The following is a 104,446-nucleotide window of genomic DNA, read 5'->3' on the forward strand; positions in this document are numbered from 1 at the left end:
TACTACCAGCAACAGATCTGCTGAGGAAGAGGCACATTCAGCAACCCCATACAGCAAACCCATTTTGCTCCCCTCCCATAGGATGAGGGCTCAACACTGCCCTGGGAAATGCCTCTTGTGGTGGTTACTGCCCACTGGAAAGAAAGCAAGTGTCCTCTTACACCAAAAAATATCCCCCTGAAAACAGGGATGCTTGCCAAAAGGAAAAAGTGAGTTTGACTTTATCAGACAAGGTGGTACCTAGGCTTGTACATCTGGAAAGGACTGCATATCCATCTGATTTTGATACACTCTGTTGCTTTTTATAATGCTTCTCCAAATACAGAGATGAGCAAAAGTAAACTAAAACATAGTGATTCTAAAATAAATGTAATTTCCCTTGAAAGTTTGCTTCCTGTAGATTTCAGGTTTAACAAAAATTACACATTGAAAAAAAAATATTTGCCATTTACAGTCCAAAAATTTTTGGGTCTACAACCAGCCAGAAACACATCATCATGTAATGCTAAACCTAATTCCCCCAATTCTTTCTTTTTCCAGAATCACTGTACACACATTCAGAAATGAAACACACCTTTCTCTAATTCGATCATTTATCTGGATAACTTTCATGAAAAGCTGCAAATCCCAAACTACCATGTGGTGAGGATATATGCAATAAGCATTTCACCAGTGTTAATTTTTTCTTCCTTTAGGAACAATGTCAGATACCATTTAGGCATCTCTCTCCGAGACAGGAGCTGCTTCCCAAAGTTTATACCTGAAGGGCTTTCCTTGACTCTCAGTGCAGCCTAGCAGAAGTGACAGGAAATAACTAACCAATAAAACATAAGCTACTTTACCTGTATTCTTTCTTGCCTATAGCACTAAACTGCTTATCTAGTACAATATTATGATGCAGCTTAGAATATTTTTTCTATTTGTGTATATCAATCTCCCAAAGAGAAGCATAACTTTAAAAAAACCCATAAAACATAAAAGTACTGTCTTCGTACTGTCATAAATACAGAAACAAGTGTATGCTACTGTTGGGAGTGCCAAGAGATTCCAAACACATGGTGTTACTTTCACTTCATCTAACCAAAGTATTTTATAGCATTGTCTCTTTTTACAGCATCTTAAATATTTTTAAGTTTCAGTATGCTTTCCAACTGCCAAATGACAGCTTAGCAAATGATTACCTGTTCTTCTCTCTGTTGGTTATTTTTCATTCTTACACCAAGGAATACTACATACAGAGTGCTGGTAGCACTGCATAAACATTACCAATTACTTTGCACTGCTGCAGTATCATGTAGCAGCCCCATCTCTGGAAATCATGACCAGACATTCCTACTGAAGGATTCCCCAAGGGCTGGCCACAGCAGCCTTGCTCAGACAGTCATCAAGAGGAGGCATCAGATGAAGCGCACACTCTCCTGCACAGCACGAAAACAGAGCTAGCTTCACAGCACATTTTTTATCAGTGAGTCTCACTAAGCAGTGCCTTTGCATCACAGAGCTGCTTAATTAAAAAAAAAAAAAGAGGTCTGTCTTGCACAACACAACTGCTGACAACAGCCCTCCTGGACTCAGACAGAAATTACAAGTGCAGCACAGACTAACGCAAAAAGCTGCCTGCCTGTTTCTACCCCTAAACAAAGGACATCATTTTGAAAAAGTCCTTTTTCAAACCTATCTGGCTGCTGGATGGATAATCATTCATGAGTAGCTTCCTCTGGACGCTCACAGGCAGTACAAATGCATTAGAGACAGAGGCTGCATAGTTCTGTGTAGAAGCCTATGATTAAGCAAGCTAAGGATTAGAGAAGATGATCTGTGGCAGAAATGGTTTGATTTTATTCCGAACTGGCTTTGGAATTTTCAAAGAAGTGTTTTGCATTAGTGAGTAAAAGGCCCTGATAAGTAATCTTTGCTTGCTGATAGATGTTAGATTCCTCTCAGAAGGCATACAAAAAGTCCCTGAAATGCTACAGAAAGCCTGTGGACACACAGATTATTACAGCCGGCATTTCTTGCAGTTAATGTTTCCAGCCAACAGAAAAAAAAAAATCACAGAATAATTTTAAGGTTGAAAGGGACCTTTGAGGTTCATCTGATCCAATCCCTTACTTTAGACAAGGGTAACTTCTTTTTCTTTACTCAGCCTACAAGAAAATATTCAGTGTGTTCAACGGTGCTGATACAAGTGCATGGGTGCCTAGCAAGGGCTGAAGAGCTCAGCAGATGACAAAAGTCTATTTTTACAGTCATGAAATTTACTGGAATTTAATGCATTTTTTTTTTTACATCTTAGAAAAATTAGCTTAATGCACATGCCTCATTTCTGCCCAAGCCAGTGGCTTACTTATTTTGTGGAAGCATTAACCCCCCCCAGAAGGCACCATGCCGCACAGGGCCAGCAGGAACAGAGAACAAAGATCCTGGGGAGATGCAAACCTGAGATTTCAGAAATACTGCAATGGGTTTTCTTACCTCAGAAAACAAAACAAAACACCAGCAACTTGAAGTGTCCTTGAATTTAAACCTCCATGTTGCAACCTGTATCACATAGGTAAAACACAAGGATTCAAACAAGATTTGTCAGTCAGGATCCTAGTGCCAGACAGACATATTTTCAGTCCAACTATATCTCTTGCAGGACTGAAAACAATGATGTGCACAAGTCAGGTCCTAAACATGGGTTTAAAGTCGTCAGATTTTTAAAGGCAAAAATGGGTTCATTTTATATGGCATTAGTCACAGCAGTTCTTACAACCATTGCAAAATGGGATATAGAAAACAATTGATATTTTACTCACACAGAATGTATCATTTGGGAGTTCTAAAAATCTAGAATACCGCTAATTTTAAATGCCTCAACAGTACCTTACGGCAGCAAGGTTTCAGCTCCCCCAGGCTTCCCTTTTCCTCAGCCACCTCGGAGCGGTGACATTTCCCACAGTTCATTCTCCCTTGATGAGCAATGTCATGCACTACAGGAATTGCATGCCTGCGCAGCAGATGATGGGCTCTGACCCAGAAAGAAAGAAGTGGCTGATAAGATAAACTGTATCTGTCCCAAGTTAAAGACAGCTACAGTGAACTCATAGCATATCCAGCAAAAACATTACCTGGGTTTGGGTTTTTTTGACAATTTATTTTTGCAAAAGATTTCCACAGTAAACAAACGCTCTTGATGGAAACTGGGTCAACACTGCTGTTGAAGAATGTTAGGCCAGACATCCTGATCACATTTTCAAACTTCTTTATATTAACCTTTACAAAAAAAGAAGCTGACAGGTTTTATTTGCCATCTGATTATTACCTCCATATTAATTTTTCCTTATTACTTGGCTTAAAGTCTTTATTGAAACATATTCTCTGTGAAAACGTTGTCCCTCGAATAGCTATAATCATGAGGCATATAAAAAAAAAAATCTTTCTTCTAACATCTATCTTTCCCTCCTGTAAGCTCCTAAGCAGGCTTTACTTGCATTGGAATATTCATGGGGTATAAATAATAAAAAAAGCATAAAAGCAGCTAGAGTGTAGGTGGAAAATCTACTCTCCTTGTTAGTTCTTAAATCTCAGTTAACTTTCTTACAATTGTACAGTAACTTGAAGCAAAATCTGTCCTTCGAGAGAAACTGCTAAGCAACATTTCCCATTAACAATGTACTCCATCTTTTAAATATACATACTGTCACAGGATATTAATGTAACAGTCTAATCTCTGATAACATGATATTGCTGGCTATTAAGAGCAGGAGCTGGGGTAGCTAAAGAAATTCTTGTGAAAGTTAGCAAAGGAAAATTTTTGTGCTTAAGCAGGTGCTACGTGTAGGAAACTTTCAAACAAATTTATTTCCAATCTCTGCCAGGTCAGTTCTCTCTCCAAACATAGTTCATTTTCCAAAACATTTTTTTCATTTACATCTCATCAATTGGGTAGTTTTCCACAGCCTTTTAACTTGCCTTTGAGCCCCTACAGGTATCATGCATTTAGTAGACAAAATCTTAAGGTTAAAAAAAACAAAAACACACCACAACAGTAAGAAATTAATATTTTTGTTCTAAAAGTTCTGGCTCATAACTAGAAAGTATTTTCCCAAGACTGACTGGTTGTTTTAGTAGCTAATCAGCAAATATATATTGTCTTACAAAACATTACTATTGCATCTGCATCATTAATACTGCACAGCAGTCTTGAAATAGTACAACAAGATAAATTTACTAATATTTTACAAGTCATTTAACTATTAACCCTTTCAATACACTGTAGTTGGGGTATGCTGTTTGTAGAAACATGAATTGAAATAATACAGCTTTGTTCTTAGCTTAATGACTCTCTCTCCTTTGCTAACCTCCAGAATTTTCAAAGGTAGCAAGCACTTAAATGAAGGTTTGGAAGAATCAGGATATTTCAAAACTCTCATTTATATCCTCATTTTTCTTTAAGAAACTTTGATATGGTATTTCAGTTTTATTCTGATTTCTTTTGGTTGCCTTTTTAAGCAACATATCAAAATACATTGGATCCCCTTCGAAGTCCCAAAGCCTATCTTCCAGCAGTAGCTGTTAGCAGTCTAGTGAGATTAGTTTTATTGGGGATAATCTTGCTGGGATACTTTGGATGTTGACTACCCATCTAGTTTACAAAACTCCTTTTGCAAGACTGCTGGTGAACATTTTTGCCATGCTTGACTCTTCCCTGGCAGAGCTAGCACAACAGGACATGTTATTAAATAAGTTTGTCATCTTGAACATCTTTGCTTTTTAGAGCACAGAGCATTAAGCTAAACTAAGCTTGCACTGAAAAAGCCATCAGAGTTTCACCAAGACAGTTTTACAAGATGCAGTCAACATTTTACGTTATTTGTCCTTTCGTCAGCTAATATGTTTTGACAATATATTGCTAAAATAGAATCAGTCATCCACATCTATTTTTAAGCTATCCAGGTTTAGAATCAGATGATCCTTCTCTTACTACAAGTCAGACTCCTTTAAACATAGCAACAAGCAACTGTATTACTAATTCATTCTAATAAAACAAATCTGCTTTCAAAGCAGTGACCTCAGTGAATTGGGTAAACGGAAGAGAATGGTAAAAAAAAACCAAACACGAAAAACACACACAGGAGAGATTTGTAATGCAGTTGTGATTTCTTCTAAATGATTTGGACCAGCCGTGATGCTTTGTCTGACCCAGCTCAGCTGACTAAAATCCTAAGGTTTTTGCATTTACCAGACTACCATGCACACTTAACATGATCCTGACCATTCTCCCATGGCTCAAACACTCCAAGATGGCCCAAGTTCTGGATAATACTCAGCTGGAAACCACTGTCAGATGTCCTGCTTCATGCCATCCAAGAAAGAATGGCAACAAATGCCAACTATCCTTGTTATCAGGGTTTTAGTTGTATTTAAGTTTTAGAGCTAAAATATTCATGTCAGTTCTTCATAATGTAGGCTCACAGCACCATCATTTACCATGGAATCATATAATGGTTTGTGTTGGAAGGGACCTTTTAAGATAGTCTAGTACAATCTGCAATGAGCAGTGTCATCTTCAATTAGACCAGGTTGCCCAGAGCCCTATCCAACCTGACCTGGACAGGGGGCAACAGGCACAAACTGGAGCATAGGAATTCCACCTCAACATGAGGAAAAACTTGAGAGTGACAGAGCACTGGAACAGGCTGCTCAGGGAGGCTGTGGAGTCTTTCCCTGGAGATACTCAAAACCTGCCTGGATGCTGTCCTGTGTAACCTGTTCTAGGTGAACCTGCTTTGGCAGGGGGGTTGGACTAGATGATTTCCAGAGGTCCCTTCCAACCCCTACCATTCTGTGATTCAGTGATCTTGAATGTTTCCAGGAATGGGGCACCTACCACCTCTCTGGGCAACTTGTTCCACTGTTTCACCACCCAGACCATAAAACATTTCTTCATGACATGCCTTATATCCAGTCTAAATCTACCCTCTTTTAGTTTAAAACCATTACCCCTTGTCCTATTGCTACAGGGCCTATCAAAAAGTCTGTCCCCATCTTTCTTATAAGCCCCCATTAAGTATTAAAAGGCCACAACAAGGTCTCCCTGGACACTTCTCTTCTCCAGGCTAAACAACCACAATTCTCTCAGCCTTTCCTCATAGGAGGTGTTCCATCCCTCTGATCATTATTGTGACCCTCCTCTTGACCCACTCCAACAGGTCAGTGTCCTTCCTGTGCTGAGGAGTCCAGAGCTGAGCACAGTACTCCAGGTGGGGTCTCACCAGAGCAGAGTAGAGGGCCAGAATCACCTCCCTTGACATGCTGGTCACACTTCTTTTGATGAGGCTCAGGATACGGTTGGCTTTCTGGGCTGTAAGAGCACACTGCTGGCTCATGTCCAGTTTTTCATCCACCAGCACCCTCAAGTCCTTCTCAGCAGGACTGCTCTCAATCCCTTCATCCCCCAGCCTGTCTTGATATTCAGGGGTGCCCCAACTCAGGTGCAGGACCTTGCACTTGGCCTTGTTGAACCTCACAAGGCTCACATGTGTCCACTTCTCGAGCTTGTCCAGGTCCCTCTGGATGGCATTCCATCCCTCTGGTGTGTCATCTGCAAACTTGCTGAGGGTGCACTCGACCCCACTGTCTATGTCACTGATGAAGATACTAAGCAGTACTGTTCCCAATACTAACACCTGAAGGACACTGCTTGTCACTGATCTCCATCCATTGAGCAGTTGACCACTACTCTCTGGATGAGACCATCCAGCCAATTCCTTATCCACCCAACAGTCCATCCATCAAATCCACGTCTGTCACAGGAGACTGTGTCAAAAGCCTTACAGAAGTCCAGATAGATGACATCTGTGGATCTTCCCTTGTCCACTGCTGTAGTTACTCCATCACACATGGCCTCTAGGTTGGTTAGGCTTGCCCTTGGTGAAGCCATGCTGGCTGTCTCTAATCACCACCCTGTCTTCCATGCACCTTAACACAGCTTCTAGGAGGATCTGTTCCATGATCTTCCCGGGCACAGAGGTGAGGCTGACAGGTATCTTTCACTAGATCAGGGTGCTGACAGCCCCAGCCAACCTGGCCTTGAACACTTCGAGATGGGGCATCCACACCTTCTCTGGGCAACCCACTCCAGTGTCTCACCACCCTCATGACCAGAGGCAGTTCCCTCAGCCTGCCCTGTGTGCCCCAGCCCCTCACCATCTCAAAGGCTGGGCCCACACCCCACGCATCAGTGTCTTTCCTGGACTGGGGAGACCAGGAGGGGACAGAGTCATCCAGATGCGGTCAGCAAAATACCAAATGAGAGAAAGTGAGAGAGGAGGAAAGAATTTCTACTGCTACTTTTTGGTTTGTTTTTTAGTGGGTTTTTTGGGGGGTGGGGATTTTTTTTTTAATTGTTTATTGCCCAACCTTGAAAGGAACTTCTCATGAAGCAGCTAAAAGGGACCTTCATGCTGAAGGGCAGCACTTCTTTCTGGCAGAATCAGTCTTCTGCTTCTCCAAAGGAAGAGTTGTCTAACTGCTTTGCTTGATCTGTTGTTATTCTTCATATACTGCCACGGAGGGACTGTCTTCATCTTCAACCACCCTTCAGGCAACCTTCTCATCCTCAGACTGAAGAAACCCCACTTCCAGGACCCTTGGTGGCCCTCTGAGGGACAACTCCTCTTGCCCTGGCACAACAGCCTGTCAGGAGCCAGGTTGTCTCATCCCCTTTCCGTGGGGCTCAGAGCAGAGGATATGGCACCCCTTCAGGAGGGGTGGGGTTAGGGTGGGGGAAGGAAGGGATCACACCAGCCATGGCAATCCACAAAATACTTGCTGATGCCGGGAGATGGAACGGGTGAGCCCACAGGACGGCCAGACATGGAGGCTAGACCTCCCAGCTGATACCAGCTGCAGAGGCCGGGCCAATGGTAGGGTGCTGGCTGGGTGCTCCTGCGATGCTCTGTTGATGGCGTCATGGACGGAAACCCTGGCACAGTGTAGTGGTGGAGCCACACTGGAGGTGGATCCACTTCCACCAGTTCTTGATCTTCTGGTGCATACAACTCCATGGGCTCCACACCACCAGCCACACGAGAGACAGCCATTGCTACCATGCAGCTGATGGTGCCCCTCCCTCTGGCATTGCCTCCTCTTCCTCTGCCTCTCCTGCAGCCACCTCTCTACCTTCCCATGCAGATGTGGGCAGCCACTCGCCTTGCTGCAGCAAGACCCCTTTCTTCCAAGTCATCGTTGGAACCCAAGGGCCTTGAAGCTCAGTGAACGTGGGCCAGCTGCTGGGGTCCCTGTATGCGCAGGTTCTAGCACAAACAGCAGCGGGGTAGCTCACGACACCAGGAGGCCACTGCGATGGCAAAGCATGTGTCCAAATATGGCTGTTCCAAGAGATGGGGGCCTGTGTCCTGAAAGATGGCCTCATGTGGGAGAAGGAGAGGGGTCAGGGGCACTGAGGGCCCCCTTTCCTAGGGATCACTCCCCTGTGCCTTCTGCTGCCCCTTGGGCACAGGGACCGCTCTCCACCTCCTCTTGTGTGCCTGGGCTCCAGCCCCCTGCTCAGCCCAAAAGTGAATACAGCACTCCACATGTCTGAAAAGCACCAAATAGAAGGGAAGTGAAGGTAGAGTGCTGGCTTCATTCTTATTAATACAGCCCAGGATGCAGCTGCACCACAGAAAGAAATTAGGACATATTTAGGATCCTATAGTTACACTACATTACAAACAGACAAAACCTTCAAAAATGCATTATTTGGAATAGCTACACGTTGTTATTAATATTAGCAATTAATATTAATAAAATACATAGAAGAAAATTAATAAAATCCAACAGACAAAAAATTGAGCAGCATTTTCCCCTTGGGCATAGTCTTCAGACACAGATTCAGTCATTCTCTCTGAAATTCTGCCATCAGAACAAACAGAACATGCATGCAGGAAATTTGGGATGATACTGTCTTGAAAATAAAGAAAAGAGCTTTTCCGAAGCATTCATCTCTAGCCAGCATTTAACAGATGCCTTTATAACTTTTGAGAGAACCAGAATCAAGGACTGAAACAAAACAGTCTGTACATTATTCTCTCATCTGCCCTGTTGAAAGTCCTGCCTGTGTTGATGTTGGTAGCAATTTTTATGTTCTTATGAGCGTCACTGATTCAAAGTGGTTTGAAATACAATTATAGTTTTCACAATAGTTATTCAGTCTAAGTGGGACTTCACACACACCTCAGAGGATGTTTTACTGCCTTAAGACAGAAGCAGCTTAGAACACAATTTAATACCACTTAGTATTTGCTGACCATAACTTTTTCCCCCTGCAAACTGACATTTTAAAGATACATGGGCCCAGTGACTTCACCATTCCCAGTGCTAAAAGTAGGCTGCATATAAGTCAACAGAAGATGCACAGAAAATGTGTATTATAAATTATTTCTAGTCAGATGACATAGCACTGCTCACCTGGAAGCATGTTTTGATAGCTTTTGATGGTCCAGCAGGTAGTCATTGCTGCACTCTGAAGACAGAAACTGAAGATTCCTGTGCAAGTCAGCCTCAAAGGCAGAGATTTCCTAAATCTTTCTGACACATGCAGCATAGGAAGAGAAAGTAGTTTCAGAAGTGTGGGGCAAGAAGAGAAAGCTGATAATGTAGAATAGGAGAAGAAAAGCAGCAGGTCTTTTCCTAACAAGACTCCATTACATACTTCTAATTATATTTGCTCAGAAATAATAGAAGTATTTATATTCAGGGTGATAATAAAATTACATAGGCAGTGCACATTGCAAGAAGTGTTTCCATAGTTATTCCAGTGCTCTTTCATAAGATGAATTATTAACATTATTATTGCAATTTTGAAGGCAGAGGGTATGGAATCATGAATTAACCACTGACAATACAGAAACGTATGTATTTGCAAGCAACAGTCTTAAAATGGTAGCAATCAAGGAACACTCTCTCATGTTTGCAACTGTTAAGAGTTAACACACTATTCTATCAAGGAGGGACAATACATGTTTTTACTTCTTTCTAACCCAGATAGTTTAAACTTTCAAGTGGAAGGACTGTCATGAGTTATTTACAAGTGGGTCATACAGAATTTCCCTTGCCAATATCACCCAACAAATATTATGCAAACAATTTTGAAAAGCATCTGGCTCAGGGCTACCAAGTTTTGAACACTGATGTAATTTTACGCAAATTATCTTGTAAACACATCAGTATGTTTCAAAATAAGACATATCAGTGGACAAACTGTTCTAACTTTACCAGTTGTGGCAGATGGCAGGATGCAGAATGTCTGGAGCGTGCCAGATAGATGGCTTCATCTAGAGAGGACAGCCTTGGAAGGCATGACACAAAGGATGCCAATGACCGTTATTTCTTTCCCCCACCATCCTTTCCTGTTTATACCTTCCACATCCAAATCCAGTAGATTCAGGTGTCAAATTTGCTGCTGGGAAGACGACATTCAGACTTATTCTGGCAGCCCAGCTGAGATTGGACACAGGAACAGATAAATGCCTCAGCACAGAGGTATAGCTATTTTCATCCACTACTCTCCGACAAAAAACCAAGAGCATATTTGGGAGGGAAAAAAAAGTAAAAGAAACAAGGTAAGTCATCCTGCATATCCTACCTGCTTCTGGAAGTCTGCTGTTCAGAAGCCTCTTGAACCTCAGATCACCAGGCTACTGGGCACTCTGGCTCTGTTTTGGGGGGGTTTTTTGTTTGGTTGGTTTTTTTCTCTCTCCTAAGTATATCAAATTCTTTTCTGAACTCCTAGTTTTGCCCTCTATTGCATCCTGCAACAGTAAATCTCACAATTTAACTATTTTAAAGGAAAAACCAAACCAAAACCACCTCAAAAGCTCCAAACCTTTGTTGTAACTGCCCAGGAACTTCATATCAAAGCCCCGGGAACAGCAACATCGCCAAACAGAAAAAAGATTACAAAGGGAAGTTATCACACAATATCTCAAGCTGGAAGGGACCTATAAGAATCATCGAGTCCAACTCTCTGCTCCTCACAGGACTGCCTAAAACTAAACCATATGGCTAAGAGCATCATCCAGATGCTCCTTGAACTCTGACAGGCTTGCTTATATTCCACATTAACACTGCACATCTATATAACTCAATTTTAGCATAGACTCATGCAGAAGACAAAGAGCACTGGAAGTATTAAGTCCAGTCACACCACCTATCAGAAGAAAAACAAAAAATCAGTTTCCAAACCAGCCTGCTTCCAACAAGCTTCACCCAGTCTACAGGGACCCAGATGTGAAAGTCTTAGACACTCTTCCATACAGGTGCAAGGGGAGAGCAATCTTTGTCAACTCTGCTCTGGGACAGCTGATACCTGTCGAGCAGCACTCTTCTACTCCCACAGCTTGACGGAACTCTACTCCTGTGGCAGATGGTCTTAATCACAAAATCAGAAACAGATTATCTGCACTACTTACTCCCCAATTTAAAGCCTCCAGTTCAATTACCAGTAGCACCACCTCTTCAGTATTGTAACTCTGACTTGTGTTGGGTCTCACTATTAGACTTGAGAAGGAAGAAGCACACAGAGAACCCTTTTCACCATGCCACACCTTAAGATAAGCATTTTGAGAAATATAATGTATTGGCTGTTCTCACTCAGGCCTTGCTTGACTCACGAGTGCACACGTGGAGAGCAGCAGCTACATGACTAGGCTTGCTGAGGAGGTGGTGAGGAATGGGAGAAGACATGGCTAAGCACACAGGATAAATTTTGCAGCACTTGGAAGTTGCCCCTTTTATCTCACAGCAAAGACACACAACACAGGAGCTCTAGAGGACAAAGAGGAAAGAAGAGTCTGTGTCCTGGAAGAATAACCTCCCTTCAAACCTCCTGGAGGGGAAAAGGCTTTCAAATTGCAATGAAGTCAAAAAGCTCCATCCAGCCCTTAATAAATTACTTTGTATAGAGAGAGAAAGTTTGTAGCTAGGGCCCAAAAGTCCTGCTCTTTTTCAGTTTTAATGTCAATACAATTTCTTGCTCACATGCACTGAAGTTATGTATGCTCTAAGTACATAACAGTAGTGCCCAGCACAGCACTGCTCTATTAAAAAAAAAACCTGACACACCTCAAGGACCCTCACCTTTCTTCTCATTCTGTGATCCAATATGTTGCAATATGGATTGCAAAGGATAGAATTGATAGTCATATACAGAAACAGAGAACTCAGTTATCAAAAACTCAACATCTGAGCACTTATCTCCCAGCGGAGTTTCACAACTTGTATCCCACACAGCTGCTGCCAATAGCTCCAACAGGAATTCAGCAAGAAAATTGTCCAAGGACTTCCTGTACTTTGAAGCCAATATAGATGTCATATGCTACTTCTTAAATCCTGCTTTCTGAATGTCTAAGAGCAGCCATTTCTGTTTGGCTCAGAAACTGCCTTACAGAAAAAAAAAAAAAAAAAAGACTCATTTCCTTGTAATGGAGAGCAGCACTTTGACTCTTACTACCAATATACTGCATATTGCATCCAACTGCCTGCATAGGAAGGTTTCATTTTGATATATAGCATACCTTAAAGTAATGAAGGTCCTTTTTTATTCATCCAAAAAAGTAATTACAAGAAATTACCCAAGTCTGAGATCTTTTCTCTGACTCTTCAGCAAAGGCTCTAGTATTTCATTAATTTTCATATTTGTTTGTTGGATGTTGGTTTGTATGCATAAGAGCACTACTACGTGATTTTATCATATTCCAGGAACGCACTGCTTAGATTTGGCTTAAGTAAAATCCAGATAACATTTCTTATCTGATGATTTCTGACTAGTCACAATAAATTGTAGGATGTCACAAGCGTACTTATTCCCAGAGATTGGAGTTACATGGCAAAAATAATAGCAATTATCACAATGTTTATTTCCATGTGGCAAGGCAAAAAAGAAATTGGATAATATGTTAATGCACTGGCTGATTCCAAACATCCTCTTGAACACATCTGTTGTATCTCTTCCCCTATACAAGTAGAATCAGCACTTTCATTGCAACTTAATCTAGCACTTTTGTTATTGCCCAAAAATGGATTCTAGCGAACAGCCTCAATATCCTAACGCAGCAAACATACCATCCTTACTTTTCTTTTGAAGACAACAACCAAGGTCAATCTAATGTTTCTAGGAAATTGCAGAACTTCAGCATTTTTCTTTAGCCTTAGTGCACTGCACTGAGTACACTTGACAAATTGCCTCTGCCTCAGTTTCTGTAAAACCAAGACAAGCCAGTAGATATGTAACAGCTGGTAAATTATCTTCTCCTGGCACTATAGCAGCAAGCACAAATAAACTGCAAGAATTATGATTAGTTGCTTTCTTTGAAAAAGCACCCCAGTAGAGTTCTGCTTACCCAGTGACCTAACAATATATTATTTATATAAACATATTGTTTAAAAAAATAAGTTTCATAACTAGTCAGTTTAGAGTTTACCAGACAGCGCAGCACAAGTGATGCAAACTAAATAACAGGATGGCTGAAATACTACAAATATATCTCTTTCAGACACTATTAAAACTTCATACATATCCCTTAGGACCAGATTAAAAACACCCATATGCTCAGGAGCCCTTTAATCTATGAACAGTTTAATCAAAGTCACTAAGTTTTATATAGAGTAAAAACCTTTTCACAGAACAAGGGCTTCCGAACCTGCCTTTCCTACACATTTATATCCATTACAGAGGAATCACAGGAAGTTCTGCATCAAATTCTACATTTTAATTAGCTTCAACTGTGTTCACCTCAAGTATTTTGGAAAGTGAGCTCACTTACAGTCTCCTTGAAAAGCTTTTTTGAAATAGTATTCGCAAAAGCTCTCAAAACCTAAGTGTTAGGCTAATCTAATAAAACATCCAAAGCACCCCAATTGAAAAGAAAAGTTCCAGATTGAAAACGCCACCTTGCTGAGAAGTAGCTTCATATAACCTTGACAGATGTAAATAATTCACAGTATTAGGCAGTAAATAGTTTAAGAGTTCCAGGAGTCATAAAATCTTGAGAAAAGCATTGTTGTTAGAACAAAACACTTGCTTTTGCTTTTATTTTCCAGCTTCTTTTCCCAGTTCCCTCTGGGTGAGCTAAAAATATTTTAAGCCAAGCTGCAGTTACTTACTAACATAACTACGCATACCAAAGAAAAACATATTCATTAAAACATATCTAGCTGTAGAGATCCTCCAAAGGAAGCAAAGATCTATCACGAGTAATAAAACGCTAACTTCAAATAATTACCTTAACTAAACAAGAGCCACATTACACAACCTTTATCTTCAAATGAAATTCAAACTATCATTTCAATACATTTCTATTATGTAATAGTTTAATTCTATTACTAATTTTGCTTTCTTTCTGCTGTTAAATACTCATACCAGTGCCATAGACACAAACTAAAAGTGGGTTAAAAAAAATAATCTTAGATGTATACATGTAAAGCAGGGTTTTATCTGGAAATGAAGGAACATCAGACCACTCCTAGCTAGCAAGGTTTTGTTGCACAGCCTCAGCTCCCCTTAGTACACCCATTCAGCTTTGATGGTTATTTCTAATAGGTCTGAAAACCTGACAGTATTAGTCAGGAAAATAAAACTAGTCTTTACCAAACAACTTTGATCTAATGAGACCTCCCTAGAATAACTAACAGCAATCTTGAGCCATTAAAATGCTTTAGTAGTAACTGGGAAAGGGTGAGACAATTCACAATTGATTTCCACAGAAGCCAAATTAAATTACATGCAGTTATACATCTGATTCAGAAAGGGCAACAAGAAGTCAATGCTGTGTGCTTTTTAAAGAAAAAAAAATTCTCGCATCTCCACTTTCTACAACAGTCTTCTCCAATTGCCATAGAGAAAAATCTGATTGATACAGGCATGTAAGTGCCTTTATAGTAGTTTGTAGATAAACTCCTATTTTTCACAAAATACCTGCCAGAAAAAAAAAAAAAAAAAAGGTGTTCTGGGCTTTTGATATTCCTTTCCAGATCAGTCTGAAAAGATAAGACTGTACCCTGGGCCCTGTAAATTCTGCACATAAGACTTCATCCATGGCAAATGGCAATTTCAGCCTTATTTGGAGCACACACTATTTACATGCACACTTTTACTTATTATTGCATTATCTCCATGAGCTTCCAGAGCCAGCTATGCAACTGGCTGCCTTTGGATTTGCTACTTTCAGAAATATTTCTATTACATTTCCTCAGAGATGAGTGCCAAAATATGATCTATCATTTTACAAATATCAATGGTTTCCTAAGACCTAGAAGACAAACTAAACTGAAACTAGGTTTCAACATCATTGCCACCAACGCTATATATCCAAATCAAGGGTTTCCATTCTATTACTCTTCTGGGAATAAAATAATCACCAAGAGACTCTTGGGTTTTGGTACATCTGCAGGTAATGTGGACACATTTGCCTGGTGAGTCACTTGATCAAATTCAAAGGCTAGTGGATGAGACCAGCAAAAACCCAAAGAAGTTAATCCCCAGAATCATTCACCAAGCTATATAGACCCTTAACACTGCGCTGTAAAAGTAAGCATCTCTAGACAACCATGGCACTTGCTCCTAACATTTTCCATATACTGATGACTCCATAAAATTAAGCTTCTCAAATTTTGTTAGTTTTCATCCAAAGTCATGACAATATCTTTTCTGGCAGGAATTCAGGTGGCTTTTGGAAAGCAACGTTGACTTCCAAATTTATGTCTTATTTCGTTGCTTCTAGATAGTTTAATTTGCTTTTTAGAGTGTTGTGCTGTATGACAAAGTTTTAGCTGAGTTTTACTAAAAAAAAAATACTTAAAGTAGCTAAATACACACCAGCTCACAGAAAAATAAAGAACCCTCACAGATGGTACTAGTAAGGTATGGAATAAGCTAAGGTCTAATGACAGTCTACCTATTAATTTTCATCCATACATAACTGGGCTTGATATTACCACATTAAACAAACTAGTCAACAGAAGATGCCTATCAAAGCTTCACCAGAAATGTATACTATGATTAGTTATCTGTAAATGAAAGAATTCTCATCTGGATTATTCTGTTCATTATTTCAGTTTTGCTTGTCTAACTTACAACTATATTTGTCATTAATTCACTGAAAGTCAAATCCGCATTTCAGAGATTTACGTAGTCATGTGTCTCAGATGTTCTTTGTACCACAGCAGGCATATCTACCTCACATTTAATAGAAGGTGATTCTCTGAAACAGTGAATTCTATTTTGCATTTTTTACTAACTGCTAGAAATATAATATTAAGCTTGTAATCTATATTACAAACGTTAAGCTGCACTAGCCCTTGAACAGAGATTAACTGCTTTACCCATTAAACTGCCTTTTGCTTTAGTTTTACCAGCTTGTGATATAGAGTCAGAAAAAAGAATCTGAATGAATGGGAAGTGCAATATAGATGAGTAATGTTTGTAGATATCTTCTGCAGTCATTCATAATGCAGGGTTATTTTATTTTTGAGAAGTTTCTCTGTCATACTAAAATTGTTAAATCCAAAACACTCAGTACTTCCAGGTTCCCTTAAACCCTTAAGGCCTTTTTTTTTTTTAAATTCTTCTCTATTTTTAGCTACACTCACACTATTGCCAGGACTGCTACCTTACGCATCAGGTTCCCCTGTGGTTGTGTTTCCAACAGCCATGTTTTAATAATAAAAAACCCACCCACAAATATTTTGAGATTCCTACTACAAAACCCAGTGAAATAAAGAACACCACAAATAGACAGGTTTTAGTGTCAGAGCCCCCTAAAAAACCTCCTAGAAAGATGAGGCTAAAAGAATAAAAATTGAGATATGTTTTAGAAAGGCATAACTTTTTACATTTAGTGCTACACGATTCATTATACCTCGTCATATTATCAGTCAGGTAAAAGAATCAGTAGCAGGTTTTTTTTCATGTAAGTGCTAAAAGCCCCCCACTGCACACAACCTAGTCGTGTGCACATTCCTGTCATTTTCAAAGTTACTAATGGTTAACCACAGAATAATACCACAGAACATTAAATGCTGATAGGGACTGGTGTCCATTTCTCCATGGATTACTTCATTTGAACATCTTAACAAGCTTTGTATTGATACCAAGTTGTTTACTTCATATTTTTGTTTCAGATTACCATAAGCTTCCCTTCAGGAGTATCAACGTAGCACTGAAAGCTAGGCTCCAGACATGGTTTATCAGGATGTATGAACATGACCCAAAAATAAGGTTAGCCAGGAAGTCACAGAAACAACACGTATGCAAACTACTCCAATGCCATTACAATTTCTCCCTGCCTGACATCTGCCACACAACTTGCCCAACTTCACTTTCACATCTGCTGACTGTTTTCAGTCAAATCATTCCTAGCTCTATAGCAACCTGCTCAAAGCAGAACTCAGCAATGCAAATCTGAACTTCCAAAATCAACATTCAGCAGACACAACCGCAAGATTTTGATGAACTGCAGTTGGTTGGAATGGTGATAGGAGAAAGCCTGCTGACCAGGAAAAAAAAATTGGGAAAGGGAGTCAGAATGCTGCTGGAAGCAGCATGCTCCAACCCCATCAGCACCAACAGCCTCAGAGCCAGATAAACACCAGGACACACAACAAGGAGCAGAAAGGAAACACACATTTTACCAACACAGCAAATATTCCTAATTTTTAGTAGCTCAGAAACATAATAGAATATAGCAGCATTGGAGACTGCTTTTTTCACAAGAGACAATGTGGCTTGCCATGCTATGCTAGTTACAAAATTGTTAGTAATACTAGAGAAGTGATCTGCCAGTTGGACAGCCGTAGCCCACAATAAAATGGCACATGCAAAAAAGTCAGCTCGAGAGGCACACGGGACAGCACAAACATAACCACTGTTCTAGAACGGTGCAACACGCTCCTGGCAATGAAACTGGCTCTTTCTATAGAAAATGTTTAGCAATTTGTTTGACAAAAAAAAACCCACAAAATACTTCCTCCTCCACAGAGATACACACGTTCTGTAGTAGCTCAACACTACAGAGGCAACTGGCTCCTCAAAACCAAACTTAGTCTGAAGCATGACAACATGGGTAGGTTGTTTACAAATACAGCTTTGCTACTGGTGTCAGTTCACAAGCATGCTTTGGTAAAAGGATTCACTGTAATAGATATAGCAAATCTTTATTTTAAAGAAGGGAAAAATACAGGCAAGAAAGGCTTCAATAGGGAAGCACAGATCGTATACTACAACTAACAAACAATCAGGGCAGTAATCCAACTTTAGCACACATGGGGCAAAGTTTCTTGATCTCTGAAATCTGTCCTTTCACAGTCCATCAGCAATTCTTTGAAGCAAATGTTTATGTTGTATCAGCAATTCCTTATTCTAGTCTTCCAGACTCTGAGGAGGATTCTGCTTTCTTCCTCAGCCTGGCTCAGGAAACCTACTCGAGCCCACAGTACACACAATAGTACTTTTAATGGCCTCCTAATCTATCCAAAAATCTTGCCAAATCAGATTTGTTTTTGCAAAGCATACCACTAAAGAGATTCTCACTTCCCTATCGAGTATCACTCACACATTTATAACACACTAGGTAAAAATGAACTAGCTTCTTCTTGGAGAAACTGCTTCAAGTTTCTTCAGTTAAAGTTTACCATCCATTCCCAGGCATCTGCACACATTTTTACTTCCTTGTGTCCCTTACCTTCATTTTCCTGCTGTCTGTCTTGCACACACTCATTTCAGGCAGAATGCTACAGTAATATAGAGATGGTGAGCTGCAGGACTCCAGTGTGCTGCTGTGAGCAAACAGCATGCAAATAGCAAACCTGAGGCAAGTTAGGGCTAATTTCAGCCTGCCCTAATCTACCTCAGCTGACAGTAACCAAGAGATCATCAAAATACATGAAAACCCTAGATATCAGTTCTACATTGTAGTTGTGTAGTAGAAGAACAGGTTCTTTGTGGTATTTCCAAGATTAGCTTTAGAGCCCTGTATTACTTGTGTGGTTGGACTGGGAAAGTGGCTTTAAGAGACTCACAACTGTTGATGATAAATCCCTAATCCTAAACATATCTGAGCACAATCTAAGCAAAAAATTCATGAAACGTGCTGAGAAAAAGTTTTGTTTCAGGAGACTGAAAAAAAGCTGAAAGAGACAGTTATTTTGGACCTGACCAATAAAGCATTTGAGAATACAAATGTGCGAAGGTGTTTTGAATGAGGTTGTGAGACAAAGCCCATGATTCTGAGGAAAATAAGGAGTGAGAGAAGCTGAACAGCAACAAGAGAACTATAGGTCAGACTCACAGAGGCATTAAACGAAGTGCAGTGCTAATAAACAGGAGAAAAACGTCAGCATGTAACACCAGAATCAGGGGTTGCAGAGCAAAATGGATTAGCAAGAAGACACAAACAGCAACAAGAAATATAAAAAACAAGACCTAAAAAAAGTAAGTCCAGGACTTCCCCAATAAGGCAAATAACAAACGCAAAAACCCCAAACACATTTTTGCTGTGTTTTGCTTAATCTTCAAAGAAGACTAATAGATCAACTATTAAGCACAATCGGTAGTAAGAGAAAACAGAATAAAGTTTTTTAAAAACCCAAAACAAACAAACAAAACACCCCACCACCACACAAAACCCCAACACACCCAATCATAAAGATATTTTACTGAGAGAGCTATCTGGTTACTCTGTTCCCCTCTATCCTGCAGCTGACACGGACACAAAAGAACATTAACAGAACAAAACCCACATTGAAGCAGCCTAGCAAATGCTTACAGCGCCTCTACCATCAAGCAGGGCTTTGATCCATTACAAACTCACCATCCCATTCTCCTACTCACCATCTACTTGGATCATATACTTTCCACTATTCAGGATGAGTTTTATAGACAGACAGCTGTAATCAGACTTCTTTCCACTACAGAATTCTACATTTTTACACCCTTTTGTTGATATATACATACTGCTCTATCCTATTCTACCTCTTTACCAGTCATGCCTAACACTCTTATTTGATTTGTAATTCTCTCCTTTCCAATCATTTGCATAAAGGACAGTCTTTCACTTTGTATAGGACAAGTAAATAAAATCACTACTCACCAAAATTTATTTCCAGATCAAAAAGTGCTAAGTTACCACTTCTGTGTTACTCCTACACTTAACGCTCTCTGAGAAATTTATATAGCTCATTCGTATAGCATCTCTGTGTTGCTGTAAGTTCTCTGGTTACACAGGTGGAAAGGAAAACAAAGCAAATCAGAAATCAAATATGGGCCGTTACATCCTGTGCTCACTCCTAATTCTCCTCGGAAGCACAGCCTCACCTAGTTAAGAGATCCTGAGCACTCACAGCTGTACAACACAACCTGACACAGGTGTGCAGCATCATTACGGAAACAAGATGAGAAACACGGGGTTCTTGTCCTGATACCTCTGTGACAGGGTATTTTCCAGAATTCCTGTGCTGATAAGTGTTTGATGATACAGAAGGTTATATAAACAGGCAGACAGACCAAGCTAGATAAGAAGAGATGTGACATATGCTGACAAACACATTTTGGGGTACAAGACTTACAGCACAGTCATCAGAAAGCCCAAGGCAAAATGGTATGTTATTAAGGTAAATCACATCGCATGGAGCAAGGCTAAGCAAGGTTATCAATCCTTTTCATCTCATAAAAAATAAAAAAAGACTGCTGCGTACAGTTTAAAGAAAGGTCAGACTAGTATGAACCTCAGCCACGGAATTCTCAGTAAAATTGCTGCTTTTACAAAAGGTTCTTCTCTTTCCTACTGGCAAGCAACAAAGCATCTGTCTCTGTTCAGAAGTCCTCAAACTAAAAGCACAGTAACAGATTCAAAACCACAAGCATGCCATAAAGCTGTAAATCAGAAAGCTGCAGTATAATTTGGCAAAGAGTGAGGGTTTTTTTCTTGACTACAATCAAAGCTTTTAGGTCTGTGTCCTTTATGATTTACCAATAAACAGGGGAGCTATATTTGCTCCAAGGGAAGTAAAGAAGCTTCTTTACCTGCAGTAAACTGTATTATGGAATCCGCAATGTTATCTCTAATTTATCCCAGGATAGCACAGGATCCCTTTAGCAGAAAGTCTTCCAGTGATTCACAGCTGCTGGGTGCAACTCCTTAGCTTAACATCACTGAACATTGTCTTCAGCCACCAGCCTGGTGATCTTTTCAGGCAGCAGGATGCTGGCAAGGCCTTAGCACTCAGGATATCTGTAGCACTTTAGGAAACAGGTATTTCCAGTCATCCTTTACACTTCGCATTATCTCCTTTAGAAGAGCTGAAAGCTGACAATAACCATGTGTATGCAGTTAGCCTGGTGTATGCCTGCTTGATATAGAGCATTTACTGAAATATCTTCATAAAAAAATCTAATCTAACAGTAGGTTGTTAAAGTGTGCTAAGATCTCATCCAGTCTGAATATTCAAAATCTGAAAACTGATTTCCCATTACAGAAGTTTATTAACAAATTGTGTTTATAGATTAATTCTAATCTGGGTTTTCTGCTCCCAATCTACTCTGAGGACATTAACCTTCCCAGCTATATTTTACTATTTACAGCTAGGATATTGCACTTAATTCACAACGAGTCCTTTGTAAAATTAGTAATCTTAGTTTTTGCAAGATGAAATATATTTTATAAATACACTTCATCATCAAAAGGGTTAAATATTTCAGAAATTCTACCATTCAAATGGTTGAAGAAACATACTTGAGCAGCTGCCTAGAAACATCCCTTCTTGAGAAGTATTTTTGAATGCATCAGTGAAAATGTGCTTAGACTGAATTCAACCTACATGAAAAATCACGGTGTGTATACAGCTTTTTTTGTGAGCTTATCATGTGTCCACTGAGGAAGGCTGTACTACATACATATATGCTGGTTCCCTTGGATGAAAGCCAGATTTTTGAAGAGATCAGCTGCCATGCAGAGATCATACCAAGCTGACATATTTTTCAAGAGAGCACAGCACACAAATTACTCCCTGCGCTCCTCCTAAAGAGAGGGGATTCTTGGAAAAATCTAGCCCTAAGGGAAGGGAGGGTGTGGAGCGTTTGAGCCTTTTTCCTTATGCTCTGAAAAATGTAATGTAATTGCACAGGGATAGACTACACACAAAAGATTTCTTTTTATTAGTCCTACTAGTATACGTGATAGCTTTCTGTAAAAGAGATAGTCATCTCTAAGCGTAAAAATGTGTATATGTATATTGAGTTGTTTATGTAAACACATTATTTCTGCATTTTTTCAATTAAAATTTTAGTTATAATTTGTACTGCTTAGTTATAAACTCAATTTAGTTATTTATCAAAGTAAACACAGTGTAGAAAGTAACAGTTATATATTGCTAGGCTAGATAGTCAAGAAGAAGGTTTGAGTTCCAGAAAACATAATAAAGATATAAATTCAGTACTCCATAGACAAGGTAAGGAAGAGGACAGGAGCAGCTGGACTAATTAGTACTAAGGTTAAGGATCAGCATAGGAGGGGCTGTAAACCTAGAATTATTATTGGATTGGTCCTCTATGTTGGACAAAAATTACTTGGATGGCTACCTAGAGAATCAGTTTGGTATCACTGGGCTAGGCTTATTACTTGGAATAAGGCTCAGACCAACTATGAACAGGGATCAGGAAAGCAAGGACTAAAGACCTAAGAGGATGATTGATGCTAGCAATGATAAATGAGAAAAAAGCTGTCTTTATATAGGAAGTTGGAGTATGTTTAATCTAGACTCATTGCTGCAGCTGGACATCTTCCAGAGAATAATATTCCAAAATGTAACTCTAATTCCAGTTCCAACCTGAGTAAGAGATACAGCTTTCTTCCATCTGATACATTTATGGTGAAAGTACAAGTTAAAGACTTATAATTTACATGGGAAGTGCGACTCATATGGCCAGGAATATATTCAGGGATGAGGGGAAAAAAATCTTTAAAACTAGATCTTCAAAAGAGTTTCTAGCATGGGAAGACAAATAACAGTCCAATGGTCATGGCTTAGACTATAGCTAGGGACGGTTCAAGAAAGGAGAGCCTGTGAAGCTAAAGTGGGTGTTAGATTACTAAAGACAAGCAAGACCACAGGTAAAAGTATGATATAAATGTATTAGGTTAGAAGCTATACCAGACATACGACTTATATCCACCTCATTTTAGCCCTGTAGGTCTTCAGAAATCCAGCACACATTTCATCCTCTCCCAAATCCTGCAAACTGGGCGGTATCTTCCTCTCCTGCCCATAGCACTCACTTCAGCCCTGCAAGCCCTTCAAGATTCAGCACTACCTTCAGTTCTGCAAATACTCCCAAAATGAGAGCTAGAAGAAGCCGGGCTAAATGAGCTGTCACTCCAGTTAAGCCAAATACTAACTAGCCCTAGGACTACATTTAGAGTTAGCTTTCAGGAAAGTGGAGAAGCAGGAGTGAGATGAATGCTGCAGATGAAAGCCTTCAGAGTGATATGAGAACTGTGGGACAGAGGTGTAAACATGCTGCCACTGGCTGTAAGGTACATTGAGTCCCACTGCATTGCTGAAAGATGGGATTTAGGTTAAGGATAGACCTTGAAAAAGGAGAGCACATGCAGCTAAGTGACAGATCTTTACATGCTTATGCAGCTAAAATAAGAGCTTGAAGAAACAGGAAGAAATGTAATGTCGCTCCTTCCGAAGCAGGTGTGAGACTCATGGGTAGAGCTTAGGCTGTGACTGGTCAGGAAAAGAGAAACTCTAGAAGAGAAGCTAGTCATGGATTGTGAACAATTTAAAATGAAGACACACAGAAGAAATTGTAAAGGAGTTACTAGCCCTGCTAAAGCAGGTACAGAGCCTCTAGCAACAATCAAGAGGAAAGGTTAGGCTGGTTTAAAGTTGGGAATGGATACCTGGAAAGCTGAAAATAATGGAAACTCTTTAAAACCTCACTGGGATAAAATGAGGGCTGGAGGAAGCAGAAGGAATTAAGCAATCACTGTTTTTAAGACAGATACCAGTTTATTCTAGGGATAAGACTGGATTCAGAGCAGGATTAAATCTTGGGAAACAAGAGTCCACAGAGGGCTGATACTGCTCTTCAAGTGCTAAGCAAGCCATAGGGCAGATTTGGTTAGCACTTGTCCAACAGCATAGACATTGCCTTCTCAAAGATCAGCCAGACTGGAAAAGGTCTAAAGGCCTGACAGAAACATCGGCCATAAAAGACTGAAACTTTAGACTCAAGTAATGCTGTACAGCAATACCACAAAAAAATACCAGTGCTTCAAAAAGCAAGAAATCATCAATAGCCTTCAATAAAGTGCTCTTGCTTTTACCATTTAACAAACATCTTAATACATCTTAAGTAGCGTAGATGGTAAAAAAACCATGGGCTTCAGATTTCAAGTACTACCTCTCTATGATGTGTAAGCATCTCTTGAAAGGCAGACTTTGTGAGGTTAAAATAGTTACAGATTTGAGCTAAGAAGGAAGAAAGGCAAGTTTTGCCTCAAAAGGGAGAAAAAACTCCATCCTGTCCCACAATAGCTTTGAATCATTTTTCCTTTTGGGCAGAGGACACTGCAAAAAATGGCTGTCATTAAGATATGCAGATGGTTATAGAATACATGAGAATTGACTGTAATCCTAGGATTCTGTGAACTCATGAAGGTAACTCATGAATGCTTTTGTTCAGCTAGAGACTGAAGAGTAATTTAGTTTTAATTCAGCTAAAATCAGGTTAGTGGTTATGGTTACATCCCTCATGATTTAGTAAAGTTAACAGTAAGAAAACATAGTATAAAGACCCAGCTGTTCTCTGCAAATGCATTATAGACCTCTTTTTTGTGCTTCCTAATGAGGAAAAAAAAAAAAAAAATCACAGCATTTGTAGCACCAGCCATCTCAGCAAGAAAATTTCTATTATTATTAGTGAGGAAAAATAGGAGTTAAAGAATCTCCTTAAAAAGTGCACATTAAGAAGCCTTTCAGAATCCATTAGATTTCCACATACAGAAGCAGATACACAGGTGACAACTCCCATGCTGAAGTTTCACTTTTTTATCTGACCCCACATGAGGATATTACAGTATTACGATGTCTTAGTCTTTTCTCTTGGCATTTACAGTTCTTCTGATAACCTACCCCACCTTCTCCTCCCCCAAACCTCTAAGTACCAGTGTTCACATTGGTTTATAATCCAGTTTACTGGAGTGTAGTTATACACTTCTCACTATTTTTAACTTCACGACAGTTTATTTCATACTTCCAGTACTCAGACTTACAGTACTTCGTCCGCACTGCTTTGTGTTGCCCTGCCCGCTCTCTATTCTTACTGATTTTATTCAGAGTTGATGCTCAGCATCTTTCAAAACATAATCTTATTTTAGAGACATAGGCTCTAATACTTCCTTAGGGCTTGTCTGGTTATTGCTGTGTTCCTTCCTTGAGATGAACACACAGTGCTCAAAAAGTCTATGATGTGGCACCACTGAGTCTCTCCTGCAGTAGCTGTGATCAGCAGCTAGGATGGATGTAGCTGTGACAACAACTGAAAGAGAAGCAGCTTGTCACCCCCCTCATCCTGTGATACAGAATACCTGCTGAATCTGCTCAAATGGACATTAAAGGTAATTAGACTTTCAGCACCTCCTGAAGGATACTACAGTTCTTACAGTTTAACTATGCTTCCAGTTATCTTAGCTGTGCTCAAAGTAGAACTATTTCACCCCAGATAGCCCAGTTCTCATCATCGGTTTAGGAACCTCTCCCACTATTGCAAATACAACCTTTTTCAAAACAGCTAGAGTACCAGTTTTCCTAACCTCTATTCATTAAGCTGGTTTGGACTGCTCTGGAGGTATCAGAGATGGCTTTCAAAGAATAAATTCCAATGCTAAGGGAAGGATTGTGCAGACTTGAGATGGAGAAGCACATTTTTGGGAAGAAGCACTACATTGTATAACCTTGCTATCAAGTATTCTTTCAGGTAAGTCTGCAACAACATCTGGCTGGAAAAGAAGTCTGTATACTATTCAAAGAAAGTGAGATATATTGTCATTTTTATGCTCACAACATAAGTAAACTATTTTATGACTGTCCATAGGCAAGCATAAAATGCATGGAAATTTTACAAATTTCCTGGAAATCTTACAAAATGCAATCAATGAAAGACAAAATACTGTATCTAAATTCAACTCTGTAAAAGTCACCCATTTCCTGAGGCTGTGTAAAGGTATTATGAACAATATAAAGAATGCTAGGAACTATAAAAAAGGGAGGGAAAAGATATTTGAAAAGGCTTTGCGTGCTACCATGCACCCTTATTAAATTTTTCTTTTCCATGACATGAAGCAATATTATCACACTTAAGGTCTTCAGTTTAAAACAAACAAACAAAAAATTGCAAAGTGCACAATAAGTATTACATTGCCTTAGATCTACAAGGCATATCAAAAAGACACAAATTCCACAAGGAAATTAAAATTTAAGTTAACATGGAGAGCTGAGAGGACAGTAAGCATGACACATACCGATCCGAATCCTCACTAGTTTGCATTTGCTGAAGTAAAACAAGAGGTATCAGAAGAGGCCTACCTGTTATGTCCTCCCCTGACAAAAATAATTAAGGTGTTATTCTGTGCACTTATGGAATTATAAAGAATTGGTCTGGCTGGTGTTTTAGAATATTTAATCTCTTTACATCAGCAAAGGGATTCATTGGCAAAGAAAGCAGGCAGCACAGTGAATGCTGTAATCTTTTTCTTTAAAAGTGCAGTTGGCACAGAAATTGTCCATTTTACTCAGGAGTATGCAATTACATTTCAGCTTTCATGTAAAGCTGGCTTTGTGAAATTGAAAAGCTTGTGTATGAACAGAAACATAACAGCAGGGGAAAAAACAAAGACTATAGCTGGCTATGGATCATTTCTCCTTCTCCACATGGTTTGAGGGAAAAATAGCTGGATGCACTGGGTGAAGCCAATCTGCAGTAAGCAAGCTCGTATCAGCCCTGCTGACCTAATGGCAATAAGGAGTCTGGGATTGAAGAGTTCAGACTCCTGGGGAAAGCAGACAATCAACCCTCATGTCTTTAAGTAAAGATTTTATTAGCTGCACAAGAGAAAAAAAAAAAAAAAAAAAGGCAGAAAAAGCCAGCAACAAAAACCATACAGAAATGGGAAGTCATCTTACGTCTCAAGGGAGGAAGAAGAATCTTGCTAGTCAACCCAAATCCAGCAGCTGGGACTAGAATAGAGAACCCCCACTCACCCCTTACTCTTCCAAAACCTTTGAAAGACTGCAACAGGAATGCTTTAACTGAACAAGCTTCTGTAAGGAAACGTCAATCTGTTTGTTCGGTTTAGGAATGTTAGTAAGAAAAACAAACTTTCTGAGAGAGCAGGAAGCCTTTCTTCCTCTCAGACAGATATGGCAAAACTAGCTGTGAGAAAACCCATGTAGAAGGAGGTATTAGGCATTTGATTCAGGGTGCTCTATTCCCAAGATATGTTCCAACCGCCAAAAATCTTTGACTAAATGAAGGCAGTCGCATTTTTATTAGCAAAACCAAAATAAACCCAAAACATTCTGAAAAAACAATGTTTTCTGCCCACACTGGAACAGAAGTTATCATGAAATTCCTTAAAATTTCGAAAAACTGGAAAGACTTTTCTCATCCAACTCTGGTTGTACAATACTGAACAGAAAGAAAGTCTGGATTCAGATACAAACTATAAATGCAACTTTAAGGTCAAAAACTGTCAGCTTAAGAAGTTACACTGATTATGTAAGGTTACAGTAAGTTAATTAACATTTATTAAGCCACATTAGTTCCCAACGGAGAAGCGGAAAATCGAGTCAGAAGACTCTATTTCTACATTCACACAAATACAGCTTATGTTGTGAGACATAACTGACTGCAAATCTTGACCTGTTAATTACTGAGATCTTTATCGTCTGGTTTTAGATACTTTGACCAGATGTCAAGAACTGTGACAGACAGATGTGCACTTGCAAACAACATGGTGCTCTCATTTTATCAGAATTTTTTTTTCCTTGTTTTATGAGTATCACGTTGCTGGACAGAAGAAAAAGTTCCAAGATCTTTTTGATTAACATCTTAAAAACATCTAGTTGCTATCAACAATAAGATTAAATTTCTGTACATTTACATGGCTGCCAAGAAAAAGCATAGTACCAATAACCTCTTTGTCAAGTAGAGAAATTTAAGTCACATTTCACAGTTCAGTGAGGAGAACTAGCAATAAAAAATACCCTATCACACATTCCTCAGTCTGCTCACATAAAATACACACTGAAAAGTAGGCATATCTGTCTGGTTTAATAATTTTGTATTTTTGAAGTGAAAACCAAAGAGAAAGTGTGATAAGTCAATGTCCACTGTGTGATTCAGAAGGAGGAACTGTAAAGGTTTTGTCTCCTAATCCTTTGGTTCAATGCAATGGTGCAGTACTGAAGTGAATCCCCTAATTATCCATGGTTACTGTACACCAGGGCAGTTCAAAGTTGACATGAATAAAATAAACTTGTTTCCAAGGGAAGTCAAATATGCTCCAGCTACCCACTAAATGCTCTCCAGCCCCAGTGGGCATTTGAAACCGTGACTGGTTCATTGGTCAGCTTTGAACTACATTTACAATTGGAAACCTACAGTCCAGAGGACTGGATAACATCCATCTTGAACTAAAATCCCCAGACCACGCACAGACAAACAAATCTCAGAACTGACTGCTGCAATCTACTGAAATGTTCCTATTGCACCAAATAACATCACATACAGGCACCCATACAGACTACTTTGCTTTTACCCAATTTATATAGTTATATAGTGTGAAGACAGTCACTATAGTCTTCACAATGGATTTGGTGGGAATTGCACTGGACGTTAAATTGTCTGAGATATGCCGCTTTGGAAACAACTAAGGCAAGCTTTTATATTTTGTCTAAGCTTAATATATATTCAACAGGAACCGCAATGATATGCTTATTTACTCAAGAAAAAATATTTTAAATCAAAATAATTTTTTGCTAAACTAAACCACTTCTAAGACATCGAGACAAAATGCTTTTGCATGATTTGCATTAAAGACAAAAATGCATTGCTCACTTGAATTTCTCCCTTATCTAGTTAAATAGCCTCCTATTGCATAGGAAACTGCATTTTCTTTACTATTTGTTGAGTTGATTATATTTTGTCCCACTTTTCTGTGTAATCATACTCATCTTCTATTTAAAGAAGCCAGAAAACCTGACAGACTTTTCCACAGTCAAAAGATCATTCTCTTTCTTTAGAAAAGCTTATAAAAACTCCTATTTCTTTTAGCATTTACTCGCAGGTCATGCTTACAAAATGTTGTTTTCTAAGACTTTTTTTTGTTTCTCTTTTCTGGACACTCTTCAGTTTGTCTGTATCTGAAGCGGCAGTACCCAAAACTTGCATTAGATGAAACCTCAGCAATTTCACAGTGCCTAAAGATGAATGAACATGGCTCTTAAAGCTAACAGTCACTGGCATAGGATAGGGAACAGTTCTGTGACAGCTTCAATATTTAGCAAGAAAAGTATGGAACAATGAATCTCATTTTCCTGTGCAGTGGTCTACCATGGATTTTCCTTCTTGGAGCGATTAATAGCAAAAGAAAACTCTTCTCACACAGCAAACTAGGTGCTTACCACACTGTGTTTCTTAGCAAACAACCCATATGTTTTCCAGGCACTGATCATTTGTAAGAGTTTATTTTTAACATGAACTCTGGTATAATATGAAAGTTCATCTGCTACCAATTGCCAGTCTTCCCTAGATTTAGGCAACAATATATTTTGGGAGTATGACTCAAGAAAGCATTCAGATGAGCAAGTAAAGCAGGTGGCCAGGACCTACCACATAGCATCAGCTTCATCAGAACATCCTCAGAGAAAGAAAAATATCTTTTAACTGTTTGAGGGCATGATCAGAGGGTGGAAGAAAAACTGTTCTAAGGTATAGGCTGTAATTATTACAACCAACAAAGCAAACTGTAAAGTCTATTGCCTCAGCATCACAAAGAGATATATTAAAAAAAACCCAACAAACCACTACATTTCTGATCAAAGTTTTTATCACTGTGTTGCAAATAAGTCTCATGAAACTCATTTACACATGGGGCCTCGGTCATAAGTGTAAGTTATGGCTGCGCCAAAGAAACAGCTTACCTGGTTTTCCCCCAGAAGTATCTCATACAGCAGCACAGCTCATTTATTCACCCGACGGTTCAACTGCAATAGAACAAAGAAGTTGCTTGTTGGAAGGGAGATGTCCAAGCTACCCACAAAACTCTTGCTGCCTTACACAGATTTATGCCAAGCACTGTGTCCTGTGACTGCACAGGAGCAGAAGGCCAGCAGCCATTGCATTGAAGTACCACAAGTTACTCTGTGGCCAAAAAGTCATGTTCAGCTGGGATTCCTTAATCTTCTTCTTCAAGTGAGTTAAGCAAAAGAGGAGGACATCGAACAATGTTATTTCTGTCATTTGTTTGCTTAGTAACAAGGCTTTGACCAAGTTAGCTGTTATAAAAGCTGGCTAGTTTCAGGATAAAGTTTTTCACCTTTAGCCAAAGATTTGAGAAAAGGATTCTATCATCTTTACTCAAACAAGCAGTCCAGGAGCATTACTGTAGGCAGTCCAGATTCAGAGTGATAATTTGGAACCATCTAACTTTAGGGACATGGATTATCCCATTTAATTAAAACCAGATGCATTCTGCTGCTTGAAGCAAAGTATATGCATGTGCTTTAACTCTGATTTGAATTCAGGTTTGTAGGAAAAGGGATTACACACCCAGACTCTGCCTTGAGCCCACAACAGCGATGGACGTGACATATGCCCCAGAGGTATTACAAAAGAGACAAGCCAAGGAAACTTCCAGAAAGAAGAAAACTGGACATATAAGAAAAAAACCTTTCCTAAAACCAGCATAATGTCGCACCAACAGTGAAAAGAGGTTTTTAAGTCCCTACACTTCCACACACACCATCAGCTCACACGCCACACACACTTTGAAAATGTTCACTGAATATCCAGTAGAAAGGAGAAGTTTAACAAAATACTGTCCCCTACTAGAGATGGTCGCAATTTAACAACCCGCATGTTTAAGTTATACACACAGGGAGAGTATGTTCCCCATCCCACCCAGAGACCATTGCACATTTAGGAGTCAGTGATCCACCTAAGAGTTAACGGGAACACGCCCAGGTCAGTGCTGGGAGCACGATGCTGCAAGTACAGCGTGTCCTTCAGGCTGTGCGATGCTCACAGCTTCTTGGCCGCAGGACAGGCTCGCCCAGGTCACCACAGCAGAGGAGACGTGGGCAGCTCCCGCTCAGCACCAGCGACTGCGCCCCCTGCTTGGCCCTGCCTGTATCTGGCAGCGCAGCAACAAGATCTCATGTGAGCATCCTTTAGGAACAGAGCTGTTCATGGTAAGTAAATCCTATAACAGCTCAGATGACTGAAAGGGGGAGCTTCTTTCCACGGACAGCAGCTGATCTGCTCTGCGCAGCAAGCCACAGGAAAAGCCATCTAGGCTCCATCCATTGCAGCACAAAGGGATGTAAGACTTACTATCTATATCCCTCTTCTTATTCTGTCTTATTAAGCCACTTGTTGTTAGAAATTTCTTACTGAGATCCAGAAAGAGCCCTGCACCATCTCAGTCCCTCCTTACTCCGGTGCGAAACACCTCCCTTTCTGAAATACCCATACAGATTAATTTCTGTCCTCAGTGTTGTCAGAACCGTGGCCAACATCATTACCTTTACAACAGTTAAGAATGGTTTTCAAGAAGATGTTTTCTGCAATACTATCTATATTGTGGCCAAAAGCCACGTCACTGCTCTGCTTTATATTGCTCTTGTATTATGAAAGAAGAACATTGAGTAACCTTCTCAAGAAACCAGTCCATTAACCCTGACTCCAACATATGGGCCTGATCCCAAATGTCCAATACGCCTGTTGGGACACCATACTTGCAACAACATTACTGCTGTGTTCACATTTTCTCCAAAATTTTGTTAGCATATAAAAATAATAGGTACAAGTGTTACATAGGTATTTACTGCCGGAACCCAAAATCATAACTTATTCTCCCCTTCTTTTTCCAGATTTTCCCTTTTTAGGTATGTCCAATAAAATATAGAAAGAAAGCAGCAAATGCACATCAAAAAAAGGAAAAACTCCAATGAGACTGAGAAGAAATCACCATGAAGTTGTCCTGTTTAAAATAAAGCAACAGGAACAACTTGAGCAAGAAAATGCTGCTCTTCAACAGACCCGAAGAGGAATGGACCAACACTTGCCCTCTCTACCCCTGTACTTTCTTTACCAGAGATGACATCAGTCCATGTCTGCTCCTGGGTGCGTTAGCTAGAGACCATGGATCCAAAACAGAACATGCCAAATGAGGCCACCTGGACTTTTCAGATTCTTGTAAAACAAAAGTTGAACTTTCTGTCCATGTGAATCCTCAAAAACACACTAATTTTTCTATTATTTATTTATTTATTTATATATTTATTCTATTATTTCAGTTACTGTTCCTATACCTCCTACTTCAAGAATACCTAGTGGAAAGCATATTCTTGATGCAATTAATTGACTACTTGTAATGAATACTGCCTTCTGGATGTACTCTAGCTTATCTGATTATATGTTAACCAGAACTAAAGATAGACCTAAAACGAATAAAACTTTTCATCGATCCACAAGCGGATCCCATCTGATTTATCATGTAATTAAAAATGTTTTCTAGATCTAACTACCTTTCAAAGAAGGCCACGACTACAGAAACACTAGTGATATCTATAATTTACAAAGCATCAAAAAAGGGGTTTCTTTTAGGTGTTTGGGGTTTTTTTCTTCTTGCTGAGTTGAAGATTCTGTAACCTCTTAAGGTTCAAAGATAAGGGACTACCTCCTCCTCACTGAAAGCTACTTTCTTGGCATTCTCTTACAAATTCATCAAGCTATAAGCCATAAAACCACAAAACATTTCTATTCCTTCTTTTGGTTAGGAAATAGTAACATGTAGATGTAAGCAGCTGAGTGGAAATACATTAGCAGAGCTTTCCTGCAGTCCACATTATGATTGAGCTCTTATATATTTACTCATATGAACTGTACCACTGAGTGGGACCATCAATAAGAGTTAATTATATAAAGGTTCTACTAGACAGTATGATACCAATTTTCGGACTCATTTTTGTTGCAGATGATTCAGCTTCTTGAACTAGGAAAAAAATGCTTTAGAGGTAATAACATTTCTTTTGTTCAGTGGCTTTAAGGTTTGCTAAGCCTGGTTCAAGTTTTATGTACAGTCCTGCTTATTAGCTAGACTCTTTTATCTTTTTTTTTTTTCTGGATAAGCTACTTTCAGTGACATTTATCACATCATCATTCCACCTTGCAGAAAATGGGTTCTATTTTTTGTGCATTTACAAATACACAAATGATACAAAGTTAGGGATTTTTGTTACTTATTGACTGTAGGACCAACTCCCATCTTGTTATCGTCTGGCCCCCATTAGTATGTTAATGTAAATAACAAACTTCACAGGTTTATCTGGGATGAGTAAGACACCCCATTTTCAGGAAACACTTTTCCGATATCAACCTTTTCCCTTCCTTAAGGATTTGGATGCTTCTGGACATGAGGGGAGGGTACTAGGAACAGTGCCTGAGAAAAGAACAGTGCGATTGTTGTCCAGGTTAATGTAGGAATACTCTTTTCAGCATATTCCCTTTTTCTAAGCAATAGTCCACCAAATAAAGGTCAACACTCCTGCTCTTTATTTGAGAATAACCCTAGCTATTAGAGAGTACGACAGTGTACGCCTCCGACCTAGGTACAGCTATAGTCCAATTTAGGGAACACACTTTAGCAGTAAAAGAAAGACATCACAGGTGATGATTTGGTTGTTGGACCATCCTTTACTTGTGAGGTAAAACTAAAGTGTTGATTTCATTGTTTATGTCTGGGATATCAGTTTCCTTCTTTCGCACCATGCCTTCATGTGTATTTGTAAGACTAAGGACAGTAATAAAAGCAGCATCAACTAACAGGCAAACATTAAGGGAAAGTGTCATAAAACCCCATAGAACAGGAAAAAACCACCAGACCTTAGAAGTCAGAAAAAAGATGGCTTCATACTCAGCGTGCTGACTCCATCGGCTTTCATTGGACTCTTCAACATTCAGGTCCAGGGTCAAATTCTGATTTCTAGTTGCATAGATATATGCAGAACTTCAGCTAGAAAGCAGCTTGGTGCAGCATGCTGGCTATGGCTCCCCTTGGTAGCAGGAAGGTCCTTCAACAGTTCCTCACATGTTTATTTGCAAGATCAGAGAGCTGGCATTAAGGGATGGAAAGCTAGACAAAATTGCAGCGTTGAAAGGGGAGATAACCACTGACTGCGAAGACAGGACTTTAAATCCATGTGAGCAGTCAATAACATAAACCACAGACCACAGACTTGGGAATTCAACAATTCTCAAGCTCAACTCACTCTCAAGACTGAATTATTCAGTAAACTTCTTTTTCCCAGTTGTGTTTGCAAAAGCTGTCAAGGAAGAGATTGTCAAATTAGAATTAAGGTCAAATCAGAAGAGAAGATATGTTTTCCTCCCTCTTTCTGTAGTTTTGAAGAAGCTTTCTTAAGATAGAGGAAAATATCAGATAACAAGCTACAGCACCCAGAGTCCTCTCTATTAACAATGTGAGGGGTATGAAGATCAAATAAACATGGTTATCTGCTAGAGATCCATCATCTGAAATAGCCTGTATTCATGTTATATCATTTACAGTCTCTTCTACTCTGAGCTTGCATCTCTTTCTCTTCACTAGGCAGTAAAGCTTTGTTCAAAGGCAACAAGGGAAAAAAACCCAACCGACCATTAACTCCACTGATGAGCTACAGTAGACTTAAAGCAGCTGCCTTGCTTTTTCTCACAACCTTCATTCAAACAACTCATTATCTACACTCCTTCAACTCACTTCATAAAATGTAGCTGAGCCCCAGTTATATCCTGACACAGGCTGTCGTGTATATTCCTAATCCTCTAATACAGCATGGCTTCTAGTGGTGCCTGATCGCCCGATAGTATCTACGGGAATTGACATACTTTTTTTTCTGCTCAATGCAGGACAGACATTTTGCTCTTCCTTCAAGACCTGCTGTGTGAAAGCAACCTACCTGCCACCATTCAGCAAACTCCATAATGATATTTTACTAATTCTGACATAGAAACAGCTTACAGGCCTCCTGCAGAGGCTTACAGGCCTCCTTGTACCATCCCGTGTTTAACACTATTTTTATGCATTATGTTTTAAAAATCTGAACAGTTGTCAATAAATGACATGTGATTCACCTAAAAAGCCTTAAGATTTTATAAATACCATAATGAAAATACACCACCACCCCTTTTCATCTTCCTTCATCACAGTATTTAATACCAATCTCGAAATCTTTACACGTCTCCATATTATTAGCTGTACCCAAGAACAGGCATCAAAGTTTTATAGAAATTCTCAAAATGATGATATCACCTGCCCTTTAGTTAACACTAACCTGTTTCCAGATGATCTCTAGCAGTCAATGATGAGTAAAAAGCCCAAATGGGGGCATACCTATTTTCTAACTACCCTCTGCTTAGAAGCATTCCTAAAACCTTCTGTGAAGAATAACTAATGCATCTCAAGAATGAAACTGCCCAGAAAAGCACCATCTCAGAAAAACTTTGCAGTAGTTACTCATGTTCCTATTTCTTAAACGTTCACCTAAGCATTTTCTACTTTTCAGTAGCATAAAAAGATATATCCATTAAAAACAGAAAGCAAAGAGTACATGCATGTATGAGTGAGACCAAGGCAGAAAGTCTGGCACAGCCACTAACAGAAAGATTTGATAGATGTATCAGTCTTTGATCCTAGAATGGCATTTCCCTTCTCCAGCCTGGACTCCAGGTGACTGCCTTTAGCGCAATGGCATCCTTTAACCACAGCAATGTCGTCCTTGTTCTCTGCCTTTTCTTTCTACTCCTTAATCACAGAGTTCACCCACTTTCACTTTTGGGGAAAAAAACAACCAAACAAACCGAACTACAACCTTGTTTGTCATGTTGTATTTAGTAAGTTTACTGCTCTACATGTTTCCTCGGTTTCCTGAAATACACATGGCCTCTTTCTTCCCTTTTGTTAAAGAAAAAAGTATTAACATAATGAGCTATATCCACGTCTTTGTGGCCAAATGTCATTCAAACAATTATAAATACTTGATAAGTCCTGGTTGCAGCATAGTCATAATAAAAATTCTGATGCAAGTTGCCTTAGTTTCTTCCAGAAAGGCATTTGTTTCATGAACGCCGTAGCTTTGAAGATCATTTCATTGCCAAGCAACCCTTGTGTTACTGCCAGAACACTGGGGAAAAGCTTTATTTCAAGAAAAGAAAGCAGAACGTGTCAGTTGATGATGACAGAACTGTTGTAGGTCAAACAGTTAAACTTATTCTGACTGTGTGTAGCAGGCCTGGGGATTTTTTTTCTGAGTACACTGTATTGTGTGACGGCAGCTCTGAGCTAGACAGAAAAAAATAGACTTACAGTCAGTACAAGTTGTAACTCTCAAGATAAGGTTAACAGGAGTGTCCCACTGCATCGTGCAGTGCACTTCTAGGACCAAAGTTAATCAGTAGAGCATTCACTAGGGATCCCAAACATAACATGATCCTGTGAATGGGCAAAATCTGCAACTGACAGCAGAGTAAGCTCATCACAGCTAGGGGTTCCTGCAAGAACAGAAACATGCAATCAATGACAACAAATTGGCAGATATAGTCCAGTTTTCACAAACCGCCACAGGAAGGAAAAGTTGCATTTGCTTTGAGACACAGCAGATGACATTTACTGCTGTTATCTCCAGAAAGAGACATGGGCATTTGCTTACACAGTGCACTTAGTACCTGCTCAGAGCTTTCGAGAACAGATGCCTGCCTTTACTAGCAATGATGTCCAAACAATCTCACAGTCTCCTCCACCAGACTGAAAAATTTCCAGCCCTCACCATCTGCATTACAAACATCTCAGCACCTTCAAATTGCTGCTACTTAAAAAATTAAGCAAGACACTTTAGTTACAGGAGGAAGATAAAGAAAATACTGCTTCATCACCAGGCTGTCCAGAGTTCGCTCTGCAGCAAGCTAGAATCCCAGGCTAGCCACGTGCTTGTGGTCCCACAGGGTAAAAATGACACTTTAGTAAAGGCATTAACATCGTTTTTCGGTTGATATATTTTGTTTGCATGCTTGGAGAAACAAGCCAACCATGCTGGTATTTCCAGCACCAAGATAAATACTTGTGCAGCATTTATTGAGACTAGTAGGAAGTTTCTCCATGCTTACATGTGAAAACATAAACTATGTCATAAAAATCTCTGGGCTTCAAAAATATGACCTCAACAACTATCACAGCTATACCGTTTTATTATCTGTTCTTAATTCCCAGTAACAACAAGCCAGCATGAGAGAGTCGCCTGTTTGCTCATGGAATTATACCTGGCTTATACAATCATGTTTTTACGGACATAATTTTTCCACTAAAAGTCAGGGAAAAAATAGAATGCCTTTGAGACATAAGCAATGCTGCCAAAGCACCAGGAGACAATGAGTTATACTGGTAAACAACTTTTGTTGCTAACATCCACTCCGTTCGTAGAATAAACTTATTTCAACAACACACTTTTTCCCTTAAAAATGAAAAAAGCTTCTACTAGACGTTGCTGCCCATGCTATTTCTAGAACCGTTACCACCAGTCTTTAAACAGTAGGCTGAACATCCACACCAGTCTGAACTTTCCAAGCTCATCATGGCCTCTGATATTTGCTTAAACTATTATAAAAGGGAGAGAGAGAAAAAACCCTGCAAGTTAAATGGAGCAGCCAGTTCTCAGCTTTTCCCCTCATGACACCCACCAGGCTTCCTGCCTACAAATCCAGAAAGTGAACCAGCACCTCATAATTCTCCTACTTGTCAGGATAAACATGCTTAATGGCAGACGGCTTCTCAGCCTCTACCTCCTCCAGCGAAGGCTCTCCTGCCTTCTCCTCAAGCTATGGCTGGTTCTCAGGTGTCTGAGATTTCTCACCAGCAGTTTGTCTTTCTAACACACCACCCAGGCGAAAGTATGAGCCCACTGGGGAATGCCATTCTGTCCAGAGTAAATTTGTACCATTGCCACCTCCACCAGTTCCCGACACTGAGGGCACTCATTATTTATAGAGAGTAATTTCAAGACAATTAGCTGAGTGAATGGAATAATTTCTGAACAGGAGTAGGCTGTGAGACACGCGGTATTCAACAAACTGCTGACATGAAACGCGGACCGGCAAACAGGAGGTCCGGGCCCGGCCGGCGATGGAGAGGAGGAGGAGGAGGAGGAGGAGGAGGAGGAGGGGCTGTCCGTCAGGACCTGCGTTCAGGACCGTCCCTCACCGGACCCTGCGCCGCTCCTCAAGTTTTCGTCCGCCCCTCCTTCCAGACGCGGCCGAGCATCTCGGCTCGGGGGGTGCCGCCGGGCGGGACGCGGCCGGGGTCCGGGGCAGCCCTGCCCTGGGGGCGGAGAGGGGCGCGGCGGCCAGCCCGCTCGGGCGGAGGCTCGGCCGCCCCCCCGCCCGCTCCCGCCGCGGGGGAGAGCTGCGCCAGCGCGGCTGGGCGGTCGCTGCCCGCCCTCGCGTTCAACTGGTGGGACCCCCCTGTCCGCCCCCGGCAGCGGCGCGGCGCGCGGGAGGCGGCGGGACGAGGCCGGCGGCGGGGCGGGGGGGGAGCGGCGGGTGGCCCGGCCCGGCCCGGCGGGGCGGGCGCCGCGGGCTGAGGATGCGGGCGGCGGCCCGGCGGCGCGGGCGGCTGGAGGCGGGCGGCGGGCAGCGGCGCGGCGCCTGACCGCAGGGCTCCGCTGCGCTCCCGAGGATGCTGGGGGGCGATGCCCGGCGACAGGGAGGACGAGATTTGCCAGAAAGCGCTGCAGCTGCTGGCCGAGCTGTGCTCCGTCGGGGCGGTGGAGAACGAGAACTGCCGGGATTTCATCTACTACCTGCGGGACAGAGCCCGGCCCCGCCTCACCGACTCAGGTACGGCCGCCGCCGCTAGCGGTGCGGGCTGGGCGCGGGCACCGGCGGCCTCCGCCGTCCCCTGGCTCCGGGAGGAGGGTGAACAGCCCTAAGCATCCCTCCGAGGCCGGGTGCCGCGGGGCGAGGCCTGCCGGCACGGCGGGGACTAGCCGGGGGTGCGAGCGGCCGGGCAGCAAGGCGGCGGAGCCGGGCGGGGGGAGCTCCCGGCAGCGCGGGGCTGGGGGGCGATGTGCGCCGGTCTGGCCGGGGGAGGACGCTCGGCCGCCCACCGCGTCGCCCGGTGCTGCCGGGTCTCCGTGACGCGGTCCGGCGCCCAGCGGCCGGCGGAGGTGCGGACCCCCCGTCGGGCAGCTCTCCCTGCCGGAGCCGGGCGCGAAGTGGCCGAGTGCCGGCCCCCGGGGTGCGGGCAGGGCGGCGGGCAACTTTCTCCCTCGGCTGGGCAGCGTGGCCCCGCCGCTGGCCGCGGCTCAGCCTGGCCCTGGAGCGGGTGGGAGCCTCCCTGCCCGGCGCTGCCTCCTCCGTGGCGCGCTGCGGGGTCACAAGCCCAGGGGGCTCTTCCTGCGCTCCGGTGGCTCTCCCCATCGCTGGCTGTGATGGTAAAGACGGGGGGTGCTCGTAGCTCAGTTTAACTGCAACACGATTTAACCTAACTTTCTGTATTTCATAAGCTAAAGAGACCCTTTCTTGCATTTCTGTAGCAGATGTGGGGGTTGTGGGTCTGACGAGATGTGTGCCGAGTGGTTTTGTGTGTGTGTGTGTCTGGATTATGGTTGCCTTTTCATATCTTGGCATAACACTCTGACTTAAAAACTTTAACTTAAGGAACCTTTTTAACAAGGAAGCTGAGCTCCAGCTGCACAAAAGCATTGAAAGATTGATGATGTTCTGCACATCTCTGGCCGTAAGGCAAAGGCAAATTGCAGTTTGAAGTAGGAGTTTATTACATTTATTTTTACACCATCAAGTTGAGTTTGCTCAGCATAAGGAGAAATTTAGACAGTTAAAAGAGAAGTTGATAAATGTTTGCAGTACTGGAAAGCCTTGCTGTTAGATCATCTGATCATTCCAGCACAGTATTAATTTCTTTAATATTCTCTGAAATAAATTAGCACATTTAGCATAGGGGCATCTAATGACACGCTGTTCTTAAATATTTGTCTGTAACTTGGTGAGTCTGAAGTAACACTCAGAGTGCAACTTACTGACAAATGCTTGGATATGCTAAAAGGCCTGGAGGAAACAAGTAAAACAAAGAAAAAAAAATTGCTATCACAATAAATGAATAAGGAATTTTCCAACATTTAGTTGGCTTGTATCCAGAGCTATTTGCAGCCGTTCTTCTCACTCATTTAAAAATGTTCAAATTAAAGTGATTCATGCAGTGTTTGATAAGGATTCTTTAAAATTAGGCAAATTTAATTGTTTTGTTCATATTAATTGCTTTGTTCATGTAAGCAGCAATTTTTGTGCCAGACACCTGTGATTTTCTGTAATTTTCATTTACCAAGGGATCAATCACATATTTGTATATCAGGTGATGATTCTAAAAATGTCTACTTAAGTCATTGCTTACTTTGAATACTAAATTACTTGAAATGCCTATGGAGACTTTAACCTCAGCTACTTGGATAACAGCTTTTCAGATTTCTTTCAGAAGCTACCTGCTTTTTTTCTGTCAGCCTCAGGCAAAAAATACCTGGCATCTGTTTGGGAGCATTTTTAAAACATGATGTGCTCAGTAAAAATTTATCACCTCTACCTAAAGATTAAAAAACCCCAAAATCTGTATTTATTTCTACCTGTTTTGCTTAAACCTCTGTTATACAACAGCCTTCCGGTATTGTTGCAAACCTGCTCAATTACACAGAGCAGCGATCCTTAACCTTTGCCAGCCAATGTGCAGCAACAGTGAGCAATTATGCTGCAGGCAGCATCTCCTATTGGCCTCAATTTTAACATTCTTATTTTTTGCAGCTGCAGCCAGTCTCAGAGGGTCTAGCAGGCAACATGTTATCCATAAGCCCTGATGTGGAAACTGCTTCTGTAGGGTAGCAATGTCAGGAATTTATTAATTTCCCTTGTCTTCTATTTCTTTGATTAAAATACATCTATCATCCCAGTAAACTGGCTGCCCATGTGGTTTGTTTAGCCGGTCCTTGGACGTGATACGGGCTGGGAGAAGACAGTGTACATGACCTCCAAAAAGAAGTAATACGATTCACAATCAAAGGGTGGTACATTGACGAAATTCAGCTTGATTTACGTAGTGAGTTTCGTTGACTTAACAATGGCGAAATGCCATTAAAAAGCCCTGACAGCTGATCCGTTCACTTGCCAGCCACTAGTGGTCTAAACATAGGGGTGTGAAGAAAACCTGTGCTGAAAGACAACATCTTCTTGGCAGAATTAGGCAAAAGGTGAAGCTATCCATGTTATGACTTGCCCCCCCCACCCCGCGTGAAGGTGATGTGCAGTAGCCAAACTGAGTAACTTCCTTTTAGGCAAGCCAAAAGAGCTGTCTAAAGATGTGTACAACTTTGTTAGAGTTGAGAAAAGCGCAGCTAGAAAACATCCATGATTAGCTTTTGTACAGGAATTAGAGCATTTCCCCATGCTTACAGTTTTTCTGCACTAAAGTGGCTACTTGCCTAAACTCAGCTACATGGTGAATACAGGTAATTTTACAGCACATTTGGTTTGAGCCATTCATGTGTGATGGCTCTGTTACGTGAGTGGTAGGGGGCTGTACAGGTGCAGTAGTTACTGGAAATATCAAACCCTGATTGAGGGAGGGAGCGAGCTGAGGAGTTGTTGAGCCTGATGTCAGGGTCTGTCTACAAGTACAACCTCCCGGCACCCCTCAGTCCCAGCACTGAGCAGCCAGATCCCTGGAGATCCACTGACATCTGATGCAGTTGGCTGTGTGGCTCCCCACCATCTGAGTATTTGGGGTGTGACTCAGACGGGGAGGGCAGGAGGGGACCAGACGCTTGTAGTGCGCACAGCATCTTTATTTTTCATGTCATGTGCCCTGGTGTGGGAAGTACTTCACAGTGCTTAGTGCGTAAGTTTAAGGGCTAATGAGTTCCAGGTTTAACGCACTGGTCTGCTGGATTTCAAGGGTGACATAGGTGAGTCAGATTTTAAAGGTTTTCGGAAAACCAAAAATGCAAATTAGGCATTTAGTGAAAAATCTTCAATTAGTTCAGTAAGAGTTATATGTCAGAGCATCCCTGAAAATCCCAATAGGCATCCTTAAGCATTTAGGAACCTTAATAAGGTGGATCTTTTTATGTTGCATTCCTCCATTCCCTATTTGTAAAATGTTGGTTATATTTCTATATCATAGAAGTGTTTTATGAGGGTAGATTGGTAAGTCTGAGCACATGAAGTATGTAATACATTCTTAAGGGAAAGTCATATGGACCTCTTAGAGATATTCAAGTGAAAACTGTGTTAGTCATATAGGCATCTGAAAACAATCACTCAAGATCATGTAATACCACCCCATGACACCAGATAAAGTAAATATTGTAGATGAGGAATGCAAGTTGCTTGACAGGAAGAATGATACTAATGTGTAAAAAACCAAAACAAACAAAGAAACAAACATAAAGGCAGAAAATCTTAATGAAGAATTAAGACCTAAGAAAGTCGCATTTCATTGTGGACCATTTCTCTAATGGATTTACCTTGCAACTTCTTAACTGAAAAATTTGGTGTGGCATGAATCAAGCCTGCCAGAAAGGGGGGGTGTGGTTTTGTACATGTGACTTTGTACTTTTTAAAAGATAGGTGCTCTGAGGGGAAAAAAAGAGGAAGAGTTACATGGTTTTGATTTAGGATAGTTCAGAGTTTGGCACAGAAGAGAGGACCAAAGTCTTTTGGTGACTGGAGCTAGTGCTCTGTTCTCTGTCTGCCTGGTACGTGACTGTGAATTACACTTCACTGTAGCTGACCTGACTGCTTTAGAGTTGCATTTCAGACATTTCAGAAATCGACCTTAGAGCTTTTGCCAGTAGTGTTGTAGGCATTCTTGGGTGTAGGTGATTCAGGGCCTTTTGGGGATTTGTTGTTGTTGTTGTTCTGTAGTGAATCTTTGTTTTTTAAAAACCAGCTTCCCAGGGATGGCAGTGTAGGCTGCCATTGCTCCTTGTAGACCTGAATTTTGTTGTAGTGTTTTGCCAACTTTGCAGAACTTGGGCTGCCTACATACCTTCCAGTGACTGCTAGATAGAGCAACAGTGTGTTTAATGCATAATTATATGTTTACTGATTTGAGTATCAGTAAAATGAAGTTACATAAAGGAAAAGCGTAAAAGAATTGCAGACTGAGACTGCCTTACAGAGAACTTCATCTCCTTACCACATTCTACAGATTGAATTTTTCTTCCTTTAGTTAAAAAGTATACAACCTTGACAATTTGGAATAAAAAAAAATTAAAAAGGTTAGAGGAAGCTGTTATAAACCAGAGGACTGGATAAAAAAGATGCTTATGAAGTTAAGGGACATAAAAAAAGTCTAGACCATTAATCATAATGAATTTTCATTAATTTCATAGCAGAAAAACGAATACAAATAAAAACTGAAGCTTGCTGTCCTTCTCTGTTGTGTTGGATTGCAGATCTTGAGGATGAGCCAGTAAGGCCTTAAAATATTCTTAATTCTGTGCTTTAAAATTGACTAATAGATGCTAAAACAGAATACGTGGTGAATACTGCGGGTATAGTGATGGCCATTAGGCATAAAGTATGCTACAGATCACAAGTACAAGATCCATATTGTACAGTGACAGATTTTAGTATTTGATGGAGGTAAAAATAGTTGATAAGAAACTAAAAAATGTGGGCGTGGAAAGGTAATGGATATTGAAGACACAATGTGTGAGAACGTGCAGTTATGGTCTTGCAGTGGAATTTAAGAATCTTATTAATCAGTACTTTATTTTTTAATGTATACTTTCAACTTCAGGAAAGAGAAAAGCACAAAGAAACAAAAAGGCCTAACTGGTATAAATGTGGCCTCCCAGCCCACCAGTGGAATGTGAGAGCAAAAGTTTTCTGTGGAGAGTATCATTCCAATAGGCGGGTCATTCCCTAGGAAGCTAATACTTGCAATTAAATAGTATCCCCACAAGCTTCCCTTTAATTCAGAACAGAGTTTAAAAACAAAAACTGCCTGTAGAAAGTAATTTAATTTCTTAAGAGGGTATCTTTAAATTTTTGTAACTCAAATGACACTGATTTATCCCTCCCCCTGCCCCCCGCCCAAACTTCCAGGAACATGACAAGCTGCAGAGTTTCATCAAGATGCTAAGTACATCTAGATTTATCTAGATAAATGCAAAAAGCATTTAGAAGTTGTAAAGACATGAGAAAGGTTTGAGTGGATCTGGGCAATGAGTGGATTGAGAGCAGCCCTGTGGAGAAGTACTTGGGGGTGTTGGTGGATGAAAAAATGGACATGACCCAGCAATGCACACTCGCAGCCCAGAAGGCCAACCATATCTTGGGCTGCATCAAAAGAAGTGTGACCAGTAGGTCAGGGGAGGTGACTTTCCCCCTCTGCTCTGGGGAGACCCCACCTGCAGTGCTGCATCCAGCTCTGGGGCCCCCACAGTAATAAAGATGTGGACCTGCTCAAGTGCGTCCAGAGGAGGCCACGAAGATGCTCAGGGGGCTGGAGCACCTCTCCCATGAGGACAGGCTGAGAGAGTTGGGGTTGTTCAGCCTGGGGAAGACAAGGCTCCGGGGAGACCCTATAGTGGCCTTCAGTGCTGAAAGGGGGCTGCAGGAAAGGTGGGGAGGGACTGTTTGTCAGGGAGTGTAGTGATAGGATGAGGGGTAAAGATTTCAAACTGAAAGAGGGGAGATTTAGATGAGATATTAGGAAGAAGTTCTTTCCTGTGAGGGTGATGAGACACTGGCGCAGGCTGCCCAGAGCAGCTGTGGCTGCCCCCTCCCTGGCAGTGCTCAAGGCCAGGCTGGACGGGGCTGGGAGCGACCTGGTCTGGTGGGAGGTGTCCCTGCCCAGGGCAGGGGGTTGGAACTGGATGATCTTTAAGGTCCCTTCCAACCCAAACCATTCTGTGATTCTATGAAATAACTTTCAGTATGGTTTTTATTTTTATTTTACTCATTATGAGCCATTGCTTTCCATATTTTTATTTTCCTCCTGCAAAATGAATGTAAAATGCTGCTACTCCAGACTGGTAGTATTTTATATGTTGTGCTAGTGCAAAACTCTTTGCAAGATAGAAGACAGTATGAATCATATTCACTGGAGAAGCGTGAGGCCCAAGTTCCTTTGGCTTTCAAGAACCAAAGTGCTGTTTCAAGAGTTTAAAAAAATCCAGTGATGTTGTATATTTTAGACTAAAAATATGTATTCTTTTTCTCTTTTGAAAAGTCAGGAACAAGTTCGCAGAAGGTAAAAATAATTATTTCCTGTTGCTTATATTCTGAGATTCTCTGGTAGTTTAATTCCCTCTAAACAAATAGGCTCTCAGAGATTTTCCTGTCATACTGAAAGAGTTTAGAATTGTTTTTTCCTGGGAAATCTGCTTTAAACAGATAACTAAACTTTGAATAAAGTTTAGAAAAGAGCACATTATGTTCAAAGAAAGTGACTATCTGTGCTTAATAACGGTTTGAAGCTGTATTTAAAAGTAAATTAATTTAAATAAAAGTAAAGGAAATTAAGGATTTTACTTTAATATAACTCCATATAACTTATTCCTAGAATAGATTTTTGTTCTTTTTACAGGTAACCTAAAGATGTATAGAAGTTTAAGTTACAATTTACACTTCAGAAACAGAGAAAAGTAAGACTACAAAGATCATTCTTACGATAAAATGGATCTTAAGCTTTGATCAGGTTGGAGCATAGTCATGTTAAGTACTGCTCAAAGATAAAAGACAGATCCTTGCATTGCTGAAATCACTTTACATTTTTGAGTGGTGCAAAGCAACTGCAGTATAGTACTGCTCTTCTCTGACTTGAGAAAACAAACATGAGTAAGTTTCTGTAGGCCCTCTGACCAAGACTCATGCCACTGCTGTTAGATGTTGTGGGGAGGAGAGCAAGTTTATGAGAAACAGACAAGAGGAAGGTGGCTTCTAGCCCTTCTTGGCTTCCGCGTCCATATTCAGTATAGGTATGGAAAGCAAGAGCTTTCTGGGGCTTCCGTTTCCATTTTGGTTTTACTTCTCACTTATACGGGAATTGTACCAAGTGTCTGTTGTTTACAGTATGCACTCATGCACTGAATCTATAACATAACATTGTGTTATGCTTGTGTTAAGTAGACTGATGCCAACTATACCCCTTTGTATTTAACAAAAAAAAGTGTGTTTACTCGTATACATATTTATTTACTGAAGTCATTGGAAGCAGATTTGTATCTGAAGGTTACTGCAGAAGTAATCCTAAAAGTTAGAATAACATGCCAACTGAATCAGAAGTCAGTTATCTCTACAGTCATCCCACAGTTTATGCAAGTCTCTTTCAAATGTGCCATGAACATCAAAGAAAATAGTTATTTTGAACTGTGAGTAACACAAATATGTATCATGGAAAAAATTTAGAGAGTAATGACAAAAATACCAACCTTTTTGAAAATTAGGAAGGCTAAATAGCATACCGTCTGTCTTAGACCTGAATTCTCATCTTAAATACCAGTTTTGCTGATGAAAACCAGTGGGCTAAATTTAGCTCTTGTACATACAACTGTACTTGCCACTAAAACTTTATCACTGCATTTGTCATAACTCCTATTTCAATGGGAATTGCACTTTCCTCCTAGATAAGGGGGAGAGGGAAAAAATTTGCTAATTATAGTTTCCGAAGAAATATCCATAAGCTTTCCGCAGGCAACAGTTTATATTTGAAGACACAAAGCTCTGATCACTTAAGTAGAGGTGTTACTATAATGGATTTATGGGTCATTAATTCCTCAAAAAAAATGAACCTGTGTTATAATAGTTTTTCAGTACTGGTAGAATTCTGAATCGTTACGGTTTTGTGTGATCCGTGCATTTAGTGACCCAAGTAGAAGTGATTGACCACATGTCCCCCCAGATAGCTTTCTGGAAATTTCCTTTCAAGACTAATTTGTGAGAGTTTAATTACCCTGACAATTCAGAGACCTAGAAATGTTAGTCCAAAATTATTGCTGTCATAACAGCAGATCTGTTTAAATTCAGTCTTGAGGCTGTGCAGCACTATAGCATCTTTGGTGTGTAACAAGTAGAGGTTGAACATAAACTGCAATTTATGTATTTATGTTTAAAACTGCACTTCTGGTTTTTAGTTCTTCCCCCACTGAAAATAATGATCGTTGTTGGTTTAGTGCAAAGCTGTACTTAAGAACATTGTATCGTGCATCTTTTTGTACATTTTGTCATTAATTTAAGCTCTTTTGTGGCTTTATTTAGACCAGAGAGATAAAGAGAGATTATTTTGGTCTAAATCTTTATGTCCCTTTCATATTGCTAACAAAATTTTAGTTCAAGGGATAAGAATTTAGAATAATTAATTACAGATGGAAGTATTTTTCATAAAAATGCTGTCAGTTGCAACTTACAAAATCTGTAATTCCTTAAGTTCATCATCTCGCAAGATAAATCTTTTTTCATGTTCTGTAGTACTGTTAAGTAGTGAGTACTTGATCCATTTATTTGGAAAGTACAGAAAAAATTCTGTCACATAAAGAAAATGTTATGTATAAGAGCTGGTGGTTTGCACATTTGTTACATTAGCTATTGTAATCACACTAAATCTTGTGTGTTTTAAGTTGCTCAATATGTTCAGCTGCATTTTTTTTGGATTTTAGACATTCGTTAGCTAAGTAAAATCAGTTTGGCTTCCTTTGCCGACATGCACGCTAAAGGATCTTATCTGGTATACTTCCTATGGTTAGTTGGAATTCAGAAATACAGTGAATGCAGTCAAAACTGGCATATGCATTTGTACGTCTTGAGCCAATTTACAGTTGATGTGTGTCTACCAAAGATAAATGTTCGAAGAGGCCAAGAATACATAATTTGTCAGAAAAAGCTTTTAGATCATTGATGTAAATCCACCATACTAACAAAGAAAGTCACTAATGATTTTGAAGTTAAAACTTTCAAAGGGCATGTAAAATAATAAGAATTAGGATTTGAAATAGGGTCATTCCTTCCTGTACACTTTCTCACTCTTTTTTTTTTCCAGTTTAATTTTATGCGCACACCAAAAGAACGCCTTACTGACTTCCCTTGGAAATAGGTTCCCTTAGTTTGCTACGTTTCCATCAGGAAGTTTGTTCAAAATTTGTTAATTCTATCTTACTGTCTGTGAAACTCCCTTTATAGGGGAAAAAAGTATTTCCTTTCCCCATGTGATGGACCCTTTTTGTATGTACAGAAACAACTAAATACTTACCTTTCAAGTTTTTTTCTTGTAGACCAGTCTTCATCATTCCCATTCCCACTTTGTGGCTGGTTTCTCCATTCATTTTCTAGATGTGTGTGTGTATGTATTTGTGTTTCAGACTTTTTTTTTCATCTGGATGTTCACACTCCATTTATCAAGCAGCATCTCGTTTTATTTACTGCCCTTATTTCTTACATAGTTTGTTTTCTCCTCACATTTAGCATAACTTCAGAATGTAATTGTATTGCTGTTTAATCAATCAATATATAATGTTTGACCCATCTTGCACACAGATTGTCTCATTGGGCGTCTGGCCACAGATACATAAAGTTCTCTTTAGCATTCCCTTTTAAAACTTTCTGCTTATTTTGTAATTTGCAAGAGGTTCATGCCTGTGGAGTTACTGCTTTCACTGATACATATTAAGATATTACAAAAGGTGTTTCTCATACAATTACAACTTGTAATTCAGTAAGATTTATCCTACTATAATATATAGAAAGGAATGTACAATGCTAATTAGAAAATGGTCAATGAGACCAACAGTCTTATGATCTTCTGTTTCCATTTGTAGCATGTTTTGAAAGAGAAGTTTATGGGGTTTTTTAAAGTTTATGTTTGTTTGTTTGTTTCCCTAGAGAGGTTTAGTGGATAAAATTAATGCCAAGTTATTCTGTCTTTTTTTGGGGAGAAGCTTACCATAAATAGAGTGATCTCAAGTATTCATTATGCTAAGGTCTCTGCACAGCATAAAGGAAGAGAGTGTTTCCTAAGTCTGGCTATAGGGAAATAAAGCAGGTATTGAGTTGGTTCTTGCTGAGTGCTATTCTATTCCCCGTAGCAGGGCTGATGTAGGATATGTAGCAGTGCCATTATGGTAATTCTTCCCTGCTGAAAAGAGCTTTTAGGGCCTTTAGCAACCAAATACAAGAGAAAACAGATCTGCTATTACTTAAAAAAATGCAGAAAGCTCTGGACAGAAAATTCTCTTATCAGTACTATTTTTTTAAGCTTTATCAATTTGCTTGGGGTAATACAAGACATAAATCTAAACTAGTAGCTCAAATTTTGTTTAATTCTATGATTGTCCTCTTTTCTGCAGTAGGTCATGCCATCAGGAAAGGCTCCTGTTTCTGCAGATGCCACTAAGGCATCCATGGTAACAAAACTCTAACTTAAACTTTTCCTCTTTTCTTTTTTTTTTTTTTAACTTGACAAATATTAATGATGATTAATAAGTTAAAAAAAAAAAAAAAAAAAAGGGGGACACCAGAAATGAGGCTTAGCTGGTAAACAAGCGTCTGAAGAGGGAGACATCATTCGTGTTCCTAAGGCACCAGAAAGCACCAAGCAGATTTGCTGTCACTTGGAAATTAGAGTTAACTGAGTTGAAGCCTGAGATTTTGATGACCTGCCTACAGGGACATGGCAGGCAGGAAAAGATGTGGGTGTACCCTGTTATACCTCTATTGTAAGGAGTTATATTTCTGTTTTATATGACACTGAAATTTGCACTTTTTTCTGAATTTAAGAGCCTTTTGAGCTTCTTTGGAGAATTCACTGTAGGAAAAGATAAAAGCAGATCTGTCCAAATGCTTTGGCTGTCTTGGGGTCTCATCAGATGCTCATTGCTTTTTTGTTTGGTTGTTGTTTTGGGGGTTTTTTTGGAGGGTTCATAGTTTGGCAAGCCTGCCTGAGAAAGCCTAATTTGACCCTGACAGTAGGGCTGTGGCTAAGCAGGAAAAAGAAAGCTTGGCCATCTTGGCTTCACCTAATAAGGAAAACCTGTCACCTCAGCTCTTTCCTATGCAGCAGCATCACTGTTCCTGCCAGCTTCTGTTAACTGCAGAAGGTGTAACATTTTTATATCTGCTCTCATTCTCAAGTTAATGTCTTGTTCCTGCCTACCTTGTTCATTCTCTACCTGTCTCTTCTTCTGTTGTCGTTATGTTATAAAGAGTGATTTGACTAGTCAAGGTGATTCTTTCATACTGCTGCTATGAGCCAGTGATGATAAAATAGCTAAAAGCAGTGCCCAGAATAGCAGCACACAGGTATAGGTTTGTCAGAAGGATTTGATAGTAATTGCTGTATCTGTCCTTCTGTGGTGTAGTGTTACAAGTGAGACCCCCCACTGTGAACAAAACCTGCTCTTTCTTCCTTTGATGTATTTTTCTTCCTTCTTTTCTGCTTTTCTTGGGAGCTGGAAACCAGAACAGACCTTAATAGCAACAGAACCAGCAACACCTTCAGCCACCTCTACTTTTTTTCCTTCCCAAATTGGGGAGGAGCAATTTTTCACCTTCAGGAACATCGAAAATTCAGTCTCAGGATTCACTTCTCATCTGAAAGACTCTGAGCACTGAAAGAAGAAGGAACAGAAATTTTGTTAAAATGGAAGTCTTTGGATTTGACATTTCAGTGTTTTGGCTGTTTCACCTCCTTTTTTCTGTACCCCTCTTTATGAGGAAGATTTCCAGTGGTAGTTGTTGCCATGGTACTAAGCAGGACGAGGTGTCTACTCCAATCTTAAAACTATGTTTACGGTCGTATTGTGAAAAATTATCTCTTCTGACAAGTCAGGCTTGTTTACGCAGAATTAATACAGCACCACTTCTCTTATTCCAAACTGGAGAGAGGCTCTTCAGGTCATTCCCTGTGTGTCAAGGCAAATGTGAGCTTCAGCAGTGCTGGAAAAGCCTTAGAATTAGCTCTGTCCTTCCGCTACCTCGTTAGCTGTTCAAATGAACAACCGCTTCACGCCCTGCCGAGCAGCTGATTGGCCTTGGAGGGAAGAAGCCTCTGAAGCAGTATTAATGTTTCATTCAAAATCATGAGAGCCAGGGAGGAGGGGAAGGGAATTAGGGAATTCAAAACCCCAAATCAGTACTGCCTTTTATTTTACCAGGCCCTTTTGTCTTGAGCACCATCCCTAATTGTATCCCACACTCGATTTCCTCTCAGGATGGTCTTGCTGACTTTGTGAGATGTTTTTGCCAAGGGTACATTTAACAGTGTACAGAGAGGAGTTCAGCCCTTTCTCTTCCCTTCGCTTTTATCTCTCCATTTTCTGTTCCTTCTCCCCAACCCTGTTAAGAGTAGCTAGTATGACGTATGCTGTATAGGAGACAGAGGAGCAGAGAAGCTGTGCAGTCCCTCCATCCTCTGCTATTTTTCTTTCTCAAATCATCACTGCTGCATCAAGACCTAGTATGTTTACCATGTAAAAATCTCTTTTTATTTTCTCAGTAAGCAAAACAGATCAGAAAGCTGTAAGATTAGTGCCTTAAAATGCTATCTCAAAGATGTATGAGCAAACTAGATGTGATAAAGCAATCAGTGAAGGAGTGTAGTAGAATGCGTGACAGCAAGAACAGCCAGCTGCATCTGGGAAATACACAAGTCCTTGGACTCCAACAGTATAAAACGTCCAAAGCTGTAAAAGATGAGCAATTCTTACTTTTCTGTAGCAGTCCCAGCAGTTTGGAAAAAAGAAGGGAAAATAAAGCAAGCTTTTACAGAGTATTTCCTGATTCAGCCATCAAATGAAAGGAGTGATGCTGACATGCTTCGTTCAAGGTAATGGGGGGGACTTAGCCCCCGTTAAGGACGACTATGAACATACAAAACAGCGTAGAAGTCTGGCTGTAAATCCTGCGAATCAAGTATTACTCTACAATATATGAAGTCAAACTTGTTTGATTCAAGGATGTTGTTTAGAGAGAGTAGTCTGGTTTAGTTGACTGGAATAGTTGGGGACTGTGAAAATGAAGGCTCTTTTCTTAACTTGCCAGTCACTTGGGCTGTTATCTTGGAGAAATCTCTCAGTGCTGCTTTTCCCCTGCTCTTTCGGTTGCCTTTTCAGTACTGTTACGCAGTTAAAATTCCAGCTAATCCCGTGTCTGTAATCAGCAGAGAAAGCAGGGCATGTCTCAAGTGTGATGTCAGTAAAGCACTGAGCAGAAAACTGCCTAAAAAGCAGCCAAGAGGAAACAGCAGGCCCAAGGACTTAGTGGAAAGTAGTCTTCCTGAATATGGCATGCTCTGTTTTCACAGTGAACAGGCAACAAGAGCCTGTGCTTTGTTGGGGCCTCTCAGCACTTTACTCTTATAAATAATAAACAGAATATATTTTCCTACTGTGTAGGTTGGCAAATAGAAATGTGCCTCTGTTATCAGCAAGGAAGTCATAATTGAGCGGCAGAGATTTGGTGAAATACACATTCAAACAGGAATAAATAAAAGCATAAGGAGGATTTCAAAGCCTCTATTTCTGTGCTGGGCTTAATCTGAATGTTTAGCTATGGAATTTATTCATGATGTCTGTTTGCAACCTTGGATTTATGTTTTCAGACCTAAATCCCACCCCATGTGCTAGCCTGCATCTGACTGCAATAGCACTAACAGGGTAACTTTTAGTTATCTTTTGCTTATCCCAGCATTTTGCCATTTACTGCCCCTTTTTCTGCATGAGAGTTTCAAACATTTACTTTCATGGCCTGGGTTGGATCACAAATGCACATCTCAGCGTGATACCATTTGAGACTGAAACTGAAAGGACTACTATAATGGTAATCCTGTTCACATTGTTGTAGCAGAAATGCACAATACAAAGTATGTGTCTTGGAGGGAGAGGCCTTTTTAACATGCCTGCACTCTCCGGTTTGCCCCCTGCCATACACACACGCTTGGGATTAAACAGGGTGTTTTTACTCACTCAATTTACTTGTGATTGAGGGTATATACTTGTTTATAAATTTCAGCATACCTCAACATGCATGTATCACTCATGTTTAGGATGCATGTCATGCACGCCTAGGAAACTTATAAAATGAATCTCCCACTCCTTACATGAAAGTCCTCTAGGGAAATTGTTTAACAGTGAGGTAACTACTCAGCAACCCACTAACAGCCCAACTTTCAAGAATCTGGAAGTTTGGAACATGCAGCTCTGAAGGGTATGGTCTTTTTCCTTTCTTCCTTTCTTCCTTCCTTTTTCTTCCTTTTTGTCATTTTTTTTCTTAAGTGAAGGTAATCTTATCCTCACAAGTGAAATGTTTTCTGTTTTCTTAAAATTCACATTTTCATAGAATCGTAGAATGTATTGAGTTGGAAGGGACCTCTAAAGGCCATCTAGTCCAACCCCCCTACAATAAGCAGGGACATCTCTAACGAGGTCAGGTTGCTCAGAGCCCCATGAGGCCTGACCTTGACTGTCTCCAGGGTGTGGGGCTCCCACTACCACTCTGGGCAACCTGTTCCAGTGATCCTCCACCCGCATATTAAAGAACTTTTCCCTAATGTCCAACCTAAATCTACCCTTTTCTAGCTTAAAACCATTACCCCTCGTCCAGTCGTTACAAACCCTTGTGAACAGTTCTTCCCCAGCCTTCTTATAGGCCCCTTTTGGGTATTGCAAGGTTACTATAAGGTCCCCCAGAGCCTTCCCTTCTCCAGGCTGAACAACCCCAACTCTCTCAGCCTGTCCTCCTAGGAGAGAGGCTCCAGCCCCCCGACTATCTTCCTGGCCCTCCTGTGGGCATGCTCCAACAGGTCCACGTCCTTCTTGTGTTGGGGGCTCCAGAGCTGGACGCAGTACTCCAGGTGAGGTCTCACCAGGGCAGAGTAGAGGAGCAGAAAATTCAGTCATTCAAAAAATTATTCCTTTTTCCTACATTCATCTGAGTTTCTGTAATTTTGGGGCAAAACTTAATCCTGCTCTCAGTCAGATTGCAAAGCCGCTGAACCAGAGCCACTAGGTCTGACCTCATGACTTCTGTAGTACTACTTTCACTCAAAATAATCTCTTTGACTAAAATTATCAAAGAAATGTACATGAGCGAAACTACTCGTACCCTACTGAAACTGAGTGGGAATTTTATATGTAAACCCTTCATGTATTTTTTAAAATCCAAGCCTTATATTTTGTGGTTGCATAAAATAAGAAATGGATGCTTCTGTTCAAAACACTTATCCCAGTGTGATAGTGATCCATTTTGAATGATCTTATTTATTCCATTTTGTCCTCCTTGAATAATAAATGTATGCTATAACAAGCATAATTTAAAAATTAACAAATTCTTTCTTAAAAATATAAAAATGTGATCAATTTTCCCCTCAATGGTATGCACTGTCAGCAAAAGTTAGAAATTTACAGTGTGAAAGCTGATCTTCACTAACTGAGTGAGGCAAATACAAGTTGCTAAATGTCAACCCAATAATGGGAGTAGTTTTAATTTAAAGGAAACAGGATCACAGGCACTTCCTGAGAGAAGAACATATACAAGAACCTGATTCTAAAGAGAAGATTTAAAACAATGTTCATGTAATATAGTTTTAGGTATATTTTTTCATAATATAGCCAAACTATTGGAAGTGTGATTTATTTTTTTTTTCAATCTCATTTTATTTATTTATTTGGGGAGGGCATGTGGGACCAGGATAAGCAGTAGAAATTGGTGGGTGCCTTATCTATCTGAGGATGATGGATGACAAAGAAAAAAGTACCAAGTGTTCAAAAAAATTACCCTAAAGTCATGCAGCTGAAAAATTTGCAAATCCCATCAGCGCATTCCAGTTAGCAAGGAAAGTGGGTTGTATCTGTCTCTGGGGAGATGAGGAGAAAGCCCCATTACTATTTTTAGTTGCAGGGTTTTTTTCTGAGCAAGAAAGTCCAGAAGATGGAAATACAGTGGCTAGAAATTTACCTTCGGTTTACTCTGTTATGTATGTTTGGTTTTTCCTCAGAAGTAGCAGAACTATTGGAATTCTTTGAAACCCAAGGAATTCCCCAGATCTGAGAGCAATCCAGCTGAGCAGTACTTGGGGGAGAAGACATGAAAGCTGTGGCTCAGTGTTTCTACACTGTTTTCTCAAGTATCCCACTGCTGTGGTATTACGTTTTCTGGGAACAAGGGGCAGCTGCCAACATTTTCGTCTTTACATTCTTTTTGTAATTCTGAGAGGGAGGTAAGGAGAGCAGTTGTTCTCCCCTTGGAAGAGGCCTGAGGAAGAGCAGCTGTGAGTCTGTGAGAAGAAAGTTGCAAAGTTGATGGTCCCTCCTCTACATCCCTTTTGTTTATGTACACCCACCTGGAGGGACTAGAGTATAACATGGAGGGTATATCCCTGATTAGAGTTGAACTAGTCTTAAAAAAGCCTATGCTGTATACTGTGATTATAATGTCTCCTTCTGGTAAGGTTGTTTATCCTCTTTTTCTTATTTGTTGCATGAATGAACATAATACATTTGAAATTATGTTTTAGAAGAAGTAAGATACTGTGCAACTGGTGGTATTTCACTGCAGAATAACCCCCGAAGGGATTTGTAATCCCCTGGTACTAACATCATCTAATAGTGAGCCAAATTGAATAATAAGCTTGGTGCTATGAACACAGCTTCATATTCAGCCTCATTCTGTTTTAGTTATCATTACCTAGTAATTAATTATTATTCCATATTTATGGTATCAATGACATCCAGAAGCTGGCCCAAACACGCTTGAGCCGCTGGCGGCAGCAGCAGTATACATACATGCAGATATTCTGTTCTCCCTCTATAAATGTATGCTGTAGACTGTCTCTTAAAAGATTTGTTAGTAATTCTTCCCTGTAGCTAAACACAACAAGATAGTACATGCTGGACATCAGTCAAAGACACACAGTGACATATAGCTTACTAATTACTATTAATGTTTACAGGATTTGGAAGGTCCTAATTGATTTTGGCACTGAAAGTGCAGTCTAGTAAATTGCTTGTCACCTTTGTTTCATCCGAGGTCTCATTGAGAATCTCATGTGCAATTAAGTGTAATTGCTATACTGTATTTATTCAAAAGTGCATAATACATTACTATTTTGTTGTTTGGATCTCAAAATTGGGGATTTAATTGCTTACAAAAATACAATTCAAAGTAAGGGGATCTTTGTGGTGAAGGATTTTTTTTTTTTCAAAGTAGAAAGATAGGAAGATTTTAACATAGTTCATGTTCCAAACTCATAGTCCTTCTGTACTTGAAATCTCACTAACTTCAGGGAGAGTAACTTGAGCATAAAGACGTGACAGTTAAATCTACATGATCAGCTTGTGTGGCGCAATGAAAGGAGTTTGATTTGCTGCACGTCGTTCTGGTTATAGGACCAAATATCCCTGTTGAGCCGCTAGCAGCAGTGAACCTTGAGCCAGGCACAAATCAGGGAAGCCTAGAACACTAACTGCAAGAGGACCCTGTGTCCACATTGCCCAGCCCTGGAGTCTAGCTTTAACCTTGGTTCCACCAGGAGGAAAACTCCTTCAGACATATCCAGTGGTGGTGTGTCTCACTCAGGTAAGTACTGCCAGGCCCCAAGTATAGATACAAGGCAAAGCTGCAGCTAAATGACTAACGTGGACACGTCCTGTGTTACTTAGGAAGACTCCAGCTAAAGATGCTGTCTGTAGGACAGGGCAATTATTTTCTGCGTATGGAACTGTACAGTAATTCTTGAAAGGAATATTTTTCCTCCATATATTCTAGGTTACAAGGTGGAAGAAGCACTGAATTGCTCACATGAATTCATCTGCCAGTTTAGCCTGGCAATATTTGTATTCGAACAGCCAAAGCTCCAGAATTAACATGGACTGTCTAGAAACCTCTATAAAAGAAAAAGCTTTGCCAAGATCAGACTAGGACAGCAAAAAAAGTGAGGCCCTTTGTAAAGATAAAGGATAGGAATCTACAAAATTTCCTTCACAGGAGTGGAGAGCTGTATTGTCTCCTGGTATCACCCAGGGTTTGGATGTTGGAGAACAGGTCTGTTTTTCAAGTTTAGACTGACAGCAGGTGCTCTTTCAATTTCGTAGTGGATCGTTCAAGGAACAGCTAATCATAAGTTTCCTTGCTGTCCTTGTTAAAGCAGAGGATGCTCTTTAGTTCCTCATATTATGAAACTAGCTGTTCTAATTTTTCTGGAGAAAATAATTTCAGTAGATAAGATATAAATCTAGCTAAATTAACTTAATTAAAGAAAATGCAAATCCAGTAGAATAAGAGTAGATTCTACTTGCCGCAAGCACAAAATCTCTCCAAGAGTCTGGATTCAACAAATAATGACAATAATTGTACATCTAAAATATTAGAAATATCGTATATCAGAATGTAGGATGGAAACAGAGACTATTTGATTTGAATTTGTTTTACCTACTACAAGTGGAAAGACAAGCCTAAATATCGTGGACTGCACATTCAGTGCAGTACATTCCAGCACATTCAAACTTACTTTTAACCTAGTTAATTATTTTGCTAGTCTCCATTCAATTAATTATCAGATTAAAATTCTTATATAATATGTAAAGTGGTGTTTTGATAATAAAAGGTTTTAAAAGAAATACTGTAGAGTTTGCTTTAGAAGACAGCATAGCAAGATTGAAATCTGCAGAATTCCAAGTTAAAAGAGGCTATTAACTTTGATATCAATTAATGTACATGTATATACCACAAGAAGATGGGCTATATTACATGAGGTATGGAAGACTACTACAAATCTTTAACATAGGAATTGTTTAGGATTGTACATAAATACCATTGCTTGGATTTTCTGCTTAGTTCTTCCAGCATTGTTAGATTTATCAAAACCTATGTTTCAGTTTTTCGTTACAGATGTTATTAGTTGCTTCTTGTGGTATTTCAGGCTTCCTGGGATCTACTCTGACAAAAAAATAAATCCTTTTGTTTTACAACCTGAGAACTGATGATCAGCTGTTCCTTATGCTAGAGTGTGGTGACACAGCTTTTCACTTGTCTGTACCACTTCCTTTCTGCAAAGGTCTGTTCATTGGGTCAGTTGGTACTGTACATATCGGCAATATGGCTGCTGTCTCACAGAAAGCAGGTGCATTTGGAGAGATGACAGCTTTCCCAGAACTCAATCATTTAATTAACTCTTTTATAACTAGACTATTTGAAAAAGCCATACCGTCTGTTTAGTGGTCAAAATCTTGCTTGTGTGCTAAGCAATGCCTATTAAACTCTCTGCATCTCTTCTATTTAGTTGCATGCTGTTTCACTAGAAGCAACTGGAAATATGCTAGACTCAAAATTAGAAGTGAGAAGATCCGGGTTCCATTTTTAACTTTTCAACTGCTTTACCTAGTTTCACCTTGAGCAACTGTGCTGCATCTTGGTTTCTGTTGCCTATTTGTAAAAAGACATTTAAATAATTTTGACATTTATAGAAGGAGGGGAAAAGCTACTTAGTGATAAACAGTTTAATCACTGTGATAATTTAATGGCTTTGTTCTACAAGCTACTTGGTAATGTGGGTAGAAAAACACTACAAACAATTCTTCAAATATCCATTAGAGTTTCTAAAGGCATTTGTTGCACTGTGTACATTCCATTAACATTTGTCAGATCCAGATTTACTCCCAATGGTTTTAACTGTGTATGTCCAGACACTCAGAGAGGACACATGCGAAATCTTAATGCTTTCTAGCAGATTTCATGAATAAACCTTGATTTTAATAAATAAATTTAATAAAATAAATTTTTAAATTACATCTTTCTTTTCAAAATCTGGATTTGCATTTCTTTTCCCATTCATATGATATTTAAAATTACTGTAGGAAAATATTTATCTCGAATGGACCTTCTTGTCATCATCCAAGAGGGTGGGAGATATACTGTTAGTTGATAGACTGTAATGATCAATACATCGTGCATCAGAGAGGTAGTCTGAAGACTTTGACAAGAAAGGTGTCAGACGACCCCTTATCTTAATCACTTCTGAACAGACACTCCTAGGCATACAGTAAGCCTGTATCTGTCTGCTGGTAAAAATCAGGGTATTGTAGGTGCATAGGGGATTTATTTTTCTAATTCTGAGCTCACTGTGATGAGTCATCAACTGATGACTTTTTCATAGAATCGTAGAATAGAATCATTTAGGTTGGAAAAGACCCTTAAGAACATCGAGTCCAACTGTTAACCTAACGCTGCTAAGTCCACCACCAAACCATGTCCCTAAATGCCACATCTACATGTCTTTTAAACAGCTCCAGGGGTGGTGACTCAGTACCTGTACGATCGAGGGGGGAAGCCTGCATTTGGCAATGCTTTCTCACACAGCTCATCACAACTCAGTCAAAATGGAACAAGGTCCCTACAGTAAACTGTGTCTCCAGCCTTATGGATCTGAGTTGTTGTCCCCCTCAATATCTATTTTACTCATCAGAACTTACCAATTTTTTAAAACACCAAAGCTCTAGAGGCAACACTATTTATTAAGCTTATGTTAGTGGTCACTTTCTATGAATTTAATATATACTTCATAATCTTAGCTTTCCACCCATGCTGATACAGCTTAGACCTGGGATGTACATGTGTGAGTGTGTATATTGGAGGGGAAGGATGGAGTGAGGGAGAAGAACAGAAAGCAAAGGAGAAACCTTTGAATACACAAAACAATGTAAAGCAGTATGGAGCCATCTGCCTGAGTCTGCAGTGTTTGAAAAACGGCCTGTATGAACTGCTCCTGTTCATTATCATTGTGGAAAGTATATCAAAATCTTCAGGACACTTAAAATGTTAACCGTTCATTTTTTAATTGCTGAACATTTTTAGATGCATTGAAGTAACACACTTCTTCACAGTGGTTGATACTGGTGAATAACGTTCAACAGGCAGTCATTGCTATAAATGACTTCTTGTCTGAAATGTAAGAGTTTCTGATCCTTCCACTGACCTTAGAGTCTCTGGTGCTCACAAGTGGATGTTTCCTTATTTGTGCAAAAAGGCTCACAGTGTTTCTTAAATATCTAAAATAGAAACATTTCCTGCTTTTCTTAGGTGCAAAATGCACTGTGAGGCCCCTTGCAGCTTTTGAAACCTCCAAACAGATGCAAAGCTAATGTATTCAGTTAAGTTACTATCAGCCTTAAAACCCTGAAATGCTGAAGCGTTAGTATCTTGACCTTTATGTCAAGGTGAATGAAAAACAAATTAACTTCTGATCTGACTCAGCAGGCCTTTCTGAAAGATTGTGTTTGTTGGAAAATGTGTCCATTTTTACATATAGGTGTAAGGGCAAAAATAAGCTGTTCTCCTTAAAACCTGAAATATCTTAATCTCAACAGTTGCCAGAATTTTGAGCCTTAATGAACTAGTTACTGATACTGTTCTCTGGCATTTATATTTTGTTATAATCTGGTTGTTTCTATAGTACACAGCAATGGGTATTGTTGACAGGAAGGTACAAGCGGGATTGGCAAATTTAGAAGTTAATAGCACATAGGGTTGTATCAAGCTTTCGTCTTTGTCCCTTGTCCCCCACCTGTCTCCTTTTAAAGATTTGTTTTCCCTACAAATCCAACAGGTTCTCAGAAACTCCTGACCTTTCACAGTCACTGATTTGTTGAGTGTGCCCCTTTGACCATGTGGTAGGGCCACATTTCTCCAGGTATAACTCTGCCCAATCTTACTCGAGGAATTGAAGGGCACATTGATACATTAATCTTCACCAGTCACGGACAACAATTCGCATGACATCTGTGAACTCTGACATCTAGATTTTGGAGAGTAGCAATCCCATGGTTACTTCACTGATGTTAAAAGGCACTGTTCTAATTTATTATCTTCTTGATTTTAGTCTTTTTTAATCTATTATAGCTCACTAAAAGTGCATAGATCAGCAGCTGTAGAGGGTAAAGCCCTGAATTTATCCCTATGGTCAACTATAGTACAGCAAGCTGCCTGCCAGTTTGCTCTTCAGTGAGCAAGCCGCATATTTGGATGCCTGCTGAGTGATATGGAGTAAGAATACTGACAAGCCTCCGAAAGTAACTGTTGGGCATGAAGATTATTACCATCCTTCTCAATATCAAAACTTCAATGCATTCATTTCTGTAACCCAGTGTGCAGTTTGGGTACACTCACTGGAACAGGATTAGACTGTACTGCTTTCTTCTCAGTAATAAGTATTGATCGGGGTGGGTCCATTAATCTGGGATATTTGCTTTGTTGGTCATAATTACAGTATATCAGCTTTCTTCTACATAAAACTAGTTAAAAGAAGAAAACCCCCTCAAGCTGTCCAGTTTCAATTTTACATTCACAACTAAGTACAACATGAAATTGTGCAGTTCATAAGAAAACTTCAAAGAGTTGTTGCTACTCGTTCTTTTTACAGATTCCTTTTAACGTAAGGAATGTCTTGCATGACTGTACAGTTACACCAAGAAAGCAGAAATTCAGATATGTTTAATTCTTACTCAAAGCATACATGATACATTATATACATTACTAAACAGTGTATGCTTTGCAAGAATAAGGAAGTTGAAGTTCTCCTTTCCATTTGGATTTGCCAAAACTAGGAGGCTTCCTAGAGCAGCCCAGTTTTAAAACAGTAACTTTCTAGGAACAGAAAAGCAGAATAGCCGTCTGAATATTTTTGATCAAATCTGTTTCTCAATTCTATTCTTTAGCTGTTACAATTTTAAACTGTTTCACTTTAGATTTCTCTTGATTTCCTGCTCTTAGTTTCTCTATTTTCGTATCTGTTCTATAATTTTCTTTTAGGTTATATTTTAGACAGGATTTCCAGAATTACCTGCTGTAAGTCTGTAGAAGCCTTGAACTCATTTCCTTTGCTTTCTTGAGACAGAGGAGTGTGAATGGGAAAGAATATATTTCTGTATATTTTTTCTAATGGTCAATTCTTAGTAAACTTGATATGATTGTAAATTACTAATTCATTATCTTTCCTAGTAGTAAATATCCCAGTCAGTAAGACTTCGATCGCACCCTAATACATATGAATCAGACAAAAAAGCTTCATTTTATAAAATAGGAACCCTAAGTTCACAGAGAACAACAGATACATAACACATTCACCAAGGCTGATTTTCTGAAATACTTCTTAAAAAAAAAAGTCAATGTGAGCATTACAGTGCGTCTGGCTCCTCATCTGAGAAGGATAAATGCTTTCAAAGCTATCTTTGTTTCCCTTTCTGTCAACAGCTCCCTCCTAAAAGAAAAGTCAGGCTATTTAATCTGTTGAAGATGCTAGTGGTTTGTGATAGTTTACTTTTCAGGAAGAATAATATGTAACAAGTCCAGGGCAATCACTTAATATGAAGAAGTCCTAACCAGAGCAGTCTGAGAATATTGTATAGCTTAGATACTGTATTGGGATGAGAATGCAGTCACTCAGGGGAAAAAAAAAAAAAAAAAAAAAAAAAAAGGACTAGACAAACTCATTAGGTTCATGAAGGTCAAGATAAGTAATAAATTTCCTCGGTATCCCTATCAGTCTATATGGGCAACTTTCCTGAAGTCTCTTGTGAGGTTTCAACACTCATGGCAACGTTTTTATGAGCTGTCAGTATGCAGAAATCAAATGAATTTTGTCTCTTCCTTAAATGCAAAGCAAGGATTGTAAATATTGAACCACTGTGATGTGCCAAACTCCCATAATATAGGCTTAGGGTAGTTGATTCTGAAAAGGAAGCTAATGAAATAATTGACCTCATTTTCATTCCAAGCAATGTGACTTTAAAGAGAAGCTTGCACTTTTGTTCTGCATAAATTGTCCAGAAGAGTAATACTGTCTTCTTATTTCTTACATATTTTTTTCCTAAGAATACAAAATTAAGAAAATAAGGTTCAAAAATAGACAGATAATTTTTTTTAGGTTGTTCAAAATTAGAAGGCTAATGGTTTCCAATGGGCTTAAGAAAATTAAAGGGACAAGTAGCCAACTGATAGATGAAATTCGATGCTTCCAATAGAAAGGAAAATGGAAATTTGAAAAAAAAATATGTCATAAAGATTTGCTCTAGAACTATATAAAGGATGCAACTCCTATTAAACATTATGGCTAATTCTGTGAAAATATTTTTTCATCACATTACATCATATTCATCACATTATAGGTGTGTATGTATATATATTTACATATATATATATTTACATATAGGTGTCTTTAGATATGAATGTGAAACTTAAATTTTGCAAAAGCTCAAACAGCCGTTTAAGCACTTCAGTGGTCTGTCCACATTTCCTATGTGCCTTTAAAGTCATTTAATTCCACAAATTTTCCCACCAAATGAAAGTCAAAGAAAGCCAATGAAAGATTTGGGTAGGTACTTTGCACCCCCTTCCTGCCTGCTCCGGAAAGATTGTGCCCTGAAAGGGATCAAAATTAAAAGGAATTTGTTAAAAATTTGCAGAAAATGTTGCTACTTCATTATTATTTTTTATAACATATCTCTGTAACTATTGTTTTGATCAGCTTGGTACAATATTACTGTACAATTTATACAAGTGGGAAATGAAATGCTTCTCTGTCCTTTCTTTTAGTGCTCTCAAATGCTTTTTTACTATTTATTACAACTTACTGGGCTTTCAAGAACTATAATGGAATTTAAAGCTTATTGGCATGGTTCTAATAAGCTGTTTGCTCTTCTTCCATAACCTGGGGACTTCCTGCTACTGGCTATATATTGTAGAAATAAATGGCAATTCCTCTTCATCATTATTCATAGGGTCATAGTGTTCAAGATTAATATGTGCTCTGATGTCTTATTCACGAAAATGTTCACAAATCTTGGAAGCTGCATGCTTTTTAGCACACACAATTTGTTCAAAAATTTCTACTAGAAAGCATGGTTGTTCTTTATTCATTCTTCATCATCCATTTCTCTGTTGCATCCTGCTGGTGAGGGAACATATACAGTATTTGCCAAAAGTGACAAGATGAGAAGTTAAATTCTTCAATAACCCTATCAACTACTATTTTCTATCCCAAAAAAAAACCCAGGATAAGCACTTGCAAATTATTAATTAGCAACTCAGTTCTCTTTGTGAATGATCCTACAAGAAAAGGGAAATTCTAAGTGTATTGTGTTATTTATTCCAAGCAAATAATTAATCTGATTCTATTTAACATATCCCAAGAAGTAGCAGAGAAAGTGGGTGGGTGGACGTATGCATTACAGCTTTGGAGTATAGTCATGGGAACTGTAATTCTTACAGAGCACAGCTACTCAGTTTTTGCACTATGAAAGACCTAACAGGCCTGATGTTTGTATGAATTTGCAGTATAAATGTATACCCCAAAAATTTTGTTCCCACACAGCTTCCCCTTTTAGATAGCAAGAAACAAGCCTCAAGTCTCAACTGTCAAATGGCTTTTAAAAGATTTCATATTCATTTGCTCCAGCTAAATTTCCTGTTCTGCAAATGGAGCACCCTAACTGATTCTGCCTAATGGGGTGAAATAGAGCTGTTTAAGCCATCTCCATGTCATGTTACAAACAGAGTACTTGACAGTCTGGCCTGGTATCTTTAAAACTGGTGTTCTCTCTTCTGTTATATTATTATTTATGCTTTTTTTTCCAGATTACACTATGTCATATTTTTCACTGAATATTAAAAGACCAAATGTATACAGTAATTTTGGATATTTTATCAGTTGTGCAAAGTATGTATTCAAAGAGAATATGGAAATAACCAAAAAGAACAAAGTCTGAGGCATGGAATCCTTGATAAATCTTATTACAGTTGTGTAAACGCAGCCATGACAAATTTTAGTTTCTACTATGCTGTGTTTGCATCCATGTTGCTTGTGAAACAGAAGTTTTAGTTTTCACAAGAGGAACATCATTCTTTGTCGGTAGATACTACTGCAAGATGTCAGGAAGAAAAATGGAAACCCTTGAACATATGACTCCTCTCAACTGTGTCTTTAAGAATCCCTGCTCCTTCAGCCAGCTGTCTGATTAGTAAAGACATTTTTTGTCACTTACAAACCCTAGCAGAATATTACATGTCAGCTAAGTTTTGAAGGAAATGTGCATGAATGCAGACTAAATATATTAAGAGGAAATAGATGTGCAAACAAGAATAAATTCTTCTTAGAACAAGTCTAACTTGCACTTTTGTTGTATTTCATATGGCCATTTAGTAATTCTGATTTCATACTGTAAATTGTACAATGGAATTTATGTACATTTAAACTAATTGATAATTACTCGGTGAAGTCCTAGGATTATATTTCATTGGTGTAGTTCATTTATGAAACTTAGTTAATTTACACAAACTTGTAACCAAAGCAAAGCAGATGAAGAAAAAGCAATCACTGATAAACTGGAATTTGTAACACTATTTAGGAATAAAAATATATGCAAGTCACTCAGAGGATTAGAGCAGTGTCTTAACCAATACAAGAGCTTTACATACCCTAAGGCCTACCTATGAAATGTAGAAGGCGTAACTTGAAAAAAAAAAAAGTCACTAAAAGCTAATAACACCCTCAAATATCGGTAATGCCCAGTTACAAATACATGTTTAGATTATGGAAAATGTTATTATGATATGAAATTCTGATACTGATCTCACTTAGGCCTGTTTTGTTGGTCCACAGTCATAAATTTCAGGGTCAGAGAGGTAAGAGTTGGAGTATGTATGTAATAAAATACAATCAGAGATTCACTCCCTTGGTTTTCAGCTGCCTTATTTTAAAGAATTTCCCAGATAGTTTCTAAACACAGTATTAAGGATAATTAACTGTGTTCAGGAATATTTCAGAGAAGAATACATTAGCTGAGAATTATTCCTTTGTCTCAGGTGTCTTTGCAGAGACACCTTTCATCTTGAACAAGTGCCAGCTATGTTAATTAAGAAAGTCTTGCGAATCACAGATGAAACTACACTGCAATATTAGGTTAAAGCTGCTTCAGTAAGTACTTCAGATACTTCATCCTAACACTTCTCTTCTGGAAAAGTTAAGGTCTTAGACTTCTAGGTATAAAAAAGTTGCTCTTACAGTACAATTACTGAGCTGAATCATGGCTAACCCTGCATAGATGTATTTGCATGAAAGAAAGACAATTTAAATTTTCAAAAGCAGAGCTAGGATTTAAGCAATAGGCACTGATGTTTCCATTGTTTTTACAGAACAGAACTAGATGATCTGGGTGGTCCCTTCCCCAACAATTCTGTGATTCTGTTTAAAAGGGTAATCTGAAGACAAGAGAATTTATATTCCTATCATACATTCTCTTGACATAAAGAGTGGGATTTTTCTTTTTGTAAAGCAGATCTACATTACAATGTAAGTTAAAAAAAATCTAAAAATGATCCAGCAACGACTCCATAACCAAACTGAGTCTTTTTGATAAAGCTGTCACTGAACTGATTGTAATAAAATCTGTCACAGAGAGAAAGGCCATGCTCATCTCTCCAGTCTGTGATAGTAACCCTAATGTGATCCATAGGTAGAAAAATCTATTTCATGTGCTATTTCTGCATTGCTTTTAACCTTGTGATTTCTTCCAAAAAATGAAAAAATGCACTAATTATGCTGATAAGCATAGGAGATTAATAAGAAATTGAAATTCAGTAGACTAAAAAGGATTTAAACATGAAAACCTGGTCAAAAATTGATTAGTACATCAGAATATCTGTAAGACATACCATGAGCAAGACATGCAGAGAGCCTATGTCCATGGCCTTACTGCAAACCACAGCTGAGTACCTGAGTTGTTACAGCTGCATGGAAATAACGGCAGTGTCTTCACGTCCTCTAACAATGAAAGCAGAGGAAATCACTGGCATCGGATGGGTACTGCTACACATGGGAATACAGATAAACAGGTTTAGATAAACTGAGACACCTGGAAAGCTGGAGTAAAAATTATACAGACAATACGGTATGTAACAGTACAAATGGCTAATGTAAAAGCAGCTTCAGGATGCAGCCAAAAATCTCTTCACTTGGGACTGCACTCACCCCAGCTACTCACACTGGATCTGCCCAGTTGCTGAAACCTGGCAGCCAGATGTCTAGTATATGAAAATTACTGTCCAATGAAGGGTAATAGTTTGGAGCACTGCCCTTTAGCCCCAGTGTCTTTCATAGATACGTGATTGACCCTTTTCCACCCGCAGAAACAAAAATTTCGTGCAAAAATTGTTCCTAAGGAGTCAGAAAGAAGTAAAACCAAGGTGATGAAAAATAATCCCTTCTTATTCTGCAACTTGGCAAGTTACCTGAACTGTATATTACCCAGCTTCTCTGAAAGTAAGCTGTGAGATAAGGGTTCTCAGTGTTATGTTATTACACGCAGAGGTATATTATTAAAGCCCTTCAAACTCTCCAAATGAAAAGTACTTCGTGTTGCTCTTATGTATTTTTTCTCATTATATCAGTTCTCTAGATGACCGTGTCCTCCACTAAAGTCATCCTCAAGGTAGGGGACTGTTGGTCTACCTTTCAAATTGTTCGTCACCTTCACACATCCTTGGCGTTGGGCAGTCTCCAGTCCTCACCTTGTAATCTTCTGGCTGGTTCTGACAACTCCCAATTTCTCATGTCTTTCAATGCTGGATCATTTATTTGAATCAGTTCTTTGAAAAAGTGACCTTTTTGCAGACCTCCGATGTATTTCTTCCTTCTCCTCCAGGGAATGCAAGACAAATTGCTTTATTCTGAAGGTCTTCTTTCACTACTGCATCCCAGTTCCTCTGCTTTTTAATCAAATGGAGAGGTTGTGCTGCGTCTCCACTGCCAGACTTGTTTACCAGTAAATATTCCAAAGATATCAAGAACCACTATTCTACTTTCTCCCAAATTGTCTTTTATGCACAGGAGGAATTTCTGTAATTAATTTCAGCTCTGAAACTCTTTGCTGTAATTCCAAACAGCCGCTGTGCTGTCCCTGCTGTTAATGAGCTTTGTCTTCATATGACTGGGAGAAGGACAGAAAGGGTCATACTGGCTAAGATTGTTTCAGACTGGTTTGCAGGATGCAAAATAAACTGGACAGCTCCTGCGTGAAACTGATTGTAGTGTCACTCCCCCCTCTGCAGAAATTTAATCTGTCTGGCTAGTGAGAATGAGACTCACAGCAGGGGCAGAAGGTATTGACTTTTCCATTTTTGGGGAAAAATATTCTTCTTCTCTTTTTTTTCAAATTGACTGAGGCTGTTTCGTCTGAATTGTCATTCTTAAATAATTGTCCTAGTAGGAGCAGTGTATTTCAACCTCGTGCCGTCCTTTGAAAATTGAGGCTAGCTGTTAGCTAGAGAGATGCAGCCTGACATTCTGAACCTACATGCAGTGTGAAAAATTGCTTTGATCAGGTTGTGTTTATAATTTGAGGCAGTAAAATAGAATTCTTACTAATTGTGTTTAAGGCATGATGTATTGTGTAATCCACAGAGAAACTCATTTCAAAAACAGTATAACCATAAAAACAGCCGTTCCACTGAGTCGGTTTCCCAATGTGCAACTTAAAGCAAAACAGAGAGAAAGCCACTCCCAGTTGTAACTTATTTGCGTTGATATGATTATGGAGTAGGATAATGCTAGGAATGTGAGGAAAAACAACAGAAAACTCATCTCCGCATTCCTTTTTATACCAGAAGTTTGGAATTACAGAAAAAAGAGTCTTTGGAGTTAAAATCCAGGAAAATCTCAGTTTCAAAGGTATACTGGTACCTACACTAAATTATGAAAAGCAAGCCATGTATTGGTAGTCCAAAATAATTTGCAAAGATAAGAATGAGTCTAAGATTGGAAAGGAAGGGAATTAAAATAATGAAACAAGATACTTCAGTTGGATACCTAAAAAAAAATTCATGTCATGTATGTGCATGTATGCATATTTTCATGGTGTTTAAGTATAATAAAATCTCTGGAAGAGAAAATAGTAAGATGTGGTAAAGGAGGTGGAGGAAACTGCACTATATAAAAGGAAAATAACGAAAAGACAAAATGCACTGCAGGCACGGCTCTTTTGTCAGTAGAAAGTTGAGTGAACAAGTGAACAGCCCTTTTCATATTTAGAATGACCCTTCCTTCCACCCAGCTTTTGGAGGGAAAATGTAAACTAAGTTCTATCAAGATAAGCCTTATACTGAATTCCAAACAAGGTTAATTTTTTTTCTTGGGGGGCAGGGGGAAGAGTAGAACATTTAATATGTGTCTATGATAACTTTTGCAAGGACCAGAATTTAATTTTTGTAGATCTGCAATCAATATTGTATGCCTTGGAGATGCAGAGCTCCAAAGAGCACAAAGATGTGACATGCATGTGTTTTTCTTGTTTGCAGATATCTCAATAAGCTTGCTCTCCTTAGTTGTCACAGCCTGTGGTCTTGCTCTGTTTGGTGTCTCTCTGTTTGTATCCTGGAAGCTTTGTTGGATCCCTTGGCGAGAGCGTGGTCTGCCATTTGTGAACAAAGACAACAAACAAGAATCACTGAACTACACAGATACAGAGACCAATGACCATGACTACAGTGAGGATTATCTGGGTCAGCCTACAGCCTATCCAGAGTCCTCCATGAAGATCAGCCACACCTCCCCTGATATTCCGTTAGATGCTCAGGCAGGAACGAAGGAGAACTGCCTGCACAATGTGCGAATGCATCGTCAGATCACTGAACCAACCTCTTCTGCTCGGTCAGTAACTTCAGTTCCTCTCTGATATTAATGAATACAGATACAGTCAAAAGAGCACAGCTTGATTATTTAGTAAAAACCTGATCTGTTAAAAGATGCATTATTTACTTGCCACATTCTTTTTTTAAAAAAATACACAAAAGTTATTCTTTGAGGTGCACAAACCTCTTAGGTTAAAAGGACAGGATCACAATGCTATTCCACTCTTCTATCAACTACCGTCTCATTTTGTCTCTCCCTCAGAAGCTGGACAAGACAGAGTACTGTGACCCATAAAGCACCAGAACAGCCTAGATTTAGCTTGTAAAGCATATTCATTTGCACTTAGCCCTGATGCTGAACACTCCATAATATCTCCTCAAAGATTTTTAAAACAGTCAAAGAAGAAAAGTAGGGCAAACTAATGAAACACTTGCAAGAGTTAGAAATAGGATTAAAAATCATAGACTTCAGCCACAGTCATGACTGGCGGGGGGGGGAAGTGACTGAACAAGAGACAGGCAGGTCTCCAGGGGAACTGGAGAACCAATACAGGAGAGAAGGGGAAAGAGGGAGGGTGAGAGTGTGTGCAGGGGCAGCTGATAAAAGGATTATATTTCACACAGTAAGAAAAAGGATCAGCACATGAAGAACCAGTAAATTTCTGAGTAAAGCATATGCACTTCAGCTGGAGAAGGTACAGCACTAGCCCAGTTGCTCTTTGCTAGCCTCCTTTCTGGACATCTGGGAGAGCAAGTTTAGCCAAGACTCTTGCCTGCAGGCACACCTGAACATGGGTAAGATGACAGCAGCTAGCAGCCAGTTCAGTAATTGCCAGTTGTCCAAAACATGTCTCAGAAAGAATATGAGAAGTCTGCAGAACATTATTAATGCTATGCAGCAAAAGCTCCAGGTGCCCTTCCTCTTAGATTAGCATAAGAATGGCTTGGGCTTATATTGTAGGAATCTATGAGGAGGTCAAAACCATAATTATGGATACCAAAGCTTGCACCCTACCACACACAAGGTTGAATTCCAGTTGAGAGCTAAGAGCCCAGAGGTACAGTACAGAGCTCGTGCTGCTGTGTTTTCAAACTGCTGGGAAATAAGCATGTCATGAGATTCATTAACTACAGAAGATTTGTATCTGACATCTAACACCAAGAGCTCTTTCTTGTCTTTGATATTGTGAAAGTAATGAGTCAGGTACAGGCTTTCTCTGCTACAACAGGGCAGCAGTTCTGATACTTAATCAGACAAGTGCGTAGTATCACCACAGCATAGTCATCTCACAAGAAGCAGCAGCCATCCCAGTATCCTGAGTGCATGCACAATGTTTTCACTCCTGGAATCTCTGCTGATCTTTCTTCTGGCAGCTGTTCCTAGTCTGTCTCTCTCCAGCGGGTGTTACAGTGGCTCTCTATCCACCAGGGTATGGTTTGTCCAGGTCCCACCCCTACCCTATACCATTTGCTGATGCAGGCTTTGCTCTTTACTCCTCTTTCATTGCTCCTTACTTTTGCCCAGGTCTTCTCCAGAAGACTCTTTCACTGAGCAGGAGGGGCCCATCTTCCTTCTACTGCATCCTTCATTTGTTCACCTTTGTATCTGCTGCTTTCTGGCATAACTGGGTGGTTTCTGGGTGGCCACAGAAACCAGGCACCTGCCCCTCCTACAATCCTTGCTACGCTGTCTCTTCAGTGCCCTCCTTTTTATTCCTCCCCAGGATACTGTGCACTTCCCATGTGATGAGGAACTTAAGAGTTGAACAATAAGTGTCTTTTTTTTGTGACGTGATAATAATTTATAATAGAAATTACTAATATATAGCTATAAAATTATGTATTTATTATGCAACAGGAGAAAAAATAGGATAGTATATAAGAGGCTGTTCCTGTTTTAAGCATGCATAAACACATATTTACAATGAATGAATAAACAATGATAGCAGAGGAACTATTGCTGATTACATTCAGCATAAATAGCTTTGGAATAACCCGGTGCTAGCATTTTCCACGTGCTCTTTATGTGTTCAACCACAGCTCATGGTACTCCAATACACTGAATGGTTGCTGCACGTGAATAGGACAAAAAAGTGGAATCCAACTCATAAGATTAGGGTTTTACCTAATCTAACTTTCACATCCCACTACCCCGACAGGGTTTGCAAATTTGATTTCTGTTACCATCTCTTGAAGTGGAAATTTCAATCACAATAACTGAGTGACTCCAGGTAATAAATTTCACTGGACCACAGCTAAAAGCAACTTTCTGTCCTTAGAATAATGAAACTAAAGGAGCTTTTCAGCCAAAGTACCTCAGAGCTTATTTCATCAGGTATGAGAGAAAAAACAACTGTTGGGGTGGTCGACAAACCATTTCAGACCAGAATAGACCACTTGTAAATGAAGTAGTCATAGAGATAACAAGTCATTAAGGTGCAGAGATGTCAGGAAGTGTCTTCCTTTCTTCAGCTTTACCTTAGAACCAGAAATCAGCAAGCTCAGATGGCATAATAGGCCAGATCCTGCTGCCATTTACATAATGTAACTCATTTCATAGGCATCAATAAAGGATTCAGTTGAAAATGGTAACTGATAAGAACAGCTACAGTTCTTATCATACCTCATTATACTTGCCAATAAGGCAGATCCTTTGGATTTGCATTGGCCATGAATTTGCATTTGTCACTTTCTTCAGCCAGGTTTGGAGCGTGCATACCACTGGCTTGAGGCATAGGAAAGTTATGTGATACGAGCAGTCTCATGCTGAAGGTGAGCTCTCACAACTGTCAGATATCATGCTTTATCACTTTATGCGAGTAAAAATCTGACCCCATCGTACATTACAAAAATATGTCAAATGAGAACAGGATCTCTAGTGTGTGAGCACAGACAGATCTTATCATCTGTTTCAATTCTTTCCTTTTCACTTAAGGCATAATTCAATCCGAAGACAGCTCAACCTCTCCAACCCCGACTTCAACATCCAGCAGGTTCAGAAACAGGAGCAACTGACGGGGATTGGCCGCATTAAGCCAGAGCTGTATAAACAAAGATCAGTGGACACAGACGATGGCCGGAGGAGTAATAGCAAGGCATGTGGAAAACTGAACTTCATTCTGAAATACGATTGTGATTTAGAGCAGCTGATAGTGAAGATACACAAGGCCATCAACCTGCCAGCAAAGGACTTCTCTGGAACTTCAGATCCATACGTGAAGATATATCTACTTCCTGACAGGAAAACAAAACATCAGACTAAAGTGCACAGAAAGACCCTAAATCCAGTATTTGATGAAGTTTTTTTATTTACTGTCCCATACAATGATCTGAACGCAAGGAAACTCCATTTCTCTGTGTATGACTTTGACAGATTCTCCAGGCATGACTTGATTGGCCAAGTGATAGTGGATAATTTTTTAGATTTAGCAGATTTTCCCAGGGAATGTAATATTTGGAAGGATATTGAATATGTCACCAATGTAAGTATTATAATTTTTCTTTTTGAAATTATTTTTTTCTGATTTTATTTCCTTAATTTGATTACAACTGAAATTGTCGGATAAATTTATGAAGGAAAATACTCAATTCTCTCTCTTTCTCAAGGTTGACCTTAAACCAAGGAAATTTGGAGTACATTTTCAGTCCTCTATTCTCATTCTTTGGATATATTAAAGAGCGTCTTATGTCAGAGATAGTGGGTTTAGTCATTGCCCCGCTCATAGGGTAGAAAAGCTGGACAATGTTTTTCTCTTAATCTTACTTAATCTAAAAGTTACTTAAGGAAATACTACTTTTCTTATTTTGCCTGTCTTTCTGTGTTTTGCATGATTTGCCACAAAAAAATTACAGCATACTTATCAGCCAGGACTGCAGATTCAAGATTTCTTATGTAGTGATCTTCAGTACTTCAAAAGACTGTATTCTCATAAAGTGAGATAACACCACATCCATAATCCAGGCAAACAGAGTTCAGACAATACTATTCCATAAAAGCAATGAAACACACTGAATTGGTTTAACTCTTTGTTTGGCATCACTTTGTTCCATAGGGAAATGGAAAACTTATAAAGTAAGTCTATATTACTGTTTTCCCAAAGACTCTGGTATCAAATTCTGTGCAGGAATCCAGTTAGTGATTAGGTATAAAACCATAAAAATTACTTTTGGAAAAGAAAGAGCTCTCTTCTCAAATCATAAGCCAACCACCTTGTAATGCTATTAGAAATTAGTCACGCGCATGCTATGGAAAACAGACCTTCAGTGAGAATGAACATTACAGAAATCCACAAAGCTGAGAGTACTAGTGCCAAGAGTTGGCAATGGCTATGTCAAACCATACTCAAATGGAGTGCGCATTTTAGGGTCAAACAAACAAAACATCATTAACAGTAAGATCAAAACATAAGTTTGTTAGACCTCGGTTCAGGAAAGCATTTAAGCATATGCTTAGCTGAGTGTAAGAAGCAATTGAAAAGTAAAGGATGTTCTGAGACAAATACTGTCCTGAATTCAGACCCCCAGCTTATACCTCTGTGCCCGCATTACAGACGAAATTGATTAAATCCATTTTTTTGTTTGGAGTTTCTTTTTGAAAATTGATACTGTCCTTGTTTTAAGGTGATTTCTCAGTGTTCTTAGTCAGTGTTACATACTCGTGTGTGGAGGGTGCTGTGCGCCCACTGCACAGTCCTCTTCCACGCGGGGATGGAACTGCAGCAGCAGCACTAGCAGTTCCCCCACTCGAGGTACAGGCAGGGACATGGACACTCAGTGTCGGAGAAGGATGAACCTGGCTTTTCTATGAAAAGTTACTGCTCTTCAACCGCAAGGGAAAAGTAAGAATCTGACAGAGCAGATGACAGTCATTCCAAGTGAAAGCCTGCCTTCGCACAGCATTGTGTCCCAAGCTCAACTTTTCAGTTTTACAGTCAACTGAAAGTTGAATGCACATGCATGCTGGAGTTACTTTGATACATGCTAGTCCTTTTTCCACGCTTTAACTTAGGCAAAAGATTGGCTCTGTGGTTTGTTTTTTTTTAATCATTGCCCTTCCAAATTTCAAAAGCGATGCAGCATATAGTTTTTATTCAGATTTTCTGTAATCTCTGAAATTAAATTCAGGACTAAAAGATGAGTCACTTATTAATTCCTACTAATATTAATTCCTGTGTGAAGTGTAACCCTGTTTATCCAAACAGAACACATGACCTACCATCTAGACTTGTCACTGGGTTTTCAGTTAACAGAGACCTTTTCAAAGCAAATGACTCATAGTACATAGGAGACACAATCCAATTTTGGCTAATGTGAGTTCTGAGATAAGCATATCAGATAAAGGAAAGTGTGGAGTACTCAGCTTACTAATTAACATTTCCAGAATTTCAAAGGTTAGAACTTACTCCATGAAGTTATGAGAAACCCTCCAAGCATCATTTAAGAAAGCAAGTTTTAGCACATTTTCTTGCCTGTGTAGCTTAGATATCTCGCAGACTGACAGCAGAAGCTGATCCCTACAGGCTACTCAGTGAAGCTGCTGAAGTGAATATTCCTGTGGCGGCACTCCAAACCAGGCCAGCAGGCAGTATTAGTGAATCTCTGAAATAAATTCTAGTAAGATTTTGAGCTCTGTTGGGCAGTTTATGGTTGTAAACAGAAACTATCAACTGTAGCAGGTTTTCAGTCATTTAATCTTTGAATGTCCTGTTGTTTCAAATAATAATCATCACAAAACAAACAAATTCTGGGCAGACTTACTGAAGGAAATTCACTCCATGTAGATCAACAAAGAGCGCAGCACAGGAGGGATAAACCAAGGAAACGTACTAGAAGAAGGGATGGTCCACACAACTGCATATGACAAGTTTGTCATACTTCTGAAGAGTACATTCATTTTAATTCCTTGTGCATCTTATTATACTGCATAACCAGCGATCCCAAAGGCCTTTATTTTACATTCTCCATTTTACTATGTTCTAATCCAATTTGACACAGTAATATAAAAAGAATGCATCAAATCCTTCTCTGCCCAGCAAAATGGCCTGCTTCAAGTGCACACTGCAGATCACGCCTGAAATGTCAGCTTTACTGCAAACAATGCCATTAAATTGACCTATTATGCCATGTGCCGCCTTCTGTTTTCTAATAACACTGGAAGATTTTTTTATCGAAAACCAACAGTTTTGATTCTTTCAACTATAACATCTGCTGCCATCTCAGAGTTTGAAATTATTTTATAACACAGATGCGCGTCAGCGTAAAAATTTTCTACACAAAAGCAATCTGCCTCCAAACACAAATCTCCAATATAAAAATGATTGTTCTTCTAATCCCAGGTCCTCTGAGCATAAAATCTCTCTTCTGTAACACTGATACTTGCTCCAACCAGAAAAAAGCAGCAGTGGGCTGTTTAATGGAAGAAATAATTAAGTGGATCAACTTTAGATGAACATGAAATGAACTAGATAAGCTTTTTGTATATCTACCAGACAGATTACACTGGTTTCTGTCTCATGAAAAATAAAAGATTCTCTTTATTTTTAGGCTGGATTTCAGTAGTTGGTATGTTTTGTTTAGTAGCCTCTTAAACATATTCAGGGTTTGGGGCAGGGTTTTTTTGTTTGATTTTGTAGTGTTCATAGACTGATGGCATGTTTTGAAGAGAAAAGAGTTGCCAATATTCCCTTGGTTGCTGTCTTTAAACTCAAATGTGATCAGGCAAAAATGCATGCCTTTGTCACAAAATAAAATAAACAATTATGAAGGACATGAAGCTCTCAGATAGTCCATTTCAGATAAAGGAGAACCTTCTCTGTCAGAAGATGCTAAGTATCCACTTGCATAACTTGCTGTGCACCCAGAAGAGAAAATCTTGTCTCAATAATTGCTTGTTAAACATCACAAGGGAACTATAGGGCACAGAGAAGGATTTCTGTGAACTGGAAATCTAGCTGCGGTTCATGCTGGCTGTTCAGATTCTCAAAATTCTCGGCCTTTGTCACTTGCTGAGCGGGTGATCTTTCTACAGGAGAGGAGTATTTAAAAATAGCCTTCAGTTTGAGCAGGGAGATAATTGGAGTAAGAACAAACAATGTAAATTTCCATTCGTAGCTGGGCCAGCATTTTCCAAAATGACTACTCATTTTAGGAGGCAAATTTGTAGTACAATGAAAACTGTTCTTTTTCTGAATGTCTAAGCTTATCTGTACACTAAAAAAAAAAGAATCTTAATCATAACATCCCATTGGCACCTTTCTCTCATCTCACCCCAAGGCTGAACATACCAGATGAACCTGTTTTCATGAATCTTTCTATAACATTCTATTCTCAAATGATATTTACAAGAAGATTTGCAGTGATTATGCACTTAACATTCTATAAATTGTAGCTACCGTATTGACTGCTACCATTTATCTTTATCTTGTGGTTCTTTTGAGGCTTTTTGCTGTATCCACCTCCTGTAAAGGTGTGAAGTAAAAACTGAAACTCTGACAAAGGTGAAAGCAGTTGGTCAGATTCAAACCATGGTTTATTCTTTATCTGCAAACAATCAGAGTACTGGAAAGGATTCACAAGGTTACTCTGTTTTGCATATGGCTATTTTGAATTACCTCTGCTTTTGTTTCTATCAAAGCATTGAAGAGTGTAGCATCCAGCCCCTAAAGTTGAAAACCAATATAACAGGGTACAAAAGGAGAGTGAAAATGTAGAAGAATATTTCTGAAAGAAAGAGAGAAGAGATTACAGAAAGAAAGCCCTGGGTAACAGATACAGAATTTGAGAAGTAACATGTCACAGACTTTAGAGAATGTGTATAGTTTGCTGAAAATCCAGAAGATAGTTATGGACAGTTCAAAGCTATAAAGAAATACAACCTGTATATCAAGTTGTTTGACATCCAGAAAGAGCCAGCATATGCTAGAAGTTGCAAAGCCAAGAAATTGGTTGCATCTGTTTTTAAGGATCTTCAAGCTCTTTTAGGTTATGTAGAGGTCAGGAATACAATAGTGTGTCAGATAATGCTGAATTCCTTTTGCACAGAGGCAGTAAACAAAACTGTATTAAAAAAAAAAAGAATTTAAGTTGTAAAAAAAAGAATTTAAGTTGTATGTTGGAATACATGCTAGTGTTTTGACAAAGAGGAGTTAAAAAGTGGAATGGTTATAAGTATTTGAAATTCTGCATTCTAGAAATGCTAATTGTTCACTGCTGTTGTTCTCAAATTTGCCCAAAAAAAGATTTGAGAATTTGTATTTTTAGGCATTTATGTTGTATAAGTAAGATGCAACTGGAATCATAACATCACCAGAAAGAAGTTCCTTGTTTCAGAGATGTTAATGCCAACCACAGTATGTGTGGAAGAGAGACAAAAAAAGACTAAATTATTTCAGTCAGTTGTTTACAGAAAGCATCATAAAAGTCTTAAAATTTTGAAACCTGACTAAACCTACCAGATTTTTTGCAGTTCAAAACTATTCTGTTTTCAAACTGAAAAAAAAATTCCTCAAAGGTTGAATTGCTCAGGACCATTCCTGCTAAGAGGCTGTGAGCAATTTAATGTAAGCCAAATGCATATGCATAGGTGCAGGTCATAATCCTTAGGGCTTATAGCCTCAAAACTTGAGGAAAATAAACTTCCTTCCTTGAAAGGAGTTGGTAAATACTGTCCCTAAGTCATGGACAGTGGAACAAACTTGGACAAAAAGGATGTGACTTGCTCGAGACATGACACTACTTAATAGTAGAAATGAGACTTGGTCCAGAATCTGCAGATTCCTGGCACCAGCCTCAATCTACTCTACGTAGCACTGGTTATCTTCTTCAACAGTGTACAGATACTGTAGCTGGCAGTAAGTCAACTAAGTCCACCCACTCCACTTTTAAAAAATGTTTAGCTTGTCAAGATGTTTTAGCTAGTATTTCTAAAATTCCTGTTCTTGCAGGCTGCTGAGTTTAGAAAAGCGATGGCATTGAGCAAGATCTCAGAAAAGTAGTTAAAATGTTCACAGTGGTTAGCAAAAATTTTTGAGTCAACAGTTTGAGAAGGCACAGAAACAAATTAAATCTCTGGCTCTGTGTATGAATTCAAATCCCAACGACCAACATGAAGTGCCATACCTACTTTTTAGGACTGTGGCAGCAAATAGGAAACAGTAGTTGATTTTATTTTTTTGTAATACAGGAAATATACCCAGTATTAACCTGACATTCTGTTTGTTTAACACAGACTTTGTGTTAAACTAGGCTTTGGCATCAGAGAGGCAATCAGTTGTTGATGTGGACAGGTACTTATTTAATTGATTTGCAAATGCAGTCTCTCTAGAAGAGATGGATTTGCAAACACATGTGTGTTGCCGAAAGCTTAAGGAGCAACAACAATTATTTCATGGCTAGACAACTTAAGGCAGTAACCACAAGAGGCAAGATTTACCTCACTTAAATTTTAGATTTATTTAAAAAAAAACAAAACCCCACAACCAAACCAAGAAGTACTTACAAAAAAATACAGAAAGCATAACTGCCTTCAAGAGGCATATCAGTAGATCCTCATCTTTTCCTAAGTCACAAAGGTTGCTCTTTATTTCATTTTTTTTCTAACTATTCTTACTTGTACAGAAATGTACAGAAAAAAATAAAAGTCCCTGTGTAATAAATAATTTCACAGCCAAAAGATGCTGAAAAATCATAGATCTTTAATCCTTCAGATTTCTAAGGACCACCACAGTAAGGATGAAATAGAAATTAATTAGCCTTCAGCATCAGCACAACAGGTATAGTAGTCATTGTACAGTTGCCAACGGCTGCAGCTAGTATTTTTCCTACGGTTTTTACATTTTTTAATAACCACATATTTAAATGGGTTAATTTTAAAAATTGGGCTTTTCCTTTTGTCTTTATGTGTTTTCTTTTTTAATCTATGTTTTTCTTATTATTTTGTAGAAGAAGATTTGTCAGAAATGGCATATGTTTAAATGATTAGCAGACAGCACTCAGCATGGCTAAACAAAGGACAGATATAGTTATGTATGATTATATACAGTAGAGATAAAATGACCTGGGTTTTTAGAAGACTTAAAGACAGCAGGTGCCTAATTCTGTTTGGAGGAACTGGGAAACTGTGAGAATACTATTCAAGAAAACTTGCCAAGGGTCTAAAGTAAAAAGAAGTCAAATGCCTTGAAGAGCAGTGGTTTGAGATGCAGCTGGGCTGGTTCTGAGCCAGTGGCACAAGCACTCCAAATTTGGCTCTAAAAATAATGGTGACTGTTCAGGGCAAGCGATTACCTGCCAGCCTTGTAGCTGCACAGGCATGGTCAGAAACAGGAAGAGTCTTGTAATATGACTGAAGCCTTAGCTAACATTTATTGGGGTTTTGGGACTAGTTTAAGAAAATGATAATTCAGAGAATTGAGTGTATGTGTATGTACCACTTGAAGTTTACAAAACCTGGGAGTATGGTCATCAGAGTTTCCAAGTGCGCTTTTTCAGTCTGGAAATTTGTCTACAAAAAACGTACATACAAACAAACAAAAGAAATGAAGTAACAACTAAAGCAGACCGAAAAAAACAACCAACCAACCAACCAAAAAAACCCAACAGAAAAAACAGGTAGCAGAAATGAGACCACTTCAGTTATAGAATTTAAAAGAAAAAAAAAAATAAATTTAAAAGCCAGTATTTCGAGAAGACTGAAATTTCAGAATAAGATGGTTTGATTTCTTATTTGGAATGCCTTTCTATTAGATATTTTAAAATATTTTGAAAGGTGAAATAGAAACAAAACATCCTGGTTCTTATCAAAGCAAAACATTTCAAGTGAGGGATATTCTGCTTCAAAATGGAAATAATGCAAAATTCCGTATGAAATTAAAATCCTCGTTTCCACACTGGTTCTTTCCCTGCCCATCAATGCTGCATATTCTTGAGCTCTGTCTTTTGTCTTCGCATCATACATGTTTCCCTGGTGCAACAGCCCCAGAACAGCAATAGTGCATGAAGAACATTTTCCTCCATACATTAGCCACATGCTAAAAAGGGTTAGACCCAATCCTGAATTCCTGTTTTCCTAGATTAGTGGAAGAGTCTGTAACTATCCCTCTTTTACACATCCCCCTTATCCTCTCTTCTCACCCTCCTCTGCCAATTCTTTTTTTCCAGAAATCTCTCTCTAAACAAGGCTCTCAGAGATGGCCTTCAGTGAGACAGCTCACAATAACATACACACTGTACATGAAGCAAAGCCAAATTGTGATCTCGGTCAGCCAAGCCTGTCCTTCAATTATACCATCCAAAACTGTTAGTGGGAGCTGCAAACAGACAAAAAAAAAAGTGCTCTAGTATTTTAAAATTCATAGGCAGCAGTTCTTCCAGATGAGCAAAGAGCACTCACACAGTGTTAAGGCTAAAATAGCTGTATTAAGGTGATCTTGGCTCTAACTATTCTGCACATAATTCAGGATTAAACTGTGCCATAGCCTTTTTTTCTACAGGGTTATATAACTTTAAATTTACACATGTATGTAGCCAGGCAGGGCAAAAAACCACTTCAAACACGCATTTAATTTTTGAACGATTTTGGGAATGCTTACTTTGTCTTTTTTTCTAGCTGAGGTCACAGAAAGCATTTCAATAGCTTATGGGTTCATCAAAATTTCTGAAAAATGCTACACTTTAAATTTAGTTTCAATATTTGGAGCCAAACTTGAAAGTATTCTTCCCTCTGAACGTACTGTGCTATGAGAAAAGCCTCAAGCCATTTTTAGTCTTTAATCTCCACAAGATATCACAGCCATCAGGCATCTTTCTCCACCAAACAGAGTATTTCAGAGTTCTACGGTTTTCCTCTGTGTACAGTCTGTTTACCCAGTTCTCATGTTATTTTCCCATGGTCTTATATTTAAGCAGTAAGTGGACTTTTTTGTTACTGTGTATTATTTTCTAAGTGATTAACTGTAACTGTGCTCCAAACTTTTACCAAGACATACTGGATATTTGTGCAGATGATAGCCTGGCTACTTGGGAAGCACCTCCTGCACACTATACCTGACAGGCTGGCATCCTAACACTGCCTGAAATGTGTGCTTGCTGGGGTACAGTCTTGACTTCATCTTTTCTAGTACACCTGTGTCCCAGGTAAATAGGTAGAAAAGAACATGTCACTATACACAGGCTCTTCTTCTCACCAAAAGATTTGTCTGTCCCCTTTCAAACTCTTGTTAGAGGATGTAACCTGTCTCACACTTCAACCATTTGAGATTCCAGGATCTTTCCAGAGCCCTATTAGAGGAGACAAAACATCATTCGTGAAGAAGGAAGGAATTACTGGATCATAACTGTAGTGCTTCAAAGGCATGGTTTTTTGTGCTTATAGGCTAAATTTTAGAGCTTGCTGAAATTAAGATAAGGCTATACCCGTTGCTAAATAATCAATCACATGAGGGCTCTCTTCAGACCTCCCTACTGTCTTTGTGGGGGAAGCACTGGAAGTTGCAGCTGAAGTTTGAGCTGACTGGTGGAGAAGGACGTACTGCAGGAACAATATGTCCTGTATATGTATCTATAGCTTTTCTAGCTTTCCTCCTAATCTGCGAGACTTTTAGAAGCTGATCATGTGGTTTGAAAGAAATAAAATGTGAAACAAATGAACTGACATAAATGAGAGTAGAAACTTCAAAAGACACACAATCATTTTCCTAAGATTTGGTTATATGGTCCACAAGTATAATTCCAGATATTGTAGAGGCCCTAATTGTCCCTGGGAGGCCTCAGAGATGTACATGACAGCTTTTCTGTTCCAAGCCCCTCAGAGCGTGAGGGCCACTTCCAAGGCTTTGTAGAGAATCTTGCTCAGATTATCACAGGAAGATACATAGCTATGCTCTTCCATTCTTTCACTTTGTGAAAAAAAAGATTACTTGGCAGCCAAAGTATCTGAGGGAAGAGGGACAGAAAGGCATCACTCTTTCATGGTAAGTGGGCTCTTTCATGGTAAGTTTAGTGAAGCTAAAGAAACAGTGTCAAAACGTGGGACATATAACCTGTCTAAAAGCTTTTTCATCAAGATTTATCAGTCACAAGTTTACTACCTTTTTACAGCAGAGATCTTCATTTTATATCACTATTTTATTTAATTTCTCATTATGCATACACAATTCTTTAAGCATTTGGAAATATCTATATGTATCAGGAACAACTTGTGAAGTACAGTGTTTCCTGAAAAAATCCAACAGGCCACTGCAACATCACTTTGTGCTTGCCTGCGTAACGTTAAATGACAAACACATGCAAACCTCTGGATTCTGCACCAGTCCTCACAAATGCTGAAAGGCAATTTGCAATGCACACTGAAATTCCAGAATTATGGATACAGGAACTTCTCTAGTTAGTCTCACTGAAGTCACTGGGAAGTATTCACAGGGGTAATGAAGCATGCGGTCATTTGCAGTGTCTGAGCCTTGCTGTGGCCCCCTAGCAGAGAATTAGCATGAGTATTTCACACCATGTACTTTGATGAAGTGACAGGCTCAGATGACGAGACTGCATTAGCAATGTCTGTGGTATCATGACATTTGAGATTTGTATAGCTACATGTTTCTAGCACTTCATTGCTTCATTAAACACCTTGCTCTATTTACTCAAGATAATAGTAGTCACAAGCTACAGCTTACCTTAGTGTGTGCTTAATCATTCACTACTCTTTTCATCAGACAAACTCAAAATTAAAGCTACATGCACCATCTGGAAGAAGATTTCTCACTAGTGATGGCATCTTGCTTGTGATGAGCAGGGAAGCAGAAAACAACTGACAGCTGGAGGTTTTCACAGTTGATTATATGAACTATTGGGATAAAATTCCCCACTCAGATTCTTGGGCCAAATCTGGTATCTTAAAAATAGCAGTTTATCACAACATCAGAAAACATAACCTCGCTTGCCAGGCAACCAATTACTAACAGCCACAGTATGAGTGGCTGAAATCCACTGCTCCTCCTACCTAACATTTCCTCTTCCGTTTCCTGCAGTAAAACTATTTTAAAAGGAGCAGTGAATAGAAGAATAGCAATATCATCCAATATCTAATATTTTCTATTCATATAGAAACTGCTACCCAAACACAATGAAAGTTAACGCAGAAGAGCAAAAAGAACAATTCCCCATACTGTATTTTGTATATTTGTTTTTAGAATTCATAGAACTCTCTACATGTTTTCTTTTTAAAAGCATGCTGGGGTTTTATAAATATTTTTAAAAGCTAGCTGTGGTTTAATCAACCATCTGATCTACATTACATAACATTCCTGAACAACCCCAACAATAAAATAAATATGTAGACAATAAAGGGAAATAAAAGTGTGTGCAAAAGAGATAGGAAGAAAACAGCAGACTTTGGTTTCAAGCCCCCTAGAGGGTTATTCATGGTCATCATGAAGAAAGGAATCCCTTTAAAATAATGAAAACCTTTCAATGCCTGTACTCTACTGAGCACAGAATCTTACAGTAAATGCTAATCTAACAATAAACTTCACTCTATTGGGACCGCAATATTTTATGCAGGTAGAAACAAGTAGTACTCAGGATGAGATCTTGACTCTACTGTAAAGTCAGGGAAAGAATTCACACAGAAACTCAGATTTCATGCATATTCTCTTGCTATAGTTTGAAAATAATATCTGGTAAACAGTACAAAAAGCCACATGAAATGATGTAAACAAGTAACTTCAGATGTACGTCAGAAAATTCACTGCAACAGCAGAACAATCAAATTACCATCCTTTTATTCCTCTCTGCAAAATAAATACATGACAATGACCTGGTCTACAAGCATTTGAATCTTCTTCCCCCTCCCGCAGAATTTGATGGCCAAAATATAAACGAGCTATTAAATTTGGTTCTGGAGAAAGCAGATAGAAATCTGCGTCAGAAATGACCTGAGTTCTACATCCACATCTTTAACTTTTGACTGGCTGCAGCGGTCCTAATAGAATGAAAACAGAATAGATTATTTTTCCCTGAAGGTCTCTGCAGTGAGCACCCCTGACCCATTCCTTTCAGTAGCTCAGCAGCGTTTTTCATTTGCTGGCTCCTTTTCCAAATTCTATACTTAGTATACAGAGTGTCAGCATTCTTGGGAAAGCCGTAAGAAACCCTTCATTCAACACAAAGCTTTTATTATAAAGCAACATATAAAAAGCTTTTCATCCTATCTATAACTGTAATGATTTTTTCATCAAAATACAGATTTTTTTAAAAAACAAACCAGTAGATATAGCAGTAGATGCTCACTCTCTTCAGTCACTCTCTTGTTCTTCTCAAAAATCATTTATTTCAGGAAACCAGTCAGTGCTAAAGCAGCACACAAAAAAGGGATACTATCATTTTCAGACAGTCTTGCTCCAGAAATTATGTGTCAGGATTGTCAGAGATAACTACACTAAATTCTTTCAAAATCATACTTCCTTCTAAAAAATAGAAGTCAGGCACTGTTAAGATGTCCAATTGAGTACCCCAAATCACTGATCATTCTCAAAGTAGCAAAGAGTTCTAAAGTGAACTCATCGTTTAGGGAAAATCAAATCACAACTTTGATTTCATTTCAAAACTGAAATCATGTAAATTATAAGCAACTAAACCGAAAATTTGAGAAGGCATCTAAGTTACTGTGAGATACTGTTTACTAAATCACTCACAGACTTTCTAAAAATGCTACTTTTTTTTAAACCATAGGCTAGTATGTACTTAACACCATCAGTTATTCTGAATATAAACATAACCAGGTAAAGTCTGGGCAGCTCACCGGACTCACCTCACACAAATGCACCACGATGCCGTGAGGAAGAGAGTAAAACAAGCCACAGAAAAAAAAAATAATTTTCCTCTCTAGGTACATTTCACAGGTAGCACGTGTAAAGTAAAACAAGTTAGAAGAAAAATCTTCTAAGAGGAGGAAATTCTGTTAACTCTCTTTTATGGACTTAAAGCACTGAAGCACTTCTATATTTAGTGCTCTCTTTATCTCACATCTTACACTACCCTCTGTGCGTTCTTTAAGAGAGAAAACATGCTCACTAAAGTGGTCCTAAAATTGCCTGCAGTACACATCTAAATATAATAGGGAGGCATGAGCATATCTGATAGAGAACAAGTATTACAGAAAAAGAACTGTTATCACACTCTACACAATCACATCTTCCTCTGCTTACACTGTAGACACCTGGATGAAACACTTGATTTTAAAGCCTGCATCTTCTAAATTGGATTTCTGTCTTCCTCCAGCTTCCTTCAGCTTCCTCACAGTCTTTAGTTTTATTTTAAAGCTGTTTTTTCTGTACAGCTCCTAAGTAGATATAGTAATGGACTGGTGAACTGCCTAGCAGCTTCAAGGTTAAATATTCTGTTTATTTGCAAGGTACGTGCATGATACACAGCAACAGCATAAATTCTCCTTCACCAGATCCGCATAGCCTAAGTGTCCTAACAGCAATAGTCCAGAACTGCCTCCAAAGAGAAGAGAGTAGCTGGATTTGCATGAGCTTCTGGGCAGCATCAGCAATTAAGATACTGAGAAACACTGAGACATTCCTGGCACTGCCTAAGAGACATGGAAAAAGTAACCCCTTGTTGCTACATTACCACAGGTTCCACGGCACTGATCCAGGCGGTGAGTCAGGGAGGTTTGCCCTCAGAGGGTTAGATACCGACAGCATATTGGCATGTAATGCATCGGTAAAGTTTACATAGCAGTCATGAAATTGTCAGTAGCGTCTCTGGGAGGAAAGAGAAGAGCCTACCTTCTCGCCCATTTTTCCCACCACCCCCAAAAAAAAAAAAACACCCAAACCTCAACTTCTCTCCTAATTCAAATGAGAAGTTTTCTTTGTAGCATGGTTTGAGCAATAAAGGATGAAAGCAGTCGTCTTCTTCACACAATCACGCTGTCTTGTTATCATTAATTTTATTGTCATTCTTCCTTCCTCCCTCTATTATTTTAATTCCTTTTGTATTTGAAAACCAGAGAGATTCGAAGGTATAAAATGAGCTAATTTTGCAGTACTGAAGATTCAGGGGGGTTGTCTGACATATGTAATACATGTGTTTTGTAGGATTAACCTTAGCATCCATGACTATATTCTTCTATTTAATGTGCAATTAAAGTGAAATTGCTGTGCAAGGACAATCAAAGCAGTACAACTGCACACCTCTTCACCCAATCCATTAACAGAATATTGCTAGCAGTGAAGTAGTCTCTTTACCTTGGCTGCTTTGCTTTGAAATTTGCAGTGATTTTCTTTTCTATATGATCCATTTAAATAAATTACTAAGAAGTAAATGAAACTTCTATGGAAATTGCTTTTCTGTTGTTAAAAGTGGGTAATTTTATAGAGAAGTGTTACTAGTAAAATGCATGTTGTAAAATTTAGTTGTGCTTTCAGCCTAATGGAAGGTTATGTGGAATGCTCTCAGACATTTTTTAAAGGCATAATCATCCCTTTTCACCATTTCTCTTACACCGATACTTTCTGTGATGCATTTGAGTCTGGCAGGGCACTAGTGTTATTGTTTACACAGGTGACAGATCAGAAGCCAGCTTTTTGAATTTAGTTGCACCACTTAATAGTAAGAAAGTCAATTTCAAAGGTAAGAGGATTTCAACATCAGGGAGCTCTAGAAAAAAAAAAGCTACTTTTTACCAGAAAAAAACATGAAGTATTCTCAGTGGTTCCTGACCTGACAAGGGTGCATGACTAGAGACAGAATTGTCTCTAGAGAAACAAAACACATGGAGAAACTTCAACAGAAAGATACTTGACCCTTGGCTTTAAAATCATAAGGAAATGCAGGAAAGGTATCTATTTGAAAGAAAAAATAACTTTAATCTAAATAACGATGAAGAAAATCTCTGTGTAACTCTTAGAAAAAAAATAGGAGAAATAGATTCATAAAACTATGCTTCTTTCCCTACCTGCTAAATGGGCACCGAACTTGAAGGGAGCTGCACATAGAAAATACTACTTTTGAAAAGTCTGCCTTAGATATACGTTATTAACAGAGGTAATAACTCTTTTATTACTTTTTAGTGGGACAAGAAGCCAAAAAGGATCAGAAAGAGAGAGAGAAAGGGGACACCAAGGATTTCATTGAACTTGTATTTGATTTCCAGATATCACAAGAATTTTTAAATGTTTAGGCAGAGTTTGGATTAATGGCAATACACTGTTCACTAATAGTTATTTTAGCGGTCTGTGAAAGGAGCCCATTATATTTCAAGTGGGCAAAATCTAGGGGCAAAGTGCTTCTTTGCTGCCTGTTTACAATGAACAATACATATGTGCTTCTCCAGCTTCAGCATCCATTACATTGGAGCCCTGAGCAGAATGATCTCCTCCTGGCCTTCCCAGGCACGTGCACCGATATGTGTATAGCAGACCACCATACCTTCTCTACTGAAGTTAGACCTGGGATGGAATTATGCAGCAGATGGCAAAATCCAACAAGAGATAACTGATTTAAAAAAATAAATATTAAGCATATCTCAGAGAAAAGCTCTGGAATGGCAAGAAACGCATGCTACTGCAACATAGAGTTTGACATTAGCTTTCTATTTTTCAAGCACACTATATTATTTGGTCTGTGCTTTTCTTCATGTCAACTTCTTCAACCAGAATTGTAGAGTAAACTTTTACTTAGACTGAAAGTAGATTTAGATTTATAAAAATGGCCTTTCTTTATTACCCAGTTTGCGTACAACCTGTGCTAAGCCTGAGTAGCAAGGAAGTCAGTACAGAACACCTATTGTAAGTATAAGAGTACGTCCACAAAACACTATAGGTGCTTACACAGACTGAAAATAACATCTGTTATTTTTTCCTGATCCTATGACTCTCTCCATCTTTTTTCAGCACTACCCAGATACTTAGTTTCTCTCCTTTTCAGAATGATGTGCTCAGAATGCATGATGTAAAAGAGGATTGCTTTACACAACACAAAATGCCTGCACTGAGAATGACATTCAGTGCTAAGGAAAGGTGAGGAACTGTTAGTAGGGCCTAAAGCTTTAATATCATCTCATTTCGGCAGCATGTCTCTATCAGCTTTTTTAACACAGAATGGCCACTCTGCGAGACTTTATCCTTAAGACTGTATCAGCAGGGCACAAGGGCTGGCTGCTCCCTGGGGGCTGGGATGCCAGGAGCAGTGGGGGACCCTGGTGCTGCTGGCCAGGACCACTCCGGCCAGGTCCCATCCCACCGCCCCAGGCAGGGAGCAGGGGAGGCTCTCAAACTGAGGAGTGGCCCCTGGCATCAGCCAGCTCCCTGGGGATGGGCCAGTCGGGGCAGGAACGCGGGGAGCTGGAGACCGACACCGTCAGGCAGGGACCAACAGCCCCATGCTGGGCTGAAATGGGGACCTGGGCCACGGGCAGGCTGGGGGGAAGCCCTGGGGGGGTGGTCAGGGCCAGTAAGGGCTGTTGATGCCCTCAGGGCCCTGACGGACTGATTGCTTTCAGTCCCTGTACATGAACAGACAACTGAGTGGGGTTAAAGGTAGAGTATCTTCTGATATTTTAGTGGAGCTCTAAGTTCACATGCAGCCATTGTAATTCAAGGTAGAGTGAATGCCAATCCATTAATTTGCATACAGATTTAGTTTAAATTGACATTTTCATTTTAACTCACTAGGAAAAAAATATTAACAGGCAAGACATTTTGGATTAAAATATTTTGATTAGTTAACTAATTTTTAAAACCAGCTTCCTCCCTTGCAATTTTTCTTGGATGTATTTGAGATTTTCATTATCAATGGGCTATTGAAATAATTAAACATTACTTTCAACTTATCTCAGAATGGAAGCAAAAGGTAACTGGCAAATAATTCATGGTAGAAATAAATTTATGCATTAGAATGGATTTGCTGCTTCATTTTCTTCAAGGTCACGTTTGTCTAGAGATAGTGAACACTGAACATGCAATTTAGCCTCCCCTTCTTACAAAAGCTAGCATTTAGCCTTGAAACCATGAGGGTTTATTTTCTAATCTCTTTCTATCTGTAAGATGTTCATCAAGAGTCTTCTTTTAAGTCAGCAAGGTTGGCCCACCCAGATTAGCTCATATGGTAAGATACTGCACACTACAATGCCATTAACCTCTGTTTCTCTTTGTTTTTTCAATCTCAGTATTTCACAAAAAAAAACCTGAGGTCTAATTAAAGTCAATTATAGCCTGTTGAAAAATTACTGGGTTTGACATGACAGATACTAATGGACGTTCATTAAGAGCTTTTGTCCTCACTTTGGGAATCTATTGCCCATTTTTCCAGATTGCACTGTTAAGACTGTTTTGTGAAACTGCCCTCTGTGAGGCAGCCCCTGTCTGCCTGACCTACTTGTCCTTCCATTTTTACCATATTTACCTAACATCAAAACTCTTATGTTTCCCAGCTGGAGCTCTCCCTTACATTTCCTTTCAAGAAAACAGTTGCCCTCCAAACGTCTATTCCTATATAGAAAAATTCACATTACTTTGCTGTTGCCAAACTTGTCAACATTTCGAAAGCACCACTGCTTTCTCTGCAGTGGGAAAGGTTTGAGTCAGCTCTGTGCTAAAGTACTCTCCTTTAAAGCTTTAGCATTGTGAAATCAAACCCACCCTCAAGTGACTTCCCTTTCAAAAGACTTCTGAAGCACAATACCAAAGGTGACAACCTGTAAACACTGACAAGGTGGGATACACTGAAGTGGGATATACTGGAAGTAAAGGAACAAGTCTGTCCACAGCACCTTCCTTGTAAATTCACGTCTTACAGGTTAGGACATTTTCATTTTTAAATATTAGATCAGGAAGATGAAATGATTATCTCTCAAGCATTCACTGTCCTACACACACACGCACCCCCTGCCTCTCCCAGTAACAATTAAAATGATAAAAGGCAGCCTGCAATGCCTGGAAAAGAAGAGGCAGGACAGACTTTTTTGTATTATTAAAGCTATACTGAACTTTGTGTTTTGTAGAAAGCAACAAGTCATAGGAGAATTGCAAAAAGCAGTAATAATTCAAGAAAACAAAATAGTTTCCAGAGGAACAATTTAACTTGCAAGGAGGAACTTAAAATTTAATTAAATTCTTTCTCTGAACTAACAATTCCATCTAGCAAGCCTTCAGAAACAACTCTGTACACACTCTCTCCTCTTAATATCTGACAAGGAAATCACAAATTACTTATATTAACTTCTTACAGAAGTTTCATTTTCAGAATGCCTCATTTCTGTTTTTCTGGTGAAATCAATTTCTGACATGGCCACACACACAAGCAGGACAAGTACTCCAGCTTTTCCAATCATGTCTCTACTCATTTTCATTAGCTCAGTTCAGACTATCTCCCCAGTTCATCAATTTAGTTTGGAACAAATTAAGACATTATCTCAATAGCTACAGGATAATTCATTAGATTCACTCTTAGGCCCAGATTCAGCAAAGCGCTTTAGTTGTTGGTAATTGAAAATCTATGTAAAGGATTCAAAGCCAGTAAAATCTATAGGATTTAAGCATATGTATAAAAATGTGTATGAAGTTTATCTTTACTGAATGGAGGCTCTTTTAAAGTAAGGATCTTATTACAGAATAATTTTTCAATAAAGTCTTAAATGACTCAATAAGAACAAATATATTCTGTAAATGCATTCAGATAACTGAGGACAATATGCAGCCAACCGATTGGAAAGGCAGTTAATCACTGCCATCCTATTTATAGGATATAAATTATGACAAAGGAGATGTTGGCTCTTTAGAGAGATAAGTACATTGACTGCCTACAGGAAAAGGCCTCTGTCCTTGACTTACTAAGGACATTGTGGCAAGAGCAAGTTATGTGTACATTCTTCGCAAAGATGTTAACTGGATTTGTTCTGAAACATACATGAAGGTGAAAGGCTTATCCTTTGACTCCAGCTACCCACATCCTAAGATATCTTGACTGAGTGGCACAACACAAAGTCATGTCCGGAGGAGCCTCCTTATGTGGACTGCAGTGATCTGCCTTAAAGAAAAGTAGCCATGACACAAGGGTGATAGAAACAGGAGGGAACAACAACAAAAAAAACCCCACAAAACCAAACAAAATCCACATCAAAAGATCTTCAGGCTCTGAAGTGGAGATGGAGGATATGCTATCCGCTGGATGTTTTACTTTTGATACTGTCTTTATATAGAAGTTGCCAAGATAGTAGGTAAAACGATAAGTTAAAATAAGAACATAAACTCCCTGAGCAGATAATCATAGTGGCTCTCCTTGAGTCAGCCTGCAGGAAGGATTCCTACTTCTTTCAGTCCCTACGAAGTACGGGACAAAGTTGTCGCATTCAGAATTGGTCTGTTGGGTGAGACTATGAAGTGCACCAGAATACTTCAGATAAAAGCTAATAGAAACTCTGTTGTGTTATCAATCATCTTGGCATTACTAATATAAATCCTAATAGAGAAAAATCAAGCTACATACTTAGGTAAGCAGCAAAGTTGAAGTTAAACCTAGCTGTCAGAGGGTTTTTATTTTTTTTTAATTAAAACACGCAACACCTTCTGTTGGCTGGCTGGCCTAAGTGCTTTCTTTCCCCCTTCTAAAGGTTTTTTGCTTAGATTCTTTGGCTGATGATACTTTTCACTGTGTTAGTCATGCAAGAATCTCTCAGGTCCAGCATTTTTATCAATGTGTGCTAAGTAACAAATGCTGTGCCACAGAGAAGCCCTTGGAGAGAGTACTAGAGATTCAAATGTGGACTTTCTTATCCTGCCTTTTCATGCATCCCATCAGACTAGCTGCTATATATACCCTTTGTACAGTTTTATAGGTGTAAAAGCTGATAGCCAGCCTGTGACTTGACATGAAATTATATTGTGTACCCAAACCAGTATAAAATCCAGAGGGAATTACATGCAAACACTTCAGCTTTCTTATATTCCTTCACTGTAGTGAAACCAAGCTTCAGAATGGCTTTTAATGTTCTTACCTAGTAAGTGAAATCAGACTCATTTTCACATACCTAGCTCTAAAAGCTTCTTTACTTATTTGCTTTCATTTTGCAAGAAAACTACAAATGCAAGAAATAAAGACAATTAAATGCAAAAAATGGAATCACACTGGGATAATAATACAATCTGCAAATTAACTTAAAACATGAAATATAGCCTGACAATGATGTATTGAAAGAATAATTGTAAAAGATAGACCATTCCCATTTTCCACAAACTTTACTTAATCATATCTCCATAGATATTGTTTGATTGAGGCACTAATAAATACCTGCTTTACCAGACTTCATTTCTTTGATTTAAGATGTCATGAAAATAGAATTTTCCAGTCATATGTTCTTTATTCATCTTAAATGTGTAATGAGAAAGCATCTGGCACTCTTCTAGTCATGTGCAAATTCACTTAAAATAAAACATTTCTAAAGAAGTTTTCTCGATATACATTTCTCATAGATATAAGTCAAAAAAATTCTATGACAAAATAATAAAAAATGCAGAGCTAATTTAATGACTTCATCATGTTAGATACTTCAGATTCACTATCATTTCCAAACAGATTAGAGTCTGAAATTTGTTTAGTATGGTATTTGTGTGCTGGACATGTACCTGAACTGAATCTTAGCTCACTCAAATCTGAAGCCAGACTTCTCAACACAGATGAAAAATTTAATAAATGTATATCCCAAAAAGCAGATAGCATTTCTTAAAGTATTTTTAATTCATTTAGATTTAACACATATACCTACTATACTTAAATTATCTTCATCTTAGCAGAGTGAACCTCCTTTAAAATAAATCCTTGCAAAATTCAAAACCCCACATTATCAAATAGTAGAATTATGTACAGTAAAATTTGTCTTGCATTACAGAAGTATAATACCATTAATTCCAGGAAAGATTATGAAATAATTAGGAAGATTTGTTTGTTTGTTTGTTTAAAATACAACTAAAACTCCTCAGATAGGAAGGGAAAAAAAGCGAAAATCTAATTAAATACTGGTATTTAATCCTTTCTGTGCTTCAGAAGCTCAAATGGTAACATTTCATTTCATGAAACCTCTGCTATTTTTCTGTTTTCCAGTGGCCTTTGTAGAGACACGCATAACAGCTAAAGGAGGTAGTATGCAAAGTTACCATTGCCTGAGCCGTACAGCTCTGCCATACCAATAAGAATTTATAAAATCTCTGAAGTCACTAGTGCCTTGAAAACCTCTTTCAACAGTTAGCAGCTTTATAAGAAATAAGCAAGGGCATCACTGCCTGTAAGTGCTCCCATTAATGGTAGGTTGATGAGATGCATAAAAGTACATAAGCACCTCACAATCCATAATTAGTGTTATTTTTGCAACATACAAGAAAAGTGAAAAAGTGGTGTCTGTCTTTTTATAGATGGCGAACTGAGGAACCTGGTATAATTGAGACATATGCTTTAGTTAGAGTGGCACAGGCACTGTGTGATAGGAGGCCTATCACAGCTTGTCAGCTCCAGAAATACAAAACACAAATTTCAGAAGAAATGAGCACAAAACTTATGATTGCCTAACTCAAGGACAGCACATCTTCTTCTAGACCAGACGCAAAAGCAGAAGTTGTAACCTATAATTTGTCTTATTTCCTTCCATCCCTTGCTGCCTGTTTTGCATGATTTTACATACCTATTATCTGCACCCAAATGTATTTATGAGAAGGGAGAGGAGGAACCTGATCCCAAATGTCACACCCATTTGTCAGAAACTCCCTAACTACCAGGTAACTGACAGGTTTCACTGAGGAGGTTTGATCCAGCCTGAGCTTCTAAACACAGCCTCCAAGGACTCAAAGGTGAAGCCATTCAAAGGCCCATTGTCACGGTCCTCCTTAAGATTACATATCTCCCTGTTTAACATGCTGAGTTATACTCACTTAAGCACCAGCATGGAGCTGTTGACACAGTACTAGGGAGTGATTTATGCTGCAGGCTAATCTCTAACAAAATTAGTAATTTAAAAATCTATAAATACTGTGTGAGTATAGACTAACAAACTATTAATATTACATTGGAATTCAGCATTGTAAAAGATACAATAATTTTGTGTTAATTTTACAGGGGGGAAACCAGAAACATTTTCTGAGAAAAGCAGGAACAATAAACCTTTTGGTAGAAGACACTGAAAATTATTCAAATAATGTAATTTTAATGATACATCAAGTATTTCCACCAGAAATAGAACAAGAAGGAAGTATAATGTGAGGGAGGTCATATCTCCATGCTCCTAACAGCAATGAAAGGGTCTTACTTATCTTGAGGTTCCAGTTGTTAAGGTACAGTTTTCAGACCACTTGAGCTGGAAGACAGGGAGGAGGTCAGTATGTGGCCTTCACAATTAAAGAGGAAGTGGTCAGTCACCTACTTGTGATTTACACCTCTGGTTTGAACTCTCCAGCTGACTGCTTATCCAGTATGGAATATATATTCATTGGGCAATTTTTTGAGGAAGAAAATTTGTACTCTTGCCCTGTTGAATAAAGGACTGCATATGAATAAAGAACAAGGGCTCAGAGACAAATTTAGGCGGGATTATCAGAAACGAGCGGTTGTGCAGCTCACTGTAAGGCACGGCTAACAACATCAAGGCACTCAGCCATCACCCCAAGCCTGAAGCTGAAGCCTGGGGCTCTGGAACAGCAAAGCAGACACCAGTCTTGTTCTGCCCCTTTTAGAATACAGGAATGAGCAGGTTATAGATTAAAAATGGAGGCAGTGCTTCTTCCTCTGAACGTGGACAGTTTTTGAGGACAATGGGAGAGGAGCTTGAACCTTAGGTATGTTTATTACAGCATATTTCTTCAGTTCTTACAATATGCTTCCTGCTGAATAGGACTAAAAAAAAATATAGGCCATACTCATATAAATAAATTATTATTGTAATTTAATTATCTTCTGAATATTTTCTTTTAATTTATTAGTACTATTAACCAGCCTTTTGGTCTGGTTATATTAGGGCTGTCCTGGTTGCACCGTAACATGCATAGTATGGTATTACTAGCACAAGAAATAAAGTTAGACACAAATTTGGAATGTACAAAATTCATTACATGATAACCTACAATATTATGAAATCTTTTCCTAAGCAGGAATTTAAAAATGTCTCTGGCAGTGTAATATTTAAATCACCACATTTTGTCAAGCATGCATAGTAGCACATAAGTACTCAATTCAAACAGAAGCATAATCCTTGCAGAAGATCCTACCCTCTTTGCTTGTTAATTCTGTTCCTAAAAGCTATTTCTTGATAGTACAGTACAGTACACCTTTAGTGACAATCCATGGCTTAAGCCATGTGGCTCAGTGACTTTAAACTGGTGAAGATATGCAATAATCTTCCCTGCTCTGTTACACAGACCTTGGTTCTGTTAAGAAACCGAATTTATAGTAAGGACCTGTGTTTACTGGTTGTAATGGCCAAGCCTGTGACACCACCGATCTCCAGTCAGGTCATGTTGCCTGTTCCACTGTAGTTACCCAGACAAACAAACACACACATGCAAATTCTGTGCTGCAGTCACGGTTTGTGTTACTCAACTCCTGAAGTTGAACCTTGAAGCCCCAACAGCAAAATTTACAGTGTTTGGAACAGTTAAAAATGTTGCCCTTTGATTGCGGGAAGCAGGATGGAATAGCTGGGGCACTGGGAAAAGCTCACTCAGTCAGAAAATCTATCTTTCCAAAATTAAGAAAACATTTACAAGTAACCAGTCTTATGGAGTCAAGTAACTGGTATTATGCAGTAGTAGTTAATTCCCTACAAGTCAAAATGAAAGTGTGAGAAGACAGGGCTTCTTTTTTTAGACTCAGAGAAGGATTTGCATGCCAAACAGTATGTTTCTCTCCTGCTGCTGCCTGCAAGCTTTCCTTCACTTACATTCTCAGACTGCTATAGTTAGATTACTACTAGCATTGGCTTACGAACAGACTGAATCTCACAATTATCTGTGATCAATTACTACAACACTTACAACTTCTAGAACTGAAAAGACTGAAGAAATTAAAGGCTCTGTTTCCAGTTTAACAATGTTTTTCCTGTATAATGCCCAGTGCAATTTTTGAAAAAGCATTAACAAAGTATTATTATCATTGCAGCATTTGCTAAAAAACACATCACAGTGTAGGTGACAATTATTTTTTCAACGTAAGGCAAAACCTGTGAATAAGTATATTATGGCACAGTTCCTAACACTGCATTCCACACACACGTGATCTGTTCTTTCCTAACCAGTTCATTTATGTAGAGGGTTAACATTCTTCTTGGAATTAGTATCTAAAATAATTGTATAGTAATTCGTTTACCTATTAACTTCTTTATAAGAATTTATAAAAGGTTTTAAAATGTTCATTCAGGATGATCAGGTCTGGATGGAAACTCTTGTATTTGGTAGTAACAGTTAAGCATTTACAGTACTCACATCATGAATTACCTAGTCACTATGTGGAGCCCTGGAGTTGAATACAGAATGACTTTGCCGTGGTTGACAATATCTAATACCAAGATACACAGTTAAAACAACAGATGCCCGATGGACTTCTTTATGGTCAGGGAAAACCTGAATGATTGAACAATGCTATCTTCTCCTAAATGTTTGTGACCAATTCATGAAAAATAACCTCTCAATCAAAATCTGCCAGAGTAACAAATTCCCCCAATTACCAAAAGATGGCTTCACTCAATAATTTCTTTAAATGGCTTATGGAATTCTGCTCCCCTCAGAGCTGCAGCATGAGAGAGAATTCCACAGCTACGAATCTCAGCACCTCAGAGCTGGGGAAGTACACTTAAATGCTGGAAGTTGTTCTTCCTCACAATGGGGAGGATAAGTGAAAGCCTGGCTTCCTGTTCCCCAGGTTATAGGTATCAAGCACCAGCTGACCACTGGGAAATTTTCAGAGATCCATTATTCCTCCTGTAATGTTAAGTGCAGGTGTTAACCAAGAGAAATTTCTCCTGGATGCGCTGACATCACTTTAGTCTGTAGGACTTCCTACAGCATCACCTTCTCAAATAGCACTTTGATCCTCCCACAGTCAAAGTAAGTCAGTGACACAGTTTGTTGCAGCAGGTCTGCTTCCAGGTAGGAGCCATCAAGAGACACTAAACAGGGTGAGTCATATCAGCTGTCTTGCTATTGTCACAACCTTTATTAGCTTTACAGCTGCCATGAAACACTGATCTTTAGAATGGAAAAGATGATAGTTGATGAAGTCAATTCAGGGTTAAAAGCTAGTTATTACTGACAAAGGGCCCATAATACCAGCTTTTTTTCTTCTTTAACAGCATCTTTCTCCAACAACAAGGAAAGGACATATTTCTGAATGAATGTACATGATATTTTTTTTTCTCTTGCATGAGCTGAGAACTAAAGTGAAGATGCCTCTTGAGCAGGGAGTTGGATCAAGTGACCTCTAGAAATCCCTTCCAACACAACATTTTTCTACAGCTATCTGACAGCAATTCTTTCTGTCCTATATGTCTCCCCTGCTAACTCATGAAGCTACAAGAAGTGACTGCATAGGCTCTGACCATTGGTCTATACAGCAGCTGGCTCAGAGACAAACACTAAGCAGTTAGGTGCTCTTTCGAGGTATTTTCGCTTACCTTCTATGTCATCTACCACCCTTCATATTTGGTGACTGACACAGAAGAAGCCACTCTGGGAAAGGTGAGAAGCTATTGCACAAAGCTTAAGTGGACAAGATACACAGATTCCACAACAGCTGTATTTCCCTTCCCTATAAAAGCTAGAACACAACTTTGAATTTGCTGGACAGGATAACTTTTTTCAGTCAAGAATGAAATACTAGGTTACAGGAGATAGGCCTATGAAAGCACCAGTTCACTGCTCAATCAAAAAAATGCAAGTCCCCAGAAATAATTTAATACAATCCTTTATTCATTCTATCTTTTATAAAAGAGCTGGCTTTCCTTGGGAAAAAAAAAAAAAAAGAAAAAAAAAAAAAGACAGAAAAAGACACAGATACTTCGTAACTGCAAACAGGGCTTGCTTATTTTCTATCACGTTTCAGAAACCCTGATGCCGTTGACACAGGAAAGGGTTGCAAATCATTCTATCAGTGAAACAGGTGGATAAGCTTCCTTGAGGGAACTTGTCTGCACAAGGCACGGGAAGTAATGTCCTTACTCCTGGTGGTGACTGCCCCATTACCATAATGACTTCACACCTGAGTTCACGCAGGCTTGAGAGTTGCATAAGGCTTTGCCCTGCACACCCAATGTTTTTTTAATGTGAACCTCTCTGTGGGTATCTTTCTGCAGACCAGAAGGAAAGGCTCAGAGGTCTGTTGCATCTTGTCAACAACACACACAAATCACTACAAAACGTAAAATAGAACAAAGGTATTCTAATGCCTCATGCTGTAGCCCATCACTTAAATGTGTTTCATCGCCAAGGACGGAGTGCTAAAAACTATAACCACACTTACACTTGAGAACTTTGGTGGTCTGGCGACAAACGTAACGACTTAAACCTTGTATGCAAATGGATGTCTGGTTTTTCAGATATATTTCAGAATGGGAATTCAGCTTTTGCTTGCATAACTGTAGATCCCCAAAGGTATATTTTTATCGTTAGCTCCTGTTATGGGTAGGGAAAATCATTATTATTGCTTCACATTATCTCTCTTTCCTTGGAACAGGATAACGTCGATCTTGGTGACCTGATGTTTTCACTCTGCTACCTTCCAACAGCTGGTAGACTAACTATTACAATAATAAAGGCAAGAAATTTAAAGGCAATGGATATCACAGGAGCATCAGGTAGGAATTAATTTAATGCTCATTGTGGATCTCTTTCCCGTTTCCCTCCTGAGACACATATTTCAGCACTATCAAATCCTAGAATGATTTTTAAGAAGAGGGTTATTATACTGTGAGGTCTGAAGTTACTTGAGTACAGGAGTTTGTGAGAAATAAATAATATATATCAGTTTGCTCGGTTTCAAACAACAGTTTTAAATAATTAGCTCTTAAAAAGCCTGCAAGATTATTATTTCTAAATCCACTGTGATTCAGAATAGCACGAGTTGGCCAAACTATGTTCATAACACTGGGAATTTGTTTGTACAGCAGACTATTTATTACGGCTATGGTAGACTGACCCTCTCTGACAGTCTCCAAGAGCCCCTGAGCCAATTCTGCTGTTGTTGGCATAAGGACAGAACAGTGAATATCCCAGAATCCTTTCAGCAACCCTTTCAAAATTCGATGATGAAAAGAAAAAACTAATTTAAATAAGAGTTCATAGATGACTGGTAAATACTAGCAGGGAGTTGTAGATCTCCCAGAAAAGAGCTACAAAGAAATAGCTTTTTTCACTACATCCAGGAGTTTAAAAATAATTATAATTCTCTTGAGAAATATAACCCACTAATTCTTATACTGTGAATTATACATAACCTTACATCAGTAAATCCCACTGTGTAAAAATATTGTCATCTTCTGTCTGTCCTACAAATCCATACAAGTAATTAGGCTGTTGTAAATAGGCTGATACACAGGCTATTGTTGTATATATACTGTTGTATAAAAGTCACGTATAACATGGTTCAGTGAATATTTTAATACTCCTTGAGAAGGAGCTTCTTGAACCTAAACTGTTCATTATAAGCAGTCAACCAGGTAAAGCTTTCAAAGCTCCAATGCCTCCCAGGCTTTCCATGGTAATAAAGAAGCTCCAGTCAGATCCAGGTGACTAATTCTGCCAGCAGGTATGGGCATACAGAAGGCTGCTCCCTTCACTTTCCATTTATGTTTGTTTAAAAACAACAAAAGAAAACCAACATTGTTCTTATGATTCACACAGATCCCTACGTGAAGGTTTCTTTAATGTGTGAAGGAAGGCGACTAAAGAAAAGAAAAACTTCCACCAAGAGGAATACCCTTAATCCCGTTTACAATGAAGCCATAGTCTTTGACGTCCCTCCAGAAAACATTGACCAAATTAACTTGTCGATAGCTGTTATGGATTATGACCGGTGAGATACCTGTAGCTGTAAAATAACATAGTCTATCGGCTTATAAAATCTTGCACATTAGTTTTGCATCCAGAAACAAAGTCATCATTTTTTCCCAATAAATGGGAAACGACAGTCATGTTGAGTTTGGTAGAAGACTAAAATTTCTTAGGTTGTCAGGCAGAATTTCCTTTCTAAATTTTAAAATATAGGTTTGTATCCATAACTGCCATAACTAAGCTGCTTATATGTTTACCAGAACTGAAATAATTGAACATATAATCAGACACTCCACACACTGATGTTCCGTTTGTGCACAATTAAGCTAACCCTTTAGACACATGCCTCCATTTCTAAAATTGTGGCTTAGAGTTTACTTGTATTTGCAACTAATTATAGAACACAAAGAACTTTTTACATTCTTCATGCAAATATAAGAAATGAATGCGCACAGGCACACAGTGTATGCTATAATGGGGAAAATATTAAATTATTCTTGTTAGTGGGAAATGCAAAGAGCAAACCTATGTATTTTGCAGTTCATTATATTTTCCAGGCAAGAATTAATTATAAAAATCCATAATTAATGTTTCTTATGAAATATGTAAATGGTATGGTTCTAAAGGTAAAATTTTAAGAAAAAAATATTATGGAACATTTTCACAGTGTAGGTCACAATGAAGTCATTGGAGTATGTCAAGTAGGCAACGATGCAGAAAGTCTGGGTCGTGACCACTGGAACGAAATGCTGTCATACCCTCGGAAACCTATTGCTCACTGGCATCCTCTTGCAGAGGTAAGACTTTTATTTCTTGCTTCCCCTTTACTATAATTGTGATTATTCTTCCATATGGCATTAGAAGTTGGATAAAATTTTATGAACAAAACCAAGATACAGATGCATGCACTAAATTCTAGAAAAGGGCTCAGAAACACCAATATTAAAAGTCAAATGTAACACGCAAGTCTGCTCCTTTCAATTTTAGGGAGACAGAAAGTAATTAATGTCTTTAATATAAACTTGAAAACACCAAACATTATACACCGGATTGAAGGTTTGGTTTTGTTAGTTAAATAAGATGTTGGGTAACTTTCATTGGTAATTGATAGAAAGAAATGGACCTTGTTTACAGAACAACCAAGACCTATTTTTTTTAATATATATAACAAACTAATTTAACTTCTTCTCTTGTAACAATGTATCATCCATGCCACTAGCACATCTCAAGGGATGCCTAACTGCACTGAAAAAAAATGTTTAAGTGTCTCTGGAGATCTGAGGCGCTGATAATAAGCGACACAATCAGAAAAGCTTTTCAAGGTTCCTATGGTTTTTTTGTTTTGTTTTGTTTTGTTTTTTGTCTTTAGGGCCCTATTCAGCAGAAATGTTATGCAGGTCTTCTGCGCTTGGATGGCTGCCGAAGAGGCTTCCTCACCCTTTTAACCTATTCAGCAGAAATTTGGCATTCCTGTTGAACTCTTTCTTAGCCATATCCTCAGGGGCTATTCCACAGAGTCCAGTGGGGTAAAGATGTCCTTTTAATCCCTCTGTCTAATCCTCTCCCCAATACAAGGAATACTAATCCTGATTCATGAGACACAAAATTCATCAAAGATCTAACTAAATTACTTCCTAAGAGTTACCATGACTTACTTTTATTGTTGCTATCACTGCCTAATGTCAGGCAGTAATCCCAGTCAAAAGAAACTACTATGTTTATGAACAGCTGCAATGACATCCCCAATGCTGAAAGACAGGAAAGACCATAGTATTTACAACAAGCCATGAATGATGCCGTAAGCACCCAACATAGAGAGGCAGGAAGTTTGCAGCCTCTCTGAGTATACTTTATGCATCGGAGTGCAGCCATGTTACTAGAATACAACTGAGGACTTTACCTACTTGGTTGTAAGCACTAACACTAGGTAGTTCCATAAATAATTGTCAGGCAATAGGAAGATGCTACAAAATGGCAAAAATACCACGGTCTTGCCCTTGTCCATAAGCAATTACATTTACTGGTGCCTGGGGGCCGCAGCAGTGCAGTTTCAGCAGGGAGACTTTTGAGTGCTCACAGGCTCTTTAGCAGTGGGAAAGCACCATGCCTTTTCACAGCATGGGTGCTGCCAACATGCAAGTATGCTTTGAAGGAAGATCAAGCAAAGTGGGGGAGCTCTGCCTATATGTTTGTGACCTCAATGACAAGCTAGCTACTGGCTGAAGTGGCATACTTGAAATGGCTACCTGGGCATTTGGGAGCTGGGTTTAGAAAACAAATCACCAAGCTCTCAGCTGTAGCGAAGCATTGATAGGAATGGTTCGACAAAGCACGTGAGGAGTAGTGTAATGGTTACTATTTCCCAGAATATGAGAAGTGTCTCTTAGCAGAAGTTGTCTACATCCTTATATCCAACCTGTCTTCCCTCTTTGATAAATTTTATTGCAGCCAGACCCCACAATTAGGTTTTGACAGCTCTTCCCTTTTTACAGGCATCCTGTTCTTTTCATACATGCCTGGCTAACTTCTTTAGATTTCATTACTGTGGATTGCTTTTCATGTCACTGAGCTAAACAGAGACATATTTTTTTCCTTCCCAGGAATCAAGTGGGGGAGGGTGTCCAGCGCATCCAGGCTGTGCAGAGAAATATATACACAGCATATCATTTTGGTTCCTGAATCAGGATTAGACTCAGCGAGAGCTTCTGGAACCTCTGTGGCCACAGCCATAGGACCCTGAATATTTGCTGAATAGGACCCTCAGTCTTCTACTGTGTGAAGAGCTATTGGTTTCAAGTAGCGTAATGTTATCCACTTGCAGCATTAATTCTCCAGCTGACACTATTGCTACTGACAGATTATTTGTACGGTCATAAGCATTACCCAAATTCAAGTCATAATTTCTGTTCATTAGAACAACCCAGGTTTTACAAGCAACATGATAGCACTGAAAATCCACAAATATGGGAAGCAGCAACAAATACGATTCTTGTATTTGCAAAAAAGGTGCAGTATTGTGAATGGATAGCTTTCTAAATAATTTTTGCAAGAATTATTGTCATCAGACATTTATTTTTTGATGACAAGTTGTGTCCTCAGTCTCAGTTGGTGCCTCCTTTCACCTTACATGAAACAAATTCATATCGTTCTTTGCAGAAATCCTTCAAATCTGAAAAACTGGAAAAAAGTTCTTGGGTGAGAACAAGATACATATGGTATTTGTAATGACAGTATGTTTTTTTAGAAAGAAGATAACCATCTGTATAACACAGAGACTGTTAGTCCTCAACCTTTGTAGATGATTTTCCAGTCAATGTTTCTTAGTTGTGTCCACGACACTGCAAAAGGTTGGAAGGATATCACA

General features: G+C 39.1%; 1 protein-coding gene across 2 annotated transcripts; it reads left to right on the plus strand.

Moving 5' to 3' along the window:
- The first annotated feature begins 39,072 nt into the window (after positions 1-39,072).
- Positions 39,073-103,772, plus strand: LOC104354750 (synaptotagmin-9). 2 transcript variants are annotated; one of them, XM_086472200.1, is made up of 7 exons: positions 39,073-39,220; positions 69,728-70,079; positions 72,996-73,542; positions 99,767-99,887; positions 100,933-101,104; positions 101,750-101,879; positions 103,683-103,772. In XM_086472200.1, exons 1-7 carry the CDS (start codon positions 39,073-39,075, stop codon positions 103,770-103,772), a joined length of 1,560 nt encoding a protein of 519 aa, XP_086328326.1. The 2 variants fall into 2 exon arrangements, with proteins under 2 accessions (XP_086328326.1, XP_086328325.1); XM_086472199.1 differs by lacking the exon at positions 103,683-103,772 and adding an exon at positions 102,452-102,559.
- Positions 103,773-104,446: the final 674 nt, after the last annotated feature.

Source organism: Leptosomus discolor, chromosome 12, assembly GCF_034619465.1.
Source record: "Leptosomus discolor isolate bLepDis1 chromosome 12, bLepDis1.hap2, whole genome shotgun sequence".
NCBI classification, from domain to species: Eukaryota; Metazoa; Chordata; class Aves; order Leptosomiformes; family Leptosomidae; genus Leptosomus; species Leptosomus discolor.

Coding starts and splice junctions, on each gene's coding strand:
- LOC104354750 (XM_086472199.1), top strand. CDS start 39,073: ATGCCCGGCGACAGGGAGGACGAGATTTGCCAGAAAGCGCTGCAGCTG. Junction 39,221..69,727: donor GCCCCGCCTCACCGACTCAG/GTACGGCCGCCG, acceptor TCTTGTTTGCAG/ATATCTCAATAAGCTTGCTC. Junction 101,880..102,451: donor ACTGGCATCCTCTTGCAGAG/GTAAGACTTTTA, acceptor TTTTGTCTTTAG/GGCCCTATTCAGCAGAAATG.